This window comes from Ascaphus truei, chromosome 14 (assembly GCF_040206685.1).
Source record: "Ascaphus truei isolate aAscTru1 chromosome 14, aAscTru1.hap1, whole genome shotgun sequence".
Classification (NCBI taxonomy): Eukaryota; Metazoa; Chordata; class Amphibia; order Anura; family Ascaphidae; genus Ascaphus; species Ascaphus truei.
Window position 1 is genome coordinate 37880177 of NC_134496.1, and position 144179 is coordinate 38024355.

A 144179-nucleotide genomic window follows, 5' to 3' on the forward strand; every position below is an offset into this window, starting at 1 on the left:
CATAACTTAAAATGGAATGGTAAACCTACCCAGCCTAGAAAAATTGCAAAGCAAGTATAAACTAACCTCACACTGATGATATTTCTCATTTTCTTTCAACATTCATTTTGCCTGAACTTTCTGGGCTAAAATATCATATCCAACTTTTTCCCAATTTTGTTTATTTAACTTGTTCAAAAGTTCGATTACTCTGAATCCAGCAGCCTAGGAGGGAAATATGTTCTTTTTTTCTACCCTGCAATACTGTAGTTCCTACTTAAATAACTGAAACCATGTTCTGATTACCTGCTATCTCAATCTTCATGTCTTCTATCTTCAATCTTATGATTGAGGTCTTGTATTTGGAAAACGCAGCCCTTGGACCCCATCTGCAACTCTTCCCTAACTTGAGTTGCCCCCTGCCCTCAATCTGGTCACTGTCTCTGACCTTGTGTGACTTTCCATTTCTATCTTTGTCTTGTATACTGATTTTAATGGTCCTCTTAGAAATTGATTCTGGGAGAACTAATTTATCCATTATCAGTGATACCTTTTGCTCACGCTGCCTCTGATAAATTCCAGTTTTCACAGAAGCCCTTATTTTTTTTCTTCAGAAATGTAATCGAGCCATTATGTGTACAAAATGTGAATATAGTGGGTTATTTCTAGTCCCCATATGTTATATGGAATTCTGTGTGTCCTATAAATTCATGCATGTTCTTTAAAAACACATTACCAAATAGAACTTTTGATGCACTTTATCAAGTTCCTCAAAATGCAAAACTGCTGTATTATAAAGAAAAATCCTATTTGCATTTTTTGCTTGAAGACCGAGATTTTGATAGCTGACCTTTATTTTATGTGGTTTTAAGGCTGTACATACAGTATATGGTACAATTCTTGATTTTTCAGCACAATTCTCATTATTATGCCATTCATTTGTTTATTGGCTGCTATTTTAAATTCTTGCCTATAATTCCTCTCTTCCTCTCCCGTTCTCTCTTTCGTCTCACTCACTGTTTTTCTACCTATTAACGTACAGTATGTGAATAATTTCCCCTTTGACACGGTGGAACAATGCCAGGACAACAAAATAAATATTTACTGTTTACTAAATAAATATTTACCGTGAATACTAGGCCCACCCAGGCTGAAATTTTCCCTAAAAAACTCCTTGCTTTATTTCCATATTTTGGGATGTCATAGTATTGCATGCATTTCTGTATACTTCCACCACGTTAACATCCAAACACACAGCAATAAATGAGCAATTATTATTAAATTATCATCTACAAAAATTAATTAGTAAAATTAAATATCACATTATAAAGATGGATGTTTTTTTGTTAATAAAAAATGCATAGGCGAAATCTGCATTAATGCTTACAAACCCACCTGTAATTTCATCAACAGGATAATTTTTAGCAGCGTGGTAAAAACCAGGACATCTCCTGTTCTGTTGGTATTCACAAGTGCTTTTTTCCCTTTTGAGTTAACAGTCGTTACTATTTCCGTACAAGGATTAACTTTTTTGGGACAAAAAAATAATCACACTAAGACATTTTTTTCCCCTTTTCTAATAGACTACCACCATCACCAGCAGTGAAGAAGTTAAAAGAGATGATAAAGTCAATGGGACACTGCTCACTCATGTAGAGCTTGGAGGATATTCGAAATATAATGTGGAGCAAAAGAAAAACTCAATCTGAATATTTGGTCTCCTGACATAGGTTTCTTGACAGGACGATAAGCTACATGATGTAATTGACCCACTGAGATTCCCACTGCTTTGTGGTGCCGTACTGTAGTTATGATGCCATTATCAGTTCAAACCAGAAGATTCCAGCTGTTGTAATACTGTATGTGGTGGAAGCTTCTTTTGCCACATACTGTACATACTGTACATATGAGGTTAGCACTATGGCCCATATTTAATAAACAGTCTTCTGCCATAAGACACATTTCAGCGCTGGAAGACCCCATACAGCTGATTCACTTGAATGGGCCATGTGGTGTCTTTCATCACCAGAATGTGTCTTGTGGCATATCACTCCTTAGTAACTATGGCCCTGTATATTTATTTTATCCTTACAGGTATCTTCATAAATGGATGAGAAGAGATGTGTGATACTTGTACTCTTGTTCACGAAATGTATTAATATGGGACATGCTATTAACAAAAATGCAACTATTTTATTTATTAAAAAGGCACATTGCTTGCTACATCATTTCTTTTACAAATAGGGTGTGGTCAATTTCTATAACTTTTTGGATTTTTTTGCAGAATAGAGACAGAATTTGGTAAATAAAATGTTTTTTTTGTATAACAAATAGCAAAGAAGCTGCTATTTTACTACAATGTGGTAGAAACAGTCACATTTTGCAGGTATTTGGTCAATGTCATATAAATGCATATTTCATGCTTTAAATGTAAATGTGGCCTTTAGACTTTAAAGGATTTCCACTTGGAGTGTTAAAATCCCTCTTCTGTGTTACAACAGAGTTAAAAGAGTTTGAAAATTCAAAGGGCAAACTTCTTCCATATTTCCTCGATTCTTTGAAGATTCTTGATTTAATAAAAAAAAATTGGGAGAAAAGAAAACGCTAAATTAAATGTGCAGAAAAAAATGTTTTTACATACATTTATCTATACAATTACTACACAACTCTATACTACACTACACCTTTGTGCTCAGTATTACAACAAGGATCCTGCTCAGCACTATGGGAGCTGCGCTGGGGTTGAAAGCAACGCAATTCCGTCATTCATTCATTCATTTGATCATGTGATACTTACGTTGTTTTCCACAATCTTGTTGCGCTCCCTCTACACCTCCTGCAGTTCCGGTCCGTTAACAGTTGCCTGCCAGACCATCGTAAGTCGCGGGGGGAGGGGGGAGGGAGCTGTGGTCGGAGCCGTGGTCAGAGTCGGGTAAGACTGCCGAGCTGCTGCTGGGCACTGGAAACATCCCTGCTGTGCCCCATCCAGCAGCGCTGCCTACAGCAGGATCCCCTCCAGCAACGTCCCCTCCAGCAGTGCCCCCTCCAGCAGCGCCCGCTCCAGCAACGCCCCCTCCAGAAGCGCCCCCTCCAGCTACGCCCCTCTAGCAACGTCCCCTCCAGCAGCGCCCCCTCCAGCAGCGCCCCCTCCAGCAGCGCCCCCTCCAGCAACGCCCCCTCCAGCAGCACCCCCTCCAGCAATGCCCCCTCCAGCAGTGCCCTCTACAGCAGTGCCCCCTCCAGCAGCGCCCCCTCCAGAACCGCCCCCTCCAGCAGCGCCCCCTCCAGCAGCGCCCCCTCCAGCAGCGCGCCCTCCAGCAATGCCCCCTACAGCAGTGCCCCCTCCAGCAATGCCCCCTCCAGCAGTGCCCCCTCCAGCAGTGCCCCTCCAGCAGTGCCCCTCCAGCAGTGCCCCCTCCAGCAGTGCCCCCTCCAGCAGTGCCCTCTACAGCAGCGCCCTCTCCAGCAGCGCCCTCTCCAGCAGCGCCCCCTCAGCAGTGCCCCCTCAGCAGTGCCCCCTACAGCAGCACCCCCTCCAGCAATGCCCCCTCCAGCAATGCCCCCTCCAGCAGTGCCCCCTCCAGCAGTGCCCCCTCCAGCAATGCCCCCTCCAGCAGTGCCCCCTCCAGCAGTGCCCCATTGCAGACAGTTTTTTTAAACATCGATTCTAAGTTGTATCCCAATTTCAGACGTGAAAATGGGTAAAAAAAAAGTTTGTCTTAGATTCAAGGAAATATGGTATTTATCTTCACTAGTATGATGACAATGATAATGAATTATCTTGTTGTGAGACTAACTTAAAAAATAAATATGTCTAAAAAATATATGTTAACCTTTTGTGTACCAGATTATTAAAATACTAAGTATTAATTAAGAATAAAATATGACTGTCATACTATTTGGATGATTTTTCACGTGGGAACACCGGAGCAACCAGAGGGCTAAATTTAAGAGTATGTAATTTGATATTTATAATGACATGAGTTATTAGAGAGAAAAAAGCAGAGTATTGTCAAATCTACTTGGTGAAATTCCAATTTAAATATTGGTGTACAGTATGTCAGACAGAGGCACAGGGTATATTTATTTTACTAGTTTAATAGAGTAGTGACTGAGTGATATCCCTATTATTGATGATATATAGAACATTGCTTTCTTTGCTATTCACAGTCACTTTTTACATTTTAAACTGCAATTATGTTTGTACAGTGTACCTTAATAAATAGCTCAGTGTCATAAAACATCAATCAGAACTTGAGGTATGCCTCTCTGTTGTGCACATCCATGAATGAGCTGTTAAGAGGATAACTGTAATGAGGTAGATATCAGCGTGAAGTGTGAACAGACGGAGGTGTGAATAGGACGGTATACACCATCCCCTAATATGGGCTGTAGGTGTGAGAGGTTCCATAGTGCATCATAAATCCAGTGTCCTGATTCAAGCCATTTTTCGTAGAGTCCAAAACACTGATGTATTTTAGTTTCCATATCCTTCTGTTCTAACTGTCACTGAAGTTACCTCTTAGGGCATTGCTCAGGTGGAGCAGACACAAAGCTGCATGTATATCATCCCTGTACGCAGCACCTATAGGGTGATACATACTATAAACAGTACTATTGTTTTTAATCAATATTTTTTTAATTATCTTTCCATTGAAATCTAAGATGATGAAATCTTATGGAGCAAATGTAACAACTGGGAAAAATCAATGACATCATTGAAATATAGTGGACTTGGGGTGCATGTGTGACGGCTGTGGCAATGGAGGTAAAACAGACTACTGTAGTTCCGTTACCCCCCAGCTGTAAAATAACGTAAAAGTTGAAAACTAGCATGATCGAACCCGCAGGACCCGACAATTAAAATCGGAATACCCGAGGATGTCAAAGAGAGCATTAAGGAAGAGACCGTCCCGGGTAAGTGGCCGGTGTAGGGGGAGGGTAGAGCTGCCTGGCTCCTCGACTGTTTTTGAGGAGACATTCAGAGACACTGGTAGCATCCCCATTGCCACACAGGAGAGAGGATCCCAGCACCCAGTAGGTGAAACAGACTTGTGTCCTTGGACAGTGCTGGAGTTGAGATGTAGAGGAGTGGACATACAGTATAAGCAGAGTGGTATGGGTTTGTTTATTGGTTTAATGCCTGACAAGGCTATGATTAGGCTGCACCCCAGGGCTCAACACACAGGGTTATGTAGTGATTCCAGCTACAATTAAGTGAGAAGATTGGGCTAAATTGAAAAAGAGCAAGCAATACCCTGTGACAAAGAATAAACGGTGCTAGTTTACGAGTGAGAAATCAGTTAGATAATATGAGGATGTAAGGGGAATGTTGTTCAGGGTGGAAGTACAAGATAGTAAGTATAGAGCCCTAGGTTAACAAGTGTGTCTTTTGCAGACTGTAACCACTATATAGAGGGGGAGGGCTTTGATACTGTATAATATAAGTAATTAAAGGAACCAGCTAGTTTAGGGATATTTTGTCCTGGAGGGGTAGTATTAGTATGGGGAAAGAGTCATTACGTTGAGCCACTGAACTGAACAAAACAAAACAGATTCCATTGGCCTTAAAGAAATGTGTACTAGGCCAAAATAAAGTTTCGTTTCTTACAGCACTGTGTCCATTTTTCTGGAAAGGAATTACAGGAAATGGAACAGCATTTTACATTTGGATAGTTTTTCTATAGTAAGTAACATCTCAGGAAAATTTATGAGTGTACCTAAGATCTAAGAGCAACAGTATGTCAGAGTGATGCTGATTTTTTGAAGTTAAAGTGTCACAGTGGTTTTATTGTATTGTATTGTATTGTATGTCTTTATTTATATAGCGCCATTAATGTACATAGCGCTTCACAGTAGTAATACATGTGGTAATCAAATAAATAACAGATAATATAAATAACAGATCATGGGAATAACTGCTTTAGACATAAAAGTAACATTAAGGAAGAGGAGTCCCTGCCCGAGGAGCTTACAGTCTAATTGGTAGGTAGGGAGAACGTACAGAGACAGTAGGAGGGAGTTCTGGTAAGTGCGTCTGCAGGGGGCCAAGCTTTATGTATCGTGTTCAGAATATCCACAGTGCTATTCATATGCTTGTTTAAGCAAGTGTGTCTTAAGTTGGGTCTTAAAGGTGGATAGAGAGGGTGCTAGTCGGGTACTGAGGGGAAGGGCATTCCAGAGGTGTGGGGCAGTCAGTGAAAAAGGTTTAAGGCGGGAGAGGGCTTTAGATACAAAGGGGTTAGAAAGAAGACATCCTTGAGAAGAACGCAAGAGTCTGGATTTGTCTCTATTTAATAGAGGTGTATATGTATTTGCTGGGCAGAGGAGTTTTGACCCCTGCTGTCCACATGCAACCTCACATACGTGGTGAGGGATAAGCCCTTGCCACTAAAACAGTCCCTTGGGTCCCTGGGCATATACAGTACCTTCCTTGGGACGCTGGACCAGCCGTTCCTGTGGTCCAGTGGAAAGGTCACACTTAATGGCAGATGGGTCAAGGGTCATGTTGACCGTCACAGTAGTTCAATGTTAAACTTTGTTTGATGTGAGTGTTTGGTCCCCCCTCCCTCCCCACCCCCTCCTTCCCCTTCCCCTCCCTCTCCAGACCTTATGGTGACTGTCAAGTTCACTCCTCACTCACAGGTCCAGAATGTGGTTCTATGCAGTCCTGGGCATAATTCTTGAGAAAGCTACAGTGAAATGCGTAGAATTGTGCCTCTGAGGACCCCGTACCGAAGTGCTGGCAACTGGACTGACCATAGACGCTGTGACATCACTGACGACTACGAGCTTTTTTTTGTAGGGGAAGTAGATAGTGTTCCCAGTGTGACTCCCCTGACCCTCACTGGGACTTGGCGTTTCCCGATTTCTGGGCTCAATTAAGTACCTGGTGTCCGGTGTTACCACAGTACAGGCAGAATCCGGCATTGCGTTGGCGTTGTTTCTCGCCAGAGGACAGCTTGTTGCCAAGAGTTGAATGGGTTCCTCGGTATCTGACGGAGGCGGTTGGTCATACCTGTGTAGAAACTGTGGGATCTTGGAATACCCTGCCGGTGCTGGCTTCTTTCAGATCTCCTCTCGGAAAGAGACTGGTACTAAGAACAAAGAACAAGATCAGGAGGCAGGGATTGCAGTAAGCACTTCGCACGAATTAAGTCTTATGCTCAGCCATCTGGCTAAAGGGCTGTCTGAGCATAAATAGTACCCTGGACCAATAGGAGACTGCCGTGGAAGGAGTGCACCAGTATCCCTCGCTGTGATAGGCAGGACAGGAGTTTGCATCAGCTACAGAATAATAGACAGAGGCAAGGCCCTGATTCAGCGTGAGTGCGCCGTCCGTGCACAGCGTGTGCGCGCTGCGTGCCGTTGACGTCACTGCGAGGATGGAGCCTGGAGGCGGGATCGGTACGTCCCCCAGTGCGGGGTCCATGCGTGAAGCGAGGCCGATGGACGACCCCTGCAGCACTCCTGGAGGTGCCACGGGAGAAAGGGGCGATGGATAACCCGATCGCGTCTAGTGTTATTAGTTCCCTTTTGTCTGCCTTTCTGGTTTTGCCCCTATCCCCTATGAGGATTCTTCTCACTTTGAAATCTTTTGACATGTCTTTGCATGTATCCCACTCTAGCACGTGTTTCTGAGCCTCCCCACTGTATGCCGGTTTTTATCCCCCCTTGTTCCCTCCCCTTTGGCTCTGGGATGCCCCATAGATAGGCTTCCCAGCCTGAACCGTCCATCGCAGCACTTATGGAGCTAATGGCCCTATGGTGGCAGGGCCACAGACAGATTTCCCAGGGCCCAGGACTACAGTTCTGACTGGGGCTACCTCCCCCCGGTTGGCAGTGCCCCCACCCCTGTCGGCAGTGCCCACCCCTGACGGCAGTGTTGTGAGCTTCTTTCACACCTCGTGAGCCCCCTCTCCCTCTTCCCATATATTTCTCTCCATCTCACGTCCCAGTCTCCCCCCTTAATCAATTACCCCATGCTCACTCAATCCCTGGCCCCCGCCTCACATGTATTTCTCTCCCCTGCGTCTCACTCTTACTCCCTCTTTTCCTCACTCACCCCCACTCTCCTCTGCCTCCGTCAATTACCCCACTCTCACTCATTCCCTCCCACCTCACACAATTACCCCCACAAAATATATACCAAAAAACTTGCCACCCCCAATGCAAAAAACTTCCCACACCCAAATACATACAAAATAAATCCCCACCCCCCAAATATATACAACCTCCCCCACTACCCCCAAATACATACAAAAAAAACACATCCCCAATACATACTGTATAAACCCCCCCAATACATATAACCCCCTGAAGACCCCCTACCGTGCATTCGGTGCGGGAAACAGCTCTGCTGCTTCGCGTGATTTTGGACTTGGTGTGCATGCTCAGTTGTGGCAGGAGTAGCGGCCATCTTGGAATGACTCCAACAGCAAACACGGACTTCAAGTCCCAGAAGGCTTTGCAGAAAGAGGTGCAAGTGGCCATTGTGGACTGAAGATATCCTCTGCGGGACCAGGAAGGATAGGCAGTCCTGACGGAGGCAGCAAGGGAAGAGGACCTGTCCAGGGAGCAAGTAAGCCCCTGGACTAGGCCAGAACTTTGCCCTAAGGCCCCAGTTAGGCCCCGATCCCTACTTAGAGGAGTATTGTAGGGAAGGCATTAGATAGGGACTCTATCTCTTAGAGATCCACAACCCACACCACTGCGTCGTCGGACGGATGTCCACGCGCAACCTGGGGCCTTTGGATGAGACCGCACGTGACCACCACCTGTAAGGTGTGAGGGGATTTATGTTGGAGTCCTCACTACGTGGGACCTGATCCAATACTGCCTCCCAAGTATTCCCTGGTCAGGACCGTTGACCAGGAAGGTACCACTGTGCACCTACACTCACAGGGGGTAGCGCTACCACACACTTGGGTGGTATTGTTCCGTGGACGCCGGGGTTCTTGGTGCCATGGGCACCCTCAGTACTTTGGGGGACAGCCATTGATGTTAGTGCATTGCATATTGTATTAATGTGATATATATTGTTATCCTTGTAATACTGTAATACAGTAGAGTAGTTATATACAGTCAGGTTGTATAGTTGTTATTGTGTCTTATGAGGAGTCATCCCACTTATGCTGAGATCCTCATAGGTGGAGGCGCTGCACCATGATATATAGTACCCCAGGCTCCCCAGAATCGGAGGCTTGGCCATCTGTGAGCCCACAGTTTTGCATAGGTAAAGGGGATTACATTTGGAGGTGCTGCTGAGATTCAGACCTGGGGTGTCTGAGATAGCAGAACCAAATTTAGGGAACCATGTTTGTACCCTCCACGCAAGAGGTCTGTCAGTGGGGCGTGGAGTTTCAAGAATCTCCCCACCACATGGTCGCAGTGGGGAACGTCCCGGCCACCACACCCCCACATCAAGTATGCAGCTCCCTAAGGCGGTTTCCAAGTTTAGCCGCAGCCCGGCCACTAGGACGCAAGTGGGATCCTACCTACCAATGGAGCGTAGTCATCGTTACCGCCGGTCATGAGCTAAGTGAAGATGAGGGCCCCAGGGCCCTTCATTTTCCCGAAGCCCTACCTACTGGTTTCCTGCTCATATACCCCGACCTCCCCATACAGATGGAGGATTTTAGTCCCCGATCAGCATCAGAGGGGCCTGCACGGCCATCCCCTGCGAATAGCCCCAGACAGAACAAAGCTAATCCAGAGTTAGCTCACAGCGGACGGTCAGATTGCCGTAGTCGACACTCGTCCGGAGGCACGGATATCGAGGACGTATTACAAAGATTGGCTGACAAATTTGCGCAGTCCTCCCGGGGTCAACACTATTGCAAGCTAAAAGCTTTCTCTGGGGTGCGGCCCACGCCACCGGGAGATGAGGAGCTTACAGAGTGGAGAGACCATGCGGTGAAAGTGCTGCCAGAATGGACTTGCACGGACCCTATCAAGGGAAGAGAATCGTGGAGTGTCTGTGGTCCTCGGCAACATACAGTAGTGTGATTTTATCATGAGTGCTATGCAGAGGCTGATGTCGAAGCCTTGATTTGGGCCTTAACAAAGCCTATAGCACTAAGGATGAACCCATAGCGTTGCTGGCCCAGTTCCATGCCCTCAAACAGAAGGAGGGGGAAGAATTATCAGAATTTCTTCTATGGCTGAAGCTGGTGCTGTGGTCCCTGGTCAACAAGAAGGTCATCCACATGGCTGATCTAGATGATTATGGAACCAAGCAATTCCTGCGGGGAGTGTCACTTACACACCCCCTCATGGACAGGATCTGCTGCACTCTCTCTACAGAGAATCCTCCTAACTTTGAGGACCTGATGGATCAAATACAAGATCAAGAGGTCATCCTGCAGTTTCAGACTCCCAAGACGTCCCAGGAATCAACCAAAGGGGAGGGTAAATCTGCCGCAGAAAGAAATTATGATGTTGGGAATTGGGAACTTCTGGCCATGAAAATGGCTCTAGAAGAATGGAGACATTTGCTTGAGGGGTCAACTTCCCCAATCACAATCCTTACAGATCACAAGAACCTCGAATACATTGTAGGAGCAAAGAGATTCAGGGTGTGTCAGACAAGGTGGGCTTTCTTCTTCACTCAGTTCAACTCTGTGGTCTCTTATCATCCGGGATCCAAGAATGTCAAGGCAGATGCGCTATCCAGGCAATTCACTTCTGACAGTTCTGAGGAGATTGAGCAGGGACCCATCATTCAATCTTCACAGATTATCTCTGCCGTATCATCTTCACTTCTGCAACAAATTTCATAGGCTTGGGCAGAGGATCCCAAGCCAACATCCACTCATTCATCCAAACTATTTGTCCCTCCCCAATTTCATAGTGAATTGTTGCAATGGGGTCATAACTCCAAGACGACTGGTTACCCAGGAGTTAGGAAGACGTGATTTAATTGAACCGATCTTTTGGTGGCCAGAGATCTGCAAAGATGTGAAACAGTTTTTGGCAGCCTGCTTTGTATGCGCCCAGACTAAGGTGCAGAGGACATTAACCTGTGGGTTTCTCCAGCCCTTGCCAGTCCCCACCCGCACATGGACCCACCTTTCCATGGATTTTATTGTGGAGCTACCACCCTTCAGGGTTATGACTACCATACTGGTAGTAGTTGATCGCTTCACATGCCAAGCCCACTTTGTTGCCCTTAAGAAGCTACCCACAACTTCAGAACTACCTGAAATCTTTATTAAAGAGATATTTAGTCGTCTTGGAGTTCCCATGGATATAGTCTCGGACCGCGGATCCCAATTCGTCTCAAGATTTTGGAAGGCCTTTTGTCAAAAAATGCGCATCTCCTTCCATTTTTCTTCTTCGTACCATCCCCAGTCCAACGGAGTCACGGAAAGGGCCAATCAGGCCTTAGAACAATTCCTGCAATGTTTTGTATCTGAACTACAGGACGACTGGGTTGTTCTGCTCCCGTGGACCAAGTTTTTCTGCAACTCTATGAAGCACGATTCCACACTGGAATCTCCCTTCTTTTGTGCCTACGGGTACCATATCCAATCCTCTCACCGGAGTCCCTGCAGTGGATGATAAGTCCAAGAACTGCAATCACTCTGGAAGAAGATCCAGACCAATCTGACCAAAGCTGCCCTCCAGCAAAAAAAACAGAAGGATAAATGTCGACAACCACCTGCCCTGTTTCAAGTGGGAGATCAAGTTTGGTTGGCTACAAAAAATATCCGACTGAAACTGCCCTCCTCCAAACTCGGGCCCAAGTTCATTGGACCTTACAAAATTCTGAAACAGGTCAACCCGGTGGCATTCAAACTGGAACTTCCATACTGCACCGACACACTTTATTCGAGCAAATACCCGGTATGTACCTGGCAGATACCTGGAATGCGCCACTCCTCACCTCTGACAAGCCCCGTTGCATTTGCCTTCCCAGCCTGGGTTCATGCCTGGCTGATGGGCGGCTGATCTGTTAAATGATAATGATTAGGATTTAATAGGCTGCAATGCTTCGCGTGTCTACCAGATGGCATAAATTCATGAATTGTAATGCAGTATATATATATATATACTGTGCAGTATTGCAGCCAGCGGGAATAAAATGCTTCAATCCCTGCTTGGAAAATAACTCAATGCACTCGGGCAGAAAACAGTCACAAACCTCAATACACCCGGGTATACCCGAATTTGTGGGACTAGCCAAGCTCGAATAAAGTGTGTCGCCAGTGTATAACTTAAGGATATCTCCATAATTCCACGTCTCCCTCCTCAAACCGTTCGTCTAGAACACTTTCTCTCCTCCTATTCTCCCTCCTCCTAGACACTTTCTGGTGGATGGCCAGGAGGAATTTGAAGTACACCACAGACTGAATTCACGTAGATCCCGGGGTGGGCTACAATACAATCTATCGGGGTTATGGACCCGAAGAGATTCATGGATCAAATCTGAGGATGTCCATGCCCCCAGACTGGTCCGGGCGTGTCATTGCAGATTCGCTGCCTAGCCGGCTTAGATCACCCGGAGGTCTCCCCTAGAGAGGGGGGTACTGTAAGGATTCTGCTCGATCCGTGCTGGGTTTTCACTACGGTCCCTGTTTTCTGTCTCTCCTGCCCTTTCTGCTCACTGTGGCCATTTTGGGTACTGGCAGTCTGCTTTATAAGGCTGCAGTTCCTGGTGGGCATCGCCGAGCAAAGTTCTGTTTGCTGCAGATCCATTTGAGCTTCGCTGTCACACATTACCCTTTCATCTATTTGGAATCCCTGTTGCTGACCCTGGACTGTGACCCCGACCTCGCTGCCTTCCACCTGCCCTGACCTTTGCCTGTCACCTGGACTCTGCACCACTGCCGCCAGCCCTGCCCCCTGCGTGCTTACGGACTACGAATACTGTTACAGGACTTTGTCCCCGGGCTCTGGCCGGTTATTCTGCATTCTTAACTCAGCCCTGCGGGTCCACCTCCTGATGAGAATCGAGCACCGTCACAGATTAGGGCTAAGGGAATGGGTTCCATGCAAGCTGTGAGGCATCAATTTAAGGAATTTTAACTGAATGTGAGAGTTACTCCTTGATAAAGTGCCTTAACGGCACTAAACACGTCAGAGGACATACCTGTATGTCTGTTTTTTGGCATCATGCCTAATAAATAGTTTTATTTTTTAACCTCTTCCAGTCCAGCCTTTTTTCTGCAGTTCTCTGATACCTTTTTGTCTTTATTGGACTGGGGATATTCTCCATGGGACCAGGAAGGATAGGCTGTCCAGACGAGGCAGCAAGGGAAGAGAACATGTCCATTGAGCATGTAAGTCCCTGGACTAGGCCAAAACTTTGGTCTAAGCCCCCAGTTAGGCCCCGATCCCTACTTAGAAGAGTACTGTAGGGAAGGCCCTAGATAGGGACTTTCTCTCTCTTAGTGATCTACAACCCGGACCACTGTACCGTCGGACGGACATCCACCTCGCGACCTGCGGTCTTTGGATGAGGCTGCACGTGACCACCACCTGTAAGGCGTGAGGGGATTTATGTTGGAAGCCCCATTACGTGGGACCTGATCCAATTCTGCCTCCCAAGTGTTCCCTGGTCAGGACTGTTGACCAGGAAGGTACCACCGTGCAACTACACTCACAGGGGCAAGCACTACCTCACACTTGGGTGGGATTGTTCTGCAGAGCCGGGGTTCTAGGTGCCTAGGACACCCTCAGTACTTTGGAGGACCCCCATTGATGTTAGTGCATTGCATTGTATTGTATTGATGTTATATATATTGTTATCTTTGTAACACTATAATACAGTAAATTAGTTATATTATACCAGGTTGTATAGCAGTTATTGTGTCCTATGAGGAGTTATCCCGCTTATGCTGGGATCCTTATAGGTGGAGGTGCTGCACCACGAGATATAGTACCCCAGGCTCCCCAGAATCAGAGGCTTTGGCCTCCTGTGAGCCTCACAGGTAACAGCAGCACGCTTAATCACCCGCAGTTTCCCATAGGGAAAGGGGATTACACATACATACTTATATACACATACATATATACACATACATATATACACATACACTTAGTTAAGTTATGGTGGGTAAAAATGTGACAAAAACCCTCCACAGCAAAGCACAGAGCAAATGGAAATATTACTGTATACTCATTTGCATGTCTTATTAGACAGGTCTGCAACCCCGCCTTTCACCATTATAACCCAGCACACAGCACTTCCACTGCAGCAAGGGATTCTGGGAAATGACAACCAAATTAGCACACAGTAAAAGGTGGCACTGTGTGCTCATTTGCATGTCATTTCCCAGAATCCCTTGCTAAGACATGCAAATGAGCATACAGTAATATTTCCATTTGCTATATATATATATTTTTTAAACAATACATCTAAAAAAAGACCTCAATACATCTAAAAAAAGACCCAATACATTAAAAATATAAAATACATATAAAAAAAACCCTCCCCAATACATATAAAAAATACCCTAACCATACAAAAATACCTCCAAGCCCCAATACATATAGCAATACCCCCAACCCCCCCAATACATATAGCAATATCCCCAACCCTCCCAATACACATAGCAATACCCCCAACCCCCCAATACATATAGCAATATCCCCAAGCCCCCCAATAAATATAAAACACCCACAAGCACTCCGATAAATATAAAAATACCCCAAGCCCCGCAATACATATAAAAATACCCCAAGTCCCCCAATACATATTAAAATTCCCTCACGCCCCCCAATACATATAAAAATTCCCCCAAGCCACCCAATACATATAAAAATACCCCAAGTCCCACAATACATATTAAAATTCCCTCACGCCCCCCAATACATATACAAATTCCCTCACGCCCCCCAATACATATAAAAATACCCCCAAGCCCCCAATACATATAAAAATACAGGTTTACCTTAGGTCAGGCCAGCCCGGTGTCTGCAGTGGGTCCGGCTGGTGCTGCAAATTTACTCTGACCACTGGCCAGGCTCTGCTGCCGGTCGCGGCCGAGCCCCTGCTTTCAGCTGCCTGTAAGCTTCTTCCTCTCTGCATCCCAGGCCGCCGAGCTTCACCTGCCAGCGAGCAACGGGACGCTCTGATGTCAGAGAAAGGCCAAGGTTACTTCCGGCACGCTGATATCAGAGAACCAAGTCGCGCACCGACAGTGGAAGCTCGGCGGCCTGGGATACAGAGAGGAAGAAGCTTACAGGCAGCTGAGAGCCGGGGCCCGAGCACGACCGGCAGAAGGGCCTGGCCAGAGGCCTCAGCTGTCACCCCCTCTCGGTGGCCCTGTATGTTGGGGACTTCGCCTCTTCTACAAAGCTATCAGCACCCTGATAGGACAACACAAAAGTGTACTGCAATTTGTCTTATCTGTGCTTGATAGATCATACATTCTTAATGTTCCTTCCCTTGGTTTTGATGCTTTCAATCCTTTGTCATTAGGTGCCTTTTCACTTTGAACAACGTTTTTGCCAATTTCACTCCACATCCTCCTTGTATTTGAATCCAAGCCTGGTTCTCCAGTTCTCCAACTTCTATAGAAACTACAGCATACTGTAGGACAGTTGAGAATCAGAAAACCTGGCAATGTAGGACAAACAAGGTCAACCAATTTAGTTTAAAGTATTTCATATTAATTTATTGTTTTATAAATATAAATGAATGCGGCAGTTCGATATCTTCATGACAAAGATGGAGAGCCTTATTATTTACTCTAATCTCTGCCTTTTATGAGTTGTAGCTCCTCTTCTTCTCTTACTGTACACCCAGAATTTCCATCATATACATCATTAATAATGTGACTTACAGATCAGACCTTCTTGTCACGTTTTACTATAAACAACATATGATTATATCCAGGGCAAACATTTCTATTGAATGTTGTAGAGTTTTTACCACAGATTACAATGTTGCAATATGGCACAGATTTTGCCATGGTTTCTGGGACAAACTTTAATGCACCCTTCCACCGATGCTTTAAAATAAAATCCTGAATATTTGCAAATATTTGAATAATGAGATTAGAAGACCATGCTTGACTGCGCAATGTGTATCAGAACAATGTTTTGTTCCTCCTGCATTCTCAGAAACGTTTCCAAATTCTGATTTAGCTATTGATCAGCTATTCTGCAAATGTTTTCCTCATGCCGTGCAAATCTTTAGTGTGAAAACATAAAAGAAGTAATTAATCACCTGTCATAGTCTCAAACTAAATCTCTACCCTTCACTATTAAGCTAGGGAACATTACGAGGTCAATGATGTGTTTGTTCAGTATCAATTGGCAAAGAGGTGTTCTGAATTTCTGTGGCTGAGAAATATTTTCAAATGAAATCTAAGTTACCCTCAAGGGCTGAGCTCTTTCACATAATATTAAAAGATCCACACCCCATCTGGCAAGCCCAAAAATCCTTGCTTTTCTGGTTCTTAGACTAACACGCAAGCTGTTCTGTCTCTGAGATCAAAATTGGTGATAAGAAGCAAGGGCTTTATTCAAATTTCCGACCTCATTTAAGCAAATATTAATTTGGAGTTATTTATTTAATTAGCTCACTTGGTGTGAAAATCCTTTACAGAAAGCACAACAAGAAGGACATCACCATAAACACACAGCAAACGGAGCCCACATACAAAGACAAAACACCATACAAATACGCAAACACCATACACATGCACCATACGCATGCACCATACACAGGCGTATGCACCATGCAGAGATGCATGCACATGACATACATGCACCATACACAGAAGCACTCACCATACGCAGATTCACACACAACATACACCATACAATGAGGAAGACATGCATACATACAAACCATGCATTATTTGCATATATATATATATATATATATATATATATATACATACATATACACATACACAAAAAGTAAGCGCTTGCTAGAGTATTCAAATAATATTGTGAAACGTGAATTATGTGAATACGATAAAAGTAAAGAGTTTGTGAAAAAATCCCATATAATACCAGTGTTTTAACACAGGAAAAAGTAGACAAAAAATGTGTACATGAGTGTGACAATTTAATTAATATAAAAATGTTGGGAATACAGTGATAATTGCAACAAAAAGTCCATAGGTTTAGTCCATATAGTATATAAGACCATAAATAAAGGGTAGAGTGCCATGGTAATTCTGGAGCTTCTAGGAGGATGAACCACACCCACAAAAATCTGTTTAGAAAAAAGTGGTGCGTGCCACATACTGTAGCATAAATCTGAGTTGACATTTATTATGTGAAAAGGCGCAGGTCTTTATTTCTAAATAAATAAATATATATATATGTATACACAATGCATGGATGGTGTGTATTTATTTTATTTATAAAATGTTTTACCAGGAAGTAATACATTGAGAGTTACATCTCGTTTTCAAGTATGTCCTAAGTATAGAGTTATGATGACAAAGAATACTGTACATGGTTACAAATACTGTACATAGTTACATTAAGTGAAAAGGGTTATACATTATATACAAGACATTGCATGCACAGTAAAAGAGCATATATATTATAGGCGTATGTACTAGTTACAGACCAGATTAAAATTTGAGACAGCTTTAGTTTTAAAAGAATTTAGACTGGTGACGGCAGTGAGTGTCTCCGGTAGACTGTTCCAGTTGTGGGGTGCACGGTAAGAGAAGGGGGATCGGCCGGATACTTTGTTGAACCTTGGGACCATGAACAGTATTTTGGTGTCAGATCTCAGAGGATAAGTCCTGCATGTGGCAGGGGTGAGGAGCTTGTTGGTAGGGCTGAGGATGCTGGAGGGAACTTTTCCTGCAATTCCATTTACTTACTGGGACTGTGTTTACCGTGTGGGATAAGTATATATTCTTGATTGATGCTAATACTGAATGTGTTACTGCTTATCTCAACGTTCAATTTGCCTCCACTGAGGGTATACTTGTATTCTGATACCATGGGAGCTGGGGATTTGCCGGTCAGTTCAGGATATTTATCCATCCATTTTGCTTGTTCTGGACTTTTGTTCTGACTTGACTTTACAACAGGCTCTGACGCTACCCCCCAGTCATATACTGGTTATCATAATGCTCTGACTTTTTGCAATTATATTGTCAGTTTGTGTTGGCTGTTTGCTTGTGTGCAGCATTACAGCTGTTCTCTCAGCCTATCATCTATTAGTTCTTTCATGTTAGTCAGTTGACACATCTAACCACTTAGTTTACACAGGAAGGATTTCATGCAAAGGTATGACTGGCTGGTCTGGATTTCTCAGGGCACATTCTGTTCCCTGGGTTATCTTATTTCTGACTTTCCTTTTCATCAGTTTATATACATCAGCGTATACTTGTTTTCCAGGTCATATATATATATATGTAGCCCTTTTTGTGAACCGGCCCACCCACCCAATCTCACATTGGCCCCTCGTGGTCTAACCGGTTCCTTTCCCCGCAACACACCTGCTCTAAGGGACTACTGGTAACTGCATAACACCTGTGGCTCCAGGAGATCTGAACCTCCGCTAGCTGGGAGACTGGGGAAACCCTTACCATTACCTGGTGCAGCGCCTCCACTTACCCAGGATCCCCGTTATGAAAGATAGCCCTGGGTAAGAAATACAATAACACTCATAGATAAAATACTAACACTTTACTAACACAACATGTCACACATCACATAACATAACATAACCTGATGCTCTATCCGCATCACCTCAGCCCAATGTCTGGTGTTCCCACCCAGTGTCCTGTGATCCCCCACACCCAATGTCCCGTACTCCTACGGAGGTCGTGGGTGACTGCGCAGTCACTATGTGAATAGGCCTGTTGGTGCACTTATAATACTGAAGTACCTTCCGAGCACTCCGATGCTCGGGACCGCAACACACTTCTCAAAGGGTCAGACGTCCGTCTGATCCTTTCCAGGTACTTCTGCCGTGGACCCCAACGAGGGTCCCAACGCTTCCCGGGAACAGCAACCGGATCACGGCAACACCAACCGCATGGGAACAGCAACCGCCGCTATCCCTAACTAACCCTATCAGGACAGGAACCCTAACCTAGGGCCTGTCCCTGATGAACCGCAACCTGGGATGGCTTGGGGAAAACTCCTAGGGCCTGTGGAACAATAACCTGCCCCCTCCCCTAGCTACCCAGTCCTATCTGTATCTACTAATCCTAACAGCCTGCAGCAGACACACAGCTCTCTGTCAGCCTGCAGACTTCACACACGCTGCACACACTGCGCCCAGCACATGCAGCAACACACACAGAACGATACACACCATTCACTGGAACCCGCAGCAAATCCACTGCTCGCACGCTGTGCCTATTTGCCAGTGCGCACAGCCCTATCCGCTGTGGCACTGCCAAACTGCACCTTCCACACCTAAGGGTAACCTCCCAAGCTAGGGCCGCCCCTCTTCAGTTACCCCCTGCCCTTACCGGGAATTGGGGCCTGCCTGGGGATCTAAGGAGAACCCTTACCTGGTGCAGGAGCCACTCGCTCCCTGCACCCTTCCATCTCCTTCCTCTGCCTCTTCCTGACTGCCGCATGCAAAGCCCGGGAAATGTATCTATATTCCCGGGCTGAGCTTCCTCCAGCCCTATTGGCCGCAAGGGAGCACCTGACCTCTGTCTCCCTAAGCCTCCTGGGAGTTGTAGTCCCCAGGGGCTGCCTAAAGCATTGGGGCCGCGTGCGCACTTGCCCTGCGCATGCGCGAACCCCTAATGGCCGCCTCAATCTCCCAATACACTTCCCTACTCTCGCGCGATCTCTCCCTATCCCTGGAGTCCTATCGCACGCTTGCCGCCTCCTGCGCATGCGCGAACTAACGCGCAATGGCGGCGCACTCTCCTCCAGCCGTCGAGCCGGTGGCAACGCGATCGCGGCCCTAGCGACGGCCCGATCGCGTCCCCAGCAACCGGCCTGCGCCGCGATACCTATCGCTGCTCCCTGCTCTGGCCCCCACCCTCGCGAAGTGCCGGCGGGTCCGTCGCAGCCTCCGGCGGCACCCGCTACCACACAGCACTCGTGGAGAGGGGCCAGGGAGGGAAAAACAACCTCGGGTGACTGAGTGGGTGACTGACTGGGTGAGTGACTGACTGACTGACTGGGTGACTGACTGGCTGGGTAGGTGACTGACTGAATGGGTAACTGACTCATGACTGGGTGACTGACTGGGTGATTGACTGACTGGGTGGGTGACTGACTGACTGACAGGGTGACTGACTGACAGGGTGACTGACTGTGTGACTGACTGAGTGACTGACTGTGTGACTGACTGACTGACTGGGTGGATGACCGACTGACTGGGTGACTGACTGGGTGACTGACTGGGTGACAGACTGGGTGACTGACTGACTGACTGGGTGACTGACTGGGTGACTGACTGACTGACTTGGTGACTGACTGACTGACAAACAGCAGCAATACTATTACTGAGGTGAGAGATAGTAAGCAACAGGTAGCACCAGACAGCTTTCAGTGCTAGCCCTATGAGGATTGACTAGGCACAATTAATTAACACAATAAAAAAGTAACCGCTAAATTACGTTTTCCTTATCACAGAGAGAATAATTTAATTACTCCCAGTACCAATAGACTGTTGTTAACAATTAATTGATTCTCCAGTACTAACAGACCACTATCAATTAAGGAACTATTGATTCCTATGTACTCATTTGATTTTAAACACACCTTTTTTCACTGCTTTATCCTTATTTTATTTTAAATGGCATAATATTAAAAGTTGCGTTTTATGGTTACAATCATATCACATACAGGCATGAGTGCAGTTTGGGTGAGGATTTTTCTCGCTTGTTTTGTTATATATATATATGTATATAGATAGACTATGTTATGTCCAATGGTATGTTATAAGAACTATGGGCCTCATGCAGTAAGCCCCGATAAAATCTTTTCGGCAAGGGTTGCCGATAGGCCTTTTTTTGGCGATTTGCCCTCGCAGTATTCAGTAAGGGCCGAACCCATGCCGATCCCTGCCGAATCACTGCGAAAGCAAAACTGCCGATGAGCCTGTGCCGATACAGCCTGGCTCCCGATAAGCCTTCCGATAGGCCGTTTCTGCCGATAGGTGTTTGCAGCAGAGAGAGACAAGCCGCTCTCTCAGCGCAAACATCGGCAAAATAAAAAGTATTTATAAACAACTTTTACTGATAATGTACATGTGCAGGGGGTCTCCGGAGCTAAACCGCATTGGTTTCAGGTCCGGGGACCGCCTGCTTCCCGAGATACAGGCCCCTTTATGAGGTGCCGGTATCCCTCTGCATTTAAAGGTCCAGATCACGTGACCGCGGAATGTAAACAAAGCCGAGGGATACTGGCACCCCATAAAGGGGCCTGTATCTCGGGAAGCAGGGGGTCCCCGGACCTAAAACCAAAGTGGTTCAGCTCCGGAGACCCTCTGCACATCTACACTATCAGTAAAACACCCATATCATTAAAGACTCGTTCCTTACCTTTGCGGCTATCTGCTACGGTAACGAAGCAGCATGAATGTATTTTTAATAATAGTGTACAGTGAGCAGGGGGTCCCCTGAGCTGAACCGCGTTGCTTTGTGGACCAGAGACCCCCTGCTTCCCGAGTTACAGGCCCCGGAATGTGTCATCGGGTGGCAGTGTTGCTGCCATCTTTATAGCACCCCATTCGCGCCGTGTCCGCTATAAATATGGCGGCGACACTGTCACCGGTGCCCCAAACCGGGGCCTGTAACTCGGGAAGCAGGGGGTCTCTGAGCCACAAATCTATGCGGTTCAGCTCAGGGGACTCCCTGCTTCCGCACAATATTATTAAAAATAGAGAAATGCTGCTTCATTACCAAAGCGTATAGCCGCTAAGGCAATGAAGGGGTTAAGGCAGAATAGCATGTTTATTGGGGACATTTGCCCCCAATAAACATAGCAATAAACAACATACACCCACTGTGTATTTGAAATACATAAACAACAATAAATACATTAAATACATATAGTACTCACCACCCATGTCCGGCTGCCACGATGAAGGCCATCCTCCTCTTCATCCTGCCCATGCCCCCTCCGCTGCTGCAAAACAGACACAAGAATGAAAACATCCAATGTAATGTCCCCTAACCCCTTAATCACAATAGCGGTTAATAACCGCTACAGTCATTAAGGGGTTAACCCACCCTCACCCACCACTCGGGACGCCTACATACACTCCCACACTAACCCCCCACCCCGTGAGGCCTAACCACCCACACCCACTACCCACAAGGGAGGCCTACCCACATACCGTTGGGGAACCCCCCCTCCACCCCCAGTACCCACAATAAAACAATACAGTGACCCACAATAAACATCATTCAATTTAGTAAATACATTACCCACCCCCTGTGCCCCCCCATAAATACAAGATTTATCCTTTTACAAACAGGGTTCATAACACAGCCCCACGCGAGTCCCCGGTGGGCTGGCGGGGCACCTGACAGACCTACAGGGTACCAGCAGCACTTTTCAAACAGGTTCTGGAGGCCTGTTGGTGGGTCCCGCCAAGCGCCATGGCCCCCAGGTGGTCTCCTTGTGTCACCGTGGGCCACAATTGGGTCCCCACGGTAGGCCCAAGGATGTCTGGGAGCCCCGGGTCAGACCCACAGGTGTCTGCGGGGCCTCAGGTGGTTCCCACGGGGTTCTGGGGAACTCACGAGTGCTCACTACGGGTCCGCTGTGCCCCCACGGATGTGGGACCACCACTTCATCCCCGCACCTATGGGTCGGCGGTGCCCCCACGGATGTGGGACCACCGCTTCATCCCCGCATGTGTCACCCGTGGAACCACGCGGAACCACGGAACAAACCCTGAATGTAAAAAAAATAAACCTGACCTATACATTCAATACATACACCCCCCCCCCCCCCCCAACACCTAAAGTACAATAATGTGCAAAATAACTATTATCCAGATAGGGATAATAGATTATTTGCCCATTATTAAAAACATTAACTAGCATATTCAAATAAATAATAAAGTGCTACTGACCTCATCAATAAGAAGTCTCCGTCGCCAGCAACATCCTTGTCTTGCCCACAAAATACATTGCCAAAACAAAGCCAATACATTGCAATTACATTCAGATATCAATTAACCCCTTAAACACCTTATCGGATAATAACCGCAAAGGTAATTAAGGGGTTAAGCCACACTGGCCCGATACCCACCCTTCACCCATGAATTTGTACAGTGGCTTCATCATGCAAATATATATATATATATATATACAGAGAGAGAGAGAGAGAGATATATATATATATATACACACACACACATGATGAATCAATATACAAATAAATGTAGAAGGGTTATCAAAAACATGCTGTACTCCAAATAACACTTCTCCATACAGACACACGACAATAAAATTAATTTCCTTTAATAATCCTAACTGAACTTACAATCACAATCATCAACTGCCAAACAAATACCTCAAATGCCAATCAACACATTGCATTTACATTGTATATATGATGCATACAATCTAAGCACCATATATATTCTGCAAATGAATGTTAACAATAACATTGCAAGCAAAATACAAATACCTCCCAACAAGTATACTATTTTAACCAATCCAGTAAACATAAATCAATTAGCATTCATTAATGACATCCCTAAACAATTTACATTCCATCCCTAACAATTAAACAATTAACAAATTCAAGCCTTGAACAGAACAATGTAGCCTGTGAAATAATATATGTACCAACAAGAATACAAAATTGAAAACCAAGGCTAACCCTGACCTCAAGTACACCATACAATATCAACAATTACATCTATCTCATTTTAAAATACATTATACACACATTAATGCATAGCAGCATAGACAAATTAATTTAAAACACATCAAATCAAGCTTTTAAAACAACATCATTTCTTACCCTGTATGTATATATATCTCTAGACATACATACATACATACAGTGGCAAGAAATGATATACCACAAAAAAAAATACACATGTTAAAAAAGCTTTTAAAAAAATTAACAAGTTAAATAAAATACATTTCTTTAGTTCACTTACCATTACTTGCCCCCACCGACTCCCGTTGGACTGGTTACTCACGAACAAAACCACCAGGCACAGGAACCCATAAAATAAAAAACCATAAAAAAATAAACATTAAACTAAAAATCCAAATCAATCCACGGGTCTTCTAATTGTAATCCATCTTCATCTGTATTCTTCTTTCTTCTATCTTCTTCCGGGGTCTTCTTCCCGTCTTTGGCCACGCCCTGGTCTTCTTTCTTCTGTAGTAGGTCCTTCCTCCTCGGCGGCTGGCTTCAAAATGAGACGACATAGGCTTTTTTTTTTTTTTCAACTTTGAGTTTATTGAAAGAGTTTTCAATACATAAAGTATCACAGTACACATCAAATGAGTTTCTCAAACATAACATTCCCGTGCGATACCAAAGTACTTCCGAGAGTACCTATTCAGTCTGGACCGTAACATAACTCCGGTTTTGCATTGTGTGGTACAATTAAGGTGCTGCGCTATGGGAGAAATAAAATAAAAGTGAGGCTAGGGGGGGGGGGAGGATAGGGGGGATGGTGGCCCCGCGAGTGCGGTCCTCTCCGGCTTTTAGGCTAAAAATTAGTGTTCAGATCATGATTTGCATCATCCCTCAGCTCTCGTTGGCGTATCTCTTAGGTCTCTTATGTCTTATTGCTTCCCTGTGTGTGCCCGGGATGCCTGCTGCAATGTTCCCGTCCTTCGAATGAAAACACATTTTGAACTATTATTGCCAGATTGTGGTGGCCTCTATCCCCGGGATATCGGTCTGTTCCAACCAAGGCGACCAGACTTTTAGATATTTATCACCAGTGTCATTAACCAAACTCGTTAATTTCTCCATCTGGCATATGTACCACATTCGATTTCTAATCTTGGGGATATTTGGGGTTTCGGGTTGTTTCCACATCGCTGCGATCTCGCACCGCGTTGCCGTTGCGAAATATGCAACTAATTTATTACCAGTTTTAGAGAGTCCCGGCCATGGTCTATTCAGGAGGAACAGCCACGGGTCCGGGGGAATTTTGAGATCAAAAATCTTCTGGATCCAATTTCTAATTTCTTCCCAGATGGGTGAGATACGGGGGCAAGACCACAGCATGTGCAACAGGTCGGGCGATGCTCCACACTGTTTTGGACACAGCGGGAGTATCCTGGCACAAACCTTGATAATTTCAGAGGGGTGAGGTACCATCTCATCATTACTATATATGCGTTTTCCTTCAAAGTCGTGCAGATAGAGCTTTTGGCTGCCGCCTCAAATATGGCCGACCAGTCCTCCTCTTCCAGGACTTCTCCCAGATCAGTCTCCCACTTAATTTTGTATGCCAGTTTTTGCTCTTGTCGTGTGTTCCCAGAACCCACTATTTCTCCATAAATCTGCGATATAAGTCCCCGTGTGTCTGTTTCAGTCAGACAGAGCTTTTCGAATGTAGTTAATGGTGGGTTTGGCGTGTTCTTGTTAAAGTACGCCCTGAGCTGGAGGTACAGGAAAAATTCAGAATGTGGGATATTTTTCTCAGATCTAATTTGTTCAAATGATTTAATTTTATTTGGTATCCCCTCCAGATCTCTCAGTCGATTATATCTATTTTGTTTCCAAATTTCTGAGGTGTGTTCTGGTAATCCTGGTGCAAAGTCGGGGTTACCCCATAGCGGGGATATCAGCGAATGTTTGGATGTTAGTGCATATTTAAATTTAGCGGCCCCCCAAATCGCCAATGAGTTGATCATCGAGGAAAGCGGCCGGTCAGTCCATTTAACGGCTGTTTTAGGTAACCATAATATATTGTCTAACTCCAATGGGGAGCAGACTGATGTCTCCAGATCCACCCATCTTTTCAATGCTGGGTTGATCTGCCATTGTGTGAGTTGACACAATTGCGCCGCCTTGTAGTAAGATACCAGGCAAGGTACCGCTAGTCCCCATTTCCGAATTGTCTTTCTCATAATTGTCTTGTTTACTCTCGATTTTTTCCCGCTCCATACAAAATTGGAGATTTCAGACTGGAGTGAGAGTATTTCCTTCAGTCTCAGTGGCACTGGTAGAGTCTGAAAAAGGTATAGGATAAGGGGGAGGAGATTCATCTTTACACTATGTATCCTACGAATCCAGGAGATCCTATATGGCATCCACTTTCTCAGATCATCTTTTAGGGATCGAATCAGTTTGGGATAATTTGCTTCGTAGATGCCCTTATATTCTTTAGTGATATGAACTCCTAGATACTTAATATGTTTTGGTTGCCAATTGAAATTGAAGTTCAGACTCAGTAGTTTTTCTGTTGCTTTTGGGAGGCTGATATTCAAGGCCTCTGATTTGGTTTGATTAATTTTAAATCCAGATATCCTATTAAATTTATCCAGCAGGTCAAATAGGTTCGGCAGAGAGGTAAGAGGTCTAGAGATCATCAATAAGATGTCATCAGCATACAGGGCAACCTTATGGGATTTCGAGTCTATATTGATCCCTGAGATATCCGTGTTGTTGCGGATCTGCGCTGCTAGTGGTTTCATACACAGGGCGAATAAAAGGGGAGATAATGGGCACCCCTGTCGTGTACCGCTTTTAATTTGAAATGTATTTGATGGGAATCCCTGGTGTATGACCCTAGCAGCGGGGCCGGAGTACAACGCCATTATAGCGCCACTCACCTTGTCCCCAAAGCCAAACGCCCCAAGCGTCTTTCGTAAGTAAGGCCAGTCAATCCTGTCAAAAGCTTTTTCTGCATCCAGACTCAACATCATAGCCCCTTGAGAAAGGGCTCTGAGGAGCCTGAAACGCGTAGGGTTGTTATGTATTAGTTTTTTTTTTGTTTCCTTATTTTCATTTTATGTAGTCTCATTAAAACTTTTTTAGTCCTCCACTTGGTGAGCTGATGGTGCATTTTTTGGGGGCTTTGGCGATTCTACCTTCCAATCTTCATTACCTATGTCAACATCATAGCTGGTATTTTCTTATTATTGGCTATCTCTGTAACAAATAAACAAAAGACACCCTGTGGGCAGCACTCGTTGTAAGCAAATATGAATTGGTGATAGATTTAAAATTAAAATGCTTTAATCGTATAATTTAAAATAAATGTCAAAATTGTTGAAAGAATGGACAACTGACTGTGGTGACAAAATACAAAAAACAGACAAAAATATATAAAATACTATAACTGAGATCTAGGGGGAGAGGTGGAATACCCACCTAACTGCTAATTAGCAGAGATCAACAATCAAGGACTGAATAGTCGACCCCCTAGTTCAGCAATGACAAGGTTAAAAAGCCTGTAAAGTAGATACAGGTGACGGAGAACTACCCATGCAAAGGTATATACCAATGTGCTATGCACAATGGGTAACAATAGAGTGAAAGATCACTGATAGTAGTTTGATAGTCCACAATGAAATAAAGATTCTGATAGTGAGGAGTACCCTCAATATAGGGTTAAAGCAAGCCTAACTATAGAAAGATAGATATGGTAGGCAAAGTGTTATATAATAGTGTGCACAAGAGCTCACAAAGTGTGGTGCTTAGCTCTGGGGCACGGATCTAGTCCGTATCCAGTTATAGCCCCCTAGTATAAATGTGCCACTTAAACATGCTTAATAATACCTCACAAAATACATTGGTCAGTCAGTGACTATCAGTAACTAGGTGCACAGGAGCTTACAAAATGTATTTACAGCTCTGGGGCACGGATCTAGTCCGTATCCAGTTATGGCCCCCTAATTCAAATGTGCCACTATAGCAAATAAGTAAACAGACTGTGAAAACATAGTGAGCAAACACATGAATGAGCCGAGGGGAGAGGGAATACATGCAATGCAAAAGTAGTCAGCAGCAATTACAATTACACGTGCTGGGTAAGGTAAGGTAATTAAATATGTACCGCATCTCTGTTGGTTTGATTAAGCCCTCGTCAGGGTTGATGCCACGGAGTAGCGCTGGCATATGCAGTTTTACCTGCTCAAAATCCTGCTGCCAGAAGATACCTTATAACATACCTGGTGTCTATGGTATAAAGACCCAGTCTCCCTTCGCACGCGTGTCGGCACTATACAGTGCCTCTCACCCTCTGCTCGGCATGGAGACGTCAATGCGTGATGACGTCAGTTCTGTAGCCGCCTCCCACCTGACGTACGTTTCGCTGGGGCGCTTTATCAAAGGTGGTGAAGTGAGGAATTACAAGCATAGTATATATAGTGTATTAAGTACCAGCTAATGCAGGGCAGCTGAGTCTAACCAATTCCTTCTATTACAGGGGACGGTAGCTGTCACGGTGCTGAGGAATTGATCAAAGAAGAGACATTTAAATTACTAAAGTGTAGACTGAGTAAACAAACTGAGTGTGGTATTCATTTGTTCAAGAGCTGAAAGTTGTGGTATGCCTAGAGACACAGGATGTTAATACGCTGTGCTGTTAATGCCAAAACCTATATTAAAAGGATGTTTTAAGTCAATGATGTTCAGGAAGGTGATGCTGACAATCTATATGAAGGGAGAGAATAGGAAACCCTCATTTATCCCTCTGGGTGCCAAAGTACCCAGTACATAAATCCATTTGGATTCTTTTTGTAAGATTAAACGGTTCCAATCACCCCCTCTTGGGCTAGGGGGGACACTCTCAATCCCTGTGAAGTGAAGGTTGGTAGTGTCACCGCCATGTACCTGATGTATGTGGTTGGCGAGGGGGGTATCTAAATGATTCCGTATAGCCCCCAGGTGTTCCAAAATACGCTGGCGGAATTCACGGATGGTCTTGACAACATATTTTTTGGTACATTGACAGGTGACTTGGTAGATGACTCCCTTTGTCCGGCAGTTAATAAACTGCCTGACTTTGAAACTTTTTGTATTGTTCCAATTGAAGAAGTTTTTAGAGAGGGACAGATGTGTACAGGCCTTGCATCCTTGGCATTTAAAGTTCCCCACTGATCTATTAGTTAGCCATGTTGATGTTGTTAATGGTCTCAGATGGCTATGGACCAACTGGTCTTTGAGATTAGGTGCCCGCCTGCTGACCAAAGTCGGTGTAGTTCGCAGGACATCATTAAGATCTGGGTCGTTTAAAAGGACCGGCCAGTGTTTCTTTAATATGGCATTAATCTCTGACCATTGATTGTTGAACGTACCCACAAATCTTATAAGTTTAGAGTCAGCGACTGGGGAGCAATGAGTACTCAATAAAGAGGTTCTGTCTGTAAATTTCGCTCTTCGATAAGCTTGTTTTATACATCGTTGGCTATACCCCCTTTCCCTGAATCGTTCACTCATCTTTTTTGCTTCATGTTCAAAAGCTGTGATAGTGGAGCAGTTCCTGCGAATCCGCAGAAACTGCCCAACAGGGATACCCTCCTTGAGTCGCCTTGGATGGTGGCTTTCATAACGCAAAAGGCTGTTAGTGGCTGTCTTTTTTCTGTGGATAGTAGTTTCCACTTTGTCACCAGCACCTCTGGAGATTTTAAGCCTTAAAATCTCTAGAGGTGCTGGTGACAAAGTGGAAACTACTATCCACAGTTGGGCTGTTGGGCAGTTTCTGCGGATTCGCAGGAACTGCTCCACTATCACAGCTTTTGAACATGAAGCAAAAAAGATGAGTGAACGATTCAGGGAAAGGGGGTATAGCCAACGATGTATAAAACAAGCTTATCGAAGAGCGAAATTTACAGACAGAACCTCTTTATTGAGTACTCATTGCTCCCCAGTCGCTGACTCTAAACTTATAAGATTTGTGGGTACGTTCAACAATCAATGGTCAGAGATTAATGCCATATTAAAGAAACACTGGCCGGTCCTTTTAAACGACCCAGATCTTAATGATGTCCTGCGAACTACACCGACTTTGGTCAGCAGGCGGGCACCTAATCTCAAAGACCAGTTGGTCCATAGCCATCTGAGACCATTAACAACATCAACATGGCTAACTAATAGATCAGTGGGGAACTTTAAATGCCAAGGATGCAAGGCCTGTACACATCTGTCCCTCTCTAAAAACTTCTTCAATTGGAACAATACAAAAAGTTTCAAAGTCAGGCAGTTTATTAACTGCCGGACAAAGGGAGTCATCTACCAAGTCACCTGTCAATGTACCAAAAAATATGTTGGCAAGACCATCCGTGAATTCCGCCAGCGTATTTTGGAACACCTGGGGGCTATACGGAATCATTTAGATACCCCCCTCGCCAACCACATACATCAGGTACATGGCGGTGACACTACCAACCTTCACTTCACAGGGATTGAGAGTGTCCCCCCTAGCCCAAGAGGGGGTGATTGGAACCGTTTAATCTTACAAAAAGAATCCAAATGGATTTATGTACTGGGTACTTTGGCACCCAGAGGGATAAATGAGGGTTTCCTATTCTCTCCCTTCATATAGATTGTCAGCATCACCTTCCTGAACATCATTGACTTAAAACATCCTTTTAATATAGGTTTTGGCATTAACAGCACAGCGTATTAACATCCTGTGTCTCTAGGCATACCACAACTTTCAGCTCTTGAACAAATGAATACCACACTCAGTTTGTTTACTCAGTCTACACTTTAGTAATTTAAATGTCTCTTCTTTGATCAATTCCTCAGCACCGTGACAGCTACCGTCCTCCTGTAATAGAAGGAATTGGTTAGACTCAGCTGCCCTGCATTAGCTGGTACTTAATACACTATATATACTATGCTTGTAGTTCCTCACTTCACCACCTTTGATAAAGCGCCCCAGCGAAACGTACGTCAGGTGGGAGGCGGCTACAGAACTGACGTCATCACGCATTGACGTCTCCATGCCGAGCAGAGGGTGAGAGGCACTGTATAGTGCCGACACGCGTGCGAAGGGAGACTGGGTCTTTATACCATAGACACCAGGTATGTTATAAGGTATCTTCTGGCAGCAGGATTTTGAGCAGGTAAAACTGCATATGCCAGCGCTACTCCGTGGCATCAACCCTGACGAGGGCTTAATCAAACCAACAGAGATGCGGTACATATTTAATTACCTTACCTTACCCAGCACGTGTAATTGTAATTGCTGCTGACTACTTTTGCATTGCATGTATTCCCTCTCCCCTTGGCTCATTCATGTGTTTGCTCACTATGTTTTCACAGTCTGTTTACTTATTTGCTATAGTGGCACATTTGAATTAGGGGGCCATAACTGGATACGGACTAGATCCGTGCCCCAGAGCTGTAAATACATTTTGTAAGCTCCTGTGCACCTAGTTACTGATAGTCACTGACTGACCAATGTATTTTGTGAGGTATTATTAAGCATGTTTAAGTGGCACATTTATACTAGGGGGCTATAACTGGATACAGACTAGATCCGTGCCCCAGAGCTAAGCACCACACTTTGTGAGCTCTTGTGCACACTATTATATAACACTTTGCCTACCATATCTATCTTTCTATAGTTAGGCTTGCTTTAATCCTATATTGAGGGTACTCCTCACTATCAGAATCTTTATTTCATTGTGGACTATCAAACTACTATCAGTGATCTTTCACTCTATTGTTACCCATTGTGCATAGCACATTGGTATATACCTTTGCATGGGTAGTTCTCCGTCACCTGTATCTACTTTACAGGCTTTTTAACCTTGTCATTGCTGAACTAGGGGGTCGACTATTCAGTCCTTGATTGTTGATCTCTGCTAATTAGCAGTTAGGTGGGAATTCCACCTCTCCCCCTAGATCTCAGTTATAGTATTTTATATATTTTTGTCTGTTTTTTGTATTTTGTCACCACAGTCAGTTGTCCATTCTTTCAACAATTTTGACATTTATTTTAAATTATACGATTAAAGCATTTTAATTTTAAATCTATCACCAATTCATATTTGCTTACAACGAGTGCTGCCCACAGGGTGTCTTTTGTTTATTTGTTACAATTCTGCTCCTTCCCCTTATTGCACCGTTGTCAATTCTTTTTGATTAGAGGCTGATGCGAGGGTTTCTACCCTTTTCCCCTTTTCCCATTGTTGTATTGGCTATCTCTAGCAGATCAATGATTCGTCGGGTGTTGTCCGCAGCTTGTCTACCTTTAATAAAGCCGACTTGATCTGGATGTATAAGTCTGGGCAGGATGTGACTCAATCTATTGGCTATTAGTTTGACGTATATTTTAATATCAGTATTAATGAGGGAGATTGGGCGATAACTTTTGCAATCTTGCGGATCTTTTCCTTCCTTATAAATCACTGAGATAGACGCTTGAAGCATTTGCTCCGGGAACGCGGCTCCCGCCAATACGGCATTAAACATTCGGAGCAGCCATGGGGCCAGGTTCTTAATGAACTTCTTATAATACAGCCCTGTGTAGCCATCAGGGCCTGGGGCCTTTGAAGGCTTGAGGTCTGTTATGACCTGAGTAAGTTCGTCCATTGTGAACTCCGCTTCCATCACCCCTCTGTCCACCTCATCTAGCCCTGTCAGGTTGGTGCTCGTCAGAAAATCTTCTGCGGCCCTTGTGGTTTTGGTATTATGTGCCACTTTCTCTCCATTATATGAGTTTTCGTAGAAAGATCTGAATTCTTCTACTATGTTTTTCGGATTTGATGTAGAGGCCCCAGTTTTTAATCGGATTGCCTGTATATTATAATTTGAGTGTTTGGTTTGTAATTTGCGTGCTAGCATAGTATCTGGCCTGTTTGCCTTTTCATAGTATTTCCTCTTTGACCAACTCAGTGACTTGTCTGCCTGCGAGGTCAGCAGAAGGTTTAGTTCAATTTTGGTGTTCTTTATTTCCGTTAATATCTACGGGTCAGGTCGTTTTTTATGCCTTGTTGTGAGGGCATGTTTATTTTGGAGCGTCACCAATTTGGTGTTTCTCTCACGTTTTCTGCGTGCTGCTATACCAATTAATGTGCCCCTTATGGTTGCCTTATGGGCTTCCCAGAGGGTAAAGTATGATTTTACTGAACCATGATTAATCTTGAAGAATTGGTTAATGTCCTCGCTTACTGCTCCGCAGACATCTGGGATTTTTACCAGCGACTCATTAAGCTTCCAGTTTGCACCAGGCCTATCAGAACGAATTTGAGTGCACCGTAGCTCTATAGGTGCATGGTCAGCCCACGAAATATCATGGATCCTTGTAGAGGAGACCAAGGGGACCAGTCTATTAGAGATGAAGAAATAGTCGATTCTGCGATATGCGTCATGGGGATGGGAATAGAAGGTGTAATTTCTCTCCGTGGGATATAACTCCCTCCAGATATCCGTCAGCTGACTTTTCTTAAGTCCCTTCTTTAGAGCCTCTACTGCCTTGCGTGGCTCATGTCTGGGTGTGCCCGACCTATCCAGGTTTGGGTTCATCGTGAGATTAAAGTCACCAGCCAGGATAATGTGGCCTTTGGCTATCTGGGATAATTTTTGTAAGAAGTCTCTGAAGAAATCATGACTTTGCTCACAAGGAGCATATAGCGTTGCCAGGGTGATCGGTTGTTCATGGATAATTCCCACAACAATCAAGAATCTGCCTGCCTTATCCCTCCTGAGTGTCTGCATTGTAAAGGGTACGCTATTATGAAAGAGGATCCCTACCCCTCTCTTTTTCTCTGTGGCAGACGCTAGGTAGAATTGCTTATAGTGGTTATCTAAATATTATGGGGAGCTGCTAGTACTGAAGTGGGTTTCCTGCAAGAGGAGCACATCTGCTTTTTTCCTTTTATAATCTATGAATGCGGCCTTCCTTTTTATGGGGCTGTTAAAGCCGTTGACATTGTTAGAGATGATATTTAACGCCATTTAAGTCGTATTATGTGTATGCATTTTCCTGGTGTGTAACATTGTTGATGCCTCATGATCTGTATGACCTGAGTGGTCTCGGAATGGGCCTGTAGGACCTCGGATGGAGTAGGTGTGGGTGATCTTTTATCATGGGGGTTCTGCGCATCGATATGGCGAGGTGGCTCTTCGATAAGCTTGTTTTATACATCGTTGGCTATACCCCCTTTCCCTGAATCGTTCACTCATCTTTTTTGCTTCATGTTCAAAAGCTGTGATAGTGGAGCAGTTCCTGCGAATCCGCAGAAACTGCCCAACAGGGATACCCTCCTTGAGTCGCCTTGGATGGTGGCTTTCATAACGCAAAAGGCTGTTAGTGGCTGTCTTTTTTCTGTGGATAGTAGTTTCCACTTTGTCACCAGCACCTCTGGAGATTTTAAGCCTTAAAATCTCCAGAGGTGCTGGTGACAAAGTGGAAACTACTATCCACAGTTGGGCTGTTGGGCAGTTTCTGCAGATTCGCAGGAACTGCTCCACTATCACAGCTTTTGAACATGAAGCAAAAAAGATGAGTGAACGATTCAGGGAAAGGGGGTATAGTCAACGATGTATAAAACAAGCTTATCGAAGAGCGAAATTTACAGACAGAACCTCTTTATTGAGTACTCATTGCTCCCCAGTCGCTGACTCAAAACTTATAAGATTTGTGGGTACGTTCAACAATCAATGGTCAGAGATTAATGCCATATTAAAGAAACACTGGCCGGTCCTTTTAAACGACCCAGATCTTAATGATGTCCTGCGAACTACACCGACTTTGGTCAGCAGGCGGGCACCTAATCTCAAAGACCAGTTGGTCCATAGCCATCTGAGACCATTAACAACATCAACATGGCTAACTAATAGATCAGTGGGGAACTTTAAATGCCAAGGATGCAAGGCCTGTACACATCTGTCCCTCTCTAAAAACTTCTTCAATTGGAACAATACAAAAAGTTTCAAAGTCAGGCAGTTTATTAACTGCCGGACAAAGGGAGTCATCTACCAAGTCACCTGTCAATGTACCAAAAAATATGTTGTCAAGACCATCCGTGAATTCCGCCAGCGTATTTTGGAACACCTGGGGGCTATACGGAATCATTTAGATACCCCCCTCGCCAACCACATACATCAGGTACATGGCGGTGACACTACCAACCTTCACTTCACAGGGATTGTGGGGTTTCCCCCCTAGCCCAAGAGGGGGTGATTGGAACCGTTTAATCTTACAAAAAGAATCCAAATGGATTTATGTACTGGGTACTTTGGCACCCAGAGGGATAAATGAGGGTTTCCTATTCTCTCCCTTCATATAGATTGTCAGCATCACCTTCCTGAACATCATTGACTTAAAACATCCTTTTTATATAGGTTTTGGCATTAACAGCACAGCGTATTAACATCCTGTGTCTCTAGGCATACCACAACTTTCAGCTCTTGAACAAATGAATACCACACTCAGTTTGTTTACTCAGTCTACACTTTAGTAATTTAAATGTCTCTTCTTTGATCAATTCCTCAGCACCGTGACAGCTACCATCCTCCTGTAATAGAAGGAATTGGTTAGATTCAGCTGCCCTGCATTAGCTGGTACTTAATACACTATATATACTATGCTTGTAGTTCCTCACTTCACCACCTTTGATAAAGCGCCCCAGCGAAACGTACGTCAGGTGGGAGGCGGCTACAGAACTGACGTCATCACGCATTGACGTCTCCATGCCGAGCAGAGGGTGAGAGGCACTGTATAGTGCCGACACGCGTGCGAAGGGAGACTGGGTCTTTATACCATAGACACCAGGTATGTTATAAGGTATCTTCTGGCAGCAGGATTTTGAGCAGGTAAAACTGCATATGTCAGCGCTACTCCGTGGCATCAACCCTGACGAGGGCTTAATCAAACCAACAGAGATGCGGTACATATTTAATTACCTTACCTTACCCAGCACGTGTAATTGTAATTGCTGCTGACTACTTTTGCATTGCATGTATTCCCTCTCCCCTCGGCTCATTCATGTGTTTGCTCACTATGTTTTCACAGTCTGTTTACTTATTTGCTATAGTGGCACATTTGAATTAGGGGGCCATAACTGGATACGGACTAGATCCGTGCCCCAGAGCTGTAAAATACATTTTGTAAGCTCCTGTGCACCTAGTTACTGATAGTCACTGACTGACCAATGTATTTTGTGAGGTATTATTAAGCATGTTTAAGTGGCACATTTATACTAGGGGGCTATAACTGGATACAGACTAGATCCGTGCCCCAGAGCTAAGCACCACACTTTGTGAGCTCTTGTGCACACTATTATATAACACTTTGCCTACCATATCTATCTTTCTATAGTTAGGCTTGCTTTAATCCTATATTGAGGGTACTCCTCACTATCAGAATCTTTATTTCATTGTGGACTATCAAACTACTATCAGTGATCTTTCACTCTATTGTTACCCATTGTGCATAGCACATTGGTATATACCTTTGCATGGGTAGTTCTCCGTCACCTGTATCTACTTTACAGGCTTTTTAACCTTGTCATTGCTGAACTAGGGGGTCGACTATTCAGTCCTTGATTGTAGATCTCTGCTAATTAGCAGTTAGGTGGGTATTCCACCTCTCCCCCTAGATCTCAGTTATAGTATTTTATATATTTTTGTCTATTTTTTGTATTTTGTCACCACAGTCAGTTGTCCATTCTTTCAACAATTTTGACATTTATTTTAAATTATACGATTAAAGCATTTTAATTTTAAATCTATCACCAATTCATATTTGCTTACAACGAGTGCTGCCCACAGGGTGTCTTTTGTTTATTTGTTACAATTCTGCTCCTTCCCCTTATTGCACCGTTGTCAATTCTTTTTGATTAGAGGCTGATGCGAGGGTTTCTACCCCTTTCCCCTTTTCCCATTGTTGTATTGGCTATCTCTAGCAGATCAATGATTCGTCGGGTGTTGTCCGCAGCTTGTCTACCTTTAATAAAGCCGACTTGATCTGGATGTATAAGTCTGGGCAGGATGTGACTCAATCTATTGGCTATTAGTTTGACGTATATTTTAATATCAGTATTAATGAGGGAGATTGGGCGATAACTTTTGCAATCTTGCGGATCTTTTCCTTCCTTATAAATCACTGAGATAGACGCTTGAAGCATTTGCTCCGGGAATGCGGCTCCCGCCAATATGGCATTAAACATTCGGAGCAGCCATGGGGCCAGGTTCTTAATGAACTTCTTATAATACAGCCCTGTGTAGCCATCAGGGCCTGGGGCCTTTGAAGGCTTGAGGTCTGTTATGACCTGGGTAAGTTCGTCTATTGTGAACTCCGCTTCCATCACCCCTCTGTCCACCTCATCTAGCCCTGTCAGGTTGGTGCTCGTCAGAAAATCTTCTGCGGCCCTTGTGGTTTTGGTATTATGTGCCACTTTCTCTCCATTATATGAGTTTTCGTAGAAAGATCTGAATTCTTCTACTATGTTTTTCGGATTTGATGTGGAGGCCCCAGTTTATAATCGGATTGCCTGTATATTATAATTTGAGTGTTTGGTTTGTAATTTGCGTGCTAGCATAGTATCTGGCCTGTTTGCCTTTTCATAGTATTTCCTCTTTGACCAACTCAGTGACTTGTCTGCCTGCGAGGTCAGCAGAAGGTTTAGTTCAATTTTGGTGTTCTTTATTTCCGTTAATATCTTCGGGTCAGGTCGTTTTTTATGCCTTGTTGTGAGGGCATGTTTATTTTGGAGCGTCACCAATTTGGTGTTTCTCTCACGTTTTCTGCGTGCTGCTATACCAATTAATGTGCCCCTTATGGTTGCCTTATGGGCTTCCCAGAGGGTAAAGTATGATTTTACTGAACCATGATTAATCTTGAAGAATTGGTTAATGTCCTCGCTTACTGCTCCGCAGACATCTGGGATTTTTACCAGCGACTCATTAAGCTTCCAGTTTGCACCAGGCCTATCAGAACGAATTTGAGTGCACCGTAGTTCTATAGGTGCATGGTCAGCCCACGAAATATCATGGATCCTTGTAGAGGAGACCAAGGGGACCAGTCTATTAGAGATGAAGAAATAGTCGATTCTGCGATATGCGTCATGGGGATGGGAATAGAAGGTGTAATTTCTCTCCGTGGGATATAACTCCCTCCAGATATCCGTCAGCTGATTTTTCTTAAGTCCCTTCTTTAGAGCCTCTACTGCCTTGCGTGGCTCATGTCTGGGTGTGCCCGACCTATCCAGGTTTGGGTTCATCGTGAGATTAAAGTCACCAGCCAGGATAATGTGGCCTTTGGCTATCTGGGATAATTTTTGTAAGAAGTCTCTGAAGAAATCATGACTTTGCTCACAAGGAGCATATAGCGTTGCCAGGGTGATCGGTTGTTCATGGATAATTCCCACAACAATCAAGAATCTGCCTGCCTTATCCCTCCTGAGTGTCTGCATTGTAAAGGGTACGCTATTATGAAAGAGGATCCCTACCCCTCTCTTTTTCTCTGTGGCAGACGCTAGGTAGAATTGCTTATAGTGGTTATCTAAATATTAAGGGGAGCTGCTAGTACTGAAGTGGGTTTCCTGCAAGAGGAGCACATCTGCTTTTTTCCTTTTATAATCTATGAATGCGGCCTTCCTTTTTATGGGGCTGTTAAAGCCGTTGACATTGTTAGAGATGATATTTAACGCCATTTAAGTCGTATTATGTGTATGCATTTTCCTGGTGTGTAACATTGTTGATGCCTCATGATCTGTATGACCTGAGTGGTCTCGGAATGGGCCTGTAGGACCTCGGATGGAGTAGGTGTGGGTGATCTTTTATCATGGGGGTTCGATATGGCGAGGTGGCCTGGAGGGGGAGGGTAGGGAGGGCGCGTGGGAGCACGCAAAAAAATAAACAAAGTGGGAAGAGCCTTGTCTGGGGTGAGCCAGATCCGGCTCTTCGGCCCTACGGACTGGACAGTTGCCTGGCACCACTGGGTTGTGCTACCAGGCCTTTGTAGATCTGTCCTCTGTAGGGGAGAGCGGTCCTCATGGGCTAGCTCCATGAGGTACCTTTTTTGAGGCGCCGACGAACTACTAGGGTAGTTCACACCGGCAGGTTAACAAAGTGTAAGAAGTGACATAGTGTAAGTGTAAAGTGTAAAACCTCCTAACAGTTCCAAGTAGTTTCAACTAAACCTGATTTAGCTTTAGTTGAGCAGCTGTGGCTGGACGACCGGAGACCCCCGCCGACCGGCCGCCCCCCCCCTGCCTTCACTGCCGCACCTCCTCCTGCAGTGTTGCCTACGCCAATCTCTGCTTTGCCCGTATCCTTTGGCAAGGACAGGGCTGGGTCAGGTTCCACATAACCATCAAGCAAAGGGGTACCCAAGGCACACACCTCCACGGGCATCTCCGGACTCCCAGCCACACCATCCGCTGCAGGGATAAAGAGAATGAACATAGGATAACATTAGGCTGTCTCTTAAACTAGACGGCAAACAAATGGGGTATATCTGGCACAGCCGTGTCTTTCTAAGCAACCCCTTAGGTCCCTTCATCCGCGGGGTGTCCTCCCCCCCCTCCCTCCTGCACCTCCCCTGGGGCCTCCCCCGGGACAGGGCATGACAGTGATGGTTGATGGGCCCCCCGTGCGTCTTCCCTCTGCTCTCCATCCACAGCCTGCCTGGCTGCCGCCCGTGGGATCCCTCGAGGGTGACGGGAATCAGGCCCCCGATCCAGTCCCTCCTACCTCCCCCCCCACCGCCAGTCCACGACGCTTCCCTCTCCCCCGCTACCCTCCTCCGTCGTCTCCATACGGGATGCCGCTCCGCTGTGGTGGGGTGCAGTCCTCCCGTTGCCGCCATGGAGGAGAATAAATGGTGTCGCGTGCGTCCAACCGGAAGTTCCGCTGTCCCAGAGGTCATCGGGGCAGGCGGAAGTCACATGGGCCAGGGCAAAATGGTGATGCGGAGCCTTCTTCACGTCTGCGACGCCGCCTCCGCCTTCTTCGCGCTCTTTTCTTGGCTTCCCGCCAAATGCTGCCGAGGCTGGTCGCTTACCTCCACTGTAGCCTGCGATGTTCAATGACGACCACCAGGGGGAGATGGAGAGAGAAAAAAAAAGGCACAGGCAAGGGAACCCGGCGGCCATGTATTTCATGGGGGGGGGAAATAGGGCACTTTGCCTTTAAATGTTTAATTGGACACGGCTGCTGCTGGGAGACTCGGCTCTTCACTGATCTGTAGCCTCAGGAGTCCCCACTCTCTGCCAGGACGTCTCCAGCACTGGATCGGGCTCCGGATTAAGATGAAGAGGTTGGGAGGGACCTGGGCTAGGCATCCTCTGTAGCAGCCCCAGTTTCTTTAAAAATGCGTCGCCATCTTCCACCTTCCGAAGTGTGTTTGTGACCCCGTTTTTCACCACGAGCAAGGCAAATGGGAACAACCACCTGTAGCGGGTCCCATTTTCTTGCAGCACTTTTGTTATAGGGCCTAGGCTCCTGCGTCTGGCAAGGGTAGCAGGCGACAGGTCTTGGAAGACCTAAAGCCTGAAGCCCTCGAACTCCAGGGATCTTGCCTCTTTCGCCATCTGGCAGACAGCATCTTTGATGCGAAAATAGTGGAACCGCACTATTATGTCCCGAGGGGGGTCTCCCGCTTGTGGCCTTAAACGAAGCGCTCTGTGGCAGCGGTCCAAGTGTAAATCCTGCTCCGACTTATCTGGGAGCAAATGCTCCAGCCATTTTTGAACAAAGTCCTCGTGATCTGTAATAGTTTCTGGGATTCCCCTTATGCGGACATTGTTCCTGCGTTCCCGATTTTCAGAGTCCTCCTGTTTGTCTGCTATCTCTCGGACCTTTTCTGCCAATTGGGAGACCGTTTTATTAGTTTGTACTATGGCCCTCGTGTTGGTATCCATTTTTTTCTCAAGGGTCCCGGTCCGTTCACCCACAGCGTCCAAATCTCTCCGTAGGTTCCAGAGTTCTTTGCGGAAAAAGGTCTTCATTTCCCCGCAGAATTCACGGAGATCCTTTCTCCTGACCAGTTCCTGGTCATCTGCTAGTGGGGTTAGTGTCTCGTTGTCGGACTCTGACTGCATAGTCGGTGTGGGTGATACAGAGCCTCCTGCTGCTGACAGTGTGGCTTTGTTGAAATATGGCTTGACCGAGGGGTCTTTTTGCTTCGATTTTGCCTTGGCTTGCATCCCCAGGTATTCCGCCATGTTTATCAGCCTTCTGGAGGATTTTATGGTGATTTTTATTGTCACATTGCTATATGATTCTTGCCAGTGTGAAGGGAGCTAATTCCCTAAGCTGCCATTCACCCTAGCTTCCGGGGGCGTGTTGTCGACGACATAGGCTTTTAAAGGTCTATGACGTCACATTTTCGTCATGGTTCCCACGGCCCTGATTGGGCCGTAAAAAACATGTGTTTTGGCCGATAAAAAAAAAATTGATGACGTCACTTAAAGGCAATGAAAGCACAGCCAATCAGAATGGCTTTGCTTCAATTGCCTTTAAGATGACGTCATGAAAAGAAACATGGCCGCCCTCACATGGTACGGTAGCCAATCAGAGCGTGGGAACTCCATCCCTACTCTGATGGCCGCAATGTAAATGCAATGTGTTGATTGGCATTTGAGGTATTTGTTTGGCAGTTGATGATTGTGATTGTAAGTTCAGTTAGGATTATTAAAGGAAATTAATTTTATTGTAGTGTGTCTGTATGGAGAAGTGTTATTTGGAGTACAGCATGTTTTTGATAACCCTTCTACATTTATTTGTATATTGGTTCATCATGTGTGTTTATATATATATCTCTCTCTCTCTGTATATATATATATATTTGCATGATGAAGCCACTGTACAAATTCATGGGTGAAGGGTGGGTATCGGGCCAGTGTGGCTTAACCCCTTAATTACCTTTGCGGTTATTATCCGATAAGGTGTTTAAGGGGTTAATTGATATCTGAATGTAATTGCAATGTATTGGCTTTGTTTTGGCAATGTATTTTGTGGGCAAGACAAGGATGTTGCTGGCGACGGAGACTTCTTATTGATGAGGTCAGTAGCACTTTATTATTTATTTGAATATGCTAGTTAATGTTTTTAATAATGGGGAAATAATCTATTATCCCTATCTGTATAATAGTTATTTTGCACATTATTGTACTGTAGGTGTTGGGGGGGGGGGTGTATGTATTGAATGTATAGGCCAGGTTTATTTTTTTTACATTCAGGGTTTGTTCCGTGGGTCTTCTCGGGTAGCTCACAGGTATCAGGCTGGTGGTTCCACGGGTGACACATGCGGGGATGAAGCGGTGGCCTCACATCTATGGGGGAACCGCGGACCCGTAGTCTGCGGGGATGAAGCGGTGGTCCCACATCCGTGGGGGCACCGCGGACCCGTAGTGAGCACTCGTGAGTTCCCCAGACCCCCGTCGGAACCACCTGAGGCCCCGCAGACACCTGTGGGTCTGACCCGGGGCTCCCAGACATCCTTGGGCCTACCGTGGGGACCCAATTGTGGCCCACGGTGACACAAGGAGACCACCTGGGGGCCATGGCGCTTGGCGGGACCCACCAACAGGCCTCCAGAACCTGTTTGAAAAGTGCTGCTGGTACCCTCTATGTCTGTCAGGTGCCCCGCCAGCCCACCGGGGACTTGCGTGGGGCTGTGTTATGAACCCTGTTTGTAAAAGGATAAATCTTGTATTTATGGGGGGGCACAGGGGGTGGATAATGTATTTAATAAATTGAATGATATTTATTGTGGGTCACTGTGTTGCTTTTATTGTGGGTACTGGGGGTGGGGGGGGGGGTTCCCCAATGGTATGTGGGTAGGCCTCCCTTGTGGGTAGTGGGTGTGGGTGGTTAGGCCTCACGGGGTGGGGGGTTAGTGTGGGAGGGTATGTAGGCGTCCCGAGTGGTGGGTGAGGGTGGGTTAACCCCTTAATGACTGTAGCGGTTATTAACCGCTATGGTTATTAAGGGGTTAGGGGACATTACATTGGATGTTTTCATTCTTGTGTCTGTTTTGCAGCAGCGGAGGGGGCATGGGCAGGATGAAGAGGAGGATGGCCTTCATCATGGCAGCCGGACATGGGTGGTGAGTGCTATATGTATTTAATGTATTTATTGCTGTTTATGTATTTAAAATGTGCACATTCACTATTATCCCTTTGTGGATAATAGTAATTGTGGCCATTACTATATTGTATGTGTTAAGAGGGGGGGGGTTATTTCTTTATAACTATGTATGTGTTTAGACATTAATTTGTGGGGGCACATAATTGGTACTGCAGGCCTGCGGGTAACACCCGAGGGCCCCCGCCGGCCTATAGTATCATTGATGTGCATATATGTGTATATTAGGGGTTGTTGGGGTTATATATATATATATGTATTTATTTATATAGAGATATTTATTTATTTATTTAGATTTATTTATTTATTTAGTGTGGGGATGCTGTGTGTGATTATTTTTTGTAGTGGGGTGGGTGAAGGGGGTATTAGCCCCAACGGTGGTTGTTTAGGGCTTGCGGGTGGGTAGCGGGAGGCCTTAACCCCTTCATGACCGTAGCGGTATTAACTGCTACGGTCGTGAAGGGGTTAAGTGCACCCGCAACCCCCCCCCCCAAGCCCTAAACAAACAACAAGGGCCAAATACCCCCTTCACCCACACCCGCTACCCACAATAAAGCTGGCACGGTGGGTTAACCCCTTCATTGCCTTAGCGGTTTGCCGCTAAGGTAATGAAGTGGGCTGTACATGCCTTTTTCCTGCCTCGGATGCATGCCGGGGGCCTCCGGTGCGGGTATCAGCTCCGGAGACCCCCGACATCAATCACAGACAGGAATAAGGGCTGATTTTTTCTAAGTGTCGCCCTTGCCGATGCTTCTCCTCCACCAACTTGCCAACTTTAGTTGGCGGGCTGGATTCCCGATAAACTCTCCATTCTGGAGTGCCGATCAGCAGCGAAAAGCTGATCGGGGCTACCTGAATTCAGCCGGGTTCAAAAAGTGCCGGTAAGTGGCTTCCGATAATTTTTTATCGGGAAGAAAAGTTGCTGATAATTCCCACATATCGGCGCTTACTGAATCGGGAGGGCAAAAAATGCCGAAAAAAGCCTTATCGGCGCTTACTGGATAGAGCCCTATGTCCTAAATTAATGGGGTGAATGTAAAACCTTAATTTAATCCTATTAGGCTCATCATTTTTCAGATGGTATATCCATTCCAATTGTCAGATGGTAGTAGGTTACTGGCTAAGGTAATTTAATAAACTCTGTTATAGCATTTTCAGAACCCTGTCAATGTTGCAAACATCTACGTATGTGGCATATGTAGATGGAATCATTTTTTTTTTATCTTCTAAAAATGTTGGCATATTAAGGTGCCCCACTACTACCCTTTGCCATGCCAAAAATCTGCAGGAAGAATGTTTTTTTCAAATTGACTTATGGAATGTGATGTGTTATAAGAACATCAAAACCTTAATCTGTGGTTTACCACTGTGGACTGCTTCCAGTGTTACTCTGTTTGCATACCAACCTTGTGTGGTATATTAATACAAACACTGACATTCAATTTTTCATGCACACACTATTTCGTAAACATTGGCCTATTTAACAGTATGACCCCATGTTTATTAGATTTGTGCAAATTATCACCTATGTTGTCTTTTAACGTTCTAGTAAATCTACCCAATAGGCTGTGACTTCCTTATGTTGGCCAAATAAAAAGGGAATTAAGAAACCGATTCATTAATCATAAGAGCAGAATTAATGATGATATTGTCAAAAACACTTTGGTACAGCACTATAAGCAGTTTGAACATGCTATTAGAATTAGAATTATGGGGACTGGCCTCATCTCAAGGGCATCAGTAAAGATACCTGTTTATTGGAAAGGGAACGTGTTTTTATTTTTATTTTACCATGGACACTTTGACACCTCATGGGTCCAATGATAAAGTACGTTGTTATTGTTTTCTTACCAAACATTCATTTGCATATCATTATTGTAAGGTGTTACCTTTTCATGTTTTATTTTATGTATTCATCAGCACTCTCATTACAAATGTTGCATTATTATGCATTTTATTTTCATTTGTGTGACATAAAGTATATGTTTAGTAATTTTATTTATGTCTTCACTTTAGGTGTTCTTTCGCCCTTATTCTCCATCCCCTATCCTTTGTTTATGATACTTAGATTGCCATGGGGATCTGGTTGACACTGTGATGGCAGTAACTGATCAGATGTTCCTGTTCATCATTTTCTTTATACTTGAGTTCTTCTACTGTGCTTATATAGTGGTACTATTTATTTGGATCCCTTTTGATCCTACATTTTTGTTGCATCCACGTGATATGTCCGATGTTAGACACTGGACCTCAGACAATGTACCATGATAGTTTGCTGCCATATTTCTAGTGTATATAAAGATACTATCATGTCTGTGCATGTTTTTTTTTATATTTTGCAGTTCTGATGAAGGTCTCTGTGCAGAGTGAAACGTCGACATATCTTTAAATAGTACATTTTACTTTTAATTTTTCATTTGTTGTGGTCGGCTTTGCTCTATTTCGTATATTGCATGTGTGTGTCAAAGATTCATACACAAGTCCAGCACAAATTATTTGTTAATTGTTATATTTTCTATTATCTATTTGTCCTATACTGGTGTACACTGTATTGTTTTATTGTTGTATCTGCTGGAGAGAAATCAGGAATGCCCAAAATAGGTGATTTAGAGAAATATTGGAATGAACTTTCAACCTAGCAGTCTTTCCCAGGATCTAATAGCATCATAGAATTTGAATATATTTGGTAAGGAGGTCAGAGTAGAATGTGTTGGTAAGTAGGCTAAAGAGAGAGTACTAGTGATTATGCATTCTAATTGTAGATTAATATAAATGAATAAGGTCCGATTCCTAATAAATCTAATCATGCATATCAAATTAAAATCCTCAGAATTTGTGAAATTGGTTCCCTCGCAATCTTTATCAGCCTCCAGTTTAGTAAATATTATTCTATGCCTCTTTGGTTCCAAGCGATGTTAGTGAACATTTTTTTTTGGGACAATATCTTTTTTTTATTTGTAGCATATAGTAAATTCCTAAAAACTGCTAACTGGAGGTGAGAGACATTTGGGGCACGGTGTTTGCTCTTTCTCAAGACTCTCTGTCAATCTGAAGATGGGCAAATTTAAAGGATCAAATTCCCCTACTGTTTTCCTGCACCCTCCCTTTTTATATATATAATCTATGAATCCTAAGCTGTAGATTTCTTTGAAAATCATTTATTGTAAAACTTGGATGTGGTCCATTGTGTTTTATTCACCATGAAACCCCAATTGTTCTCTAGGCTGGGAAAAGTCCACGGTCTGTTGCAGCTGACTAGTGAGTACCTGTGTAAACATTTTGTAAGCAATTGGAGGTAGACTGATAGGTCTTTAGTGCTTGAGGTCTTCTTTGTCCTCTTTCTTATTGACGAGAATAACTATGGCATTGCTCTATTGTTGAGGAATTTTTCTGTTCTTCAAGCAGCATGTAAAGAGTTTTGCAAGGATATTCTCCACTTCTTCTGCAGTCTTTTTCAACAGTTCAGTTGTAATTCCATCTTTCCTGGGGATCTTCCCATTAGTCATGGATTTATGAGCCTTTGACACTTCTCACATCTTCAGTAATATGCTTGCATATCGCCCTTCACAGTTCTGCATATTCAATTTTTGTTCTCGCATCTGGGGATTGTTTTATATTTTTTGTCGTTTTCTTCAGGAACTGCTTGGTCTCATCTGATATGTTCTTATCCTATTTGTTAGCGATTTCTCCAGTTTCCTTTTTCTGTGCTTGCAACTACAGTCTTTATATGTTTTTTTTTTCCATAATTGATTGTTACAGTATCCCCATACCTCTCAAGCAAGCTGAATCGATTTTTTTTCAGCTGTAGTTGAAATTCTCTGCTGTCTCTCTCCTAGTATATCAGTCAATCAGTTTTAGTTGGGTTAACGTAACAGTAACAGCCTTATACTTTATCTGTTGATTATATATACTATAGGTGAATGAGGCAGTCCTAGTGATGTCTTAGAGATGGAGAAAAGAGGAAATAATGAGGGAGTCGATCAGTTCAAGATGGTTCTCTCTCTCAAGCAAAAGCATTATTTCAGGGTTTGGAATCTGTCTAACAAAGACTTGGCGAATCGCTAGCAAACTCTGAATCAGCTGTAAGAGGGTAAATGTTGCCTGCTTCGTGATCAGGCTTACAGCTAGTGATGGGCCGTCCTACTGTGTGTATCTTTATTAACACTTCCAAAGTCCCATTCCCAATTACACGTCACATAGTGTGTTCCAGATGTATAGTTTCTTTGCAGTAAGTATTTTTTTTTAAAATAATTTTAATATATTATTTAATAATTTAATAATTTTTTTATAAAATATACACAGCCTAAAACAGAAACATTTTTGTATTTTTTGGAGGAGAAGAGTTGCAAAACCTGTTGCCAAAAGGTGGTGGCCTTCCGAAAAAGGAGAGGCCAGGGAAATAGGAAGAGGGGGGAGAAAGAGGGGGAGGGGGTGGAGAGTGGGGTGTCTTCCCTGGTCACGGTGTCCACCTTGGGGAGACTCTTACTAAGCACTGATTGTCACAGGCTTCCTTTTCCCGGCGTTCTATCTTCTGGGCTATACCTTGGCGAATTAGACTCGTTCTATAAAGTTATCCATGGTTCCCAGATTCTATAGAAAACTGTTGTGTTTTGCTTAAGGAGCGCAGTTAGTTTTCCATAAGCATCACCTCGTTTATTCTTTTTTTTTTTTAGCATTCCATTGGATGAGGGAGCAACTTTCTTCATCTTTGCAGTAAGTTTAATGAATAATTTTATTTTTAAGAGAAATATTTAAAAAGGTGAAATTTGAAAAAATAACAAAACACTGACTTTTAAAGAAGCAGTCCAAACTGAAAATTTTCTTTTTTTTTTTTGCATTTCCCCCCTTTAATATGTGCATCAATATAATCCACACAATGATAAGTAATTAGCTAAATTGCCGATCAATCCATTCTCCTGTGATCGATCAGTGAAGATTCGCCTCGGGGGTTCACTAAATGGCTGTCAGTGCATCAGGAGAGGACCCAAGATGCAAAGTTCTGTGGGGAAGATCATGTGACCAGGCAGTCACTAGATATAATTGGTGCACTGCTAGAGAGAGGGCAGAGCTCAAAAAGGGATGTGCCAGATAATGTTTCAGAAGAGGAAGGGGATGTGACTTTGTAAATGGTTGCTACAGTATAGAAACAAAAATGCTTGTTACTGTACATTATAATACATAAAAATGTCACGAGTTGTTGTTTTTTTAAAAAAAAAAGGCTACAAGTATTTTCTCATAGTACAGAACTGATTTATTAAAAAAATTAACATGTAGGATATTGCTTGGTCTGCAGCTTTAATGCTTGGAGGATTTTTACAAAGTTTACCATTTTCACACGCTGATAAATGGCAACATTTTGCCTGATTTGCAAACGTCAACAAACATTTTGCATATCTCTATAGACTAGTTATTACACGCATTGCTTTACTTGTAACTGCTTCTCTGTTTTGCTTAGAAACAGTACAGTACAATAGTTAATTGTCCTGCATAATAAATACGTGATTATTTTTCTTTCACTTTACCTGAATTTACACATTTTAATTTCCCAGCAATTTAGGTTTAAATATTATGGTTATGACAGAAATTGTTTTGTGCTGCCAAACCAAACTAATCGGGAATCCTAATTTTCACACAATTGTAGCACTGGTAAAACAAACTTGTACTGTATCTGAAGTAAACTTGGCCGGTTTCCAGGCATTTTTAGATTCAGAGATTGAGTAACAGTAACTGTTGAGTAGATTACTGTGAGAAACAAAAGGAAAACAATGGCAGTGTGGTAGTGAATGATCCCAGATATCTCTACCTATACGGCAAAAGTGAGGTTAAAAAATGCTAGTTTATACATTCGCAGTGTATGCCACTGCTAATATCAGAACAGATTTGGACATACTGTATTAGGTGACATTTTAGAGGATTAGGACTCATTATATAGAGGAATAGAAGACCCAAGGCTACTAATCCACTCCTTGTATCAGGTGTTTGCAAACTATTGCCCCTGCGCCCCCTGACTTGTATCCCCGTTGCTCGCACCCGTCCCCTTTGCTTAGTGCGGCATCATGTGACGTCACGGCATTATTTGATGCCGCATTGCCATGGAGAATCGTCCAGATGCCAGCTGAATCTCGGTAATGTGAGGTTGCTGAGGCCTCACGCGATCCCCCGGCATTTAATTTTAATGCCTTGGGGAAGAGCACGGGGCCTCTGCAACCGCCCGCACCCCATCCCCCCAAGAAAAATATTGCGCACCCCTGCCTTGGATAATTTGGCATTTTTTGTGCCCAATGTGGGGATTTCAAACCAGCGAAACTGTACATTTTGAATAACCATCCCTAGACTCGGCAAAATAAAAAGGAGCAGTCTGAAGTAAATATCCTATAATTATAATAATTGTTTTTGTATAGTGCTGCTAGTTTTTACATGTGTACAGTGCTTTACAGAGACATTTTTGCAGACACAGTCCCTGTCCCATAAAGCTTCAATCTGTTTTTGGTGCTTGAGGCACAGGGAGATAAGGTGAGTTGCTCAAGGTTACCAGGAGCTGACACCGGGAATTGAATCAGGTTCCCCTGCTTCAAACTCAGTGTCAATCAGTGTCGTTACTCACTGAGCCACTCCTTGTATATTATACAACTTTCGTGATTGAAGAAAGTGGGTGTTTGCATTTTATGTAACAAAGGCAGGATGCCTAAGTTAAAACTGTTTAATTTGACCTTCAACCTCTGTCCACATGTATACGTCGTTGTTTATGCAGTAAGGTATCTACAATTCGCTTTGATGCTTTTTTGGTGACTGCAAATTATAAAAATAAAAACTCCTCCCTTATAATCTACTGAAAATTCAAGCTTGTAGATTAGATATAGGGAGTCTGTGGTGAAAACTAATTTAAAGAATGCATTGTGTAAACGAAAAATCAATTACTCACCTAAAATCATTAGTGTCATATATTGGAATGTCATTATTCATGTCGGGTGCAATTTATATGCTGAATATGAAAAAATGCATATGATGTGAAATAATTATTATATAGTGGGTATTTGTTTTATGCTTCACAAACAGTATTTATCCAACATGTTTTTGTTTTATTAAAATCATATATGCCATATTAATTTCAAACCATATTCACAATTATCCACAATAATACTTATCTAAATTAAAAAGGGTGTGGGTGATCCTTTACACCAGCGTTTCCCAAATGGTGGGTCGCGACCCGGCACCGGGCCAAGGCACCAAAATTGCCGGGTCGCAGCGAGGCTGGCCGCGCGGTGTCTCCCGTCCCCCCCGCTCAAGTTTAAAAAAATGGCGGTGATTCCCCCCGCGGTCCCGCGCGCTTGCGCAGGGCAAGCAGGGCCCGCTCCCTTCCTCCCCCCCGCTCCCAATGTGGGACGGAGGAGGAAGTACCAGCTCCTCTGCGGCCCGCACGCTACGTGGGGCAGGGTGGAAGTACAAGCTCCTACTGCGGCCCGCTTCCCCCCGCGGCCAGCTTCCCGAGCCCACCTCCCATGCCCCCAAGCCCACCTCCCGTCCTGGGCAGCAGGGGATATCGGGGGCAGCAGGGAAAAGCGTCCGGCTGCAAGGTAAGTCACTCCACACAGTCACTGCCTCCCACCCAAGTGTCCCTGGCCCGCCCCCCTCCCACCCAAGTGTCCCTGGCCCGCCCCCCTCCCACCCAAGTGTCCCTGGCCCCCCCTCTCCCACCCAAGTGTCCCTGCCCCCCCCCTCCAGTCACTCACATCCGTCGTTGCCTGTAATTCACTGTTTGTGTCTGTGTGCGAATAGGGGAGGGCGAGTGTGTGTGTGTGTGTGTATCTGTATCATGGTCTGTGTGTGTATCTGTGTGTATCTGTATCTGTGTGTACTGCACCGACACACTTTATTCGAGCAAATACCCGGTATGTACCTGGCAGATACCTGGAATGTGCCGCTCCTAACCTCTGACAAGCCCCGTTGCATTTGCCTTCCCAGCCTGGGTTCATGCCTGGCTGATGGGCGGCTGATCTGTTAAATGATAATGATTAGGATTTAATAGGCTGCAATGCTTCGCGTGTCTACCAGATGGCATAAATTCATGAATTGTAATGCAGTTTATATATATATACTGTGCAGTATTGCAGCCAGCGGGAATAAAATGCTTCAATCCCTGCTTGGAAAATAACTCAATGCACTCGGGCAGAAAACAGTCACAAACCTCAATACACCCGGGTATACCCGAATTCGTGGGACTAGCCAAGCTCGAATAAAGTGTGTCGCCAGTGTATCTGTATCAGTGTCTGTGTGTGTGTGTATCTGTGTGTATCTGTATCTGTGTGTATCTGTATCAGTGTCTGTGTGTATCAGTGTGTGTGTATCAGTATCAGTGTCTGTGTGTGTGTATCAGTGTCTGTGTGTTTGTGTGTGTGTGTAGCAGTGTCTCTGTGTGTGTAGCAGTGTCTCTGTGTGTGTGTATCAGTGTGTGTGTGTAGCAGTGTCTGTGTGGCTGCGTGTGTTTCAGTGGCTGCGTGTGTGTGTCAGTGGCTGTGTGTGTGTATCAGTGTGTGTGTCAGTGGCTGCGTGTGTCAGTGGCTGCGTGTCTGTCAGTGGCTGTGTGTGTGTGTGTGTGTGTGTGTGTGTGTGTGTGTCTGTGTGTGTATCAGTGGCTGTGTGTGTGTATCAGTGGCTGTGGGTGTCTGTGCAGGCCCTATAGGCCAGTATAGGCGATAAAAATTTTAGTGGGTCACGAAAAAGAAGTTAAAAAATAACCGGGTCACAGAAAAACGTTTGGGAAACCCTGCTTTACACATACAGTAACTCTCCTAATTTATGAGTGTGAGAATATGTGAGTGTGAGAGTGTGAGTTTGGAAATGTGTGAGTGTGGAAATGCATGAGATGTATAAGTGTGGGAATGAATGAGATGTATGTGTGTGGGAATGCGTGAGTATGGGAATGTATGAGATGTATGAGTGTGGGAATGTATGAAATGTATGTGGCTGGTAATGTCTGGGTGTGGGAATGTATGAGATGTATGAGTGTGGGAATGAATGTGGATGGGAATGTAGCAGTGGAGATGTATGAGTGTGGGAATGAATGAAATGTATGTGTGTGTGTGTGAATGTATAAGATTGGGAATGTATGAGTGTGGGAATGTATGAGGTGGGTAGCTGTGTTGATCCTTTCTTTCATATACTAACAACATTAGGGAGAGGGAGTAGGGGGTATGAAACCTTTTATTATAGAAACAAGTCGTTGATACGTTACTAGCTTTCAAACCTCGTAGGCCACGCTTATAGTGCCGGCGACGCGACTTCGCCCGAAAACAAATGCATTGTCGCTGCCGCGTGCGCTTATACTGTAGTAAGCGCGACGAGGCGACGTGGCAACGCGATTTTTTGCAGCCGGGAATATTTGATTTTTCAGGGGCTGTCGCCTCATGTGACAGCCCCTGAACCAATCAATGGCCTGGTCACCCGCGCGAAATACAATTTTTGCTAGCGTCGACAGGTGACGTCACGCGTCGCGTCGGCATTGCGGGCACAATACGCACGGACTTTGGGTGGGAACACGATGAAGGACCTCAAGAGGTTCGAAAGCTTGTAACATATCAACGACTTGTTGGTCCAATAAAAGTAATCGTACCCCCTACTCCCTCCTTTGTTACTACATTCCTATAAAGACAATACTTGTCTGTTCCACCACCACCACCACCACACATACACACACGATATATATCATTACGCAAAAGCTTATGATCATAGTAGCCCTTTGCAGTGTTTACATTAATAGATAAACTATGTGGTGGACATTTCATACATTTCAGGCATTCTCCTGGGTATACTCTGTAACAAAAGTAGATTGTGCAATGTATTATGCTTACAATAACCATACCAAGCAAAGGGGCAGAATCTTCTTAGCTTACTTTGAAGCATCATTATCCTAAAAGTTAATGCAGAAAGCTGTTACTCATACTGCAAGCGCCTTCATCATTTAGAAGCCTACATTTCTTTTAATAAAATGCAAATATGTTCAGCTGCATGGTCAAATTACAAATATGAGCCTATGAGCCTATCATATACATTGTAGTAAAAGTAATCAATACAAGACATGTTCCACACCTGAACTCTTATTCCATTTCATGTTTTCCTGCATGCTCCCTAAATACTGTAACAGAGAACATCATCATTGAAGGCGTGTTTTACCCACTAATATGGAGAGTGAGGCAGGGAGCTGGGTGGCTGCTGTGTTGAGCTGAATGCCTGCTGTGCAGAACTGTAAGTTAATTTGTCTTAAATTGTACACTGTACTGACTACTGAGAACATGACCATCTTTCCCAGAAAAGCTCTTTTCATGCACAGCTCCCTTTTCATTCTGATTGATTAGGAATACATATTACCACCACCAGCAAACTTCCCCACAGTACACCTGGCAAGTAAGTCCAGATTGAATACTGAAATAGCATAAGAGGAGGGATGATATGCTTTATGCTTACAATGCTTACCTGCTTACAATGAGTAATGTAATACCTCGCTCCCTAGAATACATTTTTCCCCTTTTCTTCTATCACTTCCATGTAACCAACTAAATTGTACATTCATTGTTATGTTGAGTAACTCTCCAAATTCCCCTTGCTTACCACTTAGATTGTAAGCTCTTCGGGGCAGGGACTCCTTTTTCCTATTGTTACTTTTATGTCTGTGGCACTTATTCCCTTCATGTGTTATATTATTATTACTGCTGTGAAGCTCTATGTAGATGGATGGTGCAATATAAATAAAGATATGCATACTATACAGTACATACATGGCATTCAGAAGATTTCATAGTGTTACACTTTTTTTCTGCAGTTACTTGCATCTAGCTTTTAATGTCTCGGGTGTATTATACACTTTGTCCTTGATTTGATCAATTCCATGTTTTCAGTAATTACAGTCGTGGTTATAAATGCCACACTTAATGCACGGTAATGGATGAGGCAGAACAATTCAAGATCGCCAGCACAATTTTTTTGTTCTTTTAATATTCCTGAATGACTGCAATATGTAAAATCAAAAACAGTTTCTAGTTACATTTTATTTTTTATTTTATTTCCTATTACACTAATAACAACAAGCTAAAGTTCATCATGTTCTCGTTTTGTAACCTCATTTTATTTGCCAGTGTACACTATATTCATTTAACATTGTACAACAGCAATTGTTTAGACTTGATCTATAGTCGTTCACATTGGGTTATACAATTTTGTTTAGGCACAAGCAGAATTTGCCATATGTAAATATTGTATTTATATATGTATTTGCTTATGTCACAGCGAAGGGGAATGATGCTACAGTAAAAGTGAGTGAATACTGTTCTACCATAGTTACATGGCATTGTCTTGGAGCTGGGCAAAATTGTTCTAATCCGCTTCCCTTTCAAAATCCATTCCGCGGAGTAAAATCCACAGATGGATCCACAGTTGTTCCAGTTTCAATCCACGCGGATTACTTAAATATCCCCTATGTGACTCGGTTAATGTGAATTTAAAATAACCCCTCTCGTGTGTTTACGTAAATTTATTCCGTGGAATGTGTTTTATTTATAATACGTCGGCGTACTGAGAAAAGCACAACGGGTGTAAGAAGTTTTTAAAAACCCACTGGCGGATTATTCCATCATTGAAAAAATTGAGAGAGGAGAGGCCAAGACAGGAGCCTGAGATTGAGAAAGAGCGCCACAGTCACACACACGGAACACACGTTTTTTGTTCTTAATATTAATTTCTATAATATTTTTGAATTATTTTAATTTGTTTTATTTGTTTTATTTCTGCCTGTGAGACGGAGGTCATCACCAACAACTGTTTTAGGCTCAGTTGGCAGTGGTTGATATTCCAGTGGTTCCTGCTCGGCCTGCTTCAAGCTGGAGTACAGCATTTGATATATTATCCGTAACTGTCCTTTCCACACATTTACAGTTACAATTAAACTGTTGTGGAAGTTTATTAGTAGCTTCCTGAAAGCGCATTAGGTCATTATTATTAAACGTAAAGTGATCGTAGATGGAGTTTGAAATCCTCACTATTTTCTTGGCATCTTTAAAAATCCAAAATTAGTGGTGACATTAAATTTGCGTGAATGCCCTGTGTAACCCTAGTGCAGACTATGTAGAAGCACAGTGCTTTTCAACAGGGGTTAACAGGAGCCTTTGGGTTCCACAGGCAGGGCTGCCGACATGGGGGGAGACAGGACAGGTGTTTCGGGCCCTGTGGCTGCGGGGTGCTTGGTGGCCGGATAGAGCAGTTGGGCCCGATCTCTGACGGGGCCCGGTTGCCAATCCTCTTATTGGTGCCAGGCTCTGGCCTTCCCCCAGCTGCAGGACTCTCCCTCACTCTGTACCATGCTGAGCGTCTGATGATGGCACGCCAGGGCCTCTCTGACCTTGACGTCCACCAGAAGCAAGCAGGGCTCAGCTTCTGGTGCACACTGGCATCAGAGAGAGGCCCGACACACAGAGTAAGGGAGAGGTTGGATCTAACTGCTCTGTTTGGCCACCGGGCCCTCCGCAGCCACTGGGCCTTTCCAGAGACCATCTCTAAGGTAGGTATATGAATTTGGGGGTGTTTTTTAAAAATATGTATTTGAGAGTGGTGAGAGTGGTGAGAGTGGTGAGAGTGGTGAGAGTCAGTCAGTCAGTCAGTCAGTCAGTCAGGGGAATGAGTGAGAATGGGGTAATTGATGGAGGGGTGAGGGAGGAAGAGAGGGTGTGAGATGGAGGTGAGAGAAATACATGGGAAGGGGAGAAATAGAGGGGGAGTGTGAGGTGTGAAATGGGGGGGGGGGGGTGAGACTCGCAAGACCGCTGACAACATTTGGGGGGCCCAGTCATAACACTAGTCCGGGGACCTGGGAAGTCTGTCTGCGGCCCTATCCCCTGGCATTCCTAAAGGGCTACAGACGACAGAGAAGCCCAATGCTACATCCAACATGACAGAAATACATGGAAACAAAGAAAAGACAGCGCAAAAAAACCATAGTGTAGTATATTTAAAAAATTATTTATAAGGTGGGGGTGAGTGTTGCACGTACATCAATATAAAAGGTTAATAGCATGACATGTTAGGGACATGTTACCACTCGGCGGGGACAGCAGGACACGAACAGAAGTATCTTGGACGTCCTCCCTCTAGCTGCTGGTATCCAGGAACAGTGTGTACAGCTCAGCGTTGGGGAACCTTCCCGCGTGTTGAAGGAGCTCCAGGCGGTGATTCAGAAGGGATGATCTCCCAGTCGCTTCCGGGTTAGTCCACGCTTACGTCAGACGTCATCTGACGGCGTCTCTCAGCCGGTCGCGTCTTTAGTGCGTCGCTCCTTAACGATAGTTGATCGAGTGGTTGGAAAAAGTCCCGAACAAGCCCCCATAGAACAAGTGCAAAAATGTATAACCGCAATGGGGGTAGATGTAGAAAATGAAGGAACGCGCCCTCTCCTACGCGTTTCGTACTTTCGTACTTCTTCTACTTTTCCCTGAAGAAGTACGAAAGTACGAAATGCGTAGGAGAGGATGCGTTCCTTCATTTTCTACATCTACCCCCATTGCGGTTATACATTTTTGCACTTGTTCTATGTGGGACTTGTTTGGGACTTTTTCCAACCACTCGATCAACTATCGTTAAGGAGCGACGCACTAAAGACGCGACCGGCTGAGAGACGCCGTCAGATGACGTCTGACGTAAGCGTGGACTAACCCGGAAGCGACTGGGAGATCATCCCTTCTGAATCACCGCCTGGAGCTCCTTCAACACGCGGGAAGGTTCCCCAACGCTGAGCTGTACACACTGTTCCTGGATACCAGCAGCTAGAGGGAGGACGTCCAAGATACTTCTGTTCGTGTCCTGCTGTCCCCGCCGAGTGGTAACATGTCCCTAACATGTCATGCTATTAACCTTTTATATTGATGTATGTGCAACACTCACCCCCCACCTTATAAATAGTTTTTTAAATATACTACACTATGGTTTTTTTGCGCTGTCTTTTCTTTGTTTCCATGTAGCCTGGTGTTTGAGCCATCCTAATTGACCAGCAGCACAAAACCTCACCCTTATCAGGTTGTATTACATAACCTTTTTCTAAGTCACTATCACCCATCACAGATCACCTATGAGCGCAAGTTTTTTTGTTTCACTTTATGACAGAAATACACAGTAAAATACTTATATATTCTCTTGAAATAGGGTCATTTAGTTTAACCCTTTGGCCAAAGCGTTGTAAGCTTGCGAGCCACGTCAAGGCAGACACCTGTTCGCAAGTCCTAACACTACCAGATAAAATACTAATATACCTCTATTAGGATTAAAATTCTCATTTACCTCTATTAGGAGGGAGAAAGACCACAGTGGGTCTATATCCAGCAGAATGAGGAACTTGCAAACTAGGGAAGTGGGGAGGGGCGGGCTTAAAACCTGGGAAGGAGGAGCCACTAACCTCCACCAGCTGGAACAGCTGAGAATGGGTTAACAAAACACAGAACCCCAGCAAGCTCTTTTTGGAAACCCCTGAGCCCCCACAAAATATATATATGTATATGTGTCAAAATGGAGTGCTATTGAGCGTGGCATATTTATACAACAGACGACAGAGAAGCCCAATGCTACATCCAACATGACAGAAATACACAGTAAAATACTTATATATTCTCTTGAAATAGGGTCATTTAGTTTAACCCTTTGGCCAAAGCGTTGTAAGCTTGCGAGCCACGTCTGTTTTATACATATGCCACGCTCAAAAGCACTCCATTTTGACACATATACATATATATATATTGTGGGGGCTCAGGGATTTCCAAAAAGAGCTTGCTGGGGTTCTGTGTTTTGTTAACCCATTCTCAGCTGTTCCAGCTGGTGGAGGTTAGTGGCTCCTCCTTCCCAGATTTTAAGCCCGCCCCTCCCCACTTCCCTAGTTTGCAAGTTCCTCATTCTGCTGGATATAGCCCCACTGTGGTCTTTCTCCCTCCTAATAGAGGTAAATGAGAATTTTAATCCTAATAGAGGTATATTAGTATTTTATCTGGTAGTGTTAGGACTTGCGAACAGGTGTCTGCCTTGACGTGGCTCGCAAGCTTACAACGCTTTGGCCAAAGGGTTAAACTAAATGACCCTATTTCAAGAGAATATATAAGTATTTTACTGTGTATTTCTGTCATGTTGTATGTAGCATTGGGCTTCTCTGTCGTCTGTTGTATACATATGCCACGCTCAATAGCACTCCATTTTGACACATATACATATATATATTTTGTGGGGGCTCAGGGGTTTCCAAAAAGAGCTTGCTGGGGTTCTGTGTTTTGTTAACCCATTCTCAGCTGTTCCAGCTGGTGGAGGTTAGTGGCTCCTCCTTCCCAGGTTTTAAGCCCGCCCCTCCCCACTTCCCTAGTTTGCAAGTTCCTCATTCTACTGGATATAGACCCACTGTGGTCTTTCTCCCTCCTAATAGAGGTAAATGAGAATTTTAATCCTAATAGAGGTATATTAGTATTTTATCTGGTAGTGTTAGGACTTGCGAACAGGTGTCTGCCTTGACGTGGCTCGCAAGCTTACAACGCTTTGGCCAAAGTGTTAAACTAAATGACCCTATTTCAAGAGAATATATAAGTATTTTACTGTGTATTTCTGTCATGGTGGATGTAGCATTGGGCTTCTCTGTCGTCTGTTGTATACATATGCCACGCTCAATAGCACTCCATTTTGACACATATACATATATATATTTTGTGGGGGCTCAGGGGTTTCCAAAAAGAGCTTTCTGGGGTTCTGTGTTTTGTTATTCCTAAAGGGCTCCCTGCAGTTTTCAGGTAATTTGACAATTCTACCAGATACAGGTGAATTTACAATGTATTTTATCTCAGACACACTATTAGTGAGGGTTGCGGTTCTTTGCAATACATCTGATTTTAGATGCCCTATTAGCAGTGGTCGATAAATCACCCAAAAATCTACTCGCCGAACAAAAAAATCTACTCGCCACCTAGTACCACACGTGTGCTGCTTGGGCCAATAGGAGCTCGCCACGATGTTAAATCCACTCGCCCGGGGCGTGCAAATGTATAGGTTTGTCGAACACTACCTATTAGTGAGGGTTGGGGTTCCATACAATGCATCTGATCTCAGACATGTTATTAGTGATGTTTGGGGTTCCTGAGAATTTCACAATATAATTGCTGGGTTCTTCAACCAAAAATAGGTTAAAGAAAACTGTAGTAGCATCTACAGTAGTTACATGCAACTGTTTTTCTCCCAGGAGACCTCATCTGCTGCAGCTTTAAGAAAGGATCAAATGCTGCAGGTGATTTCTCCTGCCAAAGTTTGTACAATTTGAATACCTGGCTTTGGATAACCAAAGCCCATCCCCTCTGCATGTACCTTAGATTTTCCTGTGCATCCATTATTTGTCAGTTCAAAAAGTTTACAACTGTAGTTTAGTTCTATAATGTATTTTCTAAGGAGTGGGGCCCAAAATTATACTCCATATTGAAGTTATGGTCTTACCAATGCTTTATAAATGGACATCATTATGTTTACTTCCCTTCCATCCATTGCCCGTTTAGGGCAAGATCAGACCTTATTGACTTTGCAGCTACTGCATGACTTTGGGCACTATTACTCAGCCAGCTGTCTAAAAGCACTCCTATATCCTTCTCCATCAAGGATTCCCTTAATTTATCCCCATTTAATTTGTAAGTCGACTGTTTATTCTTGTTTCCCAAATGCATAACCTTACTTTAACTGTATTAAACCTCATCTGCCAGTTACCTGCCCAAGTTTCCAGTCTATCCAAGTCCTTGTGGAGGGAAATGACATCCTGCTCTGATTCTATTACCTTACACAATTTAGTGTCATCAGCAAAGATGAAGACTTTCCTCTCCATGCCAACCTCAAGGTCATTAATAAACAAGTTAAAAAGCAGGGGTCCCAGTACCAATCCCTGAGGTACTCCACTCAAAACTTTAGCCCAACCTGAAAAAGTTCCATTTACTGTATGACAACTCTCCTTCAACCAGTTTTCAATGTAGGTGCAAATATTTTTACTGAGTCCAATTTGCTTTATTTTGTACATTAACCTCGTGTGGAACCATATCAAAAGCCTTTGCAAAATCTAAGTAGACCACATCAACTGCATTTCCCTGGTCTAATTTCCTATTTACCTCCTAAAAGAAACTAATAAGGTTAGTTTGGCATGATCTATCCTTCATAAATCCATGCTGAGTATTACTAATAATTTTGATTTCCATTAGGTATTCCTTAATATTATTCCATATTAAACCTTCAAGTAGATTCCCAACCATTCATGTCAGGCTTACAGGTCTGTAAATCCCTTGTTTTGATCTAGCTCCCTTTTAAATATGGGCACCACATCTGCTTTACGCCAATCTTGTGGTACTGAGCCTGTGGAAATGGAGTCTTGCATATTAAATATAATGGTTTGGATATGACTGAACTTAACTCCGTGAGAACTCTTGGATATATGCCATCGGGGCCGGGTGCTTTATTTACATTAATATTTATCAAGCCGCCTATGAACTTCTTCCTCAGTTAACCAATTGTTCATTAATATAGAGGTTGTGGCTTCCTCCTGCGGCATTACTATTGAAATTGATTCTTCCTTGTGCCAAACACCCATACAGAATGATACTATTTTGTGCATACGCCCAACAATATTATCATCTCGATAACATACATAGTAAGCCATAGTCATCCTCTTCCATTTGTTAATATTTAAGGGTACAATTGAAGAAGGAACCTATGAGGTTATGGAAGCTGTGCACGCTATGATTTTATCAAGGAAGAACTTACATTTTGCCCTGCTAAAATGTGCTCTTGTCTAGTACAAATGCAGCTATTAATCTGTCAAAGAAAGTTCAGTCCGCACTCTTGCTTCCTAGTGTTGCAGAAATGAATTCTTCTCCCTGCTCTTACTGCTCCTATGGCTTGAAGTGTATCCCCTCACTCCAAGAAATGAACTCCGGTGGAAGACCCCGCCGACGAACAGAATGACCAAGAAAAGAAGCACAGGAGCGCACCAAGGTAAGGAAACATTGTAAATGTATTAAACAATAAGGCAATAAAATAACTTACATGTAAGTAAGGATAAATGCGTGTCCGAGTCTACGAAATGTTCAACAGATCGGCATCGTCATCAGTCAGACAGGGGGGACAATTTCAGTTCCGTTCATGTGGAGCTCCCGCGCGCTGGGACTCACTCTATAGCATTTGCTGCAGGAATCGCCTTCGCATGTATGCGGGTAGTGGCGTGGTATCCAAAGCTAATGCACATGTGTGGAAGCAAGGTCCCCTGTAGGCGTCTGTGGATGCCGGTTGCGATGGAAAATCGTGACCGGAAGGGTACACAACTCGCGAGTGAACTGTGCAACTAGCTTCCCTATTCCATCCTTGGGGGCTAGTTTACACTGTTGTGTACACTTCCAGTCACGATTTTCCATCGCAACCGGCATCCATAGACGCCTACAGGGGGCCTTCCTTCCACACATGTGCATTAGCTTTGGATACCACGCCACTACCCGCATACATGTGGAGGCGATTCCTGCAGCAAGTGCTATAGAGTGAGTCCCAGCGTGCGGGAGCTCCACATGAACGGAACTGAAATTGTCCTCCTGTCTGACTGATGACGATGCCGATCTATTGAACATTTCGTAGACTCGGACACGCATTTATCCTTACTGTACTTACATGTAAGTTATTTTATTGCCTTATTGTTTAATACATATACAATTTTTCCTTACCTTGGTGCGCTCCTGGGCTTCTTTTCTTGATCACAGCTACTAATTGTTTGAACTAAATATAAGAAGATGTGAGGCATTATTGTCCTTGCACTGGGGACTGCTTGGTTTTTCCCTTGTATACATAGAAACTGATTTCAAATAGTTGAGCAGCTTTGTCACCCAATATTACATCCTTGTAAGTCCTCATAATCAAATCCAAACACTTTATATGTTATCTCTTCTATTATATTCTTATGAACTAAAAAATGCAACATGTTGCACTGATTGTGTATCTAAGGCAGAGGCACAAAATCTTACATTGAAAGTCCTTGATGAGATGTAATGGATATTCTGAACTGCTGTAGCTGTGCTACCAGCAACAGGAAAGTTCTTCACTCGAGTAATAATCACATTTCCACATATACTTCTTGAGATGTTAAACAGGTTGCTTATTCTTAAATGACCAGTATGAGCACAACATAATTGATTGTCTCCTATTTGCAGCCTTACTGCATTTTTACGAGCTTGCACACATCTTCTGACCTTGTGTTTTTTTTTTATGTTTAACATAATTACTATTTGTATGTATGTCTTTATATAGCACCATTAATGTACATAGCGCTTCACAGCAGTAATACATGTGACAATCCATAGAAATAACAAATAATACAAATAACACATAATGGGAAGAAGTGCTTCAGACATAAAAGTACCATTTGGGAAAAAGAATCCCTGCTCAGAAGAGCATACAATCTAATTGGTAGGAAGAATGTACAGAGACAGTAGGAGGGCGTTCTGGTAAGTGTGTCTACAAGGGGACAAGGTTTATTATGAGTAGTAAAGTATCAGAAGCGTGTAAAGCTTTTAAAGAGAGGAGGAGAATTGAATGTGTGATACAGGATTTTATAGGAAGCCTGGAGAGGGATTTCAGCAGGGGAGATGCTGAGACAGATTTAGAAAAGAGTAGAGTGATTCTGGCAGCAACGTTTTTTTATAGGGTTTGGGAGGAAATATGAGGAGCTCCTGTTTATGACATGTTTAAGTTGACGGAAGGCGATCCAAGATGATATAGCACAGAGACATTCAGAAACTGTGGTCTGTACAGCAGGTGTAAGGTCAAGGGTTAAAAAAATAAATTCTGTGTGTCGGCATAGTGGTGATATTTGAACCCAAGAGATGTGATGAGGTCATCTAGAGAGAGTGTGTAAAGAGAAGAGGTCCCAGGACACCGCCCTGGGGTACCCCCACAGAGAGATCGAGAGAGGAGGAGATAGTGTTGGCTAAAGAGACACTGAAAGTACGATGGGAGAAGTAAGAGGAGATCCAGGATAGAGATTTGTTACGAATACCAAGGGTATGGAGAATATGAAGGAGAAGAGGGTGGTCCAAAGCATCCAAAGCTGCAGAGAGGTTGAGTAATATGAGCAGAGTGTAATGACCTCTGTCTTTGGCAGCATGGAGGTTATTAGTTATTTCAGGGTTGTTTCAGTGCAGTGAGCAGTGCGGAAGCCAGATAGTCAAGGGGTCTAGGTGAGAATAGTTGTTGAGAAAATGAAGCAAGTGAGAGAATACAAGACGTTCAAGGAGTTTAGAGACAGGACGTTAGTTAGAAAGACAAGTAGGGTCAAACTTGTTGTTACAAATTTGTTACATATCCTAAAATATACACATACACAAAATAACTTACTGTATGGTGAGTAAAAAAGTGTCAAACGTTCCAACTGTACCTTGGAAAGCAAATAAAAATACCACTTGTAGGTACATTTGCATGTCTTTCACAGGTCTGCAGCCCTGTCTTTCACCATTGTCTCTTTGCATACAATGCTTCCACTTCAGCCAGGGATTCTGGACAATGACATCCTAATGAGCACTCACAGGGTAGCAAAATGTGTACATTTTGTGAGATAACTGGAATAAATCTAAGTACTGGGTGGTTGCTTGTGTTTCATAGTACAGTAGATGAGGTTGTAAAAAGACATTTGTCTATCAAGTTCAACCTGTGCTAAATTTAGATGAAAGATACTTTTATCCTATTTTTATATTTACAGTATTTTGATCCAGAGGAAAGCAAACAAAAACCTAATTGAAACATCATCCAATGCTGTCTCCATAAGGGGAAAAATAAATTCCACATTGACTGCAAATAATGGCAATCAGATTACTCCCTGGATCAACATCCTTCCCATGTTTACTTAGTTGGTATATCCCCGTATACCTTTCCTTTCTAAAATTGTCTATTTTTTTAAAAAGATATCTATTATATCTGCCATCACAGTCTCCATGGCTAATGAATTTCACATTGTAACTGACCTTACCTGTAAAGAACCCTTCCCTTTGATGCTGGTGAAATCTCCTTTCCTCCAACCTTAAGCGATGACCCTGAGTAGTTTGTATTGCTCTTGGGATGAATAGTTCTTTTGAAAGCTTCTTGTACTGTCCCCGAATATATTTGTATATAGTTCTCATATCTCCTCTTAGACATCTCCTTTTCTAATGTAAACAAATCTACATTAGCTAGCCTCTCCTCCATAAGTCAGATTTTACTTCCCCCTTCATAAATTTGGTGGCTCTTTTCTCCACTTTTTCTATTTCCATATTGTCTATTTTATGGAGTAGTGCCCAAAATTGTACTCCATATTCAAGGTATGGTCGTACTAATGCTTTATAGAGGGGCATAATTATGCTTACTTCCCCTCCATTCATTCCCAGTTTAATGCAAGATAATGTCGTATTTGCCTTTGCAGCTACTGCATGACATTGGGCACTATTGCTAAGCCTGCTGTCTACAAGCACGCCTAAATCCATCTCCATGTTTATATGTTTTGTTAGACATGATAATCATCTGAAGAATAACACTAGTGGTGTCAAAAGCTCAACTTACTATACCAGTTCTATACAGAACACATTTTACTTTTTGAAGAAATGTAAAAGAATAGAACAATATTGTCTCATTGTATACTGACCTGTACTACAGATTTATTTTTGTCCAATGTGATCTTCATTTGAAAATCCACACTTTATTTGTCTTATACTTTTAACACTTTACACCAATTATTTTTGTTACAGAGGTAATTTGGGCACAAGCAGGGAGTTGTAAGCAGACTGCATAATGCAACCAATTAGTTTGGTAGAAGAAGTAGTGTTTCATCCTGCAAATATCGATACTTCCACCACTGAAGAATCTACCCAGCCAACAGAACTGCAACAACTAACTGGTGTAATTCCTCCGTAAGTGATATTTTCTTTTAAAAGGGGCATGGTAGTTTAATTAGTTATACTGTACAGTATGTACAATGTACAAAAGTGTCCAAAATGCAGCTGCACTTTTTTTGCATTTATATGAGGGGAGAGAGAGAGGATAAATATTTATGAATTTAAATTGGCATATTTCCCAGGTGTTCATAGTATGTCTCCACGTGTTTTTGAGAGTATATGGGAATACTACAGAATTAGTACCGTGTCTGTTACCCCCCTCCCCCTGTTTAGAAAGACTTGTCAAAATGCTTGCGAACCCTGACTGAGCTTCACATTTTTTTTTTGCTTAAAAAGGGAAATTTCTGCAAGGTTCGAGACCCGATGTGAACGTTTTCTTATCTCTAATTGGGATCACTTGCCAATCCATCGCTTCATAAAGTCTTTTTATGTTTATATATGTATACAGGTATTTCTGTTTCAAGTGTACTTTTATATGAATAGTTCTATAAATCAATGACACAAATAATGCATTGTAAACAGGTCCTACAAACAATTCTTATCTCTGTTGATAACCTCCTTAACAAAGCATATAAGTAGCTCCGTGGCTGATACTATACAACTTGTACATAAACCTTGGCCCCTTGCAGATGCACTTACCAGAATGCCTTCCTACTGTCTCTGTATGTTCCTCCTACTTACCAATTAGATTGTAAGCTATTTGGGGCAGGGACTCCTTTTCCTAAATGGCACTTTTATGTCTGAAGCATTTCTTCCCTTTATGTTATTTATATGATTATCACGTGTATTAATGCTGTGAAGCACTCCCGCCTTAAACCTCTCTCACTGACTGCCCCACACCTCTGGAATGTCCTTCCCTTAAATATCCGACTAGCACCCTCTCTATCCACCTTTAACATCCACCTTAAAACACACGAGCTTAAAGAAGCATATGAGTAGCTCCATGGCTGATACTTTACACATCATACATAAACCTTGGCCTGTTGCAGATGCACTTACCAGAACGCCCTCCTACTGTCTGTACGTTCCACCTACCAATTAGATTGTAAGCTCTTCGGAGCAGGGACTCCTTTTCCTAAATGTCACTTTTATGTCTGAAGATCTTCTTCCATTATGTGTAATTTTATATGATTATCCCATGTATTACTGCTGTGAAGCACTATGTACATTAATGGAGCTAAATAAATAAAGATACATACATACTGTCTTGTATATAATGTATACCCTGTTCACTTACTGTATTTGTACCATGTATTATTTGTCATCTTAACTCTATGCCCAGGACATACTTGAAAACGAGAGGTAACTCTCAATGTACAGTATTACTCCCTGGTAAAACATTTTATAAATCAAAATAAAAAATACATAGATTATTGGATAATAATGCATTGGTCATTTTAACCAGCTAATTTTATATGTGTAAATCTTGGAAATTTACTAGCGGTTATCTACAATGTTATACACAATATATCAAATCATAACTAATGATGAACAAACTAACTAAATGATCTCTCTTCAAGCGCTAACCTAAACTAAATAATGTGAAGTGCTGTTAAAACTAAATAGTGATAAACAACCTTAAATTAACCTTAAATTAATCAGTGAATGGTGAAGTGATCTTAAACTAGTACAGAAAAGCTGCCAAGGGGAACTTCATAAAACAGATGATCCCAGGACCTGTTGGACAAAATAGCAAACGCAAAATATGCGTTCCCCGGCGCTGGTAAATGATAAAATGTCCAAGATGCCATAGTCCAAATGACAGTCCTTAGGTATAAGATGAAATCTGGAGTGGAATGTTGGAGTGACCAAGAGATGTCTTGGACAGATGAAGGTGTCCCTGTGGGGTATCTCCAAGGGTTGTCCTGAGAAATAAACAGAGGACACACTAATTGCGCAGTACCTAAAACAGGGACATATACCTAGAACATAAAAAACCCTACTCACAAGAAATGAATCTTGCTCGGACAATGGAGAGAATCTGTTCTTGTGCCGCGTCTTCACCTCGATCTACCACGGACCCCACGTGGTCTGACCGGATGATTTCCCTTCAGACGATCCTGAAAGCTCACAGGTTACACCAATGACAGCGACACCGGATGGCGTCCGCAACATGTAGTGAAACCGACCGGCTAGCATGCACGAGAAATCCCACTGCTCGCCGATGATGACGTCAGGGACCGGCGTCTCACTTCCGGCGTCGGGGTGGCAACGGCGGCTGAACAGGCCCACACAGCACTAAGCTCCTCCTCCCTATGCGTTTCGTGCATACATCCTAAATAGGCAAGTGATTAGGAAAAGCTAGCCTTGTCTTCACTTTTTTTTATTAATCTAGCAGGTTTTTAGGCTCTTATACAATATTTCCAGTTTAGTGGCAATTTTTTTTTTTTTTCACGCAGATTCTAAAGTTATCTTCCTACGTTTAATAAATGTAAATGTCAGTGTTTTGTGTCAGGCTTTATTGCAGTCATTACGCACTGTAAGTAGGATATTCAACGAAGATAGTGTTGGCCCACAATTAGGGTTGCCAGATGGCTTCTCCAAAAATACTGGACTCAATGGGGAAAGGTGCGTCCAGTCACTATGTCCAGGGAGGAAAATACTGGACACATACATGTCCAATATTACAGTACCTCTCTTTTTTTACTGGACAGAGTATGCAAGTGAAGGACTGTCCAGTTCAATACCAGACACCTGGCTGTGTTGGTGCATTATGTCTTTATTCTAAAGACAAGAAGAATTATTCTTTTTTGCTACTCTACAGGTTCAGTACATTTTGAAGCAGCAGTTCGTGTTCAAACTCTGCATTATTGTTTACAGACTCGGGGGCCCATTCCGGTAGCTGCGATTTAGTGACATATTAGCAGTTTTGAGCACTTTTCGAGCGAGTTTGCATGTGTAGCTATTCAGAGAGCTCCGATAAGATGCCAAACTCGCTTGAAAACTGCTTCTTCGTGATCGGTAGTGCTCCCGCTCAGGGAAACCCAGCGGTAGCTCCAAAAATGCTCAATCTCGCATTTTTGCCAGATCGAGCTATTGAGGTATCTCCGAGATTCACATCACGGCTGCAACTCTCACATTTTGATCTCGCCACCTAAACGAGTGGCGAGATGGGATTCGCGATGTGACTCTGATGGAATGCATGTATTCTTACTACATTGGCTTGAAGTCGGGTGTCTTTGCAGCTGACCCGCATTAATACCAGCTCCGGAGACCCCCTGCTTCAATCATATGTAATAAAAACATTTTTTTACAGGCAGCTTCATTGCCTTTGATGCTAACCGCTAAGATAATGAAAGGGTTAAATACCAGCGCCCGGTTTGTTTGGGGTAGAATTTGCCACACGGGGGGTGTTTAGGCCTACCAGGAGTGTTGCAGGGAGAGTTAACCCATTCATTACCTTAGCTGTTACTACCGATAAGGTGATGAAGGGATTAACCCCTCCCACTACCTTATACTGTACCAGAATTGTTTTGGCCTAGGCAGAAACATTTTTGTTTTTTAAATTTTGGTTCAGAGGAAAAAGCAAATTTTACAAACTTTTTTATGCAAGGCAAGGGGTGTAGGAACTCTTAATTATTAAGGATTATTTTAAAACAAACTTGTTGATTACACACTGTATGCTACTATTATTATTTACTATTATTAATAAAAATTCCATTTGATTTAGATGGCAAAAGCCAGAGTGACAATAACACATACAATTATTGGCTTATATGAAGGATTGTATGCACCCTTTGTTGGGCTAGCATTAAAGGGGGAAAAAGATTATATATTTTCCCTATGTGAATAATGTTTCTGTAATTGAGAATTGTTTGTATTAAAAGAAAGTTGAAGAAGCAAAGTGCAGTACTGTATGTTAGACTGAATATAGTGCAGCCAGGATCATGAAACTGTGGTCACATTCCAAAAACACTTAAGCCAAGCACCGCCCAGATCTTTGAAAACAGATCAACAATTCACAGACCTGAGTATATTTCTGTTAGACATCGAGGATCGTACATTCTTTTGCCTCACAGCTGTTGGTATCAGTAACAGTGTGTGAGTAAAGATGATTCCTTTGGGTTACTTAACAACTTTGTATTGCCTGTGTATTCATGAATCTTTTTAAACTTAGATTAGTATTTTGTTTAGCTAACTGTATAGGTTTCAATATGATCGACCTGTCATTCAGTTTTCTTAGTAAATAATGTTGCTGATTTCATTTTCTCTTTTTCAGAAGTAGGGGCACAGCTGAAAGGCAAATGGATGTCGAGGTTAGCCGTGCACAATCCAAGAAAAAATCTGGATTCAGCCCATTGGAAATATGCCTTTTTATTTTGGCAGTTATGCTAGCTGCAATAGCAATTGCAATGATAATCGCTTATGCAACATACGACGGTGAGTACAAATATAAACAACTCTTCTTTTTATTTATACAGTAGGTCAGTATTTATTTTTTGTTTAAGGAACCCTATGATTATACTGTATTGTGAAATTCTGAGGAACCCAGCACTCTCTAATAGCGTGTCTGAGATCAGATGCATTGTAAGGAACCCCAACCCTCTCTAATAGCGCGTCTGAGATCAGATGCATTGTAAGGAACCCCAACCCTCTCTAATAGCGCGTCTGAGATCAGATGCATTGTTAATTCTTCTGTATTTGGCACAATTTTCAAATGACCTGAAAATTGCAGGAATCCCTTTAGGGATGCCCGGGGAACCCAAGGGTTCCTATGTGCCCTTGTTGAAAAACACTGCAGTAGATTATCACTTGTTATATTTTGCAGTTTCATGGGATATGTTATAACTTTGTCATACTAACTTTAACCGGGAATTAATAATTCTTTAAATTAATAATTATCTGACATTTGTAAGCCTTTGTCTGTTTGTTTCCAAGTAAGAATAGTGTCCCAGTAGATTTTCTATAGTTGTTAAATACTGCATATTTCGGGTTTTGCTTCTAGATAACTAGCAAGATAATATATCAATACATTTTCAGACTTAAAAAACTTTTGCTAATTGACATTTCTTTTTTCTCTTTGAAAGAAAAGTTATTGACCGTGTATATTTACAAGATATACATAACAGACATGTAAATATATTGAAGCATAAACAAGCTGGGGGCTATTTATGAAGTATCTAGATTGCGTTTTTGGCTTTTGTCAGAGATAAATGTGAGGCTATTGATAAATAGGGTTTCTTACATCTGTACATTGCTGCATAGAATTGCATACTGTCAATGTCTCGCTTAATGTCAATTATTAGGGAACAAAGGTTGTTCCCTATTGTTGTATCCTTATAGGTAGCCAATGATGTGTGTTGACTCAACTGTGTGAGAACCTGAATTACTTTCTTTGTTTAATCAGGCGATATCTTAATGAAGCACAATAATTGAAATGAGATTTCCTGTTCGTGTAAATTTTGCCCCAAAAACAAAAATGGCTACAAGAGGACACTAACCAAGTATTCAATAAATGTAACATTGTTGCCTGGTTTTGCTGGTGCTGGATGAGCTAAGGTTGGTGAAAATCCAAAGAGAGAATAGGAATAGAGAGAGTCAAAGTGTATGACAAAACAAAAAGCATTTGAACTACTGTAAATGAGGGATTCGGCTAAATGTTCTGATATTGTAAGAAATTGCTTATTTTCTCCTGCGTCTTTCTTACTCTAGCTGTCAGTCTGGTTTAGGTGAATTAGAGGATCCCACCGCTGATTATATTATCTATACTAGAGATGTGCAAAACACATTTGACAGATGCAAGTATTTTTTTCCGCCCCCCAAATGCGATTCCTTTGCGAAGCATCAAATGGCTACTAATGTTGCAAAATTGATCTTGGATTTTGTAACTCTACACATTTTCGGTGATCGCCAGATAGGGCACACGCCATGTTTCGCACACTATTTACTGAGTCTCAAAGAAAAAAGAGAACATACAAAGAGGGAAACATTCAAAAATAGATTTTTTTTCAAATGTGATTTTTTTTTTTACAGATGCCGTATCTTGTATATCTAACCTCCCCCACCACACGTGCTGGTGAAACGCGGCCCAAAAGATGAGCATTCGAGTCACCGTGCTTGGCAGAGGGGAATAGCCCATCAGGATTAACACAGCGGGCGTCCCTGCTTCTAAATGGCACTCCCGCTGTATGAATCTTACCAGGTTGCATCAGTCTGTAAGAGTAGATAGAATTGGTCACACTCTCTGCGCGCCTCTAGCAGGCGATCACACGGCTTTTATTTTATTAACGTGTTATTGAAGCAGGGGATGTCCGCAGCTGAACCGTATGAATTTCAGCCCTGGGGACCCCCTGCTTCCCGAGTTACAGGTATGGGGTACCGATTTATTTTCTCACCCTATTGGGTTCCAGCAGCGCAGGAAAGAATGCAGACGGGCATGTTTTGGTTTCCGCAAAAAGGAATACAATTGATGCCATTATATTAAGATCACTATTAACAGGACATACTTTGCTGGCAGAATAAATACTGTAGCTTTTAGGGTATTTAACCCCTGCCCTCATGAAAACCTTATTTTATTTTGCAACCACCAGGGAATTTCAACTTCAGTAATATATCTCAGTCGGAAAGCCCTTACAACATACCGTTGCAGCTCAGGTACACAAACGTCTGTTTGCATCAGTTTAACAAAAAAAATGGTAGTATTTTTCTTTGTCATGAATTCCCATAGACTAAAATCGTCTGACCTTACCTTTTGCCGGGGCCCAAGTCGACATGCCAGCAGCGAAGCCCTCCTCCTGCAGCATCATGATGTCACGGTGGAACGTGACATTGCGTTGTCATGGCAATGTGACCCTGCAGAAGGAAGCACGCTCCGCCGAAGAAAGGATGCTCCGCATAAGCTATGACCGACCTGCTTGGGCACACACGCACCTCCCCCCAGCTGCGCACATACACAATCCCACCCTCCCCCGAACGTACCTTGGAGTGCGCAGCGGTGTGGTCCTGCTCCGGTTCGGGGACTCCCCAGCTCCCCCCTTCTCCTGTCGGGCGGAATTTGGACGCCGATGCATACAAGAGGGGGGATAGGGGGGGGGAGCGCCGGCCTCCCCAAAGGCGTGGCACTCAAGGCAACAGCCTTGCTCGCCGTGCCGTAAGGCCGGCACTGTGGCCACATTACCTTATTTAAGTTTATTTTACAAAGCTTTCATATGTTGAGTTGAATGCCTGCAGTACTGTACATCTATAAAAACAAACAAAACAACAACAACACATTTAACTTATTTCCATCTTTCTTTTTAGATGGAATTTGCAAAACTCCAGCATGCGTAAATGCAGGTAAGAAACACATCCAGTATGTATAAAATGTCATCACATTGCAATAACCGAGGCCTGGTATTCTTGTTTATTTATAAATTGCCAACATATTCCGTGGCGCGGTACAGTAGGGGGGTGACATCAATTGCATAAACAGAATGACGTACAAACAAGCGCAAACAGATACAAAAGGTAACGAGGGCGTTGATCCGGAGAACTTACAATCTAGTGCAGAGGTTCCCAACTCCAGTCCTCAAGGACCACTGAGTGCAGGTTTTAAGGCTATCCACTCATTAGCACAGGTAGCCCTATCATGTTGACTGAATCTCCTGTACTCGAGCAGGTGTATACTTAAACCCTGCACTGTTGGTGCTCCTTGAGGGCTGGAGTTGGAACCTCTGATCTAGCGGGAATAAGGGGCAATGTTGAAACAAAAGGTAAAGTGGCTGCCCAATGTGTGATGGTGTGCGCCTCAGGTTGTGATTATTCAAGGAGAATGAGCTCTCCGTTCTCAGGTTTTTCATCAACAGTTTAGAAATGGGTACCTGCCTCAAGTAGACCTTATGTGCGCAGATTAAATTCCAAGCTTTCCCTTTTGCTCCCAAACTGTACTCTTCTGCTGGACGCCATGACCATAAAATGGAATTTCTAATCTTAGTTTATATATTGCATCTAATTCCATTGATTCCCAGACTTCTCAAATCGATAAAGCAGGTCAAGTGCAATATTGGCCTAGGAGTTGAGATGGGTGAATTATTTTGACGAATTGGGTTCTGTAGAAGATCAGCCGGTTACTTGGGTCCACGGATTTCAGGGGATCAATCTCAAAAAGGGTGATTGGTGGTTTGCGGATTTTTTAAATTATTATTACTGATACTCTGCGGATTCTGCAACTTGTGGACGTATTTGTAGCGTTTGATGCTACAAATCCGTCCATGGGTTATATACAATGTGGTTTTTGATGAATCCATGTGGATTTAAACCATGCAAATTCTTTTGCATATTTTACATCAAAATGCATGTTGGGGATAACATCAGCGAAACAGATTTGGGCGGAATTCGCCCATCTCTTCCTAGTAGGTCATGGTTACCCAACTTACCAATTTGGAAAGATTTATTAAGTATTTGGCACACATGATGATAAGTGTGCTATTAAAAATTGTTGAGTAGCATAGGTAGAGGTTTTTCTTTGTATGGTTAGCTGATGGTTAAACCATTGCTGCTATTGACAGCCTTATTTAATAATTATATTGAAAATATAACAAAAGTGCTTTGTTTAAATAAATTAAATACATTTTATTTTAGGGATTCGGCAAAATAAGTTTACTTACAATGTGTATGTTGTACTTAAACTCATAGTGGGCCTCTGTATACATGTGCATAAAAGTTTGTTTTAAGACACTGTAACACTTTCTGCCCCAAGCTGCAAAATATGTAACAAGCTTTGTATTCAAGTTTCATACATTCGCAGCAAATTACTCAAATAGGTTTACGCCATTTCAAATTGGGCGGCATTATTTGAATCTGAACAAAGGGAGTACTGTATACATGATGCACAGAGGTAAAGCAATCCAAGCATGCCATTTTAACCCCGGATTGAAGCAGGGGGCCCCCAACACTGAAACCCATTAATTTCAGCTCTGGGCACCCCCTCCTTCCAGAGATATAGACCTTTTTGTAAAGGGTGCCTGTAGGTGCTGCGCATGGCTACAAGGATTTATGTAATGGCGGAGTTTCAAAACTTCTGTGGGCTAATAGGAAGCTGTGCCATCATCGGGTTCGGCTTCCTATTGGCCCGCGAGAAGTGGGAGCTTTAAACTTTGCAGAGATACCGGCACCCCCTTTTGGAGGTCTGTATCTCAGAAAACGGGATGTCCACAGAGCTGAAATGAATGGAGTTCAGTTCCGGAGACCCCCCCCCCTGCTTCAATCCCATGTAAAAAAATAAATAAAAAATAAGACAATACAACTGCTTGGATTGCTTCTTTACATTAGTAATTACAATATGTACCACATGTAACGTCTCCCAAACTCCTCATACTGTGTTTACACTCCCCATATTGAAAGCTTGCCCAACCTTTGAGAAAAGTACCTTGAATCATCCCAAGAAAATCACGCTCCTGTGACATTTTTTATCATTGATTTAACTTAGCATGGCAAGATAGTGATTTCCCCGAGTCACTAGGAGCTGAAACTTTATTATAAACGTGTCTCCATTTTTAAAGGCAGTGACTGTTGCAGTACTTTACTAGCACTGCACCATAATTAACAATAACATTCATAATTACAGTTAACAATAATGACAATTCAAAATAAGCTTTCCTATGTGTCATGGTCATCTATATTTTAATGCGATATACAAAATGCTGTGAAAGCCAGTTGTAAATAACAGTATATTCTGCCATAAGCAATTTCGAAACAAAGTCAGTTTGTTCTAGTCATAAATTACAGCAGCATTTATGCCGGGGGTGGGGGAGGGAGGCGGGGGTTCTCCAGAGCAGAACTGCAGCCAGAAGGACCTCCAGCTATCCGAGATGCATATCTCTGAAGGGCCTGCCGGTAGCAGCTCCAGCTCGGCATGCAATATGTTACGTTATCTAATGCAGGTCCTGTGTCACGCAGGCAAATAGGAATCCAAAACATCATCCCCTGTGGCTTCCTTTTAGCTCACATGATGTGGGTACATTTAAACTTGTATTCAGGGTTGCCACCTTCTATGGAAAGCTAACTTGGAGACTTTTTGCAATGACATTTTTTCCATTTTATTTGATTTTAAATATTTTTTTCTCTTGCCTTCTCCGGCAGCGGCATCTCCAAGGTCCAATCAACAGGGCTCCAATGTCAAATGGGGCAGCGTTGCCATGACATGCAGTGTCAAGTTGCCATGACAACAGGACGCCGTAAGGCTCTGAGGCGTCGCGTGATATCCCGTTGTTATGGCAATGCCATTTGATGTCGCGGAGTCATGTTGCGGGGACCCTGCAAGGGGAGATGCCAATGCTGCCGCTCTGCCCGAAGGTTGCACAGGTAAACCCTGAGATACGTGGCCGAAACCTGTAGTCTCCTGGTCAATCCCGGAGTGGTGGCAACCTTGCCTGTATTAGATAACAGCTGAAATGAATGTGGCTAAGCTCTAGAGACCAACTGCTCCCACTTAGGTGAGAAATATGTTTTTGTGTAATGCAAATGCTTCTTTAAGCCCATGGCAGGGCCAGCCACTTGTTGGCAAGAGTTCTTTCTCATATTATTAATCTTTATGGCCTCTATTCAATATGCAGTGAAGCTGGTTTCCTGAGCTGGAGAAATAAAATCGGGAACATTCAAATTAAGGGAACTAAAATCTTCTCCGAGAATAGGGGCCTGTGAGTTGGATACACCGCTAATTAAATCCAGAATCGGCAGTATAGACCAGTTTGAAAAAAGAACATTCTCTGTTGATGACAAACACATTTTAACAACATTCTCATATTTTTCCACGTAGTGCTAAAAATGTTCTGGCACGCCTTTGTTTCTGATTTACTGTAACTTGGTATTTGGTATGGTATTTTTGGGTAGGTCACAGATATGTTGTTTTGGTACATACTGTAAAATTCCCCGACCTTGAAGTGTTGTTTTTTTTATTGATTTATTTTTAACATATGTGCCTGCTATCGTGTGTGTGTATAGATTTTTTTTTAAACATATATATCACTGATATTTTTATAGAAAAGCAAATCCCGTGGATTTTATGTTTTTATTTTATTTACGTATTTACATTAAAAGTCATCATTACATTACAAAACTGATCATAGCCGTGTATTATGCAGAGAGGTCGGCACTCACATAACTCCTTGTAAAATTGGCTGGGTGCACCGATGCATACAATAATATACATTGTACAAAGTCAATTTTGTCAGCCACTCTCCGGAGCTTATAATAAAGTGAAAAAATGTATCTTCATCAACGTATGGGTCTATTCCTGAACCTTTCTCGAGATACACCAACCAGCTCTAGAGACCAACTGCTCCCACTTAGGTGAGAAATATGTTTTTGTGTAATGCAAATGCTTCTTTAAGCCCATGGCAGGGCCAGCCACTTGTTGGCAAGAGTTCTTTCTCATATTATTAATCTTTATGGCCTCTATTCAATATGCAGTGAAGCTGGTTTCCTGAGCTGGAGAAATAAAATCGGGAACATTCAAATTAAGGGAACTAAAATCTTCTCCGAGAATAGGGGCCTGTGAGTTGGATACACCGCTAATTAAATCCAGAATCGGCAGTATAGACCAGTTTGAAAAAAGAACATTCTCTGTTGATGACAAACACATTTTAACAACATTCTCATATTTTTCCACGTAGTGCTAAAAATGTTCTGGCACGCCTTTGTTTCTGATTTACTGTAACTTGGTATTTGGTATGGTATTTTTGGGTAGGTCACAGATATGTTGTTTTGGTACATACTGTAAAATTCCCCGACCTTGAAGTGTTGTTTTTTTTATTGATTTATTTTTAACATATGTGCCTGCTATCGTGTGTGTGTATAGATTTTTTTTTAAACATATATATCACTGATATTTTTATAGAAAAGCAAATCCCGTGGATTTTATGTTTTTATTTTATTTACGTATTTACATTAAAAGTCATCATTACATTACAAAACTGATCATAGCCGTGTATTATGCAGAGAGGTCGGCACTCACATAACTCCTTGTAAAATTGGCTGGGTGCACCGATGCATACAATAATATACATTGTACAAAGTCAATTTTGTCAGCCACTCTCCGGAGCTTATAATAAAGTGAAAAAATGTATCTTCATCAACGTATGGGTCTATTCCTGAACCTTTCTCGAGATACACCAGTGTTGGAGTGAGAGTCTTTTAAAGGCAGGCATGTCTAGAAAGGTTAAAAAAACAATCATACCGATAACCTATACATTCACGTATCTGTGCCTACACATACACCGTAGTACCCACCTATGGGGCTACTATGATCCCTAGACATCAAGGCAAATCATGTTGCAGCAGTCTATTCTTGAGCGATATATTGGCCCGTCTATACACCATTCTAGTGCCAACTTAGAATATACAGTACACCTGCCCCACCTTGGGATTTATAAGTTGTTCTTCTGTGTTATTTCCTTTACACGGCACGTAAAGACTTCGATGTACAGTACAACACCCAATGTGCGGCAGCCGATCTATTGTAGTTGTTTGTTTTATTTGTTTCAAATCTATTTTAATACTATTGCCGCCAGTATTCCCCTTTATTACCCCAGTGCATGGTATCATGTTGATATACTTTTGCTGTACACTGTACATACGCCACACTTTATTAATGAAGCAATCAGTTTATTTACAAGCCATCGCACATTCGGCTGTAGCACACTTTAATCCATTGACTCCCTCACTGTTGCTATGCACCCATACAGAGGTGGTCGGTTTCCAGCTGCCCGATCTCTTTTGTTTCAAGCTCGCCACGTACGTACGTGTGTGTCTCAACCCCGTTACAGCGCGATCCGCTAATAACGTATTCTGGTCATGGCTCCTGATTTAAAAACCTTTTTTTTTTCCCCCTAACATTCAATGGTTTATTGCTAACGGACACTCACTCACACACACTATAATTAAAATTAAAAAGAAATAAAATTTATAAATTATTTTAATTATAATGTAAAATTATTATATAAGATAATCATTTATAAATTATACCATATCATACAGGAATCAAACCCAGGACCTTTCATATGCCTGTACCAATTGTCTACCTGCAAGCCACAGAGTTTGTGTGATGTCACAGACTATAAAACTTAACATATAGTACACAGTGCAGTCCACTTTGCTGTAGCTGTTAAGTATATTTATAGAGTCTGTTTTATCATACCAATCCTGTGGCGTAGGGAATTGGTACTAGCATATGAAAGGTCCTGGGTTCGATTCCTGCATGTGTATTATATAAAATGACTGTTTAGTATCCATTGGAATTCAATTGAGTACAATCGTTGTCAACAATGGTCAATTTTTGCGATATGTCCAGCCCACTGGCATTTTAATAATGGAAATATATGTATAATTTTTTTTTTTTTTACTTGATAATGTAATTTAAATGTTATACAAATGTAGCCCCCTTTCCCTATGCCTAAGGGAAACTACACATGCTGCTATACCTGCTTGCTCACAGAAGGCCTAAGCCTCCACCGCTGGGAGCTTGGGGTGAGCTCTTTCTCCTTGCGTGCAGCGCCTCCACCTATGAGGGAGCCCAGTGTGGGCGGGATAACCCCTCGCAGGAACCAATACACCACAATGAATAATACACTCACACTTTATATAATTAGTCTTTACTGTACACACACTAACATATAATGACCACATATAATAACAGTACTTCTGTACCCACAGTGTACACCCTCTGGCCCTATACATGATGATTCCCCCAAATCATTGAGGGTGCATTGGCACCAATACCCCTGGTGTCCTTCCCAGCAAGTCTCCACCCAAGTTTGAGGTAGCGCTACCCCTGTGGACTCTTGGTGCACGTGTATACCTTCCTGGGCACTCCTGTACCCAGGTGCAGCTGTCGGATAAGGAACAGTCAGGTCCCATGCCGTGGGGCCTCTGACACCAATCCCCTCACTCCTTGAGGGTCCTGATCCTCCTCACGAGGTGAGCTCCAGGAGGAAGGTATCACCTGAATGTCTCGGGCCCTTTTGGCGTGGTCTCAGATCGCAGAGCACCGCGTTGCCGTCCAGTCACTGGTGCAACAGCACTACTATGCAATAAAGGGGAAGAGTCCCTATCTGGGGCCTTCCCTGCAACATTTCACTGGGGTGACTCAGGGCCTAGCTGGGGCCTAAGGGGCAAGCCTAGGCCTAGTCCAGGAGACACTGCTCCCTGGACACTACCTGCTGTCTTGCCGCCCTCCATCTGACTGCATGTGAAGGATATCCTCTCTCTCCCATCTCGCAGTCGCTCATTGGCTGGGGCAACCCCACGTAGGCAGTCCCTCCCTATGTACTCTGGAACATGTAGTGCCGCATGTGCGGCGCTACCCAAGATGGCCACCACACTCCTGTCTCTACGCATGCACACCTCGCTGTAATGCACATGCGCAACGCACAAAATGGCTGCCCCCACACTCCCGATCTGCGCGGAGCTCTGAAAGGCAATTCAGCAGTTCCCTCTCGCCGGCAGTAAGGAGGGGGACTCTGCTACATCAATATATTAAAGTATCATATGTCACTTCAGGTCCAATATTCTCCAAATGTGTATTACAGCATCTCGAATCATGACCAACATGGACCCTACTGTTGACCCATGCGCAAATTTCTATCAGTATGCCTGTGGAGGATGGCTTAAGAAAAACATCATGCCAGAAACTGCTTCTCGCTATAGTACCATTGACATCGTTAAAGACAGACTGACGGCAACTTTGAAAGGTGAGTGAAACTCTATTTTATAATTCAGGTCTTCTAAGTCTATAATACAGTACAAAAGAAATGTGATCCGCATCTTAAAACTGTATAATGTTGTACTGGGGGGCGCAAAAAATTCTAGGGAGGGTGCAGTGGTTACAGAGGCCCCGCGCTCTTCCCCGAGGCATTTAAATGCCGGGAGAGGCATGAGGCCTCTGTAAATCCCTTACCTGCCCTCTGCAGGCTGGGTCCTTGGATGGGGGGGAGGGGGCATGAGCACTGCAGCTGCCAGGCAAGGGGGCACCGCTCAGGAACTTTGGCCACCTCTGACGTAGTAGACATTATTATAGTTCTCAGTGCCAGTGCACATGCGGTTGCAGAGAGTAAATGCAAAGAAATGGCTGCACCCTATATTATTTATGGTGTTTTTTTTCATTTTCATTTGTACTATCACTTTTGGTGTGTATAACCAGTTGTCAAAATGTCTTAAAAATAATGTTATTGTGCCATTTAATGAGCATTGTAACATAGCTTTTTGGACACTTTTTTTTAACCTGGATTAATAATAATAATAATAGCATGTTCTTGTATAGCGCTGCTAGTTGTACGTAGCGCTTTAGAGACATTTTGCAGACACAGGTCCCTGCCCCGTGGAGCTTACAATCAAAGGAGATAAAGTGACTTGCCCAAGGTCACAAGGAGCCGACACCAGGAATTGAACCAGGTCAGTGTCGCTACTCACTGAACTGCTCCTTCTCCATAATGCATGCACTATAGAGAAGCAATAGGGTGAAGGTCCTTCTAAAACGAATCAATTTTCTTTCCAAGGAAAGTGGACCATTATGTGTGTAAAAAGTGGTAGTACCTTTTTACCCACTACTAATGCTGCACTTCAGACAAACCCCATCTATACAATGAATTAGAATGCAATGTAATCACAGCTAGCTGGTTTGTTAACAAAATCTGGGCATTGTCCAAATACTGTATGTTTCGGACAAGATCTCATTCTTCACTGCATCCACTTTTTTTTTTTTTTAAGCTTTCCTTCAGTTTTTGTTACTCACTCCAATCTTAACTGTACTCAGACTTTTCTCATTGTATTTAATGCTCAGCAGCAGATCACTGCTGGCAGAGATGCTATCTCCCAATTCCACCGTATGTTACATTATAGAGTATTATTAATTATTAAATAATACAAACAAGTTTCTTCTTCTTCTTCTCTTTTATTTATTTATTTTTTATAAATATACCACCCGCATTTGGAAGTGTGCAGTATTCACCGGAGATGATTTGATTAATTTGTGCTCATATTCAGCATGCTGTAAACCTGCATCCCAGTGCTGGAGACAAGTTCCACTCCCTTTTAAATAAATTCTTACCCAGCATCACGGCACAATGAAAGTACTGTAACATTTTACACGCATTAACCCTGGCTGCCGACAGGAGTTCTGTCCCGGGCCCAGTGTGTTTAGGGGCTCAGCCCCCTGTCGGCACTTTCATTGAGATGTAGCAGGAAGATCAGAGGGAAATCCCTTCCTCTGCAGAGCCTTCATAGGTGGGCGGGGCCTGGGTCAGGGGGCGGGGCCTGGGTCAGGGGGCAGGGTCAGGGGGCAGGGCCTGGGTCAGGGGGCAGGGCCTCGAGGACGGCAGCGCATGGCAGAAGCTGCAGCCTGAGAGAAAGCTGGGAAAGGTGAGAGTGAGGGGTTAAATTAGGGGGAGATGCAAACAGACGTGAAAGGGACGAAGAAAAGGAGGGAGGAAGAAAAACAGAAGGAGAAAATAAAGTATGAGAGAGGGAGGGAGAGAGAATATTAAATAAATAAATAAAGAGAATGACGTGTGGAAAAAGATATGATGCGGAAGTAATACAAATACCTGAGGCTGAGTCCATACTGTGGCAGACGGCGCGGACGCGTCCGCACGCTGAGCGAACAGACTGCCTTAAGGCAGTGTTCGTGTACATGCAGAGCGCGGAGTCAGGAGGGGGCGCGCGATGCCCGAGAAATCAGTTAAAACTGATTTTTCGCGCGATAGGGCGGTCACGTGAGCGATTCGCCCAATGAGGGCGAACCAGCTACGTGACGTCATTGGCACGCCCACGGACGGCCAGGGAAAGCACCCGCTTTCCCTCAGTCGACGCGCACCTCCGAACGGGAGAAATGTCTATGGACGCAGCCTGAGGGAGAAGAGAAAAATATGCTGGGTGAGAGGAACAGGCGAGGACAGGGTAGGGGGACAGGACAGGCTGGGCGAGGGAAGAGGAGAAATGCTGCGGGAGAGGATAGAAAATTGAATGCTTGGCCGAGCTCATACCCTCCGCTTGCTTGCGAAAGTGCAAGCTTTTGCTGCAGTAGCACAAGCGATCTGTGCTTATAGTGTTGGGGGTGTGGCCATGACGTCACAGAGCTCGCTCACGTGACGTGGCCACCGCTTGAAAATAAACATTTCTTGTCTTTTCAAAGCGCGTTCGCTCTGTGTGTGTGTGTATGTGTGTGCACTAGGAGCGGCCTCAAGGGATCCTGCACTTTGTGCTTGGCGCGTGCACCTGCCGTCGCACATAATATGAGCTCAGTCTTAAAGAATATTGAATGAAGGGGAAAAATAGGAGTCAAGGAGGAAGAGAGACATTGGTAGAAAAACAGATGAGTGTGAAACTAAATTAAAGGACACGTTAGGGGAAGGAAAGTAGAATAAGACATTGGAAGAAGGAAAGAAATGAAAGACATGCTGGAGGGGGGATAGGAGAGAGGCGTGCGTGCGCCGATTGAAACTAGCAATCCGTTGGCAGAAGGGATTTTGAATGGCAAATTCTGAAATATCCATGAAACAGATTTCTACTGGTTCACCCATATCCAATGTTGAGCACTGTGTAAGCAAAACATTAGGTAGCTGTCATAAATTCTCAACATCTGACCCTACAGATGCAGACTTATGACAGCTATCTAATGTTTTGCTTACACAGTACCCCAAAAATCGAAAAGAAGGCTGAGCACAGCAAAGGCAAATAGGGCTAGTGGCTAGTAAAAATAAAACTATTTCTTGTGCATAATAGCAAAGTGTAACAAAAGGGTCCTCTGACGCGTTGCTTACCTGGTCGGCGCTTTATCAAAGAGTGACTAATGTTCTAAAAAAAAAAACTCCCCTTAAATAACCCTATCCTTGCTGAGGTAGATTTGCGCCAATGCACACCGGCGGGTCAGGTAATGAAAGATCTGGTGGGTGGCTACGGAAGATTCGGAGGTACAAATCACCGGAACAGCAGAGATGACTAAAGTGCGAGTATACAATGTAAATAAAACTAAACAAACTAAAACAAACACTCTAGACTGCTACTTGGGAATATTTATTTAGTTTATTTATTTATAAAATATTTTACTAGGAAGTAATACATTGAGAGTTACCTCTCGTTTTCAAGTATGTCCTGGGCACAGAGTAAGACAAATAATACATGGTTACAAATACAGTTACATAAATGAACAGGGTATACATTATATACAAGACATTGCGTGCACAGTTAAAGAAAATATATATTATGGGCGTATGAAACAGTTACAGACCAGATTAAAATGTGAGACAGCCTTAGATTTGAAAGAACTTAAACTGGTGGTGGATGTGAGAGTCTCTGGTAGATTGTTCCAGTTTTGGGGTGCACGGTAGGAGAAGGAGGAACGGCCGGATACTTTGTTGAGCCTTGGGACCATGAACAGTCTTTTGGAGTCTGATCTCAGGTGATAAGTGCTGCAAGTGGTAGGGGTGAGACGCTTGTTCAGATAGCTGGGTAGCTTGCCCATGAAGAATTTAAAGGCAAGACAGGAAAGGTGAACTTTGCGCCTAGACTCGAGTGATGACCAATCTAGTTCTTTGAGGATTTCGCAGTGATGTGTGTTGTAGTTGCATTGGAGAACAAAACGACAAATTGAATTGTAGAGGGTGTCAAGTTTGCTAAGGTGGGTTTGAGGTGCCGAGCCATATACTATGTCTCCATAGTCAATAATTGGCATTAGCATCTGTTGTGCGATACGCTTTCTGACCAGGAGACTTAGGGAGAATTTGTTCCTGTAAAGTACCCCTAGTTTGGCATACAGTAGGTCTTGGTTGTCAGGGTATCAATGTGCATTCCGAATGTTAAGTGGAAGTCAAACCATAAGCCCAGGTATTTAAAACTAGTGACGGGGGTTAGGGTGGTGTTGGCGTTGGTTCTAATCAAGAGCTCAGTCGCTGGAAGCTTTAAAAATTTAGTCTTGGTCCCAAATACCATTGTTACAGTCTTATCAGTGTTTAAAAACGGTTTGTTTTGGGAAATCCAGTTTTCGAGTCTCAAAAAGTCAGACTGAAGTATGTGTTGAAGGTCAGAGAGGCTATGGCTGTGTGCATATAGGATTGTGTCGTCTGCATACATGTGTATTGAGGCTTCTTTACACGCTGTGGGAAGATCATTAATGAACACTGAGAAGAGTAGGGGCCCCAGAACAGAGCCTTGCGGGACACCACAGGTGATATCCAGGGGGTTGGAGTTAGAGCCTGAGATGGACACATGTTGGGATCTTCCTGATAGGTAGGACTGAAACCAGTTTAAACCATGCTTTGGAGTTTGTTAAGCAGGATAGCATGATCAACTGTGTCAAAAGCTTTTGCAAAATCTAGGAATACTGCACCAGTGAGTTGTCCCCGTTCCATTCCAGACTGGATTTCATTGCAAACTTTTAGCAGGGTAGTTACGGTGGAGTGTTTGGGACGAAAGCCAGATTGGAATTGGCTAGGGAAATTTGTCTTGGTATAGTAATCGCTTAATTGGGAGTGGACACATTTTTCCATGACTTTGGATAGAATTGGGAGAAGTGAGATTGGCCTGTAGTTTGAGACAGTGGTTTTTGTCCCCACATTTGAAGATTGGGACAACTTTGGCAGTTTTCCAGGTCTTAGGGATATGTCCTGCAGACAGGATAGAGTTGACTATGGAAGCAATTGGTTTGGCAATGGCTGGGGCACCAAGTCGTAGGAACCTAGGTTGTAATAAGTCAGGTCCGCATTGGCTGCTTAGTTTTAGTTTGAGGAGTGCTTGTGTAATCTCCTCTTCAGATACTGGGCCAAATTGAAAATTGTGGGCAGTGTTGGGAGTGGGTGGGGCTATGTGTGTACTCCCAGGATGAGATTCAGGTTTGTGGTTTGGGCTGCGTTCGCTAATAAGTTAGTGGCACACCCCACAAAGTAATCATTGAATGCATTTGCAATGTCAGTGCGGTTTGTCAGAGTAATATCCCCCTTAGTGATATTACTTGGTTGTTGATGGTTAAGAGGCTGGAATATATTGTTGATAACCTTCCAGAAGTTAGCTGGGTTTGATGTATTTTGGTGGAGATTGTCAGAGTAATATTGTGCTTTGTTTGCCTTGTGCACATATTCCGCATGCATCTGTAGTGATTGAGATCCTTGGTAGTGCCAGTTACTTTGTAGCTTTTCCACAAGGTATCCCTGAGCTGGTAGAGTGCAATAAGGTCAGTTGTAACCCATGGAAGGTGGGCCCCCCTTACCCTTATTTTGCGTAGTGGAGCATGGGTATCGCAGAGTTTTAAGAACTCTGATTGGAAATAGTCGAGTGCAGAATCAGGGTCGGGAATTAAATCGATTCTGTGCCATGGGCAGTTGGTAAGGTCATCCAGAAACTGTTGTGGGTTAAAGGTTTAAATGTTCTAGTGAGGAGAACTTTAGGGCTTGAATGGGGCGGTTTAATTTTCCTTACACAGTACACTATTGCATGGTCACTGAAAATTTCAGGAAGGATGCCAGAGGATTGGATTCTGCTGGGGTTTGAGGAGAGAATCCAGTCTAGCAAGGAATGGTTATGCTATTTCAGGTTTGTCCGTGTGGGTTGGGAAATGAGTTGTGATAGGTTAAGTGACTTGAGTTGTATCTGGATTTTGTGGTTTTTAGGGTCAAGCCAATTGATGTTGAAATCCCCAAGAACTAGCAGCTCACTCTTCTCATTCAGAGAGGAAATGGAGCCAAGAAATTGGGTGATATCAGTCAGGGATTGTAGAGGGGATTTAGGGGGGCGGTAGATGTCAGCGAGCAAGATGGGCTTAGAAAAGGGGAGGCAGATTTTGCCAACTAGAATTTCAAAAGAGGGTGGGCTTGGGGGGCAATTTACCAGTGTATATTGTAATGTGTCTGCAATATAAAATAACACCCCTCCTCCTCTCTTTGACCCATCTCTCCTAAAAATCGAGTATCCCTGAATGGCGATATTTGCATCAGGGGTTTTAGGGGTTAGCCATGTTTCTGTAAGAAGGATGGCTTTGGGTTTATGCATAAGGCACCATGCCCTTAGTTCGTCCACCTTTTGATATTCAAACATACCAAGAGAAATCAATAGTACAAGCAGGAGGGTAATTCTTTTAAAACAGGACTTGCAGATGATCAGGGACATACCAAAAGACATCAATAGTACAAGCCAGGAGGGTAATTCTTTTAAAACAGGACTTGCAGATGATCAGGGACATACCAAGAGAAATCAATAGTACAAGCCAGGAGGGTAATTCTTTTAAACCAGGACTTGCAGATGATCAGGGACATACCTGTGAAGAGAATGCAATTAGATCCATGTCATATCAGCTGAGGTTATTTGTAATATGCCAAACCGCAGTTGCTTAACATCTACAACATGGCAATATAGTATCCAAATAATGTGATAAAAAGACTTGCAACAAAGCAGGTATACAGTAGTGTATATAGATATATAACACTTTTTTAACATATAGAAGCAATCTACTGAAAAAATAATGACATCTCAATATAAACAACTAAACATTAGAACATATAAGTGACTACCAAACATAAACAAGAAAACTGTGAATTAAAATAATATATCCAATCTCAATTACTAATATAAGCACCTAAAAAATGAAAATATAAATAGGTATGGTATTCTATTTGTTTATAAAATAATCATTACATTGAGTGTAAATATACATAGAATACAGATACAAAAAATACTATTACTGGAAAAAATATATAATAAATTCTAATTCAGCAATGTAAAGGATAATTTAATAACAATCTAAAATGAATAAACTATATTATAATAAATAAATAACTCTACTCAATAAATAATCACGATGACAAGATGTTTAATTTTTCGAAAAAGAAGAAAAAATATATATCCTATACTCATATACCCACCCCAAGGGGGAGGAATAGCCTAAAAGCAATGTGCCGAGCATAGGACTTAACCCATTCACAAAAAGTTATGTGTCATACAAAGATCTGTATATGTATCAATAAAATGCCTGCAACACATCTTAAACGGTAGTGTTTTTTTTTCTTTTCATTTTTTAGTGTTTAATGCATGATCTAATATGATATATACTGTAATAATGGCTGTATTAAGTATGGTGTACAATAATGTTTATCCACTCATCTCTACAATAATTATTAATAAATAACTTTTAATAGTGTACAAAGAAATTAAATGAAGGAAAGACACTATAAATAACGCACATTATTTTTTAAAGTAAAAAAAAATAGTTATGTACATTATAGAAATAATTGCTTTAGGTAACTCACATGAGTAATGCGTCTTTCACGCATGCATTAATTCAAAGGTGCGCAAATTTTCTTGCTGCGCCCCCCTGCCTGTTCTCCGATGTCGTGCTCCTCCCCTCCCCACCCCCTTACCTTGGGTCGTTTGATGTCTCGTGACCCGCGGCGGCATTTTATGCCACGTTGCCATGGTCATGTGTCCTGAAGCCAGCTGAATCTCGGTAAGTAGAGGTTGCAGAGGCCTCGCGCGGTCCCACGGCATTTAATTTAATTGCCTTGCGGAAGAGCGCTGGACCTCTGCAACGCCTGCCCCGCCCTCACCCCCCCCACCCCCCAAAAAAAACACGTGCCCCCCAGTTTGCGCACCCCTGCATTAATTAAGCAGCTTCAGTTTTGACAATGTGCATCGTATTGGTTAACGAATCTCATCACCATGAAAATCCTTGTTATCAACACTACTCCTTTTATGAACGTACGTCATTTTTGCATCTCATTAGCTTTACAGTTACCCATTAAACAGAAGAAAAATAATGTCCCAGGAACATACATATAAATAATAATAATAATAATATATAATAATAATCATCTCCTCATCACATTTTAAGTTATGGTTAGTAAAAAAGGCAACAAGAAACCTCCACCATATAGTATACTATATGGTGGAGGCTCCTTGTTGCCTTTTTCACCCACCATAACTTAAAATGTGATGGTAAATCCTCCAGCCTTGACAATTGCAAAGCCAATACTACTAACCTCACACTGATGAGACCCATTAAGGTTGAAACATGTCTGTGAGTGGTTTCTCTGGCTTTGCATCTGATTCCAATGCTATGCTTAAAAGTTGTGTTAACAGCGAGCATTAGCTTATAAGGGTTCCATGTGAAAATGGATTTCGGGCAAACGGTGACACGGTGTGCTCATTTGCATGTAATTTCCAAGAATCCCTTGCTGCAGTGGAAGCACTATGCTAGGTGTTAATGGTGAAAGGCAGGATTGCAGACCTGTCTAAGACATGTGAATGTGCTCACAAGTAATCTTTTTATTTGATATAGATATAGATATATCTATACTGGCTTCACTATAGCCACCACCAGTCTAAGTTCTTTCAAAACTAACGCTCTCACATTTTAATCTGGTCTGTAACTGTTATTTACGCATATAATATATATTATCTCTAACTGTGCATGCAATGTCTTATATATAATGTATACCCTGTCCACTTATGTGACTATATGCAGCTGGACCCGTTATAAAGCGGTCCCTGGGGTCCACGGAATGAGATCGCGTTATAACCGGGATCGCGCACATTTCGCCGCTCGAGGACTTATCGGCATCTGCATTTCCCTCCTCTCTGCGGCTCTCTCCTCTACCTCCTCTACACTTCTCGAGCGCAGAGGAGGGTCACATGACACACACATCCCCCTACACCACGTGGAATTTTTTTTTTCTTTTAAACATTCAATACTTTATGCAGAGAGGAGAGAAATGCAGAGGCCAGTAAGTCCTCGCCCGGCGGGAGCCACGTTTAGTCTGCGTTATAAGCGGGTCCGCGTTGTAGCGGATCGCGTTGTAACGGGGTTGAGCTGTATTTGTAACCATGTATTATTTGTCATCATAACACTGTGCCCAGGACACACTTGAAAACGAGAGGTAACTCTCAATGTATTACTTCCCGGTAAAACATTTTATAAATAAACTATAAGATCAGGCGTTATAACTTCCAGATCCACTCATGTTTTTTGTTTTGAAACCATAAAAAGTATAGCGTAGTTTTGTTGTATTGAAACTATCATGACTAGTTTTAGAGGAGCAACTACTCTATTTATGCTTCATTTATGATATAGCATAGCAGTATAATCAACCAATATACACTTTTCCAGGACTAAAATAATGTTTACACTAAAGCAGGAGTGGCCAACTCCAGTCCTCAAGGGCCACCAACAGGTCAGGTTTTAAGGATATCCCTGATTCAGCACAAGTGGCTCAATCGAGCCACTGATTGAGCCGCCTGTGCTGTAGCAGGGATATATTTTAAACCTGTCCTGTTGGTAGCCCTTGAGGACTGGAGTTGACCGCCCCCTGCACTAATGCAGCACAGGATTCACATTCTGATGCATTTCTCTCCCTCTTCAATATGATGGTTTCTCTTTCAGACTCCTTGGGAAGGCAGAATGACAGTGACATTACTGCAGTTAAAAAAGTTAAAACGTTTTACAGATCCTGCCTGGATGACGGTAGGTTTTAAATGATGAATTGTGGTATTATTGACTTGAACGTTGTTTTCATGATTCGTTTATCCCATGATTGATTAGTACTAGTAACGTTTTCATTATTTAAGATACAAAGAACCGCAGAAAAGGGCAACCCTTAATCCGTACCTTGCCTGACATTTTTGAGTGGCCGGTGGCTGTGGATAACTGGGACGGAACATATGGTAAGCTGATGGCTCTCATGTGATACAGTTTAATATAGTAATAAAGATATAGATTATTCATATAGCCATGTTGGTTATAGCATGTGCAAAAAGCTAATTGAATAGGCTTAACGTCCCCTATTTAGTAGAATACCCAAAAACGTATATACTTTCTGAAACACTCCTCAATACCAGGGGTGCTCATCTTCAGAAATCAAGGACCTCCAACAGGTCAGGTTTTCAGGATGCTCCAGCACAGGTGGCTCAATCAGTCCCTGCTTCAGCACAGGTGGTTGAATCAAGGACTCGGTCTTCGACTGAGCCTCTGATTTGAGCCACCTGTGTGCTAAGGCTGGGATATTCTGAAAACCTGACCTATTGGGGGGCGGGGAAGGGGGTGGTTTGAGGACTGGAGCTGAGCACCTGTTATCTATACGACACATCGAGCGATACCTGCGGGCTACAGAAAGCTAGATAAAACACCCACATATGATAATTTCCTGTGTGTCTTCATATGTACCTCTACGTGTTGTATAGAGTAGGGGAGTGTTTTGGAAATGCTAAATATGTAAAGACTGGATGAGGCTCAGAAAAAAAACTTAGTGTTTGTATGTGTGCACTGCAGCAAATAAAAATATAACTTGTGAGCACATACTGTACACGTCTCAGACAGGTCTGCAACCCGGCTTTTCACCATTATATCTTTGCATACAATGCATCCACTGCAGCTAGGGATTCTGGGAAATGACATGCAAATGAGCACAGTGTCACCTTTTTTGCTTCAAATCCATTTTTAACATGGACCCCTATAACTAGAAATGAGCAAATACGTTTCTCGGATTTTCGCTGATGAAACCAAATCTGTTTTGCGTTGTAAAATCTGCATATGGATTTGGGCAGTTTCAATCCGCACGGACAAATCAAAAATCGCCGTTGGATACAACCCGTGGACGGATTTATAGGGGCCTATTCTATAAGCTTCGATAACCCCCTTATCGAGGCCTTTTCGGACAAAATGCCTACTGCTATTCAGTAAGCCTCGATAAGTGGGCGATAAAGGCATGAATCGTCAATTTTTTTGCTGCCGTTCAAAACAGATCGCCGGGTGAGCGTCGATAAGCCTCTTATCGGTAGGTTTTGAAACGCGTGCAATTCTTGTAGCCTCGATTTTTAGTTTATCGAGGCTAATCACGTCTCTAGAATGGTGATTTTCTCCCAAAATTCTCACACCAGTAAAAGTTGGTGTGAGGCTGGGGAGAAGCTGCAGCGAGAGAGGACTTAGGGGGGAAAAAAATGCTTTTTTTCCTGCATCGGATTGATGCCGGGAGTCTCCAGAGCTGATACCCATTAATATCAGCTTTGGAGACCCCCGGCATGAATCCCATACAATAAAAATGCATTTACAGGCAACTTCATTACCTTTAGAGGCTAGCTGTTAAGGTAATTAAACTTTTTATAATAAAAAAAAATTATACTAGTGTACGTGAGCAGGGGGTCTCCGGAGCAGAAGGGAGTTGATTTGAGGTCTGGAGACCCCCTGCTTCCGAGATACAGGCCCCGTTATGGGGTGCCGATATCTCCTATGCATTTTATTCCCACTGTCAAGTGACGCGAGACAATTAAATGCATTGGGGATACCGGCACCCCATAACGGGACCTGTATCTCAGGAAGCAGGGGCTGTATCTTGGGACCTGAAATCAACGCGGTTCTGCTCCGGAGACCCCCTGCTCATGTACACTAGCTTATTAAAAGCCTGCAATCGCTGGCGGGATGTGCGCAGGGAGAGTCGGCAATCTCTCTCTCTCTCTGTGCAGCTCTCTATGCATCTGGGACAAATCGTCAGGTGAGCCCTATTGAGAGAGGCCCACATCACGCTGCTGGCTACTCGCCGGTTTTGGGAATTTTACTATCACCGGTAATTGAGGCTTTCTGAATACCATGATCGCAACGCTCCAAAAACTGGCGGCGTAACCGGCCCAGCGTTTTGTTTTTTAATGAAGCCTTCTAGAGTAGGCCCCATAGAATCTAACCCGTGGATTCAGCAATCCATTGGCGGATTCTTAACAATCCGCCACCATATTGCCGAATCCGCGGATCGGTTTCTACAAATGCGTCCACATGTTGCGGAAATCCGCAGTGGTTATAATAATTATATAATATATATAATATATATTGGTGGTTATAATAATTTAAAAAAATTAAAATTCCCAGAACGTGAATCGCCCTTTTTCAGTTTGATGCTCTGATATCTGCGGACCAAAGGAACCAGCCAATCCGCTGCAGATCCAAGTCCGCCCCAAACGTTCGCCCATCTCTACCTGTAAACTTATTGCTAACGTATTAGACAGCTTTTCAGCACTGCGTGGGTTAATAAGTGGATAGCCAGTAAACCTACAGTACTCAGACAGCTGTTTTGAATGTGCACTGAATTCTAAGGGAAGTTACCTAAATCAATCTACATTTATATGCTCATTTAATTTAGGAGAACATTTTGAAATGTTTTACCAACCTTTATCAGAGTATAAATTCTTTTTAATGTGCTTCCCTAACCTAGATCAATATTGCATACTCCCTTTTCTAGGAAGAAAAATGCAACAAAGACGCCAATAATATATCCAAAATACTCATTTTCTGTAAATAAATACAGCGATTAAAAGGCTATTCAGAAGAAAGGAAAAACACAAATATTTGTGTAAAAAGGATAATGTGTAATGGTACTGCAGTGATGCATCCAAGCAATTTTGAAGCCTTCTTCTTGATAACAGTTCATTCATTTAATGGTCCAGAGAGACTCTTTTTTTTTTTTTAACATCTAAGTAGCCCAATACATTATTATTTCTGACCAACACTTGTTTAACAGATTATTACACCATTTGTTAAAAAGAACGGTCTCAAATTCCTATTTCGTACTAAGGATACTCGGACATAGCATTGAGGTCATTTGTACTTTTGATTTGACTTGCATTTTAACAACCCAGTTTCCTCTGCATATTTTATAGTTTGTATTGAGAATCGGACACAAAAACACAATTTTATGTATGTTTTTAAGAGTGTCTTCGCCAAAATATGGTTTGGTGGACACTTTAACCTCTTTGCTGCCAATGGCTATGCATTAGAGGTCTACTTGGCAGTGATGGGGTTAATATTTATCATAATGAAAACACAACACTATGATGGCGTATTTCAATTAAGGAGTTCACATAACCAAGGTCTAAACTATTTTTCAGGTTCTACATGGTCCGCTGAAAAATCCATTTCACATTTAAATGCAAAGTACGGCGTATATCAGCTTATTAAAGTTTATGTGGCTGGAGATGACCGGGATTCCAGTTCACGCATTGTTCATGTAAGTTGTGGTTTCTCCAGGAACTAAATGAAAGAGACACATTATCAAAACAATATCAAGTTTGATGCAATAGGAATCACCATGGCATAGGCTTAAAATATCCACATTTCTACACATCTGGTCACTTTAAATATCACAGCCGTTAAAAAGCCAGTAATATAGGCACAAATCAGAAACGTGTGTAGTGAAAACTACTTCAAAGGAAGGAGATCGTGGGCACATGTAAGGGAAATAGATCTTTCTCCTTCACATTTCACAAAGAAAAGAGCTTGTTTCTTACTGTAGCTCGTTTTTCTTTCCTATACAGTAAGTCCCACAAGTATAACATTACCAGTTGATTCAGAAATTGACCACACTGCCATAGATATGACATATAACATGACATGTATTACTACTGTGAAGCGCTACAGTATGTACACTAATGGCGCTATATAAATAAAGACATACAATACAATACAACTTCACATCCGATTGATCGTTTGACTGTTTTTGCTTTGTTTTAAAGATTGACCAACCGGACCTCGCACTTCCATCACGTGACTATTATGCATGTACTGGTGTTTATGAACAGGTATGGGGTTGTTTACGGAAAAGTCCTGAAAGTTCCACATGGGGGTGGGAATGGTGTACAGTCCCACACACTACGGCCTAGAGTCATAGCCAATTGTGTTTATTAACCTATTCTCTAAAGCAGGGGAGCGCACACTTTTCCCCTTGTGCCCCCCTGATGGCTCTCCACCCCTCCCCCCTCCCCCCCAAAGTCTTAATATTTGCACATATGGATGTTATTGTTTTTGGATTTTGAATAGAAAAGTCTGGAAACGGATTTCAACTGGTTAGCTCAATCTGTAGCTAACCGTGGCTGTGACTTTTAGGGGAGGATTCATACCAATATTGCGTCTTTAATTTTGAAAACACTCTTCCTTTTTCCCCATAGATATGTACAGCATATGTGGAAAGCATGGTTTCTTTGGCTGTACTTATCCGAAAGGAGAGGAATCTCACCGTTAATGAAGGCCAAATTAGAGACGAAATGAAACAAGTTTTGGAACTGGAGAAAGAAATTGCCAATGTAAACAAGATATAGCCATATGGCATACTGTACACAAATATAATATTCAACGGTTAACATTATGACAGCAATGCAAATTCAAGCATGCAAAATCATTATTTTTTTCATAAGTTATTCTTTATATGTGTGGTTGTGGGTGTGCTACCAGCATATTATCCTCCCAGTTGGATAACCAATTTAATGTGGAACAGGTTGTCTAGAAAGAACTGCGTGTTGATACAGTAGCACGTCTTGAACGGGCTTAGAGGGATTAACTATACATTGCAAAGTAAGCAGACATGTTGCGATTGACAGGAACATACTACATACTGTAGTCACGGCATTAGTGAGGATAAGGAGTCCTAGAGTCAGAGATTATCACCATAGTAGGTTCTGCAGGCTAATGTCACAGTAGTAGGATCAGTGTCACAAGGTTATAATCATCAAGGGTAAATCATTGACATACTGTAATCATTCAGTCAATGTGGTGTATGATGGCCTCTTCTTAATTGCAGCTAATGAGTGGAGAGTATCAGGGATAGCCAGTGATTAGTGCTGAGCCCAATACACAAGTTGATATTTTCAGTTCAATTATAGCTATTAAGCAGTCCAGAGAAACTGAGAGCAGGTACGTGAAGTTGTCAATTCCCAGATCACAGCAATATAATTTGTTGATAATTAATTATACCACCAATCATTGGTAATATACTGAATGGGCAAAAATCTGTTGGGAATAGTATGCTAAAACTGATAAACTCAGCATTTAGTTGCTGTATTGATTTGGTTGTAACCTCTGTTGTGGATATTGTAAGTTAAAGCGGAAATCCACGCCGGTCAATTTTCATGCAATTTTCATTGATCTATATAAACACACACACGCACATCACCAAAAAAATCGCCAAAGATTGCTCCTTTTAATAGTCTGCTGTATACAGGGTAATAGTTAAGTATCCTCTTACAATGTGAGACAAATTTCAATAGGAAGATTGGCTAGTGAGTCCGGAAAATGTCTACAGTATTGGCATCAGTGCTAATGGCTCTCTGTGTGCGAGTGTCAATAGCCTGTAAAACACTAAAAGCCAATGATTTAGAAGATAAATCGTACAGTGACGCAATCTCAACTAAGCAAATGCCCCTATTTTGCTTGTAACGGGAGAAACGCTCTCTGCGCGCTTTCATTACACACCGGAGCAGTGTTCTCCTTTCCCTACTTGTCCTTGCTCTTGCGGCACACTGAATGGTAACATAAGCGCTAGACTGAAACCCAGGACTTCTTACCCTCGCTAATCCCATGACCACACTGTCTGCATAGCTGAGGTTGCTGTTTCACACTTCCCTTAGTGGGATTTCCTCTCTTTAATTAATAAGTTATTTCTTGACTGTACATAGTATATACAGTATATTCTGTCACCTATTCCAGTGTGATTTTGTTTCTGTAAATATTATTACAGGCTATGTTGTAATTTTACCCATCGTAACTGTGGACCAAGGGTATGTGACGAAAAGTGGTATTTTCAGCTGCTTTTGCATTTTAATTTAGTAGGTGTAAGACATTCTGCTTTGCTAAGAAATATTTTCTAGCCTAGCACACACAGTGGCCACACTCCAAATCTTTAAATGTGTTGTACACTTTATGGTAATTGAATGGGTTTTAATGCTTGAAACAATGTATAATAGTTACAGTATGTATACTGTACATTATTCTGAAACCTGGCATACATGGATAATCATATCTGAAAATTAATCATCTTAATATTAGTACATTTTACCATACTACGTTTTGTATTATAGTGTATAACAAACTTCTGCAGTGTACCACAAAAAAAATAATGTGGCCCATTATTTTTTTTTTTTAAAGGCCAACATCATGACAGTTGGGAGTCATCACGTGTCCCATCTCTGCCATTTACAATGCAGTCACTGCTGGTCCCATTTTCTAGAGACACTTTCCTTGCAGAGCAGTTTGGGGTCAGAATCACTGAATACATATTTGCTGCCAATTTTTTGCTCAATCGTCTGCTTACTCTTTACTTAAGTAGTAAAGGAGCCTTCACTGCTTAAAAAATGAGAATCCATGTCAAGGGGAAGGGGCCAGATCTGTATCTGTCCCAAATTATTTTCATAGTGATGTTTTTAAGAAGGGTTAACAGCTTTGTGACTTCTTTTCTTTTTCGTAGGCATCAATTCCAGATGACATCAGAAGTGATCCTAATAACATTTACCACAAGATGCAACTTTCACAGGTTGCAACGGAGTACCCAGTGGTTATGAATGGCCAGGTGAGTGTAGTCTTGGTCAGTAAATCCTTTTCTTCACTCTCCAAACTGACTCTGCAAGACAGCTCTCTCGGTTTAGTTTCTATTTGTAGTAACAGAGGAAGGAGATGGAGTAGATAGCTATGACACCTTTTTATTGGACCAATAAGTAGTCGATATGTTACAAGCATTGGTTCCCCGATTGAAGGGTCCTGAGAGGTTCGAAAGCTTGTAACATATTGACTACTTGTGTAACTGTTCCTTCAGTGTTTACTTTGCTGATACCCTTCTCTCATCTCTCACTTTCTGTCCAGTTCCACAGGGCTCTGTACTAGAACTGTTGCTCTTTTCCCACTCCTAATTGAGCTAATCCACTCATTTGGTTTCCATTATCATCTTTCTGCTGATGATACTCCAGTCTGTCCTTGCCATTCTGCTTTCTCCAGAATCATGTTGTCAAGTCTCAGTCCTTTGCAAAATGTTTCTTCTAGAGTAATTTGTCTCAAACACTACTCATCTTCTGCACCTCCCCTATCTATGCAGATGTGCAAAATGTTTTTCTCAGTTCACGAACCAAGTGAAATCGGCCTTTGCATTTTTGCAAAGGGATGCCAAATATTTGCCAAGCCTTCTTAATCCTGTTCCATACCCTCAAATCGCTACTTCTACATGCAGAACATAAATATCACTATTTAGAGGTACTGTATATAAGTAAATGGATCATCATTTGGCTCAATGTCTTGTGAAATTTAATTGGAAGCTTGTGAAATTGCATCATCTACGACTAAGGTTACAAAATTATTAGCCCCGTAAGGATTAACAAAACTTGTAAAAAATGCAAAACATTTATCTAACACAGTTGGGACGCTTTCGTAGGTCTCTGCTCCTGATATCCTTAATCCTCTCCCTCCTGCCTATACTACTTCCCCTCCCCCTTTTTTGTAATCTCCCCCCAACCCCCCTCTTCCTTTGCATATGTAAGCATGTGACAAGGTATCATTCTACATTCTTACCTAAGCTGGCAATCGTTTGGTGCTCCTTTTATAAATCTATAAAAAGCCTGATTGTGTGCCTAACGAAATGGCCGCTGCAGTCTGTGAAATGCTGCAGTTGATGTAACATATAATCTTTCAGTTCTGTACAGTAGAAATTAAGGGTGATAATAGTCAATGACATCACACCAATCCTATAGTGTAGCAGGTAAAGAATCGCTACTAGTCTATGAAAGGTCATGGGTTCGATTCCTGCACGGTATGTTAAAATTATTAGTGTAGGGGGGAGGTGTGTGTGTGTATATATTATATTTGCAAAAGTGTATGTGTGTACAAACTACAGACGTACGTACCAACCATAAATGGGGGAACCGGTCAAATGCATTTCTGACATTTTAATCGTTTTTTCCCCAAATTTGATTTGGCTCAGCACAGTCTTTTTTACCATGTCCAAGGCCTTGGATGCAATGACAGAGCACATTGAGATGGCACTCGGCGAACTCTGACTCAGCTGTGGCTTTTTTTCTTCTTCTTGCAACTCTAAGACTTTGTCTATAGCCGTTGCAGCGGTCTGACAAGTCCATTTTCGGCCGCAATTCCCCCTTAAGTTCAATTGGGCGCTTCAGCAGATATAGAATAAGCTCCTTAAAGGCAAATTTTTGCATTGGTTCGCACATCTTTATGTTTAGATATGCTGGCAGCCTGGAGCCTTTTATTGAGGATAGTTTGAGATTATTATGGCCTAGCTTCTAGAACAGAGAGACATTTGTAAAATGTCCCTTCTTGAAATGTTAGGTGTTACTACTAGTTACGTTTTCTCTTCATACCACAATGCTGGAATGCTATCCTTATCAATCAATGTACATACTGTCTCACATTTTAATCTGGTCGGTAACTGTTACATACGCCTATAATATATATTATCTTTAACTGTGCATGCAATGTCTTGTATATAATGTATACCCTGTTCATTTATGTAACTGTATTTGTAACCATGTATTATTTGTCTTAACTCTGTGCCCAGGACATACTTGAAAACGAGAGATAACTCTCAATGTATTACTTCCTGGTAAAATATTTTATAAATAAATAAATAAAATACTGTATATAGCAAATAATATTACACTCACTGGTGCATTATATTGGTATATTCTGCATTATCAGTGGGTGTTACATCTGTATGCTACTGAGCAGGACCTTATATTTGACCAAATTGTTACATAATCACAAGGTGATCCAGAGACACCCTTCTGTTCTTTAACATGCTCTGTAAATGTTTGTTCTATTTCTTTCTCTTTTTTTTTTAGAATTTAAACTGGTTGTCCTTCATCAATCAAGTACTTGAACCTGGTGGGATTACAATTCAGGCAAGCGAAAATGTGATTATGTATGCCTCTGAATATATAAAGGCATTTGCTGCCCTTGTACCCAAATATAAAGCCAGGTAGGATCATGAAATATATAATAGAAATGGTTGAATTTGCTGAAGGTTGTGAGAAAAAAAAAAGTTTACGATATTGCCCGCATATTGTCATTACTTTGTTATAGAGTTCTCCAGAACCACCTTGCCTTGAAATATATCAGAAACGTTGTGGGTGGCCTAAGCCGTGAATACAAGGACGCAGTAAAGCCTTTAAACGAGGTACTGTAAACGTTTGGTCTCTTTTAATTCCCCAATGGCATCATGCAGTTGGCATCAACCAGTCTGTTCTATTATGTGGAAGAAATAGCCTACACAAGCGCTAACACTATAGTAAACCCCTAAAGGGAATATTAAGTGGTCAACCAGCGATAATAACCAAAAACATATAATAAAGTGTCCAAAATGAATGCAAGACTTTTCATTGGTGCAATGTCCTGCAGACTAAAAAAACATGGGTTTCTCCCCAAAAAAACCTCTGTAGAAATTGCTGGGTGTAGGTTCTCTTGGGTGCTCGAGAACCTACGTCCAGCAAAGTCTGTAATGTTAATATCATACACACAAGTTCTTTCTCCAAGACTATTTCTAGTAAACTGTTCCTTCGACTGTTTGCGGAACATTATGTTTCCTTTAAGTTCTTGTAACTGATGCTTTGAAAACCATCATTCATGATTACAAATGTGTTTTTTTTTATTACAGGCACTATATGGTCAGACTACAGAGGGTCCACTTTGGCAAACCTGTGTTGACTTTATGAGTAACTCGTTTGATGATGTTGTTGGAAGATTATATGTGGAGGCGTCGTTTTCTGGAGGCAGTAAAGATGTGGTAATATACAGTAGCATTAATAACATAGGTTGATTTTGATGTTATGTCATAAAAAAGTATTTATGCATTAACGACTAGGACCGCTTAATTATGCAAGTTATTGCACATGTCTAATCGCTATTTTAAGTCTAGCATGAGTGAAAGTGCAAAATCTAGCCTTATATAAAATATTTGCTTAATTTTTCTTCTATTGGTCAGGTTAAAAAGATGACTGCAGAAATCCGTAAAAGTTTCTTGCAAATGTTGGAGGACCAGAAATGGATGGATGAAACGACAAAAAAGAAAGCAGAACTAAAGGTTAGGCATTGCGTATCGGTTTTAAATTCTCTAACAAATGTAACGCTTATGCTTTCAAGAACATAAAGCTGTAGTTCAAGCAATATCCTAAATATATGCGTGGTTTTTTTTTTTGTATTTTTTTTAAATCAGTTCTGTACTATGAGAAAATACCTGTAACATTTAAAAAAAATAAAAAAAAAATTTTTTAAAGACCTTGTTAATGTATTCTAATATAGCAACCAATTACAAAGTCACTTCCTCTTCTGAGACGGGCTCTGGCACACCCCTTTTGACCTCTCCAGCAGTGCACCAATTGCATCTGGCTTGGTCACAAGATCTTCCACACAGAACGTTGCATCTTGGGTACTCTTCTCTAACACTGACTGATTTAGTGAACCCCTGAGCCGAATCTTTGCGGATCGATCGGCAACTTAACTAATCACCTGTCGGTGTGCAGATTGTATTTATGCACATACTGTATTGAATTGAACGGCAGCTTTAAGTTGGAAAATGGAACATTCTCTTTACATACTGGTACTGAATTGTTTTTCAATATTCGATTCCATCAGTAGCTACAGTATAAACAACAAAGGTCTTGCTTTCAACTGTCACTTGTAAATAGAAAGGGTTCAGTTTGTTACTTGCTTGAATACATTCTCGTCTTTAGTAATAATTATAATTATTATTCCTAGGCTTTAAAAATTGAGGAGAAAATTGGTTATTCAGATGACACCTTTAATGACAGCAAACTGAATAAGGATTTTGCTCAGGTAAGCAAGCAAAAATGGGACATTCAGTTTAAAAAGGGCACACCACACTGTATATAAAATACTTCAGGCACAAGTCCTTGCCCTATATAGAGCTTATAGCCTCTAACGTTTTGGGTGTCTGTGTAAAAAGTCAAAGATCAGAAGGATTTACAAAGATTATACCCCTTTCAAAGAGCGTGACATTACTCTTGTACTTATCCTTCTCCCATCATGGAGGCTTTATGGGTTATCATGGCTTCAAGTGAATGGCCATCAACAGTCCATTCAAGTCGCCTACTACACTTTTTGTACATTAACCACTAAGGGACTTATTCTATTTTCCCCAAAGTGGTTGGGAAGTTTTTGGATGATGGCCCCCATTGAAGTCAATATATATTGGAAGTCAGTGTAACAATTACATGCCTGGGGAAATATGCTTTGTTATTTGAAATATAATGAATTTTTGTAAACTCTCTTTCTTGTCATTTGTTTTAGTTGGACTTCAAGGAAGATGAATATTTTGAAAATAAACTAAAAATGTATGCATATGGCCAAGTTATAAAGGCACAGAAACTCCGAGAACGGGTAGACACAAACGTGTATGTATTTCTGTAAACGTACATATATATTGTAAAATGTTTTTTTTTTTTATTATTGTGTGTTGTATGGCAGCTTAGTGTTTATTCAGCTTCTATGTATTGTGTCAAGACACCCTCCTTCTCCCCCAGTCTGACGTGCCTTCAGGTGTAAAGGAATTGGTAAAGCCAGAGTATGTAGTGTATCTGTAAGGTTTACGGAACTTGATTAGTGCCCTTTTTACTGATCAAACACAAATGTAAAAAGAAAAACCTGGCTTACTAACTAAACTACTGGCTGGTTGCAACATAGCAGTCTAACTTTAACTATCACCTCAGTTCAGATACTCTTGGACTGGGGTCAAAATGTAAAACAAAGCACAGAACGTTCAACGTTTACATAAGTTCAAAAGGAGGTGTATGCTCAGGGCTCGCTCTGTGGACAAAGCTTACCCCTTTTTCTTGGCCTTCTCTAGCCTAGAGCAGGGGTGCTCAACTCCTGTCCTCAAGACTTCCCCCCTCCACAAAACACATTAGGTTTTAAGAAAATCCCAGCTTCAGCACAGGTGGCTCAGTCTTTGACTGAGACAGTGATTGAGCCTCCTGTACTGAAGCTGGGATACCCTTAAAACTTGACCCGATTGGGGGTCTTGAGGACTGGAGTTGAGCACCGCTGACCTAGAGAAATTCAGCCTTTTTAAAAGAGCCAGGCTCTGCTTCAGGTCCATCTGGTTACTCATCGGCTACAATGATGATCCCTTTCACTGCTTTAACTAGGAAAGAAAGTTTCCGTCATTCTTCTACTCATGTAAATCCCAGTATTTTATCTATCACAGTATTTTAGAAGGATTGGGGCAGTTTCGTGGGTTACAAATTCAAAAAATTCACACATGTTGAAGTTCAGTCGGAATAAACATTCATAGCTGAGCAAAACTCGAACCAAAACATAGAAAATTCCCATCCTCTTATTTCCGACCCCCCCCCCCTCCATAATAAGGCAAATAATAAATAATGAATGAAAAAACCTGTAAACTAAAAAGTTGAAAGTTTGAAATATTTGTGAAAGTCCTTTATTTTATTTTTTTGGCTGTGGGATCTTGGCATTTATGTTTGCAGAGTTTGCAATGTGTGTTCTTGCACGGTTTTATGCCATTGTCAGAGTATTTAAGTTTGTTGTGAAGTTTTCTGTTGACTAATTTCTGTTTGAGGTTTGGTGGTTGCTGGAATGCGAGAATGGGAGGTTTGGGATAGATTTCTTTTAATGTCACATTCTTTGCTAGCATGGGTTGCAGATCTTTGATTATTTTTCATTTTCCCTCTAGGGTAGGGTTGTATGTGGCCACTGGTGGTATGAATGTGATAGGTTCTTTCTGTCTGTATTGTGTAGTATGTGTTCTCGTGGGGCTTTTAGTGCAGATGTAATACTGTAGTTCTGGCAATGGTGTTTGATTTGTATCCCTTCTGTCTGAACGATTCGGTCAGGTTTGACATGCCTGTTTCTGTCTTCAGTGTCAGAGCATATGCGGTAGTATCTTATAGCCTGGCTGTGTATGATACCTTGTTTTGTATGAGTGGGATAGAAGCTGGAGTTGTGGAGGTAACTGCCTCCGTCTGTTGGTTTCTTGTATACAGATGTGTGTAGTTTGCCATCTTTCAGTGTTACTGTTGTAATGCGGATATGGGGTTTCTCACACACTATCATAATTTGTTGTAATGGTCCTCTCCTGTCTCCCTGCCAATGTTTCCCCGCTGTGCTGCTGTGGATGTACAGCCCCCCATTCCATATTCTCACATCCCTTATCACTGTTTTATCACACTTCCAGGGTTTTCGAACATTCCTCCATCACCCACCTCATCTACATCTGTTTTTTTTTCTTCTTCCCCTTTTTGTATTTTTCTAATCTCTAAATCATAGAAGCCTTTGTAAATCAGTATTGCTTGACCTGAGAAAGAGAGGAAAACTCTCAAAAGCTTGTCCTATGACATAAATTGTTAGTCCAAATATAAAAGATATCACCTAATACTGAAGAACTAATTTATTCGTGTGTGTGTGTGTGTGTGTGTGTGTGTGTGTGTGTGTGTGTGTGTGTGTGTGTGTGTGTGTGTGTGTGTGTGTGTGTGTGTGTGTGTGTGTGTGTGTGTGTGTGTGTGTGTGTATTTACACACAGTCATGTGAAAAATAATGTATACTCTTTGAATTCCATGGTTTTACATATCAGGACATAATAACAATCAGCTATTCCTTAGCAGGTCTAAAAATTAGGTAAATAAAACCTCAGATGAACAGCAATACATGACATATTACACCGTGTCATGATTTATTTAACAAAAATAAAGCCAAAATGGAAGAGCTGTGTGTGAAAAACTAAGTACACACTTACTGCTTCCATATTAATTAAGATGCTAAGTAGCAGACAGGTGCTGCTAATCAAATACCCTTGATTAATTGATCATCAGCGAGTGTGACCAACTCTATAAAAGCCGAAGTTTTAGCAGTTTGCTGGTCTGAAGCATTCGGGTGTGTGTTAACACAATGCTAAGGAGGAAAGACATCAGCAATGATCTTAGAGAAGCAATTGTTGCTGCCCATCAATCTGGGAAGGATTATAAGGCCATTTCCAAACAATTTAAAGTCCATCATTCTAGAGTAAGAAAGATTATTCAAAAGTGGAAAACATTCAAGACAGTTGCCAATCTTCCCAGGAGTGGACATCTCAGCAAATTCAGCCCAAGGTCAGAATGTGCAATGCTCAGAGAAATTGCAAAATACTTGAGTTACATCTCAGACTCTACAGGCCTCAGTTAGCATGTTAAATGTTAAAGCTCATGACAGTACAATTAGAAAAAGACTGAACAAGTACGGTTTGTTTGGAAGGGTTGCCAGGAGGAAGTCTCTTTTCTCTAAAAAGAACATGGCAGCACGGCTTAGGTTTGCAAAGTTGCATCTGAACACACTACAAGACTTCAGGAACAATGTCCTTTGGACAGACGAGACCAAAGTGGAGGTTTGGCCATAATGCACAGCACCACGTTTAGCGAAAACCAAACACTGCATATTAGCACAAACACCTCATATCAACTGTCAAGCACGGTGGTGCAGGGGTGAGGATTTGGGCTTGTTTTTGCAGCCACAGGACCTGGGAACCTTGCAGTCATTGAGTCGACAATGAACTCCTCTGTATACCAAAGTATTCTAGAGTCAAAGGTGAGGCCATCTGTCCGACAGCTAGAGCTTGGCCGAAATTGGGTCATGCAACATGACAATGATCCCAAGCATACCAGCAAATGTACAACAGAATGGCTGAAAAAGAAAAGAATCAATTTGTTGCAATGGCCCAGTCAAATTCCAAACCTCAACCCGATTGAAATGCTATGGCTGGACCTAAGAGAGCTGTGCATAAACAAATACCCGCAAACCTCAATGAACTGAAGCAACATTGTAAAGAAGAGTGGGACAAAATTCCTCCACAATGATGTGAGAGATTGATAAAGTCATACAGAAAACGATTACTTCAAGTTATTGCTGCTAAAGGTGGTTTTACAAGCTATTGTTAAATAAATCATGACACGGTGTAATATGTCCTGTGTTGTTGTTCATCTATGTTGTATTTACCTAATTTTAAGACCTGCTAAGGAACAGATGATTGTTATTATGTCCTGATATGTGCAACCATAGAATTCAAAGAGGGTGTACTTTCTTTTTCACACAAGTGTGTGTGTGTGTGTGTGTGTGTGTGTGTGTGTGTGTGTGTGTGTGTGTGTGTGTGTGTGTGTGTGTGTGTGTGTGTGTGTGTGTGTGTGTGTGTGTGTGTGTATATATATATATATATTATGACACACATGTATGCACGCACATATACACACACACACATATATATAAATATCTATATATATATCTATATATATAATATATATAGATATATATAGATATATATCTATATATATAATATACACATACACATACATACATACACCATTACATACATACACAAAAAGCTAGGTAAAGCATGTAATCTCGAATTTGGTCATGTGACTAAAGCAGTTCCAAGTTTATTTCTGTAAATACAGTGTGAATCTCAAGTTTAATATTGAATTATACTTGTCCGGAACATATAAAAACAGTAGATTACAAAATACTATGGCCTGATCCACAAAAGGGTGCGAAGATTTATCCTGCGTTTACTCCATTCATATGAATGGAAGCTGAGGCGTGCTAAAGCTTAGCACCTTTTTGTGGAGTTGGGCCTTTGTGTCTATATGAGTGTTTTTAATTAAGACTCAAAAAATTAAGCTAATAAAATTCCTGTTAAATACAGTTCCTTATTGTTCCTAGCTAGTGCAACAGATATTTAAGAAATAGGCGTCTCTGTATTGTCTTCATCCTTGTAATAATAATGCAAATATGTATTTATTTTTTATTTTTTATTTATTAGATCCTCTGCACATGGCATTCATTAAATGAATACATACTTTGGTATTCTACATTGCTGCCAATACATTTCTGGGCAGGTCTATACAGAATAAATGGATTTAGTAACAGTCCTACAAATGTTACCCTCCGTTTTCTATCTCTGCCGGACAACAGTTTATTTATGTTAAATGAATGCTTTCATTCGCAAATACATTTTTTTTTTTGGTTTAAGTAAAATAGTTGTAGAGTTATAATGTATTTTCAAAGTATTGCATTTGTCCATAATGTATTATATTCTTAAAAGATCAATTCTAATTCATTTTTTGTGTGTTTTCCTTTAGGTGGATGAACGGTGCAGCTGAAATTAATGCTTTTTACGCTACTTCCAATAATCAAATAGGTAATAATGCCTCCTTGTTGAATAAAATGTTTTACTTTCAATGTTTTTATGCCTTACAAATTGTATTTGCATGTACTATAAAATATTTACAAATATCCACTGAAATTATTAAATTATTAAAAAAATTATCTACATCAGGATAGACCAAAATAGATAAGAGTTTGCCCAAGCTATTATATTTCTATCTTTAAAATGTAATACTCCAAAGAATGATCATGTAACATCTGCTACTGTTGGATGGCTTAACATATTTTGAGATGGGTTCTGATCATGATTATCAAGAGATTAGAAATTAAGTTATTGTTTCCAATTACATTGTTGATTATTTCACATTCAATATCCACCCAATCTTTAGTTGTAAACAAGAATTATTTGCTAAGGAATTCCCTTCAGAGAAAATAACATGATAGATAGATGCAAAAACAAAATATTAGACTACAAGAGCAAATCAGAGACACCGGTTAAAGCTGCAGTTCAGGCTTTTTTTTTTCTTTTCTTTTTTAAATTTTTTTTTTACTTCAATAGTTTCATGTGGGCAATCTCTAATTACTTAAAGAACTGCATAGCTGCCGGTCAATTCGTTCTCCGTCTATTGATCGGCAAAGTTTGGCGACATCTTTAAATATGGGGAATGTAAATCGTTGCTATAGGAACAAGCATGCTTGTTAAAATAGAATACAAGAACATTGGTCTTTCAAAGTTGTTGTTTTTTAAACCAGAAAATGCTAAAAGTATTTTTTCTTAATACAGAACTGATTTATTAAAAAAAACACACATGCAGGATATTGCCTGAACTGCAGCTTTAAGTACCAATTGGCTCCAACCTGATGCTATAACTACAGTAGGGCTGGAAACCCTGGTTTGGATAGTTGTGAAGCGTTCCTGAGCTAGTGTTTGCTTAGACCAAGCCTTTGGGTCTAAGAATGGTCCCCTTTTAAAAAAAAAAACAGATACTTTCAGATTCAATTGAATTAAAGAGCAACTCCTCGTTCATGTTGTTTTTATCAGTGAAGCAATGAATGGAACGTTACAACATGCATCCAGGGTAACTGGGTGGGCACTAGTTATCTTAACAGTTTTAAGATGGGTGTTTTTGCAAATTTTGGGCAGAATTTCACCACTTTGCGATGGATCCAGACGTGGTGTGTTGCTAAAGCGCATAATTAAGAAGGCTTCTTAAATTAAGAATAGCTCTTAACCCAACTCTAAATTAGATGCTACTACGACAAGTAAAATTGGATGTGTGAATCACCACGTTAATCCCATGTATGCAAATCGGGAATGGATGCCTCCACTCTTACTGTCAAGTCGTTAAGAATCTCCATGCAAACAGTGATTTGCGCTTATTTTTCACCAACTCTAAATCGGGGTCTTATTTTTATGCTGAAAAAAGTACAATCTGTCACTTGCTCAATTAGTTGGGTAATGACAACTCCAAATTGACCCCTATGAGTTGCGTTTGCATGTCATTACCCAGAATCCATGGGTGTTGTGGAAGCACTGTATTCTGTGTGATATGTGTGGTAAGGCAGGTTTGGGAAGCCGTGTGAGACACATGAATGTGCGATAAGTGTTCTTTCTCATTACTGTACTATGTACGGTGGAGTATTTGTGTCACTTTTTTTATTCCCCATTACTTAAGTACCTGATCAAAAAAGACCTAAATCACAAAGATATAACCATTACCAATAAACATATACATTCACTACCATTTGTTTACATTGGTCCTATGTGGGCATCTACCTTTATAGTGTGTATCTGTAGTCTTTCCACTGAGTAGCCACCTACGTATTTATAAAGGACTGTATCAAAACAGGTTTGTGACCTTTGTGCTGAAAGGCCGTGATTCTCCAAGCCGTGATACATGGTGAAGCCCCCCAAAGCAGCATTAACCTCCATAGTTAAATGGTAGCTACCTGATTGGATGTAGTACCCCGCATTGTGACTTACTGAATCTCGCCTAAAGTATTATTTTTCCGATTTTGTGTGTGTGGTAAAATGTTTTAATTTCTTTTATTTTTTTACTAACAAACACAAAAAGGCAATGTTGGTACATACAGTAGGATGTATCTGTTCAACTTCCTTTAAACATACTAACTCACAAACACGGAAACAAAAAAAGAACAGCGCAAAAAAACCATTGTGTAGTATAATAAAATAATTATTTATAGTGTAAGGGTGAGTATTGCACGTACATCAACAAAAAGGGTTAATAGCATGACATGTTAGGGACATGTTACCACTCGGCAGGCACAGCAGGATACAGACACCGGTTACTGGACGTCCTCCCTCAGAATGCTGGTATCCGGTTTCGGAATAAGCAGCTCAGCGTTGGGGAACCTGCCACAAAAAGGCAATGTTGGTACATACTGTAGGATGTATCTGTTCAACTACCTTTAAACATACTAACTCACAAACACGGCAACCAATTTCTATTCACTACAAACTAATGAACGGAACACCAGTGTTTACATAGCAGTCATCATGAGGCTTGACTCATAGCCAACAGAATATGGACAATTTCTTACAGTAGTCGCTGTACAGTTTAAATCATATATAGCAATAGAGACTTTTTTTTAAGTACATTACCAACAATGTGTTCTTTCCAACATAAATGTTGGTAATGCCATAACAATACTAGCCAGGATCAAACCTTCATGGAATTTCGTAAAAGCAAATGCCTAGCAAAATCTAACCGTGTTTATTAGATGTATTTTTTATGTTACGAATAGGGTTTACAAAGGTCCCGGACATGCAGTTATCCATTTTACAGGGAGTTTAATATATAACAATGCCGGAGAAATTAATAATTAGCTTCTTTTTATATGGTCTATGATTACATACTGTATAAGATCACTTTAGTAATGGAAATATTATCGACATGCTGCATAGAATAACAGTTTCAGAACTTCTGTAGCACTCAAGGTTACTAATAAGTAATGCTATAACCATTTTTTTCTTTTTCTAGTGCTTCCTGCAGGTATTTTGCAACCCCCTTTCTTCAGTGCATTAGAGCCTGCAGCCCTGCACTACGGTGGCATCGGCACAGTCATTGGACATGAACTCACTCATGGTTTTGATAACAACGGTAGGGTTCCCATTTATTTTCTATACATGCAAAACTGAGCAATATTGGTGCTTAATAATTGTATTGCTTTATATGGAGACATTTCCTGCGACACATCTTTTTTGTTTTATTTTTGTTCTTGGCCCAGACTCCCTTGGTTGTTACAGCTCGGAGACTTTGGTACTTAAGACCCTAAGAATGCCTCAATTTGTCGCCCTCTGTAAAAGAATAGCATTTTTGTTTTTATTTTTTTAAAGACGGTACACTTAATATAGTCTAGATCAACTGTAACTGACACGAGGTAAGAAAATTAGAAAGAGAATTTCAGAATGAAAACCTTTTATATCAGGTCATCAGTAGTGTACATGAATAAATGAGTCGGAAAATAGGGTTGGCATACTTATCAACAAATATATTTTAGTAAATAATAAATTACATGTTAATGGCATTGGGCTTACCTGGTTTGTAATTTTTTTTTTATAATTGATTTTGCTTTGTGTGAAGAAGTGGACGTTAAAGTGCACTGTTTTGAATTCAGCAGGCAAACGTCTAAGGGTCAAATTTAATGAGCTGTTTTCAACCATAAGGTACCTTTTATCGCTGGAAGACACCTTACAGCCCATTCAAGTCAATGGGCTTTGACCTTAATGAATAGGACCCAATAGGCTACGTTCTCATACTACATTAATTGTTCATAATGTCACTTCCTAACAAAGGGAACTCAGATGCCCTAATAGTTGACTTGTATGAATATCAGGTAGGCAATAAAGATGTTACACCTAACTTACCATTTTTATCATTTTCCTTAGTTACTAACTATTTTCCTTGGAGTAATTGATGAAAATGCTTTGTAACGAATGAACACCCAATATTGTAAGGTTGCCATATAATATAGTAACTTGTTTTCATATTGCAGGTAAGAACTATGACGAGAAGGGCGATCTTGTTAACTGGTGGACTGATGAATCACTAAAAAAATTTAACGATTTGTCACAGTGCTTTGTATATCAGTATGGAAACTACTCATGGAGTTTGGCTGGAGGAAAAAATGTATGTTGGGTACTTTATAATTTTTTTAATTTGAAACCACATATAACAAAAATACATGACTCTGTGGGGCAGTAACTCTCCTTAAGTGCCACCAGATTTTATTTATAAAATGTTTTACCAGGAAGTAATACAGTACATTGAGTTACCTCATTTACAAGTATGTCCTGGACATAGAGTTAAGATAAAATAATACATGTTACAATACTGTACATAGTTACGTAAGTGAACAGGGTATACATTATATACAAGTCATTGCATGCACAGTTAGAGATAATATATATTATAGGCGTATGTAACAGTTACAGACCAGATTAAAATGTGAGACAGCTTTAGTTTTGGAAGAACTTTAGACTGGTGGTGGCTGTGAGGGTCTCTGGTAAATTGTTCCAGTTTTGAGGTGTGCGGTAAGAGAAGGATCAGACGGATACTTTGTTGAAACTTGGGACCATGAACAGTCTTTTGCAGTCAGATATCAGATAAGTGCTGCGTGTGATAGTGGTGAGGAGCTTGTTCAGATAGAAGGGTAGGTTGCACAGAAAGTATTTGAAGGCAAGACAGGAAAGATGAACTTTGCGCCTAGACTCAAGTGATGACCAATCTAGTTCTTTGAGTATTTTTCAGTGATGTGTGTTGTGGTTGCATTGGAGAACACAATGGCATATTGAATTGTAGAGGGTATCAAGTTTGCTAAGGTGGTTTTGGGGTGCCGAGCCGTATACTATGTCCCCATAGTTGATAATTGGCATTAGCATCTGCTGTGCGATACGCTTTCTGACCAGCAGACTTAGTGAGGATTTGTTTCTGTAAAGTACACATAGTTTGGCATAGGTTTTGGATGTCAGGGTATCTATGTGCATCTCGAATGCTAAATGGGAGTCAAATCATATGCCCAAGTATTTAAAACTAGTAACAGGAGTTGGGGTTGGTTCTGATCTGGAGCTCAGTCACTGGAGCTTTAAAAATGTAGCCTTGGTCCCAAATACCATTGTTACAGTCTTGTCAGTATTTTAAAACCATTTGTTTTGGGAAATCCAATGTTCAAGTCTCAAAAAGTCAGATTGAAGTATGTGTTAAAGGTCGGAGGGGCTAGGTCTGTGTGCATATAAGATTGTGTCATCTTCATACATGTGTATTGAAGCTCCCTTACAAGCTGTAGGAACATCATTGATGAACACTGAGAAGAGTAGGGGGGCCAGAACAGAGCCTTGTGGGACACCACAGGTATATCCAAGGGGTTGGAGTTAGAGCCTGAGATAACACATGTTGGGATCTAGGAAACTGGGAAACTAGTTTAATGCATGCTTCCCTATTCCAGAGCACTGGAGTTTAAGCAAGATAACATGGTCAACAGTATCAAAAGCCTTTGCAAAATCTAGGAATATTGCACCAGTGAGTTGTCCCAGTTCCATTCCACACTGGATTTCATTGCAAACTTTTAGCAGGGTATTTACTGTGGGGTGTTTGGAATGAAAGCCAAATTGGAATTGGCTAGGGAAATTGGTCTTGGTATAGTAATCGCAATTGGGAGTGATCATATTTTTCCATGGCTTTGGATAGTATTGGGAGAAGAGAGATTGACCTGTAGTTTGAGAAGTGTTTTTGTCCCCACTTTTCAAGATTGGGACAACTCTGGTAGTTTTCCAAGTCTTGTGAATATGGCCTGCAGACAGAATAGAGTTGATTTATGGAAGCAATTGGTTTGGAAATGGCTGGGGCACCAAGTCTTAGGAACTTAGGAAAGTTCCTTAGGAAAGTCAGGTCCACATTGGCTGTTTAGTTTTAGTTTGAGGAGCGCTTGTGTAATCTCCTCTTCGGATACTGGGACAAACTGAATATTGTGAGCAGTGTTGGGAGAGGGGATGGGGCTATAGGGTTACTCTCAGAATGAGGTTCATGTTTGTGGTTTGGGTTGCGTTTTGGTAATAAGTTAGTAGCACACCCCACAAAGTAATCATTGAATGCATTTGCATTGTCAGTGGGATTTGTCAGAGTAATATCCTCCTTAGTGATATTACTTGGAATATATTATTGATAATTTTCCAGAAGTTAGCTGGGTTTTATGTATTCTGGTGAAGATTGTCAGAGTAATATTGTGCGTTTGAATGTCTACAAACATTGAATGTCTGTTTGTGCACATATTTCGCAGGTATCTGTAGTTATTAAGATCCTTTGTAGTGCCAGTTACTTTGCAGTTTTTCCACAAGGCATCCCTGAAAAGGTAGAGTGCTATAAAGTCAGTTGTAACCCATGGAAGGTGCCCCCCCACCCCCACATACTCTTATTCTGCATAGTGGAGCATGGGTATCAGAGTTTTAAGAACTCGAATTGGAATAGTCGAGAGCAGAATTAGGGTTGGGAATTAAGTCGATTTTGTACCAAGGGCAGTTGGTAAGGTCAGCCAGAAACTGTTCTGGGTTAAAGTTTCTAAATATTTTAGGTACTGAAGCATAAACCACCCTGCTTAAAAATTTGTCAAATTCATTAACACGTTTTTTACTTTATATTCAGTCATAAGCAAACAATTGTGCCATGCATCAGAAAAAACTTGTATTTGTATTGACCCTGGTATGTTACTCATAAAAAGAAAAGTCCTAATAAAATACGGGAAGGATTTATTCTTAAACGTAATTTGTGGAATGCGACTATTTAATGGTCTATGAGGTTCGGAGCAGCTGAACAAAATAAATATACTTATTTAACATGGCCAAATATGAAGGACAGTGTATGTATTTTAAAAGCAAATTGTTCATACAAAACTTCTCTCATAAATTAAGTCGAAATAGCCAGTTGCGATAGTGCAAAGTAAATGAGTACTTCAGTATTAGGTGATAACTTTTATTTGGACTAACGATTGCTATTATAAGACAAGCTATCGAGTGGACTTAATGCTGATATGATGTTTCTTACACGCTATCATCATGGTTCTCCATGGCTCTCTGTTAATTTTACAATTCAATTAAAAATGGGCACATTTTTGGGGTGGCTTTGGATCCGCTGCAGATCGAACGGTTCCTTTTGGTCTGTGAATTTCAGAGGATCAGTCCCAAAATGGGGATAAATAACACAGACACTCCATTTGTGGGTTTTGCAATCCGCTGATAGATTTGAGTCCAATCCTTGGAATCCTGAATCCATTATTGCTGAATCCGTGGATTGGATTCTTCAAATCAGTCAGTGGGTTTGTGAAATTCGCGGATGGAATGTTAAAATCCACCAGCGTATTGTATCCAATGGCGTGTTTTTTTAGTTTTTGTTTTTTACATTTTTTTTTTTTATCCATGCGGATTGAAACTGTAACAATCCGTCAATGGCCGTCAATGGATTTTACACCGCGGAACGGATTTTAAATGGCAAATTTGGGAAAATTCAGGAAATGGATTTGGACTGGATCACCCATCTCTAAATTCAACCTTTTTTGTCCCTCTCCCCCCCCCCCCTGTACCCCCAAGCCCCTTCACACTGCTGACGTATGTTTGGTCCTAATTCTTGCTGTTCATTTTATCCATTTATAAAGTGTCTGTTTATTTACTATTTATTTATTATTTACTATCCCCTTTGCAATTCCTTCTCTGCATTATCTGCCTTAGATCGTTACCTTGCTTTATACATCTGGCTTAAACTCATGGAATCTTTGTAAATCAGTATTTCGACCTGAAGAAGAGTGAGAACTCTTGAAAGCTTCTCTTATAATATTGATTATAATATTGATTTAGTCCAAATAAAGTTATCGTCTAATACTGAAGTACTCATTTACTCTATATGAAATCGCATCACACATTTACATTTTGGTAACTTACTTCTGAGAAGTTATGTCAAGCAACCTCACTAGAGGTTTTTTTTACTTACAGTATGAGTGGTATGTCAAAGAAATACGTAATTATGAGCAGTGAAAAGAACAAAGTCTCTATATCACAAGAAACGAAACGCTAATACAGTAGGTTTATGTTTTGGATACAGCTCAGTGGCACTGTTACATTAGGAGAAAATATTGCAGACGATGGTGGAATTAGAGAAGCTTACAAGGTAAAAACTGTTTTTACTGCATTCTTGAAAAATAGCTTATTGTGTACTGACTGTTCTATTTTAGGGGGGGGGACAGATATTTACACTACTTTGTGTCAAAATGGCATAAAAGTGTACATTCATATTGAAGCCCACCTTCATATTTTTGGGGGGGATTCACAGTGATTGAAGTACTCGTCATTAATTTAAACACAAAATGCACTATAATTAATTCCTAGATTCTTTACATCCTAAATATCAGCAAAATAATATACAAAAAAAAACTTTTTGTGATGGCATATGCCGAATTTATTCTTACAGTATTCAACATTTCTCTGATCTCAAGCACCTTGTTTTTGTGTTACTATACTGTATATATTCCCAAGTGTCTCTAATCTTATATCTAATTTTTTTTAACAATTATTTGTGCAGGCCTACCAGGACTATCTGAAAACTAATGGAAGAGAGAAAAAACTCCCTGGGTTAGACCTGACCAATGAGCAACTATTCTTCGTAGGTTTTGGCCAGGTATGTTATAGGATCACTGAAAACATGAAGGACCATATTCACTATATGGTGGAAGTTCATAAGACATCTACACCCTTCCAGTGTTAGGATACTGCCAGATATATTTATAGGGTCTCTAGAACCTGTACAGGGCTACAGATACCAAATACTGACATGTACAGTACCCTTTTAGGTAATTCTGTCACACACCTTTTCTTGATCTTGTCTGTTTCTCCTGTAAATACTATTTACTAATCCATCAATATTTTGTTGCAGAAAACTGCATTCTAACCAGATTCCAAATGAGAGGTAAACTATTTGTTGATTCCCTTTTCCTAGATTTGGTGCTCAACATACACAACCGAATATGCTATCACTTCCATAACTAGTGATGAGCACAGCCCAGGCGAATTCAGGTCAGTTCAAGGGTAGTTATAAACTATATTGTCAATACAATAGGGACAAATCAAATAAATACAATAAAAAAAAGAATGTGGCATTGATTTTTCTAAGCTATGGCAGTTGCGATTGAATACTGTAGTTCTTCTAAAGTACCATTCGCCTTAAAATGGATCAGCATAAATGTCAAGCAGCACCCACCACACTGGAAACATTGATATGCAATTATTCTAATGGTGTGAAGTCCCCGCCTTATGTCTTTGCGAGGCGTTAACAGTTATATTGGCCTACAAGGGTTTAAATCACAAACTAAACCAGAATTGGCAGTTCAGTTGTTAATCATAATTTCCTGGGCATGCATATGCCTTGTAGTAATCTTTGCATGAGTCTCTCATACATCTTGTGGCTCTTGTCTATCTACTGTATAGTTCAATATATGTCCATACACAGAATTCCATAACCTTGGCTGCCATGCTTTTAATGTTACATGAAAGAGGACAGGTTCCATGAAAGAGGACAGGTTCCATAAACAGGTGTATTTTGCAATATGGACCAGCAATTGTCACCTTTATTATAGCAACCTTAGAAGAAAAAACTTTTCACAGGGGTGAATTTCTTTACAGGGTTATTGGAAGTTTGCAAAATTCCAACGACTTTTCCAAGGCCTACTCATGTCCAAGCAAGACCTACATGAACCCTACGCACAAGTGTAATTTGTGGTGATGTACCGGCACTGCTTCCCAAGGCACCAGCATGATATTTACAGCCTCAATAAACCAATATCCAATGGTTATTCTTCTGCAGAGAATAAATCAGGAAGACGATGCTTGGTGTAAAGTGGACACTGTGCTGAAAAGAAAAATGTATATGGTATGAAGCCGGAATTATTTGCTAAAGATGTGTGAAACTTTCGCCAACTGTGGTGAACAGAGCAAAAAGTGCCCTTTTTTTAGCTGCAAAAAAACATGCCCTAGTCCTAGTTTGCAAACGATTCTCCAAGCAATCAGTCCATGGGCGTTACAATTTCCCTTTATACACTAATGATTCAAATTCTCCAAAATCGCGCGATTGGCTTGATGTTGACACTATAAATAGGGCACACACAATGTTTCGCTCACTGTCTGGCGATATTTCCCTGAAAGCTTGCAAAACTGCAAAATCTAACACTAATTTCAAGACATTACCAGCCATGTGAGGCCTGGCAAAATGTTTTGCAAGAAAACAAAGTTGGGACCCGAGAACCCGCTAGAAATGTTGCAACTGCATTTTGGATAGTTTCACATCTGTCCATTATTTACGGCTGATTTTGGATATTAAAATAGATGCATACAAATTACGTTGTATAATACAAATGTAATAGTGGTTACTTTTTTTTGTTTGTTTTTGTTTACATTATTGCCTTACAATGTTTATTTTCACTAAACAATAATTTAGACTGTTACTAACCAGAGAGCGAAAAGAAAAAAAAGCCTCAATCCGTTACGTAGGTCAATGAAAGGTCACATACTGTCAATACATCAATTAGAATAAGCCATTACTGTAATAATATATCCAGTGACCTTACATAAATGATCTATACATGTTTTAAACTAGCCCACTTATGTTGTGAAAAATTTCTAGCAAATATATTAAGTATGAGTTTGTAATGAACTATTTTATTAGCAAGATATTTTAATAAACAGAATACCAATTAATCCCGTAATGCTGGTTATTTGAGCCATTGGTATTTGGATTATTAAAACGTTGACTTTTTTTTTCCGCATAAATAATGAACATTGAGTTTGGATACCACCAAATTGTAAACCTACTGGGACTCTGCAATTTATGGCAACCAAATATCTAACATTCAGGGATAGAGAGTGTAAATAAAGTATCTACAAGTTTTCTACTATAAATCATCAGAATTCTGTTTAGAATTTTAATAATGTGCATTTTTTTCTGTATGTATTAATAATGTTCTGTATATCAAACACTTTGTTCCATTACACAGTTAAATAATTTTGTTTCATCAATTTGCATCCGACACGGATTTGTTGGACACCTAAGATCTGTGGAATTTCTTTGATGTAAAAAAAAAAAAAAGAAGAATTTATGCAGGAGATTATGCAGTTCACTTTTTGTTATATATCACATATTTCAGCCCTGTGCAACTCCCAGTCCTAACCTAACTGCTCCCCAAATAGTTTCCAGGTGCAAATAGAGCATGTTAGGTCATAGCACCTTGATACTGTCATGCAGAGTCACAAGAACTTTTTAGGGCCCTATGCATTAAATCCCAGCATGCCCTATAATGTTCCCTAACACTTATGATGGCCAGCATGCCAGAAACCCTTGGGATGATCAGGAAACACCATGCTTTGATGACTCATTTTCTACGAGGCGATTTATTCTTATCCATCAGAATGGTGAATGTAATTAGAACCCGAAGTAGATCCCCCTCCATTCACGTTCATGGGCACTGTTTGGGATCACATCATTGCTATCCCAAGCAATCATGTGATCGCGATTTCGGAAGACTGGTCTTTCAACACCTGCAAGTTAGCAAACAAATTAGCTTTTAAGCCAATAAATAAGGCCTACAATGTCATTTTGCAACCATTTCCTCCTAATACATAGGAATGTACAGTAGGGTACACTCAGCCCTCCTTTTCTGTCTAATCATGAAGTGCTTACAAGCATTAGGCTGAGGCTCCGCTCCCTCAGTCAGCGCGCTGACAGGCAATTGACCGCTACCTGCGGTCTGTAGGGAGCCGGAGCCGAAGCGGGGGGGGGAGGGGTGGCGTGGTTCGAGCAGAGGGCTCTCCGTTCTGTCCCCCCCTTCTCCGTCGGTCCATCCGTCCCCCCATGGGTACTGAGCACTGGGGTGTGTGGGGGGGACAGCAGCCTAGCACTGAGTTAGCCGGTTTTCGCGGGGGGAAGGGGGGGTGCGGGGAATTGTTAATGGACTGCAGCAACGTTTAATACAGGTCTGCAGCAGGGGAAGAGTTAGTGGAGCCACCCCCCTCCTCCCCCATATCCCATCCATCTGCTGCTGGCCGCAACCTCCCCAGCACTCGCAGCCTGAAACGGGCACCGGAGCTTCCCTCCTCCCCCTTGCCCCCTCATTGGCTCCCTCCTGACGTAACGCGTCGCCGCTTGGGATCACGATCCTCGTGTATCCCCTGCTGGCTGACATGTTGCAGTGCGCAGCGAGCCTTGCAGGGAGGGCCGACTGGGGCCGACTCTGGAGGTACTCATGTCCGGTGAGTGACGCGCGCGCGGCCACGCGCCCCGTCGGAAGCAGCGGGACCCCGGCCTTACACCTCATTTGATCGCTTTTTTTTTTTTACATTTTTGTGTTTACAATTTTTGTGTTTACTGAACTAACCTTTAAAAAAAAATATGCAGCAATGGAACAAATACAAACGTTCACTATAAGAACACTTTATTTGATTAACAGCCCTCAAATAAAATTACGAATGCATTCATAAAAAAGTCGTAGCATAAACAAATCAAAATATAGGCCAATATGTTGCGTTTTTAGGAAATGTATCAGTTTCTGAGAGGTAGCTGCAAACAGGAATTGTTCATTCAAATATGTTTTTTCTTTGAATTATGACTCAATACTATTTCTACGTGTTGACTTCTAAATAAAAAAAAACTGTGACATTACTATTGTAGCATGTTCTTTTCAGTAAAGAAAAAATATATTTTTTTTTAATATGTTACACCTAGTTTAAAGAGGTAATCCAAGCACTTTAAAAACGAAGAACCGAAGCAATTTCTGCTAGAAGATATAGAGCAGAAACTATTATGGAGAAAACTGTTGTATTATGATAAAGGGAAAAAATAAACCACTTTTTGGCCTGCATATTAAGAGGGATATAGATGAGGACCCATATTATGCTATTAAACTTTAAAAAAAGAGAGAAATCATATGACGCCATCAGATAGTGAAATAATTTTATAACTTCTATTCTGAACTATATAACCTTAAAGACAAATATGGCCAAATTAATTATCTAGAACGTAAAATGGAGGATTTTCTGAACTCGTGTGGACTGCCTAGACTTTCCGAGGAAGATGGCAAAACATTCAATACAAGAATTACAAACAGAACTGATGGCAGTAATTAAAGAATTGAAATCAAACACAGCCCCTGGGCCGGGTGGCTTCTCAAAATTCTACCATCAATAATATATAAAAATATTATCTCCATATCTTCTAACCCTTTTTAATTATTTTCTACAGGGTAAGCAAATCCCAGAATATACGGAGAGTGCAAATAAAGCCATTATCCATAGGGAAGGCAGAGATTCTCTAAACTGTGGAAGCTATTTGCCAATTTCCTTAATAAACATGGGCCTAAAAATATATAGCAGAATTCTGGCAAATAGACTGAACCCGATCCTGCCAAAACTCGTACATATTGACCAGGTGGGATTTATCGGAGAAAGGCAGGCCTTGGACAATACCAGGAAGATGATAAATATTATCAACCTGTCAACTCAAGCAAATATAAGGCTATTTTACTGAGCCTACACAAAAAAAGTCCTTCAATACAAACCGCTGGCCTTTTATTAACAAAATACTTCAGGTTCGGGTTCTCAGGTCCATATTTGAAAGGGATTCAAACTCTATATGATTGCCCCTCTGCCTTCCTTAAGATTCCAGGTGGTAATCTGAATAGAATCAAGTTATCGAATGGAACAAGACAAGGCTGCCCACTATCCCCCCTTCTGTTTGCTTTAACTATTGAATCCTTAGCAAGTGCTATTAGAAGAAATCCTAATATACAAGGAATTCCAATAGGGAATGAAAAGTATGTTATCACTTTTTGTGGATGACCTCATTTTAACCATTAGGAACTGTCTGACATATCTCCCTAATCTACAAATGGTTCTTGAGGAGTTTGGAGTATCTCCCAGAACATGAGGTGAAACTGATCCAAAGAAACTTTAATTAAAAAAAGGCAGACAACCAACATTAAATACCTAGGGATCTTTCTTACACACAAGTACCGAGACCTATTTAAACAAAAAATTGGTCTTCTTCCAGATTAACAAGGATCTAATAGAATGGAGTAAATCACGTTTCCTGGCTGCGGTAAAGATCAATATCTTACCCAGATTATTTTACCATTTCCAGACCTTACTAATAGCAATCCCCTTAAAATGCTTAAAAGATATTCAGAATAATATATTCTAGTTTTATATAGGGAAGAAAAAGCCTAGAATTCCTAGATCGGTGTTTCTCTCCTCAAAAATTAGCGGAGGCCTAGCAATTCCAGATATAAAGAAATATTATCTTGCTTATGTCACCTCAAACAAATCACTTACTGGAACTCAAAAATCAAGCAATACTGTTGGGTAGATATTGAAGCGTTGGTGACCGCTCCAATGTTGCTACCAGCATTACTGTGGTTAGAAAGGGATCGATTTAATACAGCAATGCTTCAACGGCTCTCCGAAGTGATTAGATTCACCATGAATATATGGTATCAATCTAAAAAGACATTTGGCCTACTCAAAGACCCCTCGAGATTGAGGCCAATTTTAGGTCATCCTAATTTTGCTCAACGATTTATTTCAAAACAGCTGGATCCGTGGAGAAATAGGAATATTCTAGACTTGAGACATCTCATATTGGAGGATAATCTACTTACTTTTGATGACCTAAGTATAACGTATGCCCTTCCCAAAGAAGAGTTTTATACTGTAGGTACTTGCAAATAAGACACTTTATTTTGATCACACAGTCCATCTCAGTCTTTCCAGCCCCTACGATCATAAAATATTTACTGCTTCATTATTCTGATACAGGTTATCGGTGCTAAAAAAATCTATGAACTAGCATAGACTTCATCGAACTACACCTCTCAAGAAACTGGAATTGTATAGGACTACTAATTGGATGCTTAAAGGTAAAGTGAACATTTTAGCCACGTTTCGACACAGCAGCAAACACACCTAGGTATAACTTTAAATGATATTAAGATGTACATGTTCAGTCACGTACTGTACGTGCATACAAGTGAGTTACTATTTACACATGTAACTAACTAGTCTAAATCTAGGAAATTATTTGAATTTGGTTATATTTTAAGGATGAAAATGTAAATTCTGGTTAAATTAAACATATCTAAGCAAGACATGGGAGTCACTTGCAACATCACAATTGGCTATATTTTGTAGTTCTCCTGCTTCTCTTGTTTAATATGCAGATGTAGCCAGGCTTATCTTCCCCAGAGCAGTGGCTAAAAAAGATAAATGGTGCAGCTAAAAAAAAAAAAAGCAAATTGCCGCGGCCTCACGGAGTGTTAAAGCCACGACTGCCTGCAATGGATCCATTGTTCCATATTGTACCCACCCGAGCAGTTGGAAGCCGAGGTCACATTCCTGCTGCTTCCCCCAGCAGCGCCGAAAATAATTTTGACTCCATCTGTACTGTCATATTAATATTTGTGCAAAATACTTTTAGAACAGTGATGCATGCACCATAACTGTTCAACGATGAGGCTTTCAGTGTAAATAAAGTGCCATTAAAGGTGTGCCACATTAGCTTTTATTAATCTGCTTTTACATTAAGCTATCATTTAGATTTGATCATGGTCATAAACCGTCAATGAAAAAAAGAAAATGCGGTTGCTGCAAAGACATTTAGTTAACAGCTGGATATAAAGAATGAGAAGTTGGAGTGATAAGAAAAGCATTAGTCTAAACTAAAGAGATACATTTCTTCTACGTTAATAAATTGCAGGGGCTATTAATCAGGTCTTCGCTGGTGTACAAAGAAAACAATGCTTGGTTAGATATTTATTCAAATGTACTTTATATACAGCATCTATATTTGGATATTTGGAAAAGGAAATATGCCATATACTGTACGAGCCAGAACAATAATAACTTCCATATGCTACAGTACCTTTATTGTGACTCTTAGGCCAAGATTATAGTACCTACGTGCTCGCACGCGATGGAGCGCTGAGCCTCGCACACTGCTGCAGCCCTAGCGATCTGTCAACTTGGCTGCAGGTGATTGGGGAGGCGTGGCGGACGCGTCACGAAGCTGGTTCGCCCTCATTGGCTGAACCGCTTCACGTGATGCGGCCGTCACGCGGTCGCACTTGTAAAGGAAAAATATTTTGTCTTTACAAAACACGGTCGCGCGGTCACACGCACTATGTGCACCTACATTGAGATTAGTTATTTGTTCCGGTGGCACTCGCCGTCAGCAGCATTATAATAGCGGCCTTGATTTTTATTTATTTTTTACTGTTTTACCGTTTCCATACTGATACTATTTGACAATGTCCTCCCTCCGTTTAGCATCACTATCTCCTCATGGATACAGTGTTATGGAACCACAGCTCTGTTGCATTTAAACTTTTTTTTTACAGCTGCTTTTATATGTGCTACAGTATTATTTTAATTTAGGAAGAACCAAATAATTTCCTTTAAAGCTTTGTCTGCTAGAAAGGTAGCCGAGGAGATGTGAGGGAAAAAGATCAATGGGGCAGGTTAAGGCAGGGAGTACACAAACTGGGGGGCACGGGATTTTGGGGAGGGCGGTGGTTGCAGGGGCCCCGCGCTCTTCGCCGAAGCAGTTAAGTTAAATGCCGGGGGTCCATGCAAGGCCTCTGCAACCTCATCTTACAGTAGTAAGTTTTCAGTAGTCTTCTGTGCACATCACCATGGTAATGTACGTCAAATGATGCTGCAACGTCACATGACCTGTGGCGTCATTTGACACCGGGTCACAGAACCGGGGGGTGGGGCGCGAGTGCTGGGGCTGACATAAAGGGGGGGGCGCAGCTCAAAAACTTTGCGCCCCCCTGGGGTAAGGTACTTAGAGGAGCACAGAGAACTCATCCAATCATGGGGAAATGAGCTATGGGTACATTTAACTGTGAAGGGTGTAGGTGGTGCGTGTGGAGCCTGACATCAAGAAAGGTCATGTGTGATGGCTCAATCTTATCTATGAAGTAGGTTGCAAGGTCTTGGGCTGTGAGGGTGGAAGGGGGTGCAAGTGCAGGTGGGCAGAAAAGGGAGTTAAATGGGGTGAATATGATAGAGGTGGTATGAGTGAAGAAAAGTAGGTTTTCTTGGCAAGATACAGGGCAGTTTTATAGGGGGAGAGTATGTTATATTATAGTGGTGAAAACTTACTTTATAGCGTGATTTCCTACAAAAACGTTCAACAGTGTGGGAGCCATGGTTTTTGCTTAAATTGTCATGGGAAACATGTGGTAGTAGAAGCTGTTTTGTCTATGACTGATGACTGTGTACTGTTGTATTGAGAGGTTGCTAGGTCTGAGCAGGAAAGGGTAGAGATGGGAGTGAGGAAATTTGGTAAAGATGTTGAAAATTGGAGGGAGTCTGGAGCATGTAGGTTTCTGTATGTGCGTATGGAAGTAGGTTTTTTGGATGGTGCAGAAGGTAAAATGAGGCTGAAGGTTAGGAGGTGATGACCAGAGAGAGGAAAGGGAGTGTTAGAGAAGTTAGAGACTGAGCAAAAATCAGAGAACACCAGGTGAGTGAGTAGGAGAGGTGGTCCACTAGGAGAGACCAAAATTAGAGGTTAAGAAGGAAAAATGGGCTGCTGAAGTGCCATTGGGAATTTCAATGAGTATGTTAATGAGTCCCTGGATCACCGTTGGTATAACGGAAGTGAGTTAGCCAGGCGGCAAAGTTGTCAAGAAATTGAGAGGTTGGTCCAAAGGTGTCACGCTTGTGCGAGCCCACAGACAAGACCTGACCCCGGCACTGAGGTGGGAAGGACAATGCCACACACCCACAGTAGCGAAGGCAGGCCCAGTAGGTGGTTTGTAGCGTTGCTGGGTCTGGGTATGAAGAAAAAGGGTTAATCCAATACTCGCCAGGTTCCAAGGGTAGGAGAGGTACACGTAGTCATTATCCGTAAGCCAGGGGTAAAGAGCCAGAGAGAATCCAAATGCAAAGCCAGGTCGGTACACGAGAGGTTAATCCATAAGCCAGGGGTCACGAGCCAGAGAGAATCCAAATGCAGCCAGGTCGGTACACGAGAGGTAACTGTAGAAAACAAGCAAGACAGGGCTTGACAAGACAGGCACACACAAGGCTACACAAAGTCTATGTTTAGCAAGGTATGCCAGGAAGAGGCAGTCTTATATAGGAGACAGGAACCAGTAGGGGAGGGAGCGGAGGCGGGGCCTCCGCAGATGCCAAGGATAGGCTGCAGGAGACAATGGCTCATAGCAAAGCTTGACACGTAGCTGGGGCTCGTTGCACGCCGTCATGCGCATGCACCGCGCACAGTGGAGGTGCGGCGCTTCCCGAGGGGGCGGAGCCATGCTGTGCATAGTGACCGTGCATAGAAGGAGCAGGTGCGCGCACGCTCTGTAACAGGAACGGTGATGCGCACATCAGCGGTGGGCGAATCTTCGGCAGCTGCCGCTGCAGTACTATAAGAAAGTGATGAGGGAACGCGCCGCAAGGGATGCACTCTCCGATTCCTCACAAAAGGGGAGATAGATGATAGCAACATGGAGGGAAAGGGGGGGGGGGACAAACAGAATGGACATCTAAGGATGAGAAAGAGAGGGAGTTTAGAAATATGAAGGAGTTGAAATTATACTCTCTTAAATCTTGGTTGTTGATGAGTTTGAAACAAGACATACAGTATGACCATCGAGTTCAACCTATGCTTCATTTAGATAACAGATACGTATCCTATATGTCTATATACACTGTAGTGATTCAGAGGAAGGCAAATAAAAAAATTAAAAAATCAATGAAACATTACCCAATGTCTCATAAATTAATTCCTGACTACAATAATGGCAATACGATTTCTACCTGGAACAACATCCTTCCCATGTTTACTTATTATGTACAGTACCTTTCCTTTACAAAAAATGATGTCCAACCTTTTTTTGAAGATATCGCTTGGCTCTGTATCAAAGTCTCCATGGGTAATGAATTCCACATTGTAACTGCCCTTACTGTAAAGAACCCTGTATACCAGTCAGGAAGGATTTTTATTTTCCCCTTTATGAGACAGCATTGGATAATGTTTCACTGGGGTTTTTTGTTTGCCATCCTCTGGATCAATATAATGTCAAAACAAATATGGGATTGAGTACAGTATCTGCCGTCTAAATTTAACATAGGTTGCACTTGGTGGACATATGTCTTTTTGCAACCTCATCTACTATGTAACTTTGTAATACGGTTGTCTCCATTCTGTAGACTTCAATACTTAGTAATATGTTTGCTGTTTTCCATGAACATGTTTTAACAGTCTGTGCTTGGGATGAAAAGAAACTGAGCATCTATATATCTCCAAATAGCTTTGTGCTTTCAAAAATATGATTTAAATTAGTTGCACAAATATTTCCGGGGGCGGGGGGGGGATTTTGTACACTGCCTCTGCCCTTGCCATTACTGTACAGTATATCCACAGTAATACTTAACAGAAGAATCCCTCCCCACAGCCAAAAAAATCTCCTTTGGGAATGATTCAGGAGTATTAAGGAAGTGAAAGGGGGTGACAGCTGTTGTTATTGGCAGGAGCAAGCCAAGTATTGAAACTCCTGTTTCTAAGTAGAAGTTTGAAGGGTTAATCACATGTGGTTATATTTAACATTGTTTCATACCAGAGCTCCGATCCCTGTGCAGAAACTTCATTTTTACAAGTTTGTCAAAATGGAAAGCAAACTACAGACTGTTTGTTTCACAAAATGAGTGTATGCAAGACAAAAAGGCATGAAACATATTAAAAAGTTAATATATCTGGAGGGGTAATTAATTAATAATATCATCACTTAAGAATAGTTTTTTTTATTATGAATTTGGTTTTTGAAACCTTTACATTGTGTTTAATGGCAAAAGTTAAAAGTGAATTGCAGAAAGGCCAAAAATGAGCTCCCTTTTTATGAATATGCGACACTCTATCAAGTCAACATTAAAAGTCTAGACAAATGTTGATGTGCATTATGTAATATGTTTAATAAAAAAAGGAGAATTGTACAAACATTTTAAACAACACTTAGGTTGCTTCTTTAGTACATTTCCTTCAGTCAATATTTGTTCGATAATGTGAGAGCTGCAGAAAATAAGTATGATATTTGTTCGCCTCTTGGGAAGCCAAGATCAGGAAACTGTGATCATATCGCAGATTGCAATCAATGGTTAGAAAGCCAAGTAATCTACCTCCCAGAACTCTGAAAAGGGATCAACAATTACAAGTCTGAGTATATTTCTGTTAGTAATCAAAGGACTGACACTCGTTTTCTTTTTCTGTTAGTACCAGTATAACAGTGAGTGAGTACATGTTTTATTTGGGTTGTATAAACTATTTTTTTTTTACATTTTCCCTGCATGAAGCTAAAAATTTAAACGTTTACTTTTGTTTGGCTTAATCTTAATGTTATTAAAATTAGGGTTGAGAAGGATTAGCCTGCGCTAAACAATTTTCTTACAAAATAATAGTGTTGTAATTGTTTTGTTTTCTATAGAAGTTAGGACAAAAGCCAATGGGGCCAATGCAGTGCTACTTAGCATTTGTATGTTGAGTTATACAGCCATACCCCGGTTTAAGTACACTCGCTTTAAGTACGTTTGCGAGGTAAGGACATATCGCCCAATAGGCAAATGGCAGCTCGCGCATGCGCCTGTCAGCACGTCATGAATAGCAATATCGGCTCCCTACCTGTACCGAAGCTGTGCGCAAGCGGGGAGACTATAGAGCCTGTTACAAATGCGTTATTTACATCAGTTATGCACGTATATGACGATTGCAGTACAGTACATGCATCGATAAGTGGAAAAAAGTTAGTGCTTCACTTTAAGTACATTTTCGCTTTACATACATGCTCCGGTCCCATTGCGTACATTAATGTGGGGTATGCCTGTACCTCTTTGCATACGTTTATTTTAAGCTTGATTATGTAACATAATACATGCGTTAATGTGTTATGTTTAAGGAACATTTATAATCTGTATGTAAAATGAAATTGTTGTTAAGCAGCTGTTCTGTGAAGTTTAAAAAGAAACCTCAAAGATATTCCACGGGAACCTTCATGTAGTAAGGAGGGGGAAGGGTAAGACCTGATGAGAGGTTTGAAAGGTTGTAACATATCAACTACTTCTTGGTCCAATAAAAGTTCTCATACCAATCTCCCTCTCCCTCCTTTGTTACTACAAGGAAGAAAGGACCGACACGCCTACCGACCCTTTTTCAGGAGATTTCATGTAATTTATCATTTATGGGGCATTGACAAAATGACAAGAAGATCGCTTTTCCTGATGAGATCATGAACAACGATAAACTAAACTAAGGTTACGCAGAGGTAAGCAGCCAGAAATGAGTCTTCAGGATCAGAACCGGAATTAAACCACATTAATGCAGTGGTGCTCATCTCCAGTCCCCAAGACCCACCAACAGGTCAGGTTTTAAGGATATCCAGATTGGTACCGAACTGTCAACCATTTTTAATAATAAATGCACCTTCATACAAGTCCATGCAAGTGCTCTCAACCTTTCTTATTATTATGCCATATAAATTGTCTATGTCCTTGTGTGCACCTTGACAGTAATTCTAATCCTGCAAAAATCCGCCAACGAATTGCTGAATTCGCGGATTGGATTCTACAAATCCATCCGCGGGTTGCGGAATCCGCAGTGTATTGGTAATAATAAGAATTCCGCAAACGCAAATCACCCTTTTTCAGATTGATCCACTAAAATCCATAGATCAAAGAAATTGGCTGATACGCTGCAGATCCCAATACTCAAAAAAAAAAAAAAAGAAAGAAATGCCCAATAAAAACTACCCTATCTCTTCTCCTATCTAGGAAGGAAAACTGGATTTAAGTCGTGGAGCTGATGGTGCAACGGGCACGAGCATGTACCTTTTCATCACAAAAATAAACAACGGCTTCCTATATCTCGTCTCATTCTTACTAACGCTTCTCTCTAAACTAGACATAAACCTTTAGGAACAAAGCCAACTTCCACCCTTATTTTCTTGGAAATGCTCCAATTTTTTTTAAGGAGAAAGCATGAATTTAATCAAAAGCATGTGTTTGATTTAAAACATCTGTGAATTTTGTTAACGTTTAGTCCATAGTCTTGTGGCTGCAAAAGTGGGTAAATAATTAAGAAAAAAACCTTCACCAGATTTTTTTTAAAAGAAAAAGTTAAAAAAAATGTCAGTGGAATGTTTTTCTGTAATAATTGGTAGATCCTCAGAGGTAAGTTAAATCTGGGCTATTACAGTAACTTGATGTTACCTAAGCAGGTAACATCTGTTAGCCTAGATACACAAAGAAAACACGTCGCTCACCGTACAAACAAATACAACACAGACAGTAACTACCTGGTGCATGGGAGAAGCAAAGGCATAACACACACACATAATCACAAAGATTACACAAAGCCCCCAGTAATTGCACTCTAGTTAGGTGACACTATAAATGAAAGTGGCGTAATACTGAGGCCCAAAGAATAGCCTATTCCCCTAAATGGGCTCAGCCGCATCAGCTCTCTCTCCCCTCTCTCTCCCTCTCTCCCTCCCTCTCTCTCCCCTCTCTCTCCCCTCTCTCTCTCATGATGAATGTTATAAAAGGTGCTTTGAAACATATGCAAATCATGATTCATGTTTCGTCTTTATTATGTTCCTTGGAGCAAGCCTGGCAGCATACATATTTCACAGTAATATATTTTATTACAAGATTATGAGAACTCCAGATATTCCCAGAGTTTTCAGAGATCATCACATGTCTCAACAATGACTACATGAACTCTACACACAAGTGTTGGGTGTGGTAATGTGTCGGCACTGTCAAGGCACAAGCAACAACATATGGACATAATAATGTCCGCTACTAAAAGTTTGTTGGAGATTGTGTACCCCGCTCTTAGAGGGTTACTAGCAGGTTAGCATACTCCAGGGTCCCACCCTGTGTTGCCATGGGGATTCTGACATGATCAAGGAGTATTTAAGTGAGGGAGAAGATTCAAAATGGTTAGGTTCCAGGAGGACAAGAGTAGAGGAGCCTCAGGGAGAGTAGATAAGTCATGTTTATAAAGTTATAGCACAGACCAGGGACCCCTGTTTATTAAGTTGTAGATAGGGACAATACCCTTTAAGTTAGGATACACAAAAGAAGGAATGGAGTCCTGCAAATTTAAGGAAAATGACTATGGCATGCTACAGAATGCTTCAGGAAAGAGGGCTCCCGGGTGTCAGCGGATCAGCTCTAACCGTGGATCTGCACTAATATTCCTCATCAGTCTATATGGGAGTAGCTGTTCCCAAACAGGCCAAAGATATTGGGTCACATTATAAAGACTCTCCAGGGTTCCCCTAGGGGCCTAGAGTAATCGGATTAATACCGATTATGATCCCGCAGCAAGAAGGGGTGTCAGGTCCTACACCTACTTAGAGCTACTACAGTAAGTCAAAGTACCTCCACTTGAGTGTTAAGAGTGGGCACTGATGGAAGAACCATATTAATGTATGTCTGCTATAAAATACAGTACAACGTTGTAAATATGTGTATGAGCGGTCCCTTTGCTTAGGAACATGAATAAATGACAGATGTACTACAACGTTTCCGGGCACCCATTTTTATATATTCTTGTTACCTCATCGCCCAGCCTCCAGAATCCAGCACCCTGAGTCAAGGTAATCAATGTTGAGTGGTCAACATTTGCACAATTATCAGTAGGGAGAGTTACGCGCGTGTGTGTGTGTGTGCACATGCATTAGCTAAAACGAGAAATTATGAACCACCGACCATATTGCGCCATTTTCCTCTTGCACCTCTTTGTGTCAATGTATGGAGGTCTCTGCTCCAAGGTTTCTGCTGTGTGCGCCAGTTTATGTGAGTCTTAGGGAATGGCAATAGAAGGATTTAGGGAGGAGTTACATGACGCACAGATTATAATGAGATGCAGCAAACTGCGAATCTGTGCATTTGTTTAATCTTGTATTTCCATTAAAAAAAATAAAAAATACCAGATGTAAAACTTTCTGGCTAACAGCTAGCATCCAATGTAAGAAATATTTCATTTCTAGCACTGCGTTAACGTTGGGTTATTCTGGCATTACAGATAATCTGACATCAACATTAGGTTAAATAGCACAACGGAGCATCTGGACCTTTGTCTAATAGAATCATACTTTGAAGTGTGGTATCTTAAGGGGTCTTAACTTCCTTTGCATTCACTTTACTGCAAGTTGAATTGTGTTCGGGTTTTATAAGACATGGGGGCTGATTCTATATGGGCGAAAGCAACCAATGGGGCAATTTTGGTACAAAATTCCAGGTTGATCGGCTGCTTCTGCACATAAAGAATCTTCCCATTATAGATTTATAAGAGTCATAAATAAATTGAAGGTTTTTCATATACTGTATAAGGATAGAAACAAATGGCTGGTTGCCAGAAATCTGTATCAGATGCCTTGGGTGACTCTTTCAGTGGTTGGTTTATAAAATCATTCTGTATTTTATTGTGTTCACATCATCTTTTGAAAATATGTCATCTGCTAAAACTGTTTTGATAATAAAGGCAAATATATATATTTTTTTTAAATCGTGTTTGTGGGTCTAGTTCGCACTGATGCTTATCTTTTATCAGCAGTAATATTAAAATGTACGTTTCCCAACAGTTTGCTCCATGGACTGAAAAAGCACAATGTATGTATATCTTTATTTATATAGCACCCACAGTGTACTCAGCGCTTTACAGAGACAATACAGTACAGGGAATAATAATATAATAAGCGCAACACAATCAGACAATAGGAAAGGAAATCCCTGCCCCGGAGAGCTTACAATCTAAGTTAGGCTGATACTGACTTAGCATGCCTCTCCGTAAGAGTCCTTTGATGACCATTATACTTTATTGTAAACCAGAGACTTTTGATTTGCACTCTTGACACCTGAGATCCCTATTGTATCCTTGAAGGGCTCCCATTTGTATAACTAGATGTGTTGATGTCAGCAGAATACAGTACAACATGTCTGCCCCTGCACCAACCACATCAACCTGGGTTTGCTGATATCCTGCTGCCTATTTTTGTTATAACCATAAAAGTACATAATGACATGAAGATAATGGGCTTCAGAAAATGTTCACAACCCTGCCATTGGACACAACCCTGCCATTGGACACAACCCTGCCATTGGACACAACCCTGCCATTGGACACAACCCTGCCATTGGACACAACCCTGCCATTGGACACAACGCTGCCATTGGACACAACCCTGCCATTGGACACAACCCTGCCATTGGACACAACCCTGCCATTGGACACAATCTTGCCATTGGACACAACTGCCCTATATATTCCTATGAATCAGTCTTAAATGACATTGCTGATAGTTGATTCCAGTCCCGTATAAGAGGTCTGGGGGAAACACACTGAAGCTGATAATGTTTGTAAAACTCTGTGAGAAATAGTTCTGCAGAAAAAAAATGTTCAAGTCCCCTTATACAAAATTCAGATGGACTCAAAAAGTCAAATAAAATGCATAGCGTTCTACGTACCAATCTTGAATTTTATTGGTGAACAATGAGAGATGAGGGACCTGAAACTTTTTACTCTCTGACTGTTCACCAATAAAATTCAAGTTTCGTAAGTAGACCGCTATGAAGTTTATTTGACTATTGAAGTCCATTTGAATCTTGCATAAAGGGACTTGAACATTTTTTCTACATGATTACATTTGGGTGTTAGCCACATTCTTTGTTTCTGTTTGCCCCATGAGAATTATCTAAGGCTCCATTTTCTATATAGATGTGAGAAATGTCTATTAAATTTATATGGATAAGTACATGTATTATACTGTCAACTGTGCTTTCTTTCATTCTATCTCTGCATTTAATTTTGTCATCAATGAGGAACCAGCAGAATGAGCGTATTGATTGCAACACTCATTTCTGTATTGCTCTTTTGTTGACTGTTTAGAAATTACATTCTTGTCATGTAGCCAGAGACAAATCTCCAACATACAGTACAGTATTGTTTCTTTAATCCCAGAAGGTAACTTTAAGCGGAAGCACTGGACAAAAATGGCTTTCTTTGGACATTCTCTCTTCTAGTAAATAGATTATTTCCATGAGCCACTTTGTTATAAACATTATTATTGTTGTTATTATTTGGAATCATTTGAATATTTTAAGAACAGATCAATCAGAAATGGTGGAATAGGTGTACAGGTATGAATGAAGATTTACATACTGTATTATTAGGTAAAACAGCATAAAAACAAAACCTCAAAAATGTTCATGCTTGTTTCATACTAATAATAAGATTACACCTTAGCTGATAGGGGTTCTAGCAAAACTCAGATTGTAGCCAATATATAACAATTGAATGTTACAATTATTAGAATGGAGTTGCTAGGATAAGAATCAATATCATGGATTTAGAAGCAGGAATGGACAAAATACTTTTTGCCTGTTGGTCCTTCAACAATCACAGAATTAATATATCCTAGTATGGTTGTGAGCATTGTTTCTGATACTCATTGTTACTGTTACCAGACACTCACCTATGTTCAAACCAAAAGGCATTATAAGTATTCTATAGAACAGGAGTGGCCTTTAGTTACGACACAATCTCTAAAGTGGGAGGTTCTGGTTCAAGGCCTAGCACCTGCTCTGTTTCTTTGGATAATTGCATTATCTACAAGAACAGAAACTACTGAACATTGTAAACTTTTTTTGTGCAAGAATGTATTAATCCTATTTTGACCAACAATGTACAGTTCTGCTTACACTAATAGTGATATACAAGAATAAGGCGGAAAGGAATATAATGTACTCTCATGGCCTCTACGCTTTAAATCTTTTGCTTGTACAGTATTAAGTTATAATCTGCGGTCTTACCATTTGACACTGGGCATCTCTATTACTGTATGTGATCAAATAAATTGTCACTTTGTAATTGTGAAAGAAGAATATTTTAATAGTCATGCTTATAACATAAGTATAAGGACTTCAGACAGGTGGAGACTAATGAAGAGAACACCTAATGTTAAGTTACCCGTTCATTCAAGATACATTGGTCCAACACTTGTTCAAAAGCCGGCACCAGGTGTTTTCATAAAAAAATAGCAATCTCAAAATAATCATCCAACCTACCCGGTCACATATTATTTGGTACCGACATGCTGCAGCATAAATCAAACCGATCATAAGAAATTAATTCACTGACACCAGAGTGAGGATTGACCCCAAATAGTAAATGCATGATGAACCATAAATCCAATAAACAATTATTAGCAGGATTTTTCAGTATTGTAAAATAACTATAGAATTGACCTTGTTAATACACCTGAAGTTTGATCTGCACAAGTACTGACAGATTTTACTTTAGGAAATGTAATGGTGTACAGTTTTCAGGAGCATTGTGTTATCTTGGCCTTAAAGTGAAAATGTGGGAATGATTTGGCTTTTAATCGGAGAAGAGCAAATAGTATTGTAAAAACCATTGTACTTTCCAGCCTAATGTTTTCCAAATGTCTGATGTACTGTAGTTGAGGTCTGTGCTGTAATTAATTTACACATTTTGCAAATGTAATTGTAATTACTTTTTTTTTATAGATTTCCATCAGCTTAAACTGCCAGATAAAAATATACAACAGATGAATCTGAAAATGACCAAAGTGTCAGAATGAAAAACACACCCGACTGACCTGTCTACATATTAGAAACGCAACAAAAATACATTTATTTCATCATATTAAAACCCTGACTGCAAACCGGTCTGCAATTTTATGACCACACATCACTTTCTGAGTTGTTCTTACTGTAAAGGTTTCTGATTAAATGTAACCAAATACATCTGTGCACTTTTTAAAGCCACGTTGATTGTAGAGACGATGGAAGCTCAACAAAAAGAAAATATCCATATAGTAACTATTTCATCTTTAGGAATTCTGTAAAAAGAAAGAAAGTTGTCTGCTTTGTGGGAAACAAGGCTACATAAAGTTAGTTGTAACTTACATTTTAGTATTTTCTTAAATCATCATTTATAATGTAATCTTACTGGCAATGTATCAAGGTTTGTCGCTCTGATGTTGACACACTTACATGTTGCAAGTAAAAAAGTAAAAAGTGGTAATATGGACTAATAGGAGGGGTAAATGGGGGGGGTGTATTTCATACATACTACTATGTACAGTATTAATGTTACAGTATTTCTCATTGCATTTTCTTTAGTTTCATGTCAATATTGACCTCCTGTAACATTTACTTAGCTTTCCTCAAACATCCTAACACTGTAATGTAGGTTAGATTAGATCTGCAAATGTACTTTGTACTTTAGATCTGTTTCCATGTCAGATGTTACATTATTAATAGGTTACATGATGCAGTCTGCATACGTGTAGCCCGCCCCCCTCCCCAAATATCCCAGATAAAATTAGAAGCAAGTATTTTTTAATTTGCATATAGTATCACCCAATAATGTATTTATTTATTTATAAAATGTATTAGCAGGAAGTTGTACATTGAGATTTATCTCTCATTTTCAAGTATGTCCTGAGCAATCAAACATTCAGGCCAATATTTATTTAGCAGAGCCAGGGGTGCAACCATAAATTCCTAGTAGGGGAGAGGGGGATTTGCAAAGTTTTTGTTTTGTAAATAAATATTTATCAACATACTGTAATTACTGTTACAGCTGGGTGTTGAATGTTTGACTTCATTATATTTCAGACATTATATTTCAGAGGAACAAAGTCATTTTCTTCTGATTGTTTTTCACTCTGTGTTATTGTTGTAGCTTCTTGACAAGTAGGGTTTTCGTCTTCATCGTTATGTAATTGTTTAGTGAAGTAATTGACAGATGACAGTTGTTTTCTCCTGCTCATTATGGTATTTGATGGGTAAATGTGTACAATCCATTCATAATGTCCATCCGGCCGAGCATGCAGGTGACTGGACGATTAGCCAATGAAAGGTGAAAGGTATAGTCTGTCCGCAAAATGGAGGACGGTGGCCTCCAGAGGTCACCATGCTGAGTGGACTGAGGCAACTTCAAGAATGGGGTGGTGTGTTCAGTGGGTTGCGATGGATCGTGAGCAGCAGTCCTGTTTTCGTATATGCCTCGTCGCCTCCACCCCTATCCTTAAAGTTGATCCTGTTTACTCAAACACATGTCCTCTGGTGGTCAGTGGCCTCCAGTTTACTACTAATCTAGTAGGACATTGGTAATAATTTGAAATGATAATAGTAAGATATATGAAATTCTTGGGGCGTGCAAATGCACTCTTGCACCCCCCCCCCAACCTCCTAGTTGCACTACTTAGCAGAGCAATTCCATAAGAGACCTTCCAATGCTAGAAGACAACTTATGTTCATTAAAGTGAGTAGCCTGCATATTAATCAACTGTTTCCTCCTCCATAGGCTAACCCTTCCCAAATCATGAGGAGGGGGGTAGATCTTGCGCAACACCCAAATGGGAGAATGTTAAAGTATAGCAAAACCTCTACCTTTGGAAAATGATTGACATGAATCTGATTTTACAATCTAGATTTAACCCATAAATATGTGAATGCTGCTGGTTCATTGTGGTGCCATGAGAGACGGCGCCTTTACGTTAATACAGTCATCCTACGATAATTACTATGTAACAGATGTTATTTTGCCAGAGATTAAAGCATATCCACAAAGCTAATTATATGCAATATCAACAGCCAATCTTTATCTCATTAGCTTAAACGTGAGCAAGGGAGAGAGGTTTTTGGGGGGATAGAGCCCTCATTGACTTGTATATCTCCCAAAGCACTTCTTTATACAACACGTGGAGAGATACCTGAGATACCTGAGAAATGATATAGTTACCATAATGCTCTTTCCAGGAGAAAACGACTTAACGTTACGTTATTAGCCTTTGAAGGTAAGCAGTGAGGCTTAATATCTTTTTAGGTCACTTAATGAAGCTCTGTGGGTCCTAGCCTATGATGTTATTGTTATATTTAATAATAATAGCATGTTCTTGTATAGCGCTGCTAGTTTTACGTAGCGCTTTACAGAGACATTTTGCAGGCACAGGTCACTGCCCCGGAGAGCTTACAATCTATGTTTTTGGTGCCTGAGGCACAGAGAGATAAAGTGACTTGCCCAAGGTCACAAGGAGCCGACACCGGGAATTGAACCAGGCTCCCCTGCTTCAAACTCTCAGTGTCTTTACTCACTGAGCCACTCCCTCTCCCTAATGACTAATATAATGACCAAATTATAAGAAATGTTAAAATGACAACCAAATGACAAATATATATGTGACGAAGCCGGATACAGTTTTTTCAAACTGGGCGAAACGCGTTGAGTGGTACCTTTTTGATTCTGAAGGCGATCCGTAGTTCACCAGCCCTGCATGACGTCACGAGTGGGGGAAGCTTGGAGAACCCAGGGGTGGCGGTGAGCAGTGCGGTGAACCTTCGTTTTCACTTATTAAGTGATACATGCTTGTTTTAAATTTGCACATTGTAAGTGCGCATTTTATATACTTTTTACATAAAGAATTTATCTATCAGCCTGATTGCGCTATATTGCTTTTTCTCATCTCTCATATAACTCATCACATCGCTGACTGTGCCTTTGAGGGGGGATCCTGACTACACTCATTCCATACGGGTAGCAGCCCTTTTTGCAAACCGCCTTTTATTCATCTATATCTTGTGAGTAGGCTGGACACACGAGCCAAGATATTACTACGTGCCTTATCTCATTTTTCCATACACCTGCACTTATATTGTGTGTTCTCTTGTCTTCTTTTCCCTTACATACTCCTCCTGGATTGTTTGAGAATTACCTTACATCTTGGAACCCGTGAAACAGGTCCCACCAGAGGGTTTGAGCTGGGATATTAGACTAACACTCATACATTTTTTGATTATCACCATTTTAATTTTGATTTCGTGTGATTTATATTAGTTCTACACATTCACTTTTTTATTTCACATCTAAGTTTTTCGCGCCTTTATATTCACTTTTTCAATATAACATGTATATTTTTCCCATGCTTTAACTTGTCTATTGGCAATTATCTTTGTTTTCAAAGAAGAGATCTTCCCTTGAGAAAAAAAGAAAATACTTGGATTGAAGATCACGCTATTTTTTTCAGCTTGGATGTTGTTGTCATAAAAAAAAAAAAAAAACCATATCTAATTTCCATGATGAACTTTTCACATGGAGATGTTCTGGCTTGCTCATACAAGTCAAGTATTTTAGATTATGGATGAGTAATTATATCCAAACATGTAATGTTACAAAGAAAAGCCACGGGGGTACTGTAACAGCAAGACAAATGTTGGTCCTCCATATATGTCAATCGGTTGTTCATATAAGAATTCAAACTCAAAAGCGCCCACACACGTTGAATGAGAATGTCAAGAAAGTGCAAAGAAGACATAAAAGGCTATAAGTAAATAAGTCTGGCAGTGTGAACAAGTAAGGAAGTACAGTAAATATATTTCGGAATGATTGGTTTGACAACGTACAGGTTGCACATACCAGCATTGCAAGAATAAAGATTGTACTTAAACTAGCCTATGGTTATGATGATAAAGAAAACTGCCATGAGTGAGAAGTCTTTGTTTGCATAGAATGCACGCTATTTGCAAGGATTAAATGACCAACGGTACGCATGTCCATTATTGCCGAACATCTCGCAAGGCAATGTGTTTCTGGCACCTCTGGCAGTGAAGGGGTTAAAGGTGCGGGTTCAAGGCAACCAATCTACATTGAAATTCACTAAGGGCTGATGCAGAGTATCACGTCCCGATCCAGTGTTAACTGCACGAACTTGAATACGATTATGGGCATGTTTTCAGCTACCGCACTGGTTATTATAGCAGGAGACTTTAGTCTCGTTAAAAAGCCGTTTTTGAGTGATTTTGCCATGTTATCGAAGCCTTGGGAATAGCTACAGATGCAAAATCGCTTGAAAAGTGCACTTAACGAGCATTGAGGCACTTATCGAAGTTTAGTTAATAGTCCCCATAGTGTCACTGTCTTATTTTTAAGCAGCGACAGATACTTTGTTCTTCTGTGTAATGTAAGTTAATTCAGTTCCATCTCTCTTTTCAATCATATGATAGTGTTTCTAAGGCTTATGACACAATAATATTTTGAAGATGCAATTAATTGCTAACATCAATCTACACCCTCTATGTGAATTGTGATTTATAATCAACTGTAAATAATGGTTACCCATCTAAATTAGTGAATAAACAATAGTGATATCACTATTATTAGGTGCTATAAATAAAACAAACTCTACTATGTGAAAAAACCTAAAAATAAGTGCATCATAACATAAATGATGTCCCATTATACTGTATCTATATCCACAGACGAGAAGCGAACATAAGTCAGGTATATTACAGGGCCTCTCGTTTTTTTTATTAATTCCGGGTGGCTACAAAGGTCACCATCCTACCTGTACTAGCACCTTTCTAAAATGTTGAATTATTATAGTAGGTGAGTGCCCACCATACCCAATCTTTGTGATACTGCTGCGGCACACTTTATTCTAACAAATCACCGGTTTGTCACCGGCTTGTTCCTGGAATGCGACGCTGTTCACCCGGAGCATGCCGCGTTCGTTTTGCGTTCCCAGCCACGGGACAGGCCCGGCTGACGCGCGGTTGATGTGTTAATTGATAATGGTTCAGGATTTAATAGGCTGCAATGCTTCACGTGTCCGCCAGATGGCAGAAATTCATGAATTGTAATGCAGTATATATATATATACTGTATAACAACAACCCCTATAACCCCTAACATACACATACAGTACTGTATATGCACATCAATGTTATAATAGGCCGTCCCCTGGCGAGATGTGTTTACAGCAGAGAGAAATCCGCTGCTCTCTCTGCGCAAACATCGGCACATTAAAAATTATTTAAAATACATTTTTATTCATAGTGTAGATGTGCAGGGGGTCTCCGGAGCTGAACCGCGTTGGTTTCAGGTCCGGGGACCCCCTGCTTCCCGAGATACAGGCCCCTTTATGAGGTGCCGGTATCCCTCTGCATTTAAAGGTCCCGATCACGTGACCGCAGAATGTAAACAAAGCAGAGGGATACCGGCACCCCCTAAAGGGGCCTGTATCTCGGGAAGCAGGGGGTCCCCGGACCTAAAACCAAAGCGGTTCCGCTCCGGAGACCCTCTGCACATCTACCGTATGAATAAAACACCCATATCAATAAACACTCGTTCCTTACCTTTGCGGCTATGTGCTATGGTAACGAAGCAGCATGAATGTTTTTTGAATAATATTGTACAGTGAGCAGGGGGTCCTCTGAGCCACAAATCAATGCGGTTAAGCTCAAGGGACCCCCTGCTCCTGCACAATATTATTAAAATACAGAAATGCTGCTTCATTGCCATAGCTGATAGCCGCTAAGGCAATGAAGGGGTTAACCCACCATGCCCGCTTTATTGTGGGTAGCGGGGGTGGGTGAAGTGGGTATTTGGCCCTTGGTGTGAGTTTAGGACTTGCGGGGGGGTTGCGGGTGCACTTAACACCTTCACGACCGTAGCAGTTAATACCGCTACCTTCATGAAGGGGTTAACCCCTCCCGCTACCCCCCCGCAAGCCCTAAACGAACACCGTTGGGGCTAATACTCCCTTCACCCACCCCCGCTGCCCACAATAAAAAAAATTCACGCACAGCATCCCCACAATAATTAAATAAATCTAAATAACTAAATAAATACATGAATATAAATAAATAAATATATATATATATATATATGTATATATATATGTGTATATATATATATATATATATATATATATATATATATAACAACAATCCCTATACATATATATATACAGTATATACACACACGTGATGAACCAATATACAAATAAATGTAGAATGCCAATGAAAAACCTCACATTCCAATCAATACATTGCATTTACATTGTATACTGTATATGATGCATAAAATCTATGCACCATATACATTCTGCAAATGAATGTTAACAATATCATTGCAAGCAAAATATAAATACCTCCAAAATACCTCCAAACAAGTAAACTATTTTAACCAATCAAGTAATCAATTAAACAATTCACTAATTCAAGCCTGGAGCAGAACAATGTAGCATGTGAAAAAATATAAGTACTGTGCCAACCAGAATACAAAATTTAAAACCAAGGCAAACCCTATACAACACAATACAATACCAAGGATTACATCTATCTAATTGTAAAAAACATTATACACACATTGAAGCATTGCAATAAACAACATACAGAACAGTACACCCCCTGTATCTCCCTGTGTAAGGCCCCCTCCCCCTAATGTGTCTGTTAAATCTCCCTGCCTTAAATTTAATCTGTGTAAAGCCCCCTCCCCCTAATGTGTCAGTTAAATCTCCCTGCCTGTGTTGCTGTGAGTGCAGTTTATGTAAATGTGGGGAGGGGGATGGGGAGGGGGATCCCGATGTGCATACTCCGCTGCTGCAAAACAGACACAAAAATTAAAACATCCAAAGTAATGTCCCCTAACCCCTTAATCACCATAGCGGTTATTAACCGCTACAGTCCTTAAGGGGTTAACCCACCCTCACCCACCACTCGGGACACCTACATACCCTCCCACACTAACCCCCCACCCCATGAGGCCTAACCACCCTCACCCACTACCCAAAAGGGGGGCCTACCCACATACCATTGGGGAACACTCCCCCACCCCCAGTACCCACAATAAAACAATACAGTGACCCACAATAAACATCATTATATTTATTAAATATATTACCCACCCCCTGTGCCCCCCCATAAATACAAGATTTATCCTTTTACAAACAGGGTTCATAACGCAGCCCCACGCGAGTCCCCTGTGGGCTGGCGGGGCACCTGACAGACCTACAGGGTACCAGCAGCCCTTTTCAAACAGGTTCTGGAGGCCTGCTGGTGGGTCCCGCCAGCACCATGGCCCCCATGTGGTCTCCTTGTGTCACCGTGGGCCACAATTGGGTCCCCACGGTAGGCCCAAGGTTGTCTGGGAGCCCCGGGTCAGACCCACATGTGTCTGCGGGGCCTCGGGTGGTTCCCACGGGGGTCTGGGGAACTCACGAGTGCTCACTATGGGTCCGCGGTGCCCCCACAGAGGTGGGACCACACATCTTCATCCCCGCACCTACGGGTCAGCGGTGCCCCCACAGAAGTGGGACCACACAGCTTCATCCCCGCAGACTACGGGTCCGCGGTGCCCCCACAGATGTGCGGCCACCGCTTCATCCCCGCATGTGTCACCCGTGGAACCACCAGCCTGATAACCACAGGTGGTCTCCAGAGGTCTCACGGGGAACCACGGAACATACCCTGAATGTAAAAAAAATAAACCTGGCCTATACATTCAATACATACACCCCCCCTCCCCCCAACACCTACAGTACAATAATGTGCAAAATAACTATTATCCAGATATGGATAATAGATTAATTGCCCATTATTAAAAACATTAACTAGCATATTCAAATAAATAATAGAGTGCTACTGACCTCATCAATAAGAAGTCTCCGTCGCCAGCAACATCCTTGTCTTGCCCACAAAATACATAGCAAATACAAAGCCAATACATTGCAAGTACATTCAGATATCAATTAACCCCTTAAACACCGTATCGGATAATAACCGCAAAGGCAATTAAGGGGTTAAGCCACACTGGCCCGATACCCACCCTTCATCCATGAATTTGTACAGTGGCTTCATCATGCAACTTCTTATATATATATATATATATATATATATATATATATATACACAGAGAGAGAGAGAGAGAGAGAGAGAGGTACAGTATATACACACACATGATGAACCAATATACAAATAAATGTAGAAGGGTTATCAAAACCATACTGTACTACAAATAACACTTCTCCATACAGACACACTACATTAAAATTTCCTTTAATAATCCTAACTGATTTTACAATCTAAATCATCAAATGCCAATGACAAACCTCACATTCCAATCAATACGTTGCATTTACGTTGTATATATGATGCATAAAATCTATGCACCATATACATTCTGCAAATGAATGTTAACAATATAATTGCAAGCAAAATAAAAATACCTCCAAACAAGTAAACTATTTTAACCAATCAAGTAAATAACAATCAATTAGCATTCATTATTTACATCCCTAAATAATTGACAGTCCATCCCGAACAATTAAACAGATAACTAATTCAAGCCTGGAGCAGAACAATGTAGCATGTGAAAAAATCTAAGTACCAACCAGAATACAAAATTTAAAACCAAGGCTAACCCTGAACACAAGCACACAATACAATATCAACAATTACAGTATATCTATCTAATTTTAAAATACTTTAAACACACAATAAAGCATAGCAGCATAGACAAATTAATTTAAAACACATAAAATCAAGCTTTTAAAACAACATCATTTCTTACCCTGTATGTATATATCTCTCTAGACATACATACATACATACATACAGTGGCAAGAAATGATATACCACAAAAAAAATTACACATGTTAAAAAAGCTTTAAAAAAAATTAACAAGTTAAATAAAATACATTTCTTTAGTTCACTTACCATTACTTGGCCCCACCGACTCCCGTTGCGCAGCTTACTCACGAACCAATCCACCAGGCACAGGAACCCATAAAATAATAAACCATAAAAAAAATAAACATTACACTAAAAATCCAAATCAATCCACGGGTCATCTAATTGTAATCCATCTTTATCTTCATCTGTATTCTTATTTCTTCTATCTTCTTCCGGGCGGGGTCTTCTTTCCATCTTCGGCCACGCCCTGGTCTTCTTTCTTCTCCGGAGGTCCTTCCTCCTCGGCGTCTGGCTTCAAAATGAGACGACATAGGCTTTTAAAGGCCTATGACATCACATTTTCGTCATATGGTTCCCACGGCCCTGATTGGGCCGTGAAAACCATGTGTTTTGGCCGATAAAAATAAAAATGATGACGTCACTTAAAGGCAATGAAAGCACAGCCAATCAGAATGGCTTTGCTTCAATTGCCTTTAAGATGACGTCATGAAAAGAAACATGGCCGTCCTCATATGGTATGGTAGCCAATCAGAGCGTGGGAACTCCATCCCTACTCTGATTGGCTCTAGTATACCATGTGACAGAGGCTTGGGGGAGAATAGATGTGACGTCATTGAAAGCTTGTCACATGGTACGGTAGCCAATCAGTAACCACTGCACTGCACTGCACTCACAGCAACACAGGCAGGGAGAATTAACAGACACATTAGGGGGAGGGGGCTTTACACAGATCACAGTCAAGGAGGTGGGGTTATAACCCACTCCCCCTCACCACATTTACATAAACTGCACTCACAGCAACACAGGCAGGGAGATTTAACAGACACATTAGGGGGAGGGGGCCTTACACAGATTACACTCAAGGCAGGGAGATACTGGGGATGTACTGTACTGTATGTTGTTTAATGCAATGCTTCAATGTGTGTACAGTATAATGTTTTTTACAATTAGATAGATGTAATCCTTGGTTTTGTAAGGGTTAGCCTTGGTTTTAAATTTTGTATTCTGGTTGATACTTATATATTGATTTTTGTTTACTTGATTGGTTAAAATAGTTTACTTGTTTGGAGGTATTTGTATTTTGCTTGCAATGATATTGTTAACATTCATTTGCAGAATGTATATGGTGCATAGATTTTATGCATCATAAATACAATGTAAATGCAATGTATTGATTGGAATGTGAGGTTTTTCATTGGCATTTGATGATTTAGATTTTAAGATCAGTTAGGATTATTAAAGGAAATTCATTTTAATGTAGTGTGCCTGTATGGAGAAGTGTTATTTGTAGTACAGTATGATTTTGATAACCCTTCTACATTTATTTGTATATTGGTTCATCATGTGTGTGTATATAATGTGTATATATATATATATATATATATATATATATATATATATATATATATATGTATGTATAGGGATTGTTGTTATATATATATATATATTTATTTATATTCATGTATTTATTGATTTATTTAGATTTATTTATTAATTGTGGGGCTGCTGTGCATGAATTTTTTTTATTGTGGGTAGCGGGGGTGGGTGAAGGGGGTATTTGGCCCTTGGTGTGAGTTTAGGACTTGCGGGGGGGGTTGCAGGTGCACTTAACCCCTTCACGACTGTAGCAGTTAATACCGCTACGTCGTGAAGGGGTTAAGTGCACCCGCTACCCCCCGCAAGCCCTAAACAACCACCGTTGGGGCTAATACCCCCTTCACCCACCCCCGCTACCCACAATAAAAAAATTCACACACAGCAGCAGCACAATTAATAAATAAATCTAAATAAATAAATAAATACATGAATATAAATAAATACATTTAAAATACATTATTATTCATAGTGTAGATGTGCAGGGGGTCTCCGGAGCTGAACCGCTTTGGTTTTAGGT

General features: G+C 41.6%; 1 protein-coding gene and 1 long non-coding RNA gene across 6 annotated transcripts; one reads left to right on the forward strand and one right to left on the reverse strand.

Moving 5' to 3' along the window:
• Positions 1–30513: 30513 nt before the first annotated feature.
• On the reverse strand, positions 30514–39808 carry LOC142465408 (uncharacterized). Of its 2 annotated transcripts, none has more exons than XR_012787876.1 (3): positions 39475–39808; positions 38922–39161; positions 30514–30595 (listed from the first exon to the last, which is right to left on the reverse strand). It is a non-coding gene; the product is annotated as an uncharacterized LOC142465408 (long non-coding RNA). The 2 variants fall into 2 exon arrangements; XR_012787875.1 differs by having other exon boundaries at positions 39521–39807.
• Positions 39809–52993: 13185 nt separating this feature from the next.
• Positions 52994–118382, forward strand: MME (membrane metalloendopeptidase). Of its 4 annotated transcripts, none has more exons than XM_075570511.1 (24): positions 52994–53112; positions 64659–64820; positions 69025–69185; positions 72045–72080; positions 79310–79471; positions 89140–89220; positions 89325–89420; positions 92628–92746; positions 93252–93317; positions 93684–93818; positions 95975–96076; positions 98352–98488; positions 98593–98686; positions 99164–99292; positions 99491–99589; positions 100264–100341; positions 100816–100919; positions 105648–105706; positions 108675–108794; positions 109690–109823; positions 113781–113846; positions 114258–114353; positions 114672–114748; positions 115355–118382. In XM_075570511.1, the coding sequence occupies exons 2-24, from the start codon at positions 64702–64704 to the stop codon at positions 115452–115454; spliced, it is 2370 nt and encodes a 789-aa protein (XP_075426626.1). In that variant the 5' UTR covers positions 52994–53112; positions 64659–64701; the 3' UTR covers positions 115455–118382. The 4 variants fall into 4 exon arrangements, with proteins under 4 accessions (XP_075426626.1, XP_075426627.1, XP_075426628.1 ...); XM_075570512.1 differs by having other exon boundaries at positions 69028–69185; XM_075570513.1 differs by lacking the exons at positions 52994–53112; positions 64659–64820 and adding an exon at positions 68704–68846.
• The last annotated feature ends 25797 nt before the right edge of the window (positions 118383–144179 follow it).

Bases quoted from the DNA above. Each gene is read 5' to 3' on its own strand.
- MME (XM_075570511.1), top strand. From the start codon at position 64,702: ATGCAACCAATTAGTTTGGTAGAAGAAGTAGTGTTTCATCCTGCAAAT. The intron at 89,221-89,324 runs GTAGGTTTTAAA...TCATTATTTAAG, and splicing joins CAGATCCTGCCTGGATGACG to ATACAAAGAACCGCAGAAAA. The intron at 99,293-99,490 runs GTAATATACAGT...TCTATTGGTCAG, and splicing joins CTGGAGGCAGTAAAGATGTG to GTTAAAAAGATGACTGCAGA.